Genomic DNA, 132050 nt, shown 5'->3' with positions numbered 1-132050 from the left:
GTGCCAAAGGTTGCCCAACCACGAGTCTGCTTAAAAGTATAGGTGGAATATAAGACCAGGTTATTGGCATCCCCTAGTACTTTATTATTGATGGGGCGCACAAAGATTTAGTCTAACTAAATGTGCGGAGGAGTGCTACTTGGTGAGTATAATCATTCCCTTCAGGCTTTATGTAGTAAACACTCTTCTCAGAGAAAAGAGTGTTTACATTACAGCCTAGTGATAACTTCACTGGCCACTCCTCATATGGCTACTAGAGGTTCTTCCTGGGGCAGTGCTGCACAGCGTAACTGACATTCAGTGCCTCCTCCCTCTACATGGATACACTGAACTTTACTCATATAGGTGCATTGATTTTATCATTTCGATTGGCTGAATTCAACACTTCTGATGTCAGCCAAGCAGGCAGAGCAGTGGCAGAGCCAGCACCAGCAGACTGGAATAAAAGTAAGATTTTACTATTTTTAAGGGGGCTAGATGGTGGTTTAACACTATAGGGTCAGGAATGCATGTTTGTATAGAGTTCCTTTAAGTAATACTTTTTCCATCTCAATGAATAAAGGGAGTCTGGTCAGCATCCGGTTTGCTGAAAAGTTTATCCTCGTTATAATATGGTTGGTGATGGACCCTCATATCCTCTATAGTTTGTGTGGTTGCACCGAACCTTTTCCCACTGATGGGCTGCTGTTGGAACAATAACTTTGGCGGCATATCTCCTGTGTGGATCAGTAAACTATATAAGAATCACAATCTAGTATGGAATGTCCCGCTAACTGCAAATTTTATAACTTGACAGGAAGCTTCATATTTGCTTAAGTCTCTCTTTACTAGAACTCCACAGTAGCACATTAATACAGAAAAAATTCAACCAATCAGAAAAGTTAGATACAATAAGCTCCCACTCCCACACATAACTCCCTCTTTCTTTGCTGCTCCACATCAGTACTGGTTTGAGTACCACTGCCTCCTACTCTTAGTGGGAGGCTGTGAGATTTTATATAACTGATTTCTTGAAACTTTATTGATTAGTACTTATTGGTATAGTTTGCCCATAATTCTTGAGCACTTTCTGGTCATGTGTAGGATCTTACTTTTCCCCCAACCCGACCTGCTCTAAGGTACCCTGGTTAGCTGCAGAAGGTCGGGCAATGGGAGTCCCTCACTATTGTCTGTGGATGGGGCGCAAATGGCCGCCACGTCCTTGGGGCGTTCAAAGTATGGCTTCAACATGTTCACATGAAAGGCCCGTCAGATCCTTTCATCTGAACATTTGGCTACAATATAGGTGGTGTCGCTAATCTGCTCCACCACCTTAAAAAGCCCTTGCCAAGCCGTCTGTAGCTTGTCCTTCTTGGAGGGTCTGAGGACCAATACCTTTTTGCCCTACCTCCAGGACCCTATCTCATGCCCCCCTGTCGTACAACCGTTTCTGTCGTTTCTGAGCCGCTTGCAGGTTCTCCCAGACTGAGTCGGTCAGAGCCTGCAATCGGTCTCGGAACTCTAGTACGTATGGTACAACAGGGATCCCTTCCTCTCCTGTGTTGTGCTCCTGGATGAGGTCCAGGGGTCCCCGGACTTTTCTCCCGTATAGGAGTTTGAAGGGGGAGAACCCGGTGGACGCCTGGGGCACTTCCCAGTAAGCAAACAGGAGGTGGGGCAGGAATTTCTCCCAGTGACCGTAGGATTCTGTGAACGCCGTGAGCATTTGCTTAAAGGGAAACTCCAGTGCCAGAAAAACGATCCGTTTTTCTGGCACTGGAGGGTCCCTCTCCCTCCCACCCACCAATCCCCGGTTACTGAAGGGGTGAAAACCCCTTCAGTCACTTACCTGGGACAGCGGCGATGTCCCTCGCCGCTGCCTCCGCGACGCTCCTCCTAGTGATTACATCGGCCGGTGGGCGAGACTAATCGCGCTCACCGGCCGAGGAGACCTAATGCGCATGCGCGGAAATGCAGCGCATGCGCATTACGTCTCCCCATAGGAAAGCATTGAAAAATCATTTCAATGCTTTCCTATGGGGTTTTGAGCGACGCTGGAGGTCCTCACACAGCGTGAGGACGTCCAGCGACGCTCTAGCACAGGAAACCTGTGCTAGAACCCAGGAAGTGACCTCTAGTGGCTGTCTAATAGACAGCCACTAGAGGTGGAGTTAACCCTGCAATGTAATTATTGCAGTTTATGAAAAACTGCAATAATTACACTTGCAGGGTTAAGGGTAGTGGGAGTTGGCACCCAGACCACTCCAATGAGCAGAAGTGGTCTGGGTGCCTGGAGTGTCCCTTTAAATGTGCCGTTGAATTGTTCACAGAGGCCGTTGGTTTGGGGGTGGTAAGGGGAGCTAAACAAAGGTTTTACCCCGCAGCTCTTCCACAACTGTTGGGTCACAGTTGCGGTGAACTGCGTTCCCTGATGTCAGGGTACCTGTGGTCTCTACCTCCGAAAGAGGTAGAGACTTAGCTGTTCCTTCATCCAGACAGCCTGATGGCTCTCTTCCCCACGGTCTATCCGGTCATGCAAGGCCGGCCGCGAGGGAGTGACTGCCTTTTACAGCATCTAGGCAGGAAGTTGTCATCAGGACACTCCTCCGGAACGACCTGTCACTCAATTGCTGCAGGACCAATCAGGACGCCTCGGAGGCGTGGTTACTGCTCTGAACAGGGTATTTAACAGAGCTTCTTTCATTAGCTCATTGCCCTGTCGTGGTTCTAGCTTGTTCTAGTCACTCAGTGCTTGTGTATTCTATTATCCCCTTTTGGTTTTGACCCGGCTTGTTTACCTTACTCTGCTTATCTCTGTTACCCTTGATTCGGCTTGTCTCTCGCTTACCTGTCTTCTGTTACCCTCGACCTCGGCTTGTCTTTGACCATTCTATACTGTACTACTTACGTTATTCCGGCCAATCTAAGGTCCGGTATACGTATCTGGCTACTGTTTGTACTCTGCGTGTTGGATCCCTGTCCCGATCCTGACACCTGATCGGACTGGATTTCCCTGGGGAACCCCACCCTGGAAAAGATCTTGACTAAGGCCTCCGCTACCGTTTCTGCCTCAATATTGGAGAGCGCTACAGCCTCAGGGTATCTGGTGGCGTAGTCCACCACAGTGAGGATGTAGCGTTTTCCTGAGGAGCTGGGTTTGCTGAGGGGCCCTATTAGATCCACTGCCACTCTGTAGAAGGGCTCTTCTAACTTGGCCTTGGGATGGTCCCCCCTCTTCCCTATCCATTGACATGTATCACATGTCCGGCAGTAAGTCTGCAAATCTTTGGATATATCGGGCCAAAAGAACGTCTGGGTGAGACGGTCCTTAATCTTCTTCTTACCCAGATGTCCTGCTAGCAGGATGTCATGGCTGAGCTTTAGGAGCTTTGCCCTGTACTTGCGGGGTACCACTAGCTGTCTCTTTACAATTTGGGCCTCCCCACTCCCCCGTGATCCGGTATAAGAGTCCTTTTAACCAGCGAAAGCGCTTCTGTGCGTTTCCCTCTTTAGGAGTCTCTACTGCCTTTCTGTAACCGGCTAACGTGGGGTCTGTCTGCCTGGCTTGCCCAACATTTTTTGGGGGTACCCCAGAAAGGAATAGGGTCAGGGGACACTACAGGGTTTTTGGTTCCTACCTGTGGTTCCTCGGAGTGTGCTGGTCCATCTCGACGGGCTTGCACCCTGGTAGTCACGGGGCAGGTCCTGGCTGGATCGGGGTTGGTCAGCTGAGAAGTTAGGCACCCCAAGTCGTTCCCCAACAACACTTCCGCTGGTAGGCCGGACATAATGCCTACTTCCATTTGCTTGGCCCCTGTGTCCCAGTTCAAGTGTACCCGAGCTGTGGGTAGCTTGTGTATGGCGCCTGCTGCTACTCGTACTGCAACAGTCCGGTTGGTACGGGCCCTTGTGGACAGGGTGTGAGGTTGCACCAGGATGAGAGTGGCCCCTTCTGCTTGGGCCGGGTTTACCTCGTGGAGTACTGCCCATTGCTCTGGATCGGTATTGTGTATTGCTAAAAAAAAATTAATCCTTCTTCACCCATAGAGGGCACGGCGCAGTTTGAGCTCCGCAGGCTTATAAAGCCTTGCCCCGCACTGCAATTAGGCTAAGAACACTGATTGGTTGGTTTAAGCCAATCAGAGTGCTCTTTGTCATTTTACACAGTGTGGGGAAATTCTTTGGAACTTTCCCACACTGTGTAAAATGACAGAGCACTCTGATTGGATGGCTTGAAATCTAACCAATCAGAGTGCTGTGTCATTTTACCCAGCGGGGTAAAGTTCTTTGGAATTTTCAATGCTGTGTAAAATTACACAGAGCACTCTGGATGGATTTCAAGCCATCCAATCAGTGTTCTGTGTAATTTTACACAGCGTGGGAACGTACTTTGGAATTTTCCCACGCTGTGTAAAATGACACAGAGCACTCTGATTGACTTAACCCCTTAAGGACACATGACATGTCATGATTCCCTTTTATTCCAGAAGTTTGGTCCTTAAGGGGTTAAACCAACCAATCAGAGTGTTCTTAGCCTAATTGCAGGGTGGGGCAAAGCTTTATACGCCTTCCCCCGCCCTGCAGAACTCAGTCTGCGCCGTGCCCTCCATGGGTGAAGATGGATTCTTTTATTTTTTTTTTAGCGTCAGGTTTTCTTTTTCATCAGGTTTTTTTTTGCACTCAGATTTTTTATTTTAAGTTCGACGGGTATGATGGTTTTTTATTTGTATTTTGGGGGGGCTGAAAAATAAAGATTTTAGAAGAAAGAAGACATCGAATGGTACGTTTTTTTTCTTTTCAGGTTCGTTATTTTATTCCCCCCTCACTATTTACAGGGTGAGGGGATAGGTAGGGGATACCTTTTTATTTGGGTGGGAGGGGGGGAGTGACTAGGGGCTTGGGGACCCCTAGTCACCTTGATTGGGAGAGGGGGGAATTTTCATTTAGGGCCCCCACCAGCCGCTCATGGGTGGGGGACAGGGGGAGGACAATAGGCCCCCCCCCTTCCCATTATACTTTAGGGCCCCCACCCGCTGCTCAGGGGGGGCTCTAGGTCCCCCCTTCAGTTTACTGTGTTTTTTTTTTTTTTTTTAACAGTGAGCAGCCACTGGCTGTTCACTGTTTAGTAGACATGCCCCTACTCGCAATCTAGCGAGTAAGGGCAGAAGTTACTAATACGAAGTAATTTTTACTTGGTATTAGTAAATGTGGCTGAAAGACCAATTTAGGTCTTTCAGCCTTTTGGTAGATAGCTCCCTAATAATGTGGGAATTAGGGAGTTATCTACTAAGCGGCTGCAAGATGCAGCCACAGCACGGATCAGAGTTTCATTCATTCAAATGAAATTCCGATACGAACAAAGTCCCGAATTGCGTCCCAACACAAATTTAGAAACTGTTCTCATTCTGTTAGGACGCAATTCGGCAGTTTTGCCGGCGTTCTGTCTAAGTGACAGGACGTTCGGCAATACTGACAGGAAGCATCGTGGGAACAGGGAGGAAAGCTAAGGATTGTGGGAAAATTGCTCTGACCACGGGAAACGAAGGACACTTTGCTCCTCCACTGGTCATAGCTGGTCATGGCGTAGGACACCTCCAGAGAAATAGTCCCTACTTTGTCTTATGTTTTAAAGGGAAACTCCAAAGGAACAATCCGTTTTCCTGGCACTGCAGGTCCTCTCTCCCTCCCATCCCAGGTAGCTGAAGGGGTGAAAACCCTTTCAGTCACTTACCTGAGACCCTGCCGATGTCCCTCGGTGGTGGTTTTGGGTCGGCGTTGCTCCTCCCAGTAATCGCGTCAGCCGGTGGGCGAGACAGATCCCGCCCGCCGGCTGAGGAAACCTAATGCGCATTCGCGGCAATGCCGCGCACGCGCATTAGGTCTCCCCATAGGAAAGCATTGAAAAAGATTTTCAATGCTTTCCTATGGGGAATTGAGTGACGCTGGAGGTCCTCACATAGCGTGAGGACGTCCAACGACGCTCTAGCAAAGAATATCTTTGCTATCAACGCGGAAGTGCCCTCTAATGGCTGTCTATTAGACAGCCACAAGAGGTGGAGTTAACCCTGCAATGTAATTATTGCAGTTTATAAAAAAAACTGCAATAATTCCACTTGCAGGGTTAATGGTAGTGGGAGATGGCACCCAGACCACTCCAATGGGCAGAAGTGGTCTGGGTGCCTGGAGTGTCCCTTTAAAGAAAACTGGAGCAGACAGGAAGAAATGAAGAACAGATCCTGAGAGAGGGAGAGAAGAGGAATCAATAGGTCTTGATCGCATAAACTAAAGTTTTAAAAATTGTGTATTATAGATTTCTCAAAAACAAAGAAGGCAACACCTCATACTTAACTCATTGGAGACAATACAATGAGAAGATACTGCTTTCTCTCTTGCTTTCCACTATTTCTATTTATTTTAGCCCAATTTTCTTTATTTCTTTTTCCCAAGATCTTTAAAATAGAGAGAATAGATAAAGTTCCACAATTATCAATCCAGAAATAAGCAAAGATCCCACCAGCACTTTCAATAAAAGTGACAGAAAAAAACAAACAAAACACAACAAATGTCTCTTGTTGGTTCCCTCGTGTTATTTTCTGTCGTATCTGGTGGAGTTGTACAAAAATTCAAAAACTATGGAAAATTGTAAATAGGCATTTAAATAACCAACTATACGCATACTTCACCACCTTTCTGTCCTGAGTCCTATCTGCTAAACATTAGTTGGCCACAAATGCTAATAGAAGATAAAACTAGCGATAAACATATCAGTGTCATCCAAGTTAGTGATTGCTCAATTCTGGGGGGGGGGGAACACATCCTTAGAATGGAGTGAAATGGAAGCCCAATATAAGTATCACTGTATGATGGATTTTAACATAAGTATTAACAGTACTTTCATGTAATCAAAATACAATCTAAAGTTAAAGAAAAGATGGAGAATATAGATATATAATAGATTGCAAAGACACACTATGGTAGAGTAATTTATCCTGTATTTCTACACTATTTAATATATTTTTTGTGTAAATTTTCTGCCTCCCAAGGGAAGGAAGGTATCATGCCTCTGCTCTCGTGTTTAAACATCTACGTATGTAATGTTTAAGATGTACGATGGTCTCCAAAGAAAATAATAATAATATTCATATTGAGACTTTCATGTTAGATATTATTAGGGCAAATTTGTCCAACTGTGTTGTTTGTCTTTTGTATTGTAAAGAAAGAATATTCATAAATAAAGAATATACTTAAAAATAAATTCTCTTGTTGGTTAGTTCTTTAAATTTAAATGTTTTATGAGATACGAGGGGACCCTTGAGGACCCGGCTCTAAACGCCGGTGGGCAGCATAGCACGTCCACGCGTTTTATGTACTTACCTGCTCGCTGGCGATCCCCCGTCGGCGAGCGTGATTGGGGGGGATCCTGATGTCCCAGACGTGGACTGAAACTTCAGTCCTTTTTAACATGTATCTACATTAAAGCCTATAACTTTTTAACTACTAGAAAACCGTGAGTACTGGTTATCTCTCCATTTTGTATGTATATAAATATATATATATAGTTATGTAATATTTTTAACATAGGTCATTTTATTAATTACAATTTGCAGGACCTGCCTGATAATCCAGGCATAAAATCCAGATAATTTAATTTTATAAATCGCTGGTAAGACCACACCTTGAATATGCTGTGCAATTTTGGGCACCTGTTCTAAAGACAAATATCATAGCACAAGGAAAAGTGCAGAGACGAGCTACAACATTGATAAAAGGAATGGAGAATTTTAGTTTCGAAGAAAGATTAAAACATTTAAATCTCTTTAGTTTGGAAAAATGGCGCCTCCGAGGGGATATGATAACATTATAAAAATATATTCGGGACCAGTACAAACCATTATCTGGAAATCTATTCATAAACAGGGCTATTCATAGGACACAAGGTCACTCATTTAGGCTGGAAGAAAAGAGATTTCCTCTAACGCAAAGAAAAGTTTTTTTTACAGTAAGAGCAATAAGGATATGGAATTCTTTTCCTGAAGAGGTGGTTTTGTCAGAGTCTATACAGATGTTTAAACAGCAATTGGATAAATACTTGCAAAAACATAACATACAGGGATATCATTTCTTATAAGTGGGGAAATAGCTGCTTGATGCAAGGAGACATCCGACTGCAATTTTGGGGTCACGAAGGAATTTTTTCCTAGTTTGTTGCAAAATTGGCTAGTAGGTTTTTTGCCTTTTTTTGGATCAACAGCAAAAATGTATGTGAGGAAGGCTGAACTTGATGGACGCAAGTCTCTTTTCAGCTATGTAATTTGATAGCACTATATTTAACCCTATAACTTTCCAAGACACCATAAAACCTGTACATAGGGGGTACTGTTTTACTCGGGAGACAGTAACATTTTTATAACAATATCATCAGTAAAATGCAAGTTTTTGCATTTTTCACACTCAAACAGCACTTTCACTGACGATTTAATAATGTTTTACTGTTTTGAAACACTAATATTTGTGTTCAGCGAAGTTTCCCGAGTATAATAGTACCCCCCATGTACAGGTTTTATGGTTAGAATGTCATACAGAACAAAAAAAAAAGTCTTAATTTTTTCACATATTTTTATATTTTATTCATATTAAATTATGTTTCATAGCTAAATAGTTTATGCTAAATGAAAGCCCTGTTTCTCCTGAATACAATTATATATAATAAGTGTGGGTGCGCATAATATGAATTACGCCTGAACAGACATATAGTCAAATTCCAAGTTTTGTATACGTTTTATCAAAACGTGTACATTTGGCTCAGTCCTTAAGGGGTTAAACAGCAAGTTTACCAAAAAATAAATACAGTCAACAGATATTTTTTAGTGTCAAAGACAATAGAGGGCAGTTCACAGACCAGAAAAGGGTCTTTAAAGTGTAAATTGGAGCTGTGACGAGAGCAATGTGGATATGTATTTTTATGTGAATGTGATGTATGGTTTTAGAGTTATGAAAGTTGGGTAGAAAGTATGTTTAACTATATGTGTAATTGAGTTTCCTCTCAGGATAAGGGGAGGGAATCTGTGGGATGTAACTGTGATGTGATTGGTTGTTTTATCCCTCCCTGTGGGCGGTCCTGTATTTGCAACAACTGTAATAAAAATCAGGCTGGGTGTGCCAGCACCTCAGACCACTGCTTGACCCTCAACACGGAGCCTTGTCTCGTTCTTGGGGGGATTCACTGTATGCTGTTGGAGACTGATTGCCAGGAGTGTAAGCTGATGTCTGCTTTTCCTGTTCGTCTGCTAGCAGCTATTCGTGAGGTTCCAGTTTGGAGTGCTATTTTGTATCCAGTTCGGGACATTTGGTGTTCTGCAGTAGCTGTGCCTGTCTCTCAGAAAGGGGCATATCGCCTAAACGGATTTTAACCCCTTGTCTGCAGAAACGGTCCGTTACAGGAGCATTTTAAAATTGTGTAGTATAGATTTCTCAAAGACAAATAAAATCACACCTTGTTCTTAACTCCTTAGAGTGGATAGAATGAGAACATACTGCTTTCTCTCTTCCCATGGTTTAATCTAATTTTAGTTTTATTTAATTTTCTTTGTTTCTTTTTCCCAATAGAGAGAACAGACAAACGTCCACAGACATTAATCCAGAGATATACAAAGATCACACCAGTACTTAACCTTCCAGGAAAAGTGACAAAAAATGACTTACCAGCTTTTCTTTATTTCTCGTCTACTCCCCTCCACAAGCCCTGAGTCGTGTATCTGGAGGGACTCGATTATTGAGAGCAAATTTTAGAGCTGATCTTGGGCTCTATAGATAGTAAGTACTAGCTCTACAATCAGTTATAGGAAAGCTGTGATTTATTTTTTTTTGCAAAACCTTCTTTTCCTCTTTGATGATTCTCAGAGACTGATATCCCATTTGTTATTACACTGCTCAAAAAAATAAAGGGAACACAAAAATAACACATCCTAGATCTGAATGAGTTAAATATTCTTCTGAAATACTTCTTTACATAGTTGAATGTGCTGACAACAAAATCACACAAATAAAAAAATGGAAATCAAATTTTTCAACCCATGGAGGTCTGGATTTGGAGTCACACTCAAAAATTAAAGTGGAAAAACACACTACAGGCTGATCTAACTTTGATGTAATGTCCTTAAAACAAGTCAAAATGAGGCTCAGTAATGTGTGTGGCCTCCACGTGCCTGTATGACCTCCCTACAATGCCTGTGCATGCTCCTGATGAGGTGGCGGATGGTCTCCTGAGGGATCTCCTCCCAGACCTGGACTAAAGCATCTGACAACTCCTGGACAGTCTGTGGTGCAACGTGATGTTGGTGGATGGAGCGAGACATGATGTCCCAGATGTGCTCAATTGGATTTAGGTCTGAGGAACGGGCGGGCCAGTCCATAGCATCAATGCCTTTGTCTTGCAGGAACTGCTGAAAAACTCCAGCCACATGAGGTCTAGCATTGTCTTGCATTAGGAGGAACGCAGGGCCAACCGCACCAGCATATGGTCTCACAAAGGGGTCTGAGGATCTGTTCTCAGTACCTAATGGCAGTCGGGCTACCTCTGGCGAGCACATGGAGGGCTGTGCGGCCCCCTAAAGAAATGCCACCCCACACCATTACTGACCCACAAACCGGTCATGCTGGAGTATGTTGCAGGCAGCAGAACGTTCTCCACAGCGTCTCCAGACTCTGTCACGTCTCACACATGTGCTCAGTGTTAACCTTCTTTCATCTGTGAAGAGCACAGAGCGCCAGTGGCAAATTTGCCAATCTTGGTGTTCTCTGGCAAATGCCAAACGTCCTGCACGTTGTTGGGCTGCAAGCACAACCCCCACCTGTGGACGTCGGGCCCTCATACCACCCTCATGGAGTCTGTTTCTAACCGTTTGAGCAGACACATGCACAATTGTGGCCTGCTGAAGGTCATTTTGCAGGGCTCTGGCTGTGCTCCTCCTTGCACAAAGGCGAGGTAGCGGTCCTGCTGCTGGGTTGTTGCCCTCCTACGGCCTCTTCCATGTCTCCTGATGTACTGCTCTGTCTCCTTGTAGCGCTCTGGACACTACGCTGACAGACACAGCAAACCTTCTTGCCACAGCTCGAAATTGGTGTGCCATCCTGGATGAGCTGCACTACCTGAGCCACTTGTGTAGGTTGTAGACTCTGTCTCATGCTACCACTAGAGTGCAGCACCGCCAGCATTCAAAAGTGACCAAAACATCAGCCAGGAAGCATAGGAACTGAGAAGTGGTCTGTGGTCACCACCTGCAGAACCTCTCCTTTATTGGGGGTGTCTTGCTAATTGCCTATAATTTCCACCTGTTGTCCATCCCATTTGCACAACAGCATGTGAAATTGATTGTCACTCAGTGTTGCTTCCTAAGTGGACAGTTTGACTTCACAGAAGTGTGATTGACTTGGAGTTACATTGTGTTGTTTAAGTGTTCCCGTTATTTTTTTGAGCAGTGTATGTCATATAATTATTATATTAACCTGCACTATTATTGCTATTTCTTTTTTTTTTTTTCATGCACTAACACAAACACGGATATCAACTGATTGGTACGTTTTTTTGAGCGCACCTCAATTTTTAGTATCACGTTGTGTTCAGTTTCCCGATTGGAGGGGGAGGAATCAGTCACAGACGTATTTACGTTATTTGAGTGCCTTTTATATCAATAGTATTTTCAATTATTTAGTTTGACAAGTATTTCAGAGTTGTTTTTTTTCTGTGGTCCTACCGTCTTAAAAGGTGGCATTCTCATGGATATACTGAATGATGGGAGTTAAAGTCTCTTCAGCCCCTGAAATCCGGCAAGTGGTTCAAAGCTTTCAAGTCGGTGATCTTGAAGAGGGCGTTGAAAGTGTTTGCAGATGACACAAAACTAGATAAGCTAATACAGTCCAAACATGATGTAATTTCTCTGCAGAGGGATATGGATACATTGTGAAACTGGGCAGGCAGGCGGCAGATGAGATTCAATAAAAATGATAAAATAAAAGTTAGGCTTTAAATAGGAGATACCATATTGCTCACAATATGTATTAAAAATCAATCCTATAAACCAGGGGTTCTCAAGTACCCCCTACTAGGGCCGGACTGGCCCACTGGGATACCAGGAGATTCCCTGGTGGGCCATGGCACTTGGGGCCACACAGTGCAGCAGCCCTTCCTCTCCCCACCCAGTACACGCACTCTCATATTGGGGTCTTGGGGAGCAAAGGTCACCTCTTACCTCTAGAAGACACTTTCCTTTATCCACTCGCGAGCAGCAGGTGCTGGAAATTGAACTTTCAATGCTGCTCGCGAGTGAGACAATGAGAAGACAGCCGGCAGGAGCCTGGAGTAAGTGCAGGTAGGGTGGCAGTCTCTGTCCGTGCCTGACAGCCTTTACACATAGGAAGCACGTGACCTGGTTATCAGACAGAGCAGGGCAGCCCACGCGGGTCTTCTGAAGTCTTGCCTCCTGTGTGTAAAATGCTGTTTGGCAGGGAGGCCGCTCAGAGAGCTGGAGGCAGGCTGCTGGGAAGGAGCTGAATCCAGATCATTTCAAGGAGCAAGGTGGGCTCAGTGAGCAGAGGCACCTAGGCATTTCATGTTAATTTTACTGATTCTTAGAGTGTGTGTATATTTGAGGGTGTATTTGTGTGTGTTTGGTGTGTATTTTTGAAGTGTATGTGTCAGTATGGATCAATGTGTGTGTGTGTGTGTGTGTGTGTGTGTCAGTGTGTGTGTGTGTGTCAGTATGGATTATTGTGTGTGCGTGTCAGTATGGATTACTGTGTGTGTCAGTATGGATTATTGTGTGTGTGTGTGTGTGTGTCAGTATGGATCAATGTGTGTGTCAGTATGGATTACTGTGTGTGTCAGTATGGATTATTGTGTGTGTGTGTGTGTGTGTCAGTATGGATCAGTGTGTGTGTCAGTATGGACCAATGTGTATGTCTGTGTGTCAGTATGGATCAGTGTGTGTGTGTGTGTGTGTCAGTATGGATCAGTGTGTGTGTGTGTCAGTATGGATTATTGTGTGTGTGTGTCAGTATGGATTACTGTGTGTGTCAGTATGGATTACTGTGTGTGTGTGTGTCAGTATGGATCAGTGTGTGTGTGTCAGTATGGATCAGTCTGTGTGTGTCAGTATGGATCAGTGGGATCAATGTGTGTGTCAGTATGGATCAGTATGGATCAGTGTGCGTGTGTGTGTGTGTGTCAGTATGGATCAGTGTGTGTCAGTATGGATCTGTGTGTGTGTGTCAGTATGGATTACTGTGTGTGTGTGTCAGTATGGATTACTGTGTGTGTGTGTGTGTGTGTGTGTGTGTGTTAGTATGGATTACTGTGTGTGTGTGTGTGTCAGTATGGATTATTGTGTGTGTCAGTATGGATTATTGTGTGTCAGTATGGATCAATGTGTGTTAGTATGGATTACTGTGTGTTAGTATGGATTACTGTGTGTGTGTGTGTGTGTGGCAGTATGGATCAATGTGTGTTAGTATGGATTACTGTGTGTGTGTGTGTGTGTGGCAGTATGGATCAATGTGTGTTAGTATGGATTACTGTGTGTGTGTGTGTGTGTGTGGCAGTATGGATTATTGTGTGTGTCAGTATGGATCAATGTGTGTGTTAGTATGGATTACTGTGTGTGTGTGTGTGTGTGTGTGTGTGGCAGTATGGATTATTGTGTGTGGCAGTATGGATTATTGTGTATGTTAGTATGGATCAATGTGTGTGTGTTAGTATGGATTACTGTGTGTGTGTGTGTGTGTGTGTGGCAGTATGGATTGTTGTGTATGTCAGTATGGATTATTGTGTGTGTTAGTATGGATTACTGTGTGTGTGTGTGGCAGTATGGATTACTGTGTGTGTCAGTATGGATTATTGTGTGTGTCAGTATGGATCAATGTGTGTGGCAGTATGGATTACTGTGTGTCATTATGGATTGTTGTGTGTGTTAGTATGGATTACTGTGTGTGTCAGTATGGATTATTGTGTGTGTTAGTATGGATTACTGTGTGTGTGTGTGTGTGTGTGTGTGTCAGTATGGATTATTGTGTGTGTTAGTATGGATCAATGTGTGTGTCAGTATGGATTACTGTGTGTGTGTGTGTGTGTGTGTGTGTGTGTGTCAGTATGGATTACTGTGTGTGGCAGTATGGATTATTGTGTGTGGCAGTATGGATTATTGTGTGTTTTAGTATGGATCAATGTGTGTGTCAGTATGGATTACTGTGTGTGTCAGTATGGATTACTGTGTGTGTGTGTGTGTGTGTGGCAGTATGGATTACTGTGTGTGTCAGTATGGATCAATGTGTGTTAGTATGGATTACTGTGTGTGTGTGGCAGTATGGATTACTGTGTGTGTCAGTATGGATTATTGTGTGTGTCAGTATGGATCAATGTGTGTGTTAGTATGGATTACTGTGTGTGTGTGTGTGGCAGTATGGATTATTGTGTGTGTCAGTATGGATTATTGTGTGTTAGTATGGATCAATGTGTGTGTCAGTATGGATTACTGTGTGTGTGTGTGTGTGTGTGTGTGTGTGTGGCAGTATGGATTACTGTGTGTGTCAGTATGGATCAATGTGTGTTAGTATGGATTACTGTGTATGTGTGGCAGTATGGATTATTGTGTTATTCTGGATCAATGTGTGTGTCAGTATGGATTACTGTGTGTGTGTGTGTGTCAGTATGGATTATTGTGTGTGTCAGTATGGATTATTGCGTGTGTTAGTATGGATCAATGTGTGTGTCAGTATGGATTACTGTGTGTGTGTGTGTCAGTATGGATTACTGTGTGTGGCAGTATGGATTATTGTGTGTGTCAGTATGGATTATTGTGTGTTTTAGTATGGATCAATGTGTGTGTCAGTATGGATTACTGTGTGTGTGTGTGTGTGTGTGTGTGTGTGTGTGGCAGTATGGATTACTGTGTGTCAGTATGGATCAATGTGTGTTAGTATGGATTACTGTGTGTGTGTGGCAGTATGGATTACTGTGTGTGTCAGTATGGATTATTGTGTGTGTCAGTATGGATCAATGTGTGTGTTAGTATGGATTACTGTGTGTGTGTGTGTGTGTGTCAGTATGGATTATTGTGTGTGTCAGTATGGATTATTGTGTGTGTTAGTATGGATCAATGTGTGTGTCAGTATGGATTACTGTGTGTGTGTGTGTGTGTGTGTGTGTGTGGCAGTATGGATTACTGTGTGTGTCAGTATGGATCAATGTGTGTTAGTATGGATTACTGTGTATGTGTGGCAGTATGGATTATTGTGTGTTATTCTGGATCAATGTGTGTGTCAGTATGGATTACTGTGTGTGTGTGTGTCAGTATGGATTATTGTGTGTCAGTATGGTTTATTGTGTGTGTTAGTATGGATCAATGTGTGTGTCAATATGGATTACTGTGTGTGTGGCAGTATGGATTACTGTGTGTGTCAGTATGGATTATTGTGTGTGTCAGTATGGATCAATGTGTGTGTCAGTATGGATTACTGTGTGTGTGTGTGTGTGTGTATGTGTGTGTGTGGCAGTATGGATTACTGTGTGTGTCAGTATGGATTATTGTGTGTGTTAGTATGGATTACTGTGTGTGTGTGTGTGGCAGTATGGATTACTGTGTGTGTGTGTGTGTGTCAGTATGGATCAATGTGTGTGTATGTCAGAGAGTGTGTATGCATTAGTGATTGTGTGCCAGTGTTTGAATGGGATGCAGCATTAGTTTATGTGCCAGTGTCTGTTGATGAGTATATGTCAGTATGTGTGGGCATCAGTGACTACACACCAGTGAGTGTGCCAGTGAGTATCCATTAATTCAAAATCCATGTGTCTGTCTATATGTTTTTTTAAAATAACAAATTGAATTTAAAAAATGATAGATATAGTTTTGCTTTATCTATGTGATTTGGTGATTTGTGGGAGTATTTGCACAAATGTATACTAATATATGTGTATTACATCAAAATATATATGTTCAGCCCCCACGGTGATCGGCTGCCTGAGAGTAGAGGCAGGCAGTCGGATCACTGAGAACGGAGGCAGACTGGAGGCTGAGGTAGGGAGAGGGGTGGCTGGCCCATGGAGAGCTGTGGGTAGAAAGGGTGGGCAGCTGACGGAGGGGAGCGGCCGGGTAATGGGGGTAATGGAGAGCAGAGGGAGGCGGGCGGCTGATTTAGTGCCACGGCGACGGAGCTGTGATCTCCGTGCTCTGCTCCCTCACACGGCTTTCAGTGATGCCCGGAGCTGGGTTATGATGTCACTCTGGCCCCCGGCTCATTAACAGTGCGTGAGAGGGAGCTGAGTAAGGAGAAGACAGCAGTCCTACTGGATCCCAGGGAAAGCATATCCACTCCAGCTCTCTAAAGGTGGAGAGGCTGGGTGGATTTAAATAAAAAAAGTAATTACTTGTGTGTGTCTGTCTGAGTGTGTGTATCTCTGTTAGAGTGTGTGAGTATGTCTGTGAGTGTGTGTCTGTCGGAGTGTCGATCTGAGTGTCTCTCTCTGTGTCTGTCTGTGAGTGAGTGTGATTGCATGTCTGTGTCGGTCAGTGAGTGTGTGTGTTCCCTCCAATCACATGCGAAAGGGTTTTTTTACTCACTTTTTTCCCATGATGTGGCTGGCCCCACCTCCCTGGATGAAATCCTCAATCTTGAAGATCTCAGCCAAACCAATCCTCCCTTATAGCAAAGCATTGGGAGACTATTGCGCATGCACGGCAAAATGCCACTGCGCCAATTTAACTTCTCATAGAGATGCATTGAATCAATGCATCCGTATAGGGAACATTAACGTAGGTGCTGCACAGTGTGAAGCACTGACCCAGGAAGCACCTCTACAGGCCATCTGAGTGACTGTCGCTAGAGGTGTCACCAGGCAGCAATGTAAACACTGCCTTTTGTCTGAAAAGTCAGTGTTTACATTTAACTTTTCTAGCTGGCTGCGAGATTCCAAGTAAATTTGTCCAACCATCTGTGTGTGTGTATATACATATATATCAAGGAAAAAACAAAAAATAAAAGCTGCGCCAAAATAGACCAATAAATCATTTATATTAAAATAAGAGAGTAGTCCAAATACAAAAGTCTTAGCTGAATAGATCTTCCTTAGATCAAATAGTCTGTAAAGTGCTTTATCAGGAACAATGTCCTCGCTGTCCTTCCCCAGGGGGATCCAATAATATGAAAAGATAAAACAAATAGAAAACCATATAGTAGTGTAATATGTTCACTAGGGTACAATAGATGATAAAAGAAGATAGTAAGGCACTCACATTTATTGGAGCTATAGCTAGCTCTAGTATGGAAAGCGTACAGAGGTATGATCCCCGCTTATGGCATATAATGCAGCCTTCTTTCGTCAAAGATATGTTGACCACTCAAAGAGAATAAAAGAGACAACCAATAGTGCTCTCTGAATAAAACGGTATAAAAATAAAATATATATGAAATGGTACTCAAAAGGATGGAGCAGACAAACTGCTCCTTGATGATAACGTAGGTGGAATGATCTCCACCGAGGATTACTTGGAGTCCAGGTTAATAAAAATGCCAGGTAAGAAGCAAAGTATAAAGTGTATTTAAAGATGATTGGCACAATAAAAAGTGACCAAAAAAATCTTTAATGAGTAAAATACACAGTAAAAATATCCATAAACGCGTTTCGCCTTAAAGGCTTTATCAATATGGAATAAAATTCCCATGCAAGGGGTACGCCCACATGGACCTTGTTGGGGACAGGGACACAAACATACAAACCAATAATAACACATTTACAATATAAGGGACTCCCACACATGACACACAATCCCTCCCCTCTGCTTGGGAGATAATTGGATCAGTAACTGTGAGTGCTGGGGGATACCAAGGAATGAATTTGAGGAAGCGTAGAGCAAGAACATCATTAGACGCATTCACGCCAATCTCAATGCCAGGCTGACCTTTCAAGTCTACAGGCAGACCTGCAGCCAGGGACGTATTAGCCGCGAGGCAATAGGGCAGCACAAAACCAGGATACACCACTGCCTGCAGCCTTCTCCAGATGGGTTCACCTCTTTTGACGGTGCCAGTGATATAATTTGCGTCACTGGCCCACCTCCTTTACCCCGCTCATCAATGTCCTGTTTCAAAGGATGCTGATGTTTGGGGTACGGATTTAGTTGGGAGATGAAAGCGAAAAATTAGCATAGGGTTTGTGTATCCTTATAAATACATCTATAATTAGGCCCATCATAATTGTCAGCCCCAAGCCCAATAGGCTCGTAATCGGGCTCTGTGCACAAATATGCTGAAATGTAAATATCTTACAACAAATGAGTTTGAATACCAATTTCCTTTTTCTAATCTACAACAGTGACTCACAGTGGTAAATTCTACATCAATGCTTTGTTTTTTTAAGAAGCCCACTCACACCTCCTGCTAAATATAGTCTCTAGTTTAGGCTCAGCAATACAAACTCATGAGAAAATCAGTTTATTAGTCGTAACAAACAAAATCATTACTGGAGTATATTTCCAAATACATTCAACACAGTCCAATTATTGTTTGGAGTGGGGGGAGCTAATTGGCATAAAATTATAAAATAGTTCTGAATTTTTAAGTATTCAAAGGCAAGAAATTCCTTATTGAAGCCACAATGAAGTCAGAGACTTGTGTTTTTGATCTCCGGCCCAGACACATTGCAGGGAGAGCACTCTCTAGTTGCAAAGTAATGAAATCCTCAATGAAAGGTTTACTCTAGTTATACAGCTGACAGTGTTTCTATAGATAACAGCAACTTTTAAACTAAATGGGGGTTTGCTCTACATTTCACATGAAAAAAATTAAAATAAAAAAACACACTATCTGGCAGTGTAAGAAAATGAATATTCAGCTGGCCACAGATTGTCCCCTAGGTATTAACAAGCTCAGTTGAATAGGTGCCAGGGTTGTACAATTGTTACAGGTCAGTAAGTATGTGATGAACATGAATGGATCCTGGATAATTCTGTATTTTAATTTATAATATTCTTAAATAATAGTTAAGAACAAATATGCTCTGCATTTCTGAACTATATTAAAAATGCATTTAAGAAATGTTATCGGTGTGATGTATATAATATCCACTAGGTGGCACTGTGATTTTTTTTTTTAAAGTACTTCATATATTTTGCTCAGTAGTAAAAAAAGGTGGTGTTCATATTCAAAAGCGCTTGTTTGTTGTACACTGTCAGATTCTTTAAGGCATGTTGACGAAGATATTACATATCTGGTCCATACATGAGATGTAGAATTTAAGATATACTACATTCTTTTGCCAAGGGCAGATCACCATAATCACTGTTTTGTTTGTCCTTGATTCCGTGTCTGTCTTCTGCTCTTTGGGTTTGTAGAAGATTTGAAGAAGAAGAATGTTTGAATATACAGCCACCCCCATACTCCAAACAGCACCACTGAGTTCAATTCTTGTTCTGATGTTGAAAGCAGTAGTACCACGGAGTTGAGTTCCTACTTGTGCAGATAGGCATCTAACCACAGGTCCCCAGACTCTTTGAGGGAACTAAAAAAAAAGGCAAACTATTAGAGACAGCAGCGGTGGGGATTTATTTTATGAATAATCTGTCATGAAATTATTGAATTCATACTTTTTAAATAGGGGCCATTGCATACAAGGAATTGTATATTTATTTCACACAAATATGTGTTTGATTTGTGAAGTCTGAAAAATAAAATGTGGAAATAGTCCAACACATTTCATTGGCTTTCTTGAAATCTTTGTTATAAGCTCTAAACCTTTCTGCCACTTAGAAAAAACCCTGACACAGCCCCTGTAAATCGGCACAGAGAGAGCATGAACAGAGGAGGAGATACAGAAACCGCTCCACAAATACATGGAGTATTCATGGCCAGTACATTGCTCTACTATATAGATTACATGCCTTTAAAAACTGTCGTACAATCAGTTAATTTACTGTGAGGCAACGACTGCTAAGAAAGTTTATACTAAAAAAAAGAACAGACACGTACCTTACAAAATAATGACTTTTTCCTAGAGTTGCCCTTTTTGATGTATACATTTCTCTAATATAAAATAAAAAAGCTAATATACTTTTTTTGCGGACTATAGCTAAGCTTGAGTTCAAAGATGTCAGTTACATGTAGCAAAACCTTCTCATCTTAGTTGGGCAAATATTTCAAGTAGAATTGCTATCGTCATCTTTAATAAAATAACAAAATAGTAATAATAATGTTTTTGAAGCACAAGGAGATCAATCATAATGTCCTAAGGAACCCTAGGCTGGACTCAGCTCTTATTAGACAAGCACTTCCATGTGTCTGTCCAGCCAATGTCCCATGAGGGATGCGGTTAGTAATCATTATATTGGACATGAGCAAAAAAATGCAGAATGGAAGAGCTAAGCCTGCATCCATGGGTGCAATGATCAAAAACCGTGTCAGAGAAAAAAAGTGAGTTGTTAATTAAGTCACTAAGCTAGGAAGGTTACTCACTGCACAATATCAGCAAACGCCGTGAATAGTGGTTTGGACTGATACTCAACGCCATATTTGCTGCAAAGTGACTTGACAAGAGGAGCCACCTTCTCGTAATTGTGCCGTGGCATGGTGGGAAATAAACTGGAGAAAGGACACAAAGAGTTAGAAAGGGACAGGAGGACTAGTACCATGCTTGTCTCTGTCACATGATTTACTTACTGATGTTCTATCTGAAAGTTGAGGTGTCCACTGAACCAGTCATTAAACAAAGATTGATCAACATTACAAGTGGCTTGAAGCTGGGAAAGATAATGAAAGAGAAGGCAGAAATGAAGTCTGTGTCTTGAACGTATGGTAATGAGATAGACTTAATGTAATGAAATATTACGATTAGAAGCAAGACTGGGCACCTGGGTTGAAAGCCATTCTTTGTTTTGATCGTAGTCAATGTTCATTGGAATATGGTTCATCTGAGTGACCCAAACAAACCAATTACTCTCCAGGAATCTGAAACAACAAGTAATTAGACTGTCAGCAGGAACGGCCTGATTCACATGGCACTTTAAGTACTGACTATTTTATGCTTTTTTATTTATTTACTTATGTTCAGCAATTTTGTTTTTGACATAATACTTCTGCAGCCTGTTTAATTGTAATATAATGTAAAGGGATTAAATATTGTGATGCCACACTGAAGACTATCAGATTTTCAAGTAGTAATTTGAGTTTAGTAAGAACAAAATAACAGCCCATTGGTATTGTTATTGTAAACTGATTTATGGAAAATAAATGTTAGTGACTGTGCCTTCTTCAAGGTCTTCTTACACCTTCACTTCTGGTCCTGTGGAGACCGTGTTACTCGGCGTCCCCATTCTTGTTCTTTATAGGGTCACAGAAGTAACATGGACCAATCAATTTGCACATAAGCATATTTAAAGGCACAATACACCTTTTTCATTGTCGTGTTCTGGTTTATGTTCTGGTAGCGTGTTCTTGATATTATTCTTAGCATTTCTGGTTTGACTTTGGCTTGTCTTTTAGATTCTAAATACTGCTGTGATCCTGAGGTGTAATACGTGTTTCCGATATTCTGTAACCCTGACCTGACTAGTAATACGTTTTTCTGATATTAAATAACCCTGACCTGACTAGTAATAAGTTTTTCTGATATTATATAACCCTGACCTGGCTAGTAATAAGTTTTTCTGATATTATATAACCCTGACCTGACTAGTAATAAGTTTTTCTGATATTATATAACCCTGACCTGACTAGTAATACGTTTTTCTGATATTATATAACCCTGACCTGACTAGTAATACGTTTTTCTGATATTAAATAACCCTGACCTGACTAGTAATAAGTTTTTCTGATATTATATAACCCTGACCTGACTAGTAATAAGTTTTTCTGATATTATATAACCCCGACCTGACTAGTAATAAGTTTATCTGATATTAAATAACCCTGACCTGACTAGTAATAAGTTTATCTGATATTATATAACCCTGACCTGACTAGTAATAAGTTTATCTGATATTATATAACCCTGACCTGACTAGTAATAAGTTTATCTGATATTAAATAACCCTGACCTGACTAGTAATAAGTTTTTCTGATATTATATAACCCTGACCTGACTAGTAATAAGTTTTTCTGATATTAAATAACCCTGACCTGACTAGTAATAAGTTTTTCTGATATTATATAACCCTGACCTGACTAGTAATACGTTTTTCTGATATTAAATAACCCTGACCTGACTAGTAATAAGTTTTTCTGATATTATATAACCCTGACCTGACTAGTAATAAGTTTTTCTGATATTATATAACCCTGACCTGACTAGTAATAAGTTTTTCTGATATTATATAACCCTGACCTGACTAGTAATAAGTTTTTCTGATATTATATAACCCTGACCTGACTAGTAATACGTTTTTCTGATATTAAATAACCCTGACCTGACTAGTAATACGTTTTTCTGATATTATATAACCCTGACCTGACTAGTAATAAGTTTTTCTGATATTAAATAACCCTGACCTGACTAGTAATACGTTTTTCTGATATTATATAACCCTGACCTGACTAGTAATAAGTTTTTCTGATATTAAATAACCCTGACCTGACTAGTAATACGTTTTTCTGATATTAAATAACCCTGACCTGACTAGTAATAAGTTTTTCTGATATTATATAACCCTGACCTGACTAGTAATAAGTTTTTCTGATATTATATAACCCTGACCTGACTAGTAATAAGTTTTTTCTGATATTAAATAACCCTGACCTGACTAGTAATACGTTTTTCTGATATTATATAACCCTGACCTGACTAGTAATAAGTTTTTTCTGATATTAAATAACCCTGACCTGACTAGTAATACGTTTTTCTGATATTATATAACCCTGACCTGACTAGAAATAAGTTTTTCTGATATTATATAACCCTGACCTGACTAGTAATAAGTTTTTCTGATATTATATAACCCTGACCTGGCTAGTAATAAGTTTTTCTGATATTAAATAACCCTGACCTGACTAGTAATACGTTTTTCTGATATTATATAATCCTGACCTGACTAGTAATAAGTTTTTCTGATATTAAATAACCCTGACCTGACTAGTAATAAGTTTTTCTGATATTATATAACCCTGACCTGACTAGTAATAAGTTTTTCTGATATTATATAACCCTGACCTGACTAGTAATACGTTTTTCTGATATTAAATAACCCTGACCTGACTAGTAATAAGTTTTTCTGATATTATATAACCCTGACCTGACTAGTAATACGTTTTTCTGATATTATATAACCCTGACCTGACTAGTAATACGTTTTTCTGATATTATATAACCCTGACCTGACTAGTAATACGTTTTTCTGATATTAAATAACCCTGACCTGACTAGTAATACGTTTTTCTGATATTATATAACCCTGACCTGGCTAGTAATACGTTTTTCTGATATTATATAACCCTGACCTGACTAGTAATACGTTTTTCTGATATTAAATAACCCTGACCTGACTAGTAATAAGTTTTTCTGATATTATATAACCCTGACCTGACTAGTAATAAGTTTTTCTGATATTATATAACCCTGAGCTGACTAGTAATAAGTTTTTCTGATATTTTATAACCCTGACCTGACTAGTAATAAGTTTTTCTGATATTATATAACCCTGAGCTGACTAGTAATAAGTTTTTCTGATATTAAATAACCCTGACCTGACTAGTAATACGTTTTTCTGATATTATATAACCCTGACCTGACTAGTAATAAGTTTTTCTGATATTAAATAACCCTGACCTGCCTAGTAATAAGTTTTTCTGATATTATATAACCCTGACCTGACTAGTAATACGTTTTTCTGATATTAAATAACCCTGACCTGACTAGTAATACGTTTTTCTGATATTATATAACCCTGACCTGACTAGTAATAAGTTTTTCTGATATATATATATATAACCCTGACCTGACTAGTAATACGTTTTTCTGATATTACTAGTCAGGTCAGGGTTATATAATATCAGAAAAACGTATTACTAGTCAGGTCAGGGTTATTTAATATCAGAAAAACTTATTACTAGTCAGGTCAGGGTTATATAATAAGTTTTTCTGATATTAAATAACCCTGACCTGACTAGTAATAAGTTTTTCTGATATTATATAACCCTGACCTGACTAGTAATAAGTTTTTCTGATATTAAATAACCCTGACCTGACTAGTAATAAGTTTTTCTGATATTATATAACCCTGACCTGACTAGTAATACGTTTTTCTGATATTAAATAACCCTGACCTGACTAGTAATAAGTTTTTCTGATATTATATAACCCTGACCTGACTAGTAATAAGTTTTTCTGATATTATATAACCCTGACCTGACTAGTAATAAGTTTTTCTGATATTAAATAACCCTGACCTGACTAGTAATAAGTTTTTCTGATATTATATAACCCTGACCTGACTAGTAATACGTTTTTCTGATATTAAATAACCCTGACCTGACTAGTAATAAGTTTTTCTGATATTATATAACCCTGACCTGACTAGTAATAAGTTTTTCTGATATTATATAACCCTGACCTGACTAGTAATAAGTTTTTCTGATATTATATAACCCTGACCTGACTAGTAATAAGTTTTTCTGATATTATATAACCCTGACCTGACTAGTAATACGTTTTTCTGATATTAAATAACCCTGACCTGACTAGTAATACGTTTTTCTGATATTATATAACCCTGACCTGACTAGTAATAAGTTTTTCTGATATTAAATAACCCTGACCTGACTAGTAATACGTTTTTCTGATATTATATAACCCTGACCTGACTAGTAATAAGTTTTTCTGATATTAAATAACCCTGACCTGACTAGTAATACGTTTTTCTGATATTAAATAACCCTGACCTGACTAGTAATAAGTTTTTCTGATATTATATAACCCTGACCTGACTAGTAATAAGTTTTTCTGATATTATATAACCCTGACCTGACTAGTAATAAGTTTTTTCTGATATTAAATAACCCTGACCTGACTAGTAATACGTTTTTCTGATATTATATAACCCTGACCTGACTAGTAATAAGTTTTTTCTGATATTAAATAACCCTGACCTGACTAGTAATACGTTTTTCTGATATTATATAACCCTGACCTGACTAGAAATAAGTTTTTCTGATATTATATAACCCTGACCTGACTAGTAATAAGTTTTTCTGATATTATATAACCCTGACCTGGCTAGTAATAAGTTTTTCTGATATTAAATAACCCTGACCTGACTAGTAATACGTTTTTCTGATATTATATAATCCTGACCTGACTAGTAATAAGTTTTTCTGATATTAAATAACCCTGACCTGACTAGTAATAAGTTTTTCTGATATTATATAACCCTGACCTGACTAGTAATAAGTTTTTCTGATATTATATAACCCTGACCTGACTAGTAATACGTTTTTCTGATATTAAATAACCCTGACCTGACTAGTAATAAGTTTTTCTGATATTATATAACCCTGACCTGACTAGTAATACGTTTTTCTGATATTATATAACCCTGACCTGACTAGTAATACGTTTTTCTGATATTATATAACCCTGACCTGACTAGTAATACGTTTTTCTGATATTAAATAACCCTGACCTGACTAGTAATACGTTTTTCTGATATTATATAACCCTGACCTGGCTAGTAATACGTTTTTCTGATATTATATAACCCTGACCTGACTAGTAATACGTTTTTCTGATATTAAATAACCCTGACCTGACTAGTAATAAGTTTTTCTGATATTATATAACCCTGACCTGACTAGTAATAAGTTTTTCTGATATTATATAACCCTGAGCTGACTAGTAATAAGTTTTTCTGATATTTTATAACCCTGACCTGACTAGTAATAAGTTTTTCTGATATTATATAACCCTGAGCTGACTAGTAATAAGTTTTTCTGATATTAAATAACCCTGACCTGACTAGTAATACGTTTTTCTGATATTATATAACCCTGACCTGACTAGTAATAAGTTTTTCTGATATTAAATAACCCTGACCTGCCTAGTAATAAGTTTTTCTGATATTATATAACCCTGACCTGACTAGTAATACGTTTTTCTGATATTAAATAACCCTGACCTGACTAGTAATACGTTTTTCTGATATTATATAACCCTGACCTGACTAGTAATAAGTTTTTCTGATATATATATATATAACCCTGACCTGACTAGTAATACGTTTTTCTGATATTACTAGTCAGGTCAGGGTTATATAATATCAGAAAAACGTATTACTAGTCAGGTCAGGGTTATTTAATATCAGAAAAACTTATTACTAGTCAGGTCAGGGTTATATAATAAGTTTTTCTGATATTAAATAACCCTGACCTGACTAGTAATAAGTTTTTCTGATATTATATAACCCTGACCTGACTAGTAATAAGTTTTTCTGATATTAAATAACCCTGACCTGACTAGTAATAAGTTTTTCTGATATTATATAACCCTGACCTGACTAGTAATACGTTTTTCTGATATTAAATAACCCTGACCTGACTAGTAATAAGTTTTTCTGATATTATATAACCCTGACCTGACTAGTAATAAGTTTTTCTGATATTATATAACCCTGACCTGACTAGTAATAAGTTTTTCTGATATTATATAACCCTGACCTGACTAGTAATAAGTTTTTCTGATATTATATAACCCTGACCTGACTAGTAATACGTTTTTCTGATATTAAATAACCCTGACCTGACTAGTAATACGTTTTTCTGATATTATATAACCCTGACCTGACTAGTAATAAGTTTTTCTGATATTAAATAACCCTGACCTGACTAGTAATAAGTTTTTCTGATATTATATAACCCTGACCTGACTAGTAATAAGTTTTTCTGATATTAAATAACCCTGACCTGACTAGTAATACGTTTTTCTGATATTAAATAACCCTGACCTGACTAGTAATAAGTTTTTCTGATATTATATAACCCTGACCTGACTAGTAATAAGTTTTTCTGATATTATATAACCCTGACCTGACTAGTAATAAGTTTTTTCTGATATTAAATAACCCTGACCTGACTAGTAATACGTTTTTCTGATATTATATAACCCTGACCTGACTAGAAATAAGTTTTTCTGATATTATATAACCCTGACCTGACTAGTAATAAGTTTTTCTGATATTATATAACCCTGACCTGGCTAGTAATAAGTTTTTCTGATATTAAATAACCCTGACCTGACTAGTAATACGTTTTTCTGATATTATATAATCCTGACCTGACTAGTAATAAGTTTTTCTGATATTAAATAACCCTGACCTGACTAGTAATAAGTTTTTCTGATATTATATAACCCTGACCTGACTAGTAATAAGTTTTTCTGATATTATATAACCCTGACCTGACTAGTAATACGTTTTTCTGATATTAAATAACCCTGACCTGACTAGTAATAAGTTTTTCTGATATTATATAACCCTGACCTGACTAGTAATACGTTTTTCTGATATTATATAACCCTGACCTGACTAGTAATACGTTTTTCTGATATTATATAACCCTGACCTGACTAGTAATACGTTTTTCTGATATTAAATAACCCTGACCTGACTAGTAATACGTTTTTCTGATATTATATAACCCTGACCTGGCTAGTAATACGTTTTTCTGATATTATATAACCCTGACCTGACTAGTAATACGTTTTTCTGATATTAAATAACCCTGACCTGACTAGTAATAAGTTTTTCTGATATTATATAACCCTGACCTGACTAGTAATAAGTTTTTCTGATATTATATAACCCTGAGCTGACTAGTAATAAGTTTTTCTGATATTTTATAACCCTGACCTGACTAGTAATAAGTTTTTCTGATATTATATAACCCTGAGCTGACTAGTAATAAGTTTTTCTGATATTAAATAACCCTGACCTGACTAGTAATACGTTTTTCTGATATTATATAACCCTGACCTGACTAGTAATAAGTTTTTCTGATATTAAATAACCCTGACCTGCCTAGTAATAAGTTTTTCTGATATTATATAACCCTGACCTGACTAGTAATACGTTTTTCTGATATTAAATAACCCTGACCTGACTAGTAATACGTTTTTCTGATATTATATAACCCTGACCTGACTAGTAATAAGTTTTTCTGATATATATATATATAACCCTGACCTGACTAGTAATACGTTTTTCTGATATTACTAGTCAGGTCAGGGTTATATAATATCAGAAAAACGTATTACTAGTCAGGTCAGGGTTATTTAATATCAGAAAAACTTATTACTAGTCAGGTCAGGGTTATATAATAAGTTTTTCTGATATTAAATAACCCTGACCTGACTAGTAATAAGTTTTTCTGATATTAAATAACCCTGACCTGACTAGTAATAAGTTTTTCTGATATTAAATAACCCTGACCTGACTAGTAATAAGTTTTTCTGATATTAAATAACCCTGACCTGACTAGTAATAAGTTTTTCTGATATTATATAACCCTGACCTGACTAGTAATACGTTTTTCTGATATTAAATAACCCTGACCTGACTAGAAATACGTTTTTCTGATATTAAATAACCCTGACCTGACTAGTAATACGTTTTTCTGATATTATATAACCCTGACCTGACTAGTAATAAGTTTTTCTGATATTATATAACCCTGACCTGACTAGTAATAAGTTTTTCTGATATTATATAACCCCGACCTGACTAGTAATAAGTTTTTCTGATATTAAATAACCCTGACCTGACTAGTAATAAGTTTTTCTGATATTAAATAACCCTGACCTGACTAGTAATAAGTTTTTCTGATATTATATAACCCTGACCTGACTAGTAATACGTTTTTCTGATATTAAATAACCCTGACCTGACTAGTAATAAGTTTTTCTGATATTATATAACCCTGACCTGACTAGTAATAAGTTTTTCTGATATTAAATAACCCTGACCTGACTAGTAATAAGTTTTTCTGATATTATATAACCCTGACCTGACTAGTAATAAGTTTTTCTGATATTATATAACCCTGACCTGACTAGTAATACGTTTTTCTGATATTAAATAACCCTGACCTGACTAGTAATACGTTTTTCTGATATTAAATAACCCTGACCTGACTAGTAATAAGTTTTTCTGATATTATATAACCCTGACCTGACTAGTAATAAGTTTATCTGATATTAAATAACCCTGACCTGACTAGTAATAAGTTTTTCTGATATTATATAACCCTGACCTGACTAGTAATAAGTTTTTCTGATATTAAATAACCCTGACCTGACTAGTAATAAGTTTTTCTGATATTATATAACCCCGACCTGACTAGTAATAAGTTTATCTGATATTAAATAACCCTGACCTGACTAGTAATAAGTTTATCTGATATTATATAACCCTGACCTGACTAGTAATAAGTTTATCTGATATTAAATAACCCTGACCTGACTAGTAATAAGTTTTTCTGATATTATATAACCCTGACCTGACTAGTAATAAGTTTTTCTGATATTATATAACCCTGACCTGACTAGTAATACGTTTTTCTGATATTAAATAACCCTGACCTGACTAGTAATAAGTTTTTCTGATATTATATAACCCTGACCTGACTAGTAATAAGTTTTTCTGATATTAAATAACCCTGACCTGACTAGTAATAAGTTTTTCTGATATTATATAACCCTGACCTGACTAGTAATAAGTTTTTCTGATATTATATAACCCTGACCTGACTAGTAATACGTTTTTCTGATATTAAATAACCCTGACCTGACTAGTAATACGTTTTTCTGATATTATATAACCCTGACCTGACTAGTAATAAGTTTTTCTGATATTAAATAACCCTGACCTGACTAGTAATACGTTTTTCTGATATTATATAACCCTGACCTGGCTAGTAATAAGTTTTTTCTGATATTAAATAACCCTGACCTGACTAGTAATACGTTTTTCTGATATTATATAACCCTGACCTGACTAGTAATAAGTTTTTCTGATATTAAATAACCCTGACCTGACTAGTAATACGTTTTTCTGATATTAAATAACCCTGACCTGACTAGTAATAAGTTTTTCTGATATTATATAACCCTGACCTGACTAGTAATAAGTTTTTTCTGATATTAAATAACCCTGACCTGACTAGTAATACGTTTTTCTGATATTATATAACCCTGACCTGACTAGTAATAAGTTTTTTCTGATATTAAATAACCCTGACCTGACTAGTAATAAGTTTTTCTGATATTATATAACCCTGACTTGACTAGTAATAAGTTTTTCTGATATTATATAACCCTGACCTGACTAGTAATAAGTTTTTCTGATATTATATAACCCTGACCTGGCTAGTAATAAGTTTTTCTGATATTAAATAACCCTGACCTGACTAGTAATACGTTTTTCTGATATTATATAATCCTGACCTGACTAGTAATAAGTTTTTCTGATATTAAATAACCCTGACCTGACTAGTAATAAGTTTTTCTGATATTAAATAACCCTGACCTGACTAGTAATAAGTTTTTCTGATATTATATAACCCTGACCTGACTAGTAATACGTTTTTCTGATATTAAATAACCCTGACCTGACTAGTAATACGTTTTTCTGATATTATATAACCCTGACCTGACTAGTAATACGTTTTTCTGATATTATATAACCCTGACCTGACTAGTAATACGTTTTTCTGATATTATATAACCCTGACCTGACTAGTAATACGTTTTTCTGATATTATATAACCCTGACCTGACTAGTAATACGTTTTTCTGATATTATATAACCCTGACCTGACTAGTAATAAGTTTTTCTGATATTAAATAACCCTGACCTGACTAGTAATAAGTTTTTCTGATATTAAATAACCCTGACCTGACTAGTAATAAGTTTTTCTGATATTAAATAACCCTGACCTGACTAGTAATAAGTTTTTCTGATATTTTATAACCCTGACCTGACTAGTAATAAGTTTTTCTGATATTATATAACCCTGAGCTGACTAGTAATAAGTTTTTCTGATATTAAATAACCCTGACCTGACTAGTAATACGTTTTTCTGATATTATATAACCCTGACCTGACTAGTAATAAGTTTTTCTGATATTAAATAACCCTGACCTGCCTAGTAATAAGTTTTTCTGATATTATATAACCCTGACCTGACTAGTAATACGTTTTTCTGATATTAAATAACCCTGACCTGACTAGTAATACGTTTTTCTGATATTATATAACCCTGACCTGACTAGTAATAAGTTTTTCTGATATATATATATATAACCCTGACCTGACTAGTAATAAGTTTTTCTGATATTACTAGTCAGGTCAGGGTTATATAATATCAGAAAAACGTATTACTAGTCAGGTCAGGGTTATTTAATATCAGAAAAACTTATTACTAGTCAGGTCAGGGTTATATAATAAGTTTTTCTGATATTAAATAACCCTGACCTGACTAGTAATAAGTTTTTCTGATATTAAATAACCCTGACCTGACTAGTAATAAGTTTTTCTGATATTAAATAACCCTGACCTGACTAGTAATAAGTTTTTCTGATATTAAATAACCCTGACCTGACTAGAAATACGTTTTTCTGATATTAAATAACCCTGACCTGACTAGTAATACGTTTTTCTGATATTATATAACCCTGACCTGACTAGTAATAAGTTTTTCTGATATTATATAACCCTGACCTGACTAGTAATAAGTTTTTCTGATATTATATAACCCCGACCTGACTAGTAATAAGTTTTTCTGATATTAAATAACCCTGACCTGACTAGTAATAAGTTTTTCTGATATTAAATAACCCTGACCTGACTAGTAATAAGTTTTTCTGATATTATATAACCCTGACCTGACTAGTAATACGTTTTTCTGATATTAAATAACCCTGACCTGACTAGTAATAAGTTTTTCTGATATTATATAACCCTGACCTGACTAGTAATAAGTTTTTCTGATATTATATAACCCTGACCTGACTAGTAATACGTTTTTCTGATATTAAATAACCCTGACCTGACTAGTAATACGTTTTTCTGATATTATATAACCCTGACCTGACTAGTAATAAGTTTTTCTGATATTAAATAACCCTGACCTGACTAGTAATACGTTTTTCTGATATTATATAACCCTGACCTGGCTAGTAATAAGTTTTTTCTGATATTAAATAACCCTGACCTGACTAGTAATACGTTTTTCTGATATTATATAACCCTGACCTGACTAGTAATAAGTTTTTCTGATATTAAATAACCCTGACCTGACTAGTAATACGTTTTTCTGATATTAAATAACCCTGACCTGACTAGTAATAAGTTTTTCTGATATTATATAACCCTGACCTGACTAGTAATAAGTTTTTCTGATATTATATAACCCTGACCTGACTAGTAATAAGTTTTTTCTGATATTAAATAACCCTGACCTGACTAGTAATACGTTTTTCTGATATTATATAACCCTGACCTGACTAGTAATAAGTTTTTCTGATATTAAATAACCCTGACCTGACTAGTAATAAGTTTTTCTGATATTATATAACCCTGACCTGACTAGTAATAAGTTTTTCTGATATTATATAACCCTGACCTGACTAGTAATACGTTTTTCTGATATTATATAACCCTGACCTGACTAGTAATACGTTTTTCTGATATTATATAACCCTGACCTGACTAGTAATAAGTTTTTCTGATATTATTTAACCCTGACCTGACTAGTAATACGTTTTTCTGATATTATATAACCCTGACCTGGCTAGTAATACGTTTTTCTGATATTATATAACCCTGACCTGGCTAGTAATAAGTTTATCTGATATTAAATAACCCTGACCTGACTAGTAATAAGTTTTTCTGATATTATATAACCCTGACCTGACTAGTAATACGTTTTTCTGATATGAAATAACCCTGACCTGACTAGTAATACGTTTTTCTGATATTATATAACCCTGACCTGACTAGTAATAAGTTTTTCTGATATTATATAACCCTGACCTGACTAGTAATACGTTTTTCTGATATTAAATAACCCTGACCTGACTAGTAATACGTTTTTCTGATATTATATAACCCTGACCTGACTAGTAATAAGTTTTTCTGATATTAAATAACCCTGACCTGACTAGTAATACGTTTTTCTGATATTAAATAACCCTGACCTGACTAGTAATAAGTTTTTCTGATATTATATAGCCCTGACCTGACTAGTAATATGGTAAGTTTTTCTGATATTATATAACCCTGACCTGACTAGTAATAAATTTTTCCGATATTCTGTAACCCTGACCTGGCTAGTAATATGTTTTTCCAATATTCTGTAACTTTGACCTGCGCTCACCAGGGAACGGTAATAAGAGTGAGGGGAGAATTTTTTTTTACAAATAATTACTAAATTACTGCCCTCTTCACAGCTACTAGATACACACTACACCACCTATAAACACACTCTGCAGACCCTACACACACACACTACAGATCCTAAATACACATTGCAGCTCCTATACAGACAAACTCTACGGTCCCTATACACATGCACACTATAGTCCCTACATACACACACACACTACAGATCGTAAATACACATTGCAGCTCCTATACAGACAAACTCTACGGTCCCTACACACACACACACCACACACACACACACTAGATCCTAAATACACATTGCAGCTCCTATACAGACAAACTCTACGGTCCCTATACACATGCACACTATAGTCCCTACACACACACACACTACAGATCCTAAATACACATTGCAGCTCCTATACAGACAAACTCTACGGTCCCTACACACACACACACACCACACACACACACTAGATCCTAAATACACATTGCAGCTCCTATACACACAAACTCTACACACTCTACAGTCCCTATGTATTCACACTATACTTCTTACACACACACACAAACACACACACACACTACACCCCTTAACACACACACTCTTCTGCAACAAGTCACAAGTAGTACAGCACAAAGAAACCCCTTTACACACACTACACCACAAAGAGTACCAATCCCATAAGCAGACACCAAACACAAAGGATCCTACAGGCAGCTTCTCCACACATGCATAACTCCCTTTACCAGCCCTGTCCCACTTGTGTCCTCTGGTACTCCACTTATGGGGAACCATAGAGACATCACCCACAAACACAGTGCTGCGCAGAACAAACATAGGGCATTTTCCCCATGTGAGAGCACTTTAGCAGGGTTCTGTGCATCGGCTGCCCTGGAGGGACATCAAACTAACATGTTCACTGCGGTATGCTTGTCGGTGGTAATGACATGATATGTCCCTCTCTGAACACACCCCTCCCTTTGGCTGCACCCCTCCCTTTGGCTGCACGGCTTCTAAATACCCAGGCCAAATCTTTGGCCCTGATTACAAACACATCACAGCAGATTTGTAGACACCCTAATTCTTATAGTGCCCTATGCATTCTGGCTACACAGAAAGTGACTAATTGCATATTTCAAATTTCATTTTCTGAAAGGCTCCTTTCAGCTGCAGGAGAAATTGATGATTTTACCATAGCAATCAAAACATAATTGTGTAATGTGCTATGAATGTTACTGCTGAATCTGCCACTCCTTTGCTAATATCTATAGCGCTGTAGGCAAAACCTTACATACAACAGGTCTTATGACATTTTCACCATTTCTGAGCGGTGGATTTTCTTTCACTGTACGTCTAAGGTGCATAAATGAGTATTTGAATTACTATTCTACTTTTCATATCCCCTCAAAGAGTCCTCTTTTTCTAAAACAAACAGTCATCCTTCTTCCCTTACATCCCTCCTCTGGGGAGTGACATCAGTGGTGGAGGAATAAGACTGAGGGCATAACTTGGCTCTGCGTTGGAATAGAGGTAAATTTAAGTTAAGTTAATCTAACCAAAATCAATGTTTTCTTTAAACAGTTTTTTTTGTTGGACTAACCCTCTAATAATACCACTCACACTTTTTGTTTTTGGTGGGGTTTATTAGCTTTCTGATATTAAATAACCCTGACCTGACTAGTAATAAGTTTTTCTGATATTATATAACCCTGACCTGACTAGTAATAAGTTTTTCTGATATTATATAACCCTGACCTGACTAGTAATAAGTTTTTCTGATATTATATAACCCTGACCTGGCTAGTAATAAGTTTTTCTGATATTAAATAACCCTGACCTGACTAGTAATACGTTTTTCTGATATTATATAACCCTGACCTGACTAGTAATAAGTTTTTCTGATATTAAATAACCCTGACCTGACTAGTAATACGTTTTTCTGATATTATATAATCCTGACCTGACTAGTAATAAGTTTTTCTGATATTAAATAACCCTGACCTGACTAGTAATACGTTTTTCTGATATTATATAACCCTGACCTGACTAGTAATACGTTTTTCTGATATTAAATAACCCTGACCTGACTAGTAATAAGTTTTTCTGATATTATATAACCCTGACCTGACTAGTAATACGTTTTTCTGATATTATATAACCCTGACCTGACTAGTAATACGTTTTTCTGATATTATATAACCCTGACCTGACTAGTAATACGTTTTTCTGATATTAAATAACCCTGACCTGACTAGTAATACGTTTTTCTGATATTATATAACCCTGACCTGGCTAGTAATACGTTTTTCTGATATTATATAACCCTGACCTGACTAGTAATAAGTTTTTCTGATATTAAATAACCCTGACCTGACTAGTAATAAGTTTTTCTGATATTATATAACCCTGACCTGACTAGTAATACGTTTTTCTGATATTATATAACCCTGAGCTGACTAGTAATACGTTTTTCTGATATTTTATAACCCTGACCTGACTAGTAATAAGTTTTTCTGATATTATATAACCCTGAGCTGACTAGTAATAAGTTTTTCTGATATTAAATAACCCTGACCTGACTAGTAATACGTTTTTCTGATATTATATAACCCTGACCTGACTAGTAATAAGTTTTTCTGATATATATATATATAACCCTGACCTGACTAGTAATAGAAACATAGAAACATAGAAACATAGAATGTGACGGCAGATAAGAACCATTCGGCCCATCTAGTCTGCCCAGTTTTCTAAATACTTTCATTAGTCCCTGGCCTTATCTTATAGTTAGGATAGCCTTATGCCTATCCCACGCATGCTTAAACTCCTTTACTGTGTTAACCTCTACCACTTCAGCTGGAAGGCTATTCCATGCATCCACTACCCTCTCAGTAAAGTAATACTTCCTGATATTATTTTTAAACCTTTGTCCCTCTAATTTAAGACTATGCCCTCTTGTTGTGGTAGTTTTTCTTCTTTTAAATATAGTCTCCTCCTTTACTGTGTTGATTCCCTTTATGTATTTGAATGTTTCTATCATATCCCCCCTGTCTCGTCTTTCCTCCATGCTATACATGTTAAGATCCTTTAACCTTTCCTGGTAAGTTTTATCCTGCAATCCATGAACCAGTTTAGTAGCCCTTCTTTGAACTCTCTCTAAGGTATCAATATCCTTCTGAAGATAGGGTCTCCAGTACTGTGTACAGTACTCCAAGTGAGGTCTCACCAGTGTTCTGTACAATGGCATGAGCACTTCCCTCTTTCTACTGCTAATACCTCTCCCTATACAACCAAGCATTCTGCTAGCATTTCCTGCTGCTCTATTACATTGTCTGCCTACCTTTAAGTCATCAGAAATAATCAACCCTAAATCCCTTTCCTCAGATGTTGAGGTTAGGACTCTATCAAATATTCTGTACTCTGCCCTTGGGTTTTTACGTCCAAGATGCATTATCTTGCACTTATCCACATTAAATGTCAGTTGCCACAACTCTGACCATTTTTCTAGTCTACCTAAATCATTTTCCATTTGGCTTATCCCTCCTGGAACATCAACCCTGTTACATATCTTAGTATCATCCGCAAAAAGACACACCTTACCATCAAGACCTTCTGCAATATCACTAATAAAAATATTAAAGAGAATGGGTCCAAGTACAGATCCCTGAGGTACCCCACTGGTGACAAGCCCAAGCTTCGAATATACTCCATTGACTACAACCCTCTGTTGCCTGTCACTCAGCCACTGCCTTACCCATTCAACAATATTGGAATCCAAACTCAAAGATTGTAGTTTGTTGATAAGCCTTCTATGTGCAACAGTGTCAAAAGCCTTACTGAAATCGAGGTAAGCAATGTCTACTGCACCACCCTGATCTATAATTTTAGTTACCCAATCAAAAAAATCAATAAGATTAGTTTGGCATGATCTCCCTGAAGTAAACCCATGTTGTCTCTGATCTTGAAATCCATGTGTTTTTAGATGTTCAACAATCCTATCCTTTAACATGGTTTCCATCACTTTCCCCACTACTGAAGTTAGGCTTACTGGCCTATAGTTGCCCGACTCCTCCCTATTACCTTTCTTGTGAATGGGCACAACATTCGCTAACTTCCAATCTTCTGGGACTACTCCTGTTATCAATGATTGGTTAAATAAATCTGTTAATGGTTTTGCTAGTACACCACTAAGCTCTTTTAATAGCTTTGGGTGTATTCCATCAGGTCCCATTGACTTATTTGTCTTTACTTTTGACAGTTGAAATAGAACCTCTTCCTCTGTAAACTCACGTGTAATAAATGACTCATTTATCCTTTTTCTTAACTGAGGTCCCTTTCCTTCATTTTCATCTGTAAATACCGAACAAAAATATTCATTGAGGCAGTCAGCTAGACCTTTATCCTCATCTACATACCTTCCTTCTTTTGTTTTTAATCTAACTAATCCTTGTTTTACTTTTCTTTTCTCATTTATGTATCTAAAAAAGGTTTTGTCCCCCTTTTTTACTGACTGTGCTATTTTCTCTTCTGTGTGTGATTTGGAAGCTCTTATAACTTGCTTAGCCTCTTTCTGCCTAATCTTATAGGTCATTCTGTCTTCCTCACTCTGGGTTTTTTTATAATTACTAAATGCTAACTTTTTGTTTTTTACTATTTTGGCTACCTGATATTACTAGTCAGGTCAGGGTTATATAATATCAGAAAAACGTATTACTAGTCAGGTCAGGGTTATTTAATATCAGAAAAACTTATTACTAGTCAGGTCAGGGTTATATAATAAGTTTTTCTGATATTATATAACCCTGACCTGACTAGTAATACGTTTTTCTGATATTAAATAACCCTGACCTGACTAGAAATACGTTTTTCTGATATTAAATAACCCTGACCTGACTAGTAATACGTTTTTCTGATATTATATAACCCTGACCTGACTAGTAATACGTTTTTCTGATATTATATAACCCTGACCTGACTAGTAATACGTTTTTCTGATATTATATAACCCCGACCTGACTAGTAATACGTTTTTCTGATATTAAATAACCCTGACCTGACTAGTAATAAGTTTTTCTGATATTAAATAACCCTGACCTGACTAGTAATAAGTTTTTCTGATATTATATAACCCTGACCTGACTAGTAATACGTTTTTCTGATATTAAATAACCCTGACCTGACTAGTAATAAGTTTATCTGATATTAAATAACCCTGACCTGACTAGTAATAAGTTTTTCTGATATTATATAACCCTGACCTGACTAGTAATAAGTTTTTCTGATATTAAATAACCCTGACCTGACTAGTAATAAGTTTATCTGATATTATATAACCCTGACCTGACTAGTAATAAGTTTATCTGATATTAAATAACCCTGACCTGACTAGTAATAAGTTTATCTGATATTATATAACCCTGACCTGACTAGTAATAAGTTTATCTGATATTAAATAACCCTGACCTGACTAGTAATAAGTTTTTCTGATATTATATAACCCTGACCTGACTAGTAATAAGTTTTTCTGATATTATATAACCCTGACCTGACTAGTAATACGTTTTTCTGATATTAAATAACCCTGACCTGACTAGTAATAAGTTTTTCTGATATTATATAACCCTGACCTGACTAGTAATAAGTTTTTCTGATATTAAATAACCCTGACCTGACTAGTAATAAGTTTTTCTGATATTATATAACCCTGACCTGACTAGTAATAAGTTTTTCTGATATTATATAACCCTGACCTGACTAGTAATACGTTTTTCTGATATTAAATAACCCTGACCTGACTAGTAATACGTTTTTCTGATATTATATAACCCTGACCTGACTAGTAATACGTTTTTCTGATATTAAATAACCCTGACCTGACTAGTAATACGTTTTTCTGATATTATATAACCCTGACCTGGCTAGTAATAAGTTTTTTCTGATATTAAATAACCCTGACCTGACTAGTAATACGTTTTTCTGATATTATATAACCCTGACCTGACTAGTAATACGTTTTTCTGATATTAAATAACCCTGACCTGACTAGTAATACGTTTTTCTGATATTAAATAACCCTGACCTGACTAGTAATAAGTTTTTCTGATATTATATAACCCTGACCTGACTAGTAATAAGTTTTTCTGATATTATATAACCCTGACCTGACTAGTAATAAGTTTTTTCTGATATTAAATAACCCTGACCTGACTAGTAATACGTTTTTCTGATATTATATAACCCTGACCTGACTAGTAATAAGTTTTTTCTGATATTAAATAACCCTGACCTGACTAGTAATAAGTTTTTCTGATATTATATAACCCTGACCTGACTAGTAATAAGTTTTTCTGATATTATATAACCCTGACCTGACTAGTAATAAGTTTTTCTGATATTATATAACCCTGACCTGGCTAGTAATAAGTTTTTCTGATATTAAATAACCCTGACCTGACTAGTAATACGTTTTTCTGATATTATATAATCCTGACCTGACTAGTAATAAGTTTTTCTGATATTAAATAACCCTGACCTGACTAGTAATACGTTTTTCTGATATTATATAACCCTGACCTGACTAGTAATAAGTTTTTCTGATATTATATAACCCTGACCTGACTAGTAATACGTTTTTCTGATATTAAATAACCCTGACCTGACTAGTAATAAGTTTTTCTGATATTATATAACCCTGACCTGACTAGTAATACGTTTTTCTGATATTATATAACCCTGACCTGACTAGTAATACGTTTTTCTGATATTATATAACCCTGACCTGACTAGTAATACGTTTTTCTGATATTAAATAACCCTGACCTGACTAGTAATACGTTTTTCTGATATTATATAACCCTGACCTGGCTAGTAATACGTTTTTCTGATATTATATAACCCTGACCTGACTAGTAATAAGTTTTTCTGATATTAAATAACCCTGACCTGACTAGTAATAAGTTTTTCTGATATTATATAACCCTGACCTGACTAGTAATAAGTTTTTCTGATATTATATAACCCTGAGCTGACTAGTAATAAGTTTTTCTGATATTTTATAACCCTGACCTGACTAGTAATAAGTTTTTCTGATATTATATAACCCTGAGCTGACTAGTAATAAGTTTTTCTGATATTAAATAACCCTGACCTGACTAGTAATACGTTTTTCTGATATTATATAACCCTGACCTGACTAGTAATAAGTTTTTCTGATATTAAATAACCCTGACCTGCCTAGTAATAAGTTTTTCTGATATTATATAACCCTGACCTGACTAGTAATACGTTTTTCTGATATTAAATAACCCTGACCTGACTAGTAATACGTTTTACTGATATTATATAACCCTGACCTGACTAGTAATAAGTTTTTCTGATATATATATATATAACCCTGACCTGACTAGTAAAACGTTTTTCTGATATTACTAGTCAGGTCAGGGTTATATAATATCAGAAAAACGTATTACTAGTCAGGTCAGGGTTATTTAATATCAGAAAAACTTATTACTAGTCAGGTCAGGGTTATATAATAAGTTTTTCTGATATTAAATAACCCTGACCTGACTAGTAATACGTTTTTCTGATATTAAATAACCCTGACCTGACTAGTAATAAGTTTTTCTGATATTAAATAACCCTGACCTGACTAGTAATAAGTTTTTCTGATATTAAATAACCCTGACCTGACTAGTAATAAGTTTTTCTGATATTAAATAACCCTGACCTGACTAGTAATAAGTTTTTCTGATATTAAATAACCCTGACCTGACTAGTAATAAGTTTTTCTGATATTATATAACCCTGACCTGACTAGTAATACGTTTTTCTGATATTAAATAACCCTGACCTGACTAGAAATACGTTTTTCTGATATTATATAACCCTGACCTGACTAGTAATAAGTTTTTCTGATATTATATAACCCTGACCTGACTAGTAATAAGTTTTTCTGATATTATATAACCCCGACCTGACTAGTAATAAGTTTTTCTGATATTAAATAACCCTGACCTGACTAGTAATAAGTTTTTCTGATATTAAATAACCCTGACCTGACTAGTAATAAGTTTTTCTGATATTATATAACCCTGACCTGACTAGTAATACGTTTTTCTGATATTAAATAACCCTGACCTGACTAGTAATACGTTTTTCTAATATTAAATAACCCTGACCTGACTAGTAATAAGTTTTTCTGATATTATATAACCCTGACCTGACTAGTAATACGTTTTTCTGATATTAAATAACCCTGACCTGACTAGTAATAAGTTTTTCTGATATTATATAACCCTGACCTGACTAGTAATACGTTTTTCTGATATTAAATAACCCTGACCTGGCTAGTAATAAGTTTTTCTGATATTATATAACCCTGACCTGACTAGTAATACGTTTTTCTGATATTATATAACCCTGACCTGACTAGTAATACGTTTTTCTGATATTATATAACCCTGACCTGACTAGTAATACGTTTTTCTGATATTATTTAACCCTGACCTGACTAGTAATACGTTTTTCTGATATTATATAACCCTGACCTGGCTAGTAATACGTTTTTCTGATATTATATAACCCTGACCTGGCTAGTAATAAGTTTATCTGATATTAAATAACCCTGACCTGACTAGTAATAAGTTTTTCTGATATTATATAACCCTGACCTGACTAGTAATACGTTTTTCTGATATGAAATAACCCTGACCTGACTAGTAATACGTTTTTCTGATATTATATAACCCTGACCTGACTAGTAATAAGTTTTTCTGATATTATATAACCCTGACCTGACTAGTAATACGTTTTTCTGATATTAAATAACCCTGACCTGACTAGTAATACGTTTTTCTGATATTATATAACCCTGACCTGACTAGTAATAAGTTTTTCTGATATTAAATAACCCTGACCTGACTAGTAATACGTTTTTCTGATATTAAATAACCCTGACCTGACTAGTAATAAGTTTTTCTGATATTATATAGCCCTGACCTGACTAGTAATATGGTAAGTTTTTCTGATATTATATAACCCTGACCTGACTAGTAATAAATTTTTCCGATATTCTGTAACCCTGACCTGGCTAGTAATATGTTTTTCCAATATTCTGTAACTTTGACCTGCGCTCACCAGGGAACGGTAATAAGAGTGAGGGGAGAATTTTTTTTTACAAATAATTACTGAATTACTGCCCTCTTCACAGCTACTAGATACACACTACACCACCTATAAACACACTCTGCAGACCCTACACACACACACTACAGATCCTAAATACACATTGCAGCTCCTATACAGACAAACTCTACGGTCCCTATACACATGCACACTATAGTCCCTACATACACACACACACTACAGATCGTAAATACACATTGCAGCTCCTATACAGACAAACTCTACGGTCCCTACACACACACACACCACACACACACACACTAGATCCTAAATACACATTGCAGCTCCTATACAGACAAACTCTACGGTCCCTATACACATGCACACTATAGTCCCTACACACACACACACTACAGATCCTAAATACACATTGCAGCTCCTATACAGACAAACTCTACGGTCCCTACACACACACACACACCACACACACACACTAGATCCTAAATACACATTGCAGCTCCTATACACACAAACTCTACACACTCTACAGTCCCTATGTATTCACACTATACTTCTTACACACACACACAAACACACACACACACTACACCCCTTAACACACACACTCTTCTGCAACAAGTCACAAGTAGTACAGCACAAAGAAACCCCTTTACACACACTACACCACAAAGAGTACCAATCCCATAAGCAGACACCAAACACAAAGGATCCTACAGGCAGCTTCTCCACACATGCATAACTCCCTTTACCAGCCCTGTCCCACTTGTGTCCTCTGGTACTCCACTTATGGGGAACCATAGAGACATCACCCACAAACACAGTGCTGCGCAGAACAAACATAGGGCATTTTCCCCATGTGAGAGCACTTTAGCAGGGTTCTGTGCATCGGCTGCCCTGGAGGGACATCAAACTAACATGTTCACTGCGGTATGCTTGTCGGTGGTAATGACATGATATGTCCCTCTCTGAACACACCCCTCCCTTTGGCTGCACCCCTCCCTTTGGCTGCACGGCTTCTAAATACCCAGGCCAAATCTTTGGCCCTGATTACAAACACATCACAGCAGATTTGTAGACACCCTAATTCTTATAGTGCCCTATGCATTCTGGCTACACAGAAAGTGACTAATTGCATATTTCAAATTTCATTTTCTGAAAGGCTCCTTTCAGCTGCAGGAGAAATTGATGATTTTACCATAGCAATCAAAACATAATTGTGTAATGTGCTATGAATGTTACTGCTGAATCTGCCACTCCTTTGCTAATATCTATAGCGCTGTAGGCAAAACCTTACATACAACAGGTCTTATGACATTTTCACCATTTCTGAGCGGTGGATTTTCTTTCACTGTACGTCTAAGGTGCATAAATGAGTATTTGAATTACTATTCTACTTTTCATATCCCCTCAAAGAGTCCTCTTTTTCTAAAACAAACAGTCATCCTCCCCTACATCCCTCCTCTGGGGAGTGACATCAGTGGTGGAGGAATAAGACTGAGGGCATAACTTGGCTCTGCGTTGGAATAGAGGTAAATTTAAGTTAAGTTAATCTAACCAAAATCAATGTTTTCTTTAAACAGTTTTTTTTGTTGGACTAACCCTCTAATAATACCACTCACACTTTTTGTTTTTGGTGGGGTTTATTAGCTAAACAATAAGACGTATATTTGGTACTTTAATAATATCTATTTTTGTACATGACAGTACCGTACAACGCACCGCAACATCTGACTGTCATAACAAACTGTTACCAAATCTAATCCTCGAATCTGTACATATGTATGCAGTGCTTACCTAACCAATATGAACATACTAATCGTTCCACCCACACCGAGTAGGGGAATGTAACACAGCCCAAATCTCACATAGAAAGAAATCATCCAGGCCAGGTCCTGTGGGAAAAAGAGCAGATTAATGAGTAATGCTGATGTTACCAATATAATAGCACTTCTCGTTTCCTATAATCATTAGTACTTACCAACCACTGCTTGCGCTGTACAGCAAAGTAGAAAACATACCATTGAAAATAAAGAGGAATCAGTGCAGGGGGACCAACTGCAGAAAGAAAGAGGGTACATTGGTTATATTTCATTACCTTTCACCGTGACAGACATTACTGCCACCTTCCAGGGCTTTATACTCACTCAGGAAGAAATACTTGTGCTGGTGGTTATATGGCATATACTTCTTCTTTTTAATTCCAAGCTGAAATGAAGGAGAGAGATATAGCTGTCACAAATTAGCAATGTATATGTATGTCACGGTGTGTTTGGTACATAACACATCACTGCAGACCCCCCAACAATCCCAGTTTTGGCGGGACAGTCCCAATTTCAGGGTCCTCCACCGCCAAAATAAAATAGAAAATAGTTCCCTGTCTCTATATCCACCACCATCCTGATTTAGCTCCCCAGTATCCCACATCAGGGAGCTGTCCTCGGTCTGCACAGTCCTAATATCTAATTAGACACGCTTGTGCTGTGAAGCAGGCACTAAATGTCAGACTAGAGATGTCGTTTTGTAATCTAAAAGATCTGAATCTTATGGCCCCATACATTATGGAGAGCAATGATAGGCTACATTATAGGCTACGAGTGATACAAATATGGAGAGCAATGATAGGCTACGAGTGATACAACTATGGAGAGCAATGATAGGCTACGAGTAATACAAATATGGAGAGCGATGATAGGCTACGAGTGATACAAATATGGAGAGCAATGATAGGCTACGAGTAATACAAATATGGAGAGCAATGATAGGCTACGAGTGATACAAATATGGAGAGCAATGATAGGATACGAGTGATACAAATATGGAGAGCAATGATAGGCTACGAGTAATACAAATATGGAGAGCAATGATAGGCTACGAGTGATACAAATATGGAGAGCAATGATAGGCTACGAGTAATACAAATATGGAGAGCAATGATAGGCTACGAGTGATACAAATATGGAGAGCAATGATAGGCTACGAGTGATACAAATATGGAGAGCAATGATAGGCTACGAGTAATACAAATATGGAGAGCAATGATAGGCTACGAGTGATACAAATATGGAGAGCAATGATAGGCTACGAGTGATACAAATATGGAGAGCAATGATAGGCTGTGAGTCCTACAAATATGGAGAGCAATGATAGGCTACGAGTAATACAACTATGGAGAGCAATGATAGGCTACGAGTAATACAAATATGGAGAGCAATGATAGGCTACGAGTGATACAACTATGGAGAGCAATGATAGGCTACGAGTGATACAAATATGGAGAGCAATGATAGGCTACGAGTGATACAACTATGGAGAGCAATGATAGGCTACGAGTAATACAAATATGGAGAGCGATGATAGGCTACGAGTGATACAAATATGGAGAGCAATGATAGGCTACGAGTAATACAAATATGGAGAGCAATGATAGGCTACGAGTGATACAAATATGGAGAGCAATGATAGGATACGAGTGATACAAATATGGAGAGCAATGATAGGCTACGAGTAATACAAATATGGAGAGCAATGATAGGCTACGAGTGATACAAATATGGAGAGCAATGATAGGCTACGAGTAATACAAATATGGAGAGCAATGATAGGCTACGAGTGATACAAATATGGAGAGCAATGATAGGCTACGAGTGATACAAATATGGAGAGCAATGATAGGCTACGAGTAATACAAATATGGAGAGCAATGATAGGCTACGAGTGATACAAATATGGAGAGCAATGATAGGCTACGAGTGATACAAATATGGAGAGCAATGATAGGCTGTGAGTCCTACAAATATGGAGAGCAATGATAGGCTACGAGTAATACAACTATGGAGAGCAATGATAGGCTACGAGTAATACAAATATGGAGAGCAATGATAGGCTACGAGTAATACAAATATGGAGAGCAATGATAGGCTACGAGTGATACAAATATGGAGAGCAATGATAAGCTACGAGTAATACAAATATGGAGAGCAATGATAGGCTACGAGTAATACAAATATGGAGAGCAATGATAGGCTGTGAGTCCTACAAATATGGAGAGCAATGATTGGCTGCGAGTAATACAAATATGGAGAGCAATGATAGGCTACGAGTGATACAAATATGGAGAGCAATGATAGGCTACGAGTGATACAACTATGGAGAGCAATGATAGGCTACGAGTGATACAAATATGGAGAGCAATGATAGGCTACGAGTAATACAAATATGGAGAGCAATGATAGGCTACGAGTGATACAAATATGGAGAGCAATGATAGGCTACGAGTGATACAACTATGGAGAGCAATGATAGGCTACGAGTGATACAACTATGGAGAGCAATGATAGGCTACGAGTAATACAAATATGGAGAGCAATGATAGGCTACGAGTGATACAAATATGGAGAGCAATGATAGGCTATGAGGGATACAAATATGGAGAGCAATGATAGGCTATGAGTCATACAAATATGGAGAGCAATGATGGGCTGCGAGTGATACAAATATGGAGAGCAATGATAGGCTACGAGTGATACAACTATGGAGAGCAATGATAGGCTACGAGTAATACAAATATGGAGAGCAATGATAGGCTACGAGTGATACAAATATGGAGAGCAATGATAGGCTATGAGTCATACAAATATGGAGAGCAATGATAGGCTACGAGTGATACAAATATGGAGAGCAATGATGGGCTACGAGTAATACAAATATGGAGAGCAATGATAGGCTACGAGTGATACAAATATGGAGAGCAATGATGGGCTACGAGTAATACAAATATGGAGAGCAATGATAGGCTGCGAGTAATACAAATATGGAGAACAATGATAGGCTGCGAGTGATACAAATATGGAGAGCAATGGCAGGCTATGAGGGATACAAATATGGAGAGCAATGATAGGCTACGAGTCCTGCAAATATGGAGAACAATGGTAGGCTGTGAGTCCTACAAATATGGAGAGCAATGATAGGCTACGAGTGATACAAATATGGAGAGCAATGATAGGCTATGAGGGATACAAATATGGAGAGCAATGATAGGCTACGAGTGATACAACTATGGAGAGCAATGATAGGCTACGAGTAATACAAATATGGAGAGCAATGATAGGCTACGAGTGATACAAATATGGAGAGCAATGATAGGCTATGAGTCATACAAATATGGAGAGCAATGATAGGCTACGAGTGATACAAATATGGAGAGCAATGATGGGCTACGAGTAATACAAATATGGAGAGCAATGATAGGCTACGAGTGATACAAATATGGAGAGCAATGATAGGCTGCGAGTAATACAAATATGGAGAACAATGATAGGCTGCGAGTGATACAAATATGGAGAGCAATGATAGGCTACGAGTAATACAAATATGGAGAGCAATGATAGGCTACGAGTAATACAAATATGGAGAGCAATGATAGGCTGCGAGTAATACAAATATGGAGAGCAATGATGGGCTACGAGTAATACAAATATGGAGAGCAATGATAGGCTACGAGTGATACAAATATGGAGAGCAATGATAGGCTGCGAGTAATACAAATATGGAGAACAATGATAGGCTGCGAGTGATACAAATATGGAGAGCAATGATAGGCTACGAGTAATACAAATATGGAGAGCAATGATAGGCTGCGAGTGATACAAATATGGAGAGCAATGATAGGCTCTCCAATGTCTCAGACATTGATCTGTGTTCCATGGAATCTCCTGGCATAAAAGGTACACGTTTTAGGCATAAATGGAACACGTTCATTATCTTGATGGCAGGAGGCAAAAGAAGGTTTGTGGGCCATGCTAGCCATAGTTCCATCAAACTACTCAAAAATAGTTTGGTACAAGGGGGCGGAGTCTGACTAGCGAGAGGAGCAGACGTGTGTGCCCTGGGCTCCTGCTATAAACGCACATAAAACGGGTTTTCTCCCAGAAAAAACGAAGATTAAACCCACTGACGGGCAATGCAGATCCCAGAGGGGACACAGCGATACACCCCAAGACCTTCCCAAACGGCCAAGTCACGGGAGACCGGAGGGGCACCGATGTAGCCTACAAAACCGGAGCTGGGGAGAGGCGGCCGATCTCCCTGCCTCCTGGTTACAAACGAGAACACACGATCTCCTACCCCCCCCCCCCCCCTGGACCGGCGGGGGTCATCCCGGTCCCCACTCAACTGCCTTACACACTCGACTCAATAAGCGAATCTTGCAAGGGGTCCAAGTACCTGAGGAGGCCCCACCTAAAATGGCGACTACCACATGGCCGGCAGAGACGGCATATGAACAACGCGAATTAGCCCTTCGCTCGGTGGACCGCATGTTACAGCGGCTGAGTGAGCATTTTCACGAGTTATGGATCAAATTGGAGACCCATATGATCTCTATACCGCTCCAGCCTCGAAATGACAGACAAGGCGGCAGGCGACGGAGGGAGTGGAGGACCTCCTCGGGCCCAACTTACCTTGACAAGTCTGCACCTCCTATTACTGGCCCACCAAGGGCAGGACCCGAAGGCATCACCCACATGGACGGAGAGATGGCCGCCACAGAAGGCAGCAGACCATCAGGTCCCCCCGCTATTCCCACCATGGGAAGGACCCGGCCCATGGAAGTGCCCGGGTCCGTGGTTCAAAGATGCCGGCCTTCATCCCGGCCCGGGGCTGGAGGGTGGATGTACCACGCCGCCGGCGACCAGCAGCCTTCGTAACCACCCCTACAACAAGAGCAGCAAACCGAGAACAGGACACAGAGCGAGAGGGCAGCCCACAAGAAGCCCGCTGCCGGATCACCTACAAGGCCCGAGCGGCCTACTCACAAGTCAAGCGCAGAGCTGGCGTCGGATGAACCCGGGCCACACAGTGGACTATAGCCACGATATTTCCCCATAGCACCGGAGGCCCCGGCAATACGTAATGAACATTCAGTCTGCCTTTTATTTTTCTATCACATGTAGACCGGTTGTCTTTTTATTTCCGTTTGTACCTTACTTCTCATTCTCCTAGTTTCAATACATGTACTAACATCCTGGTATCTAGCATTTAACGTAATTCCTAAACACAAACATGCTAGGGACTTCACCGCCAAGACAGGCTCCACAGCAGCCCCACGCGCAAATACTTGTACCCCTCTCCTTAGACCAAACCCTAACACCTGCACTGCTTAAATGAGTAAGCACTATACCTTACCTATGATAAGCCAGGTGGCTACAAGTTACAGCCTAATCTATATTTTTTCCTATAAAACTAGTGCAGTTCAGGTGGTAAATATCACCAAGTTAAACCAATCTACTAACATGTAACATGCAACAAGCCTGATGCATCTGAATGTACCTTTCTGACTTCCCAATCGAATGCTACAATCTGACGTTATCCTAAATTAATTTAAAATTGTGCAAGTAACCTCGAAAACCCCACTGTTTTATCTGCTGAAAATCAACGTGAGGAATGCCTTTGGGGTACCACACGTCTGTTGTAATCACTCTCTGCACTGCAAAAAAAAATTTTTTAAAAATTGTTTGGTACAAAAACCCTAAAACGTGTTCTTTATGCCAGCAGATTCCATGGAACACAGATCAATGTCTGAGACATGCTTTCTATTGTACTTACTTTACTACTTCCTAAAAGATAACTATCATTAAAGCTTTATTAGTATCTCAATGTAATCAATATGTAAGAAAATCCAATTTTTTTTATTTTCCTTTTAATTCACTGGTATTGAGATTATTGAATAAATGATCTGGCTATCTTTCCCACTCCCCCTGTCTGACAGCCATCTTTAGACACCTTGGCACAGACTGTCAGTTATCCAAGCCTATGCTTACTACTTTGTCAGTTCTATTTACTAACCTGAACCTCAATATGAACAAATGTCCATTTAGGTTTTTTTTCACATGTCACAGTGACAGTAGGGATACTTTTCCAACCCATCAGTATCAGTAACATTATACATATTGCCTTTCAATGTCTTTACCCCCTTTGAATTAGCCTTTTCCATCCACTCAATTTCCACTTGCCTGCCATCACTTTCTGGACTCACCTCCACAGACAACTTCTTGCCCAGTGCAAAGAACAGTGGGTGCATGTTAATATCGGGATCCATGCGAAAACAGTTGGGTTTGGCATGATGCTGGAAGTGCATGTGATTCCACCAGCTAGCAGGAGCACCCTGTGTGAGAATTTGGAAAAATGGAATGAAAACGTGCAATCCATAATACAGGGGCAGATCCTGAGGGGCTCTATAACATTTATTAATCAGAGTGAGGAAATGTAAAAGAAAATAAAAAAACATTGCACAGAACTGTATCTTAAAGTAGAACTAAATTCACTCACAATGAGATGACTTCATCTCAATAAAGTGTTCTGGGTGTCGTGGCACTTCAATTTTAACCCTGCAATGCAAAAGATTGCCGTTTTGTAAAAACAGCAATGTATACTTTAAAGGGCAAAGCACACTTCTTATGGCTGTCTTCCTGACGGCGACCGAGTTTGCTTCCTCTGCAACAACCAAGTGAAACTCTATCATATGACGTTCCATAGGAAGGTATAAAATGTAATGCTTTCCTATGAGACACATTATAGTGGATGCGCACGTAGCGCTTGCTACACATCACACCCCCGATGCACAAAGAGTGTTGGATTGCATAACTGCCAACAGAGCAACGATTTCAGGATGATGTGCTTTGAATGTATTAGAGGTGCTGTGTGTGGTGTCACTGTGTTTGAATTTAATGGTATAATTGTGTTGATTGTTACAATTAACTCCAAATTGTAATGAATTGAACTCTGAATGTCAAGATTAAAGATACAATAAAGAAGATTTGACAATAGCTCAGTTGGAGAATTTTTCCAAATGAGCTATTTCAGCTTTAATTTTGCCATTTGTTGTTTAATGAATGTCAGTGTGTGTCTGTGTATGTGAATGTCAGTGTATGTGAATATAGGTTCATGCATGGAGTGTTTCGTTACAGGTGAATTCAGTGGTGTTCTTGTATCGTGTCTATATGTATGTCAGTGTATGTGTGAAGAAAGAATTGTCTAATTTGTGTGTAGGATCCCTCTCAAAATAATACCTATATTTACATATGAATACATATATGCATGCCCATTCTTCCATAATCTGTCTCTACTAAATACAATTACCCTATTATTGTTTTTCATCCAATTCTGCTTCTTCCCTTTTATCACAATAATAATAGAAAATACAACGAATGGAAGGGTCCGTATGAAGCACAGGAGAGAATACAACGAATGGAAGGGTCCGTATGAGGCACAGGAGAGAATACAAAGAATGGAACAGTCCATTTGAGGCACAGGAGAGAATACAAAGAATGGAAGGGTCTGTATGAGGCACAGGAGAGAATACAAAGAATGGAACAGTCCATTTGAGGCACAGGAGAGAATACAAAGAATGGAAGGGTCTGTATGAGGCACAGGAGAGAATACAAAGAATGGAAGGGTCTGTATGAGGCACGGGAGAGAATACAAAGAATGGAAGGGTCCGTATGAAGCACAGGAGAGAATACAACGAATGGAAGGGTCCGTATGAGGCACAGGAGAGAATACAAAGAATGGAACAGTCCGTTTGAGGCACAGGAAAGAATACAAAGAATGGAAGGGTCTGTATGAGGCACAGGAGAGAATACAAAGAATGGAAGGGTCCGTATGAGGCACAGGAGAGAATACAAAGAATGGAAGGGTCCGTATGAAGCACAGGAGAGAATACAAAGAATGGAAGGGTCCGTATGAAGCACAGGAGAGAATACAAAGAATGGAAGGGTCCGTATGAGGCACAGGAGAGAATACAAAGAATGGAAGGGTCCGTATGAGGCACAGGAGAGAATACAAAGAATGGAAGGGTCTGTATGAAGCACAGGAGAGAATATTAGGAGCTGGAGTGCCAATTAGAAGAGAAAACAAATAGTGTGGTGGGTGTTCTTGTCTATATTTTAAAACAGGTAAAAATTGTACAAAGGGTAATTTCTTACCTTCAGGTGTCCAATCACAAATTTTTGTACCACGTGATTCCATTTAGATTGGCTGAAAACTGACAAATGCCCAAAATCATGTTGCAGCCAACCAGCTTGAGCCTGAAAAGGAGCAAGACAGACAAATTGTGAGAAAACAATGGGATACAGAAACATCCTGAAAAGGGATAAAGTCTAGTAAGGAAATAGCAAGGAAACAACCTAGAAAGAGAACAAAACATATGGCAGTAGGATTTCAGAAAGTTTGATTATAAGAGAAGAATTATAACAGGCAGAGGCAACCGAACCCTGAGCAAGAACCAGACCGTCTCTGATGCTAAGACAATAAGTGAGAATTTTGGTATAAGAAGCACACAGCCTGCTCAGAAAGATTTGAGAAGAAATATACGCAGTTAACTGTTAGTGACTAGATGTAAAGCCAGTAAATTACTGACATGCACAAAAAGGGAATTCATTTACATCATGTTGCCTCTTTATAAATCAATGGAAACACTCAACTATGAATATGTAGTGCAATTTTCGACACTCATTTAAAAGGAGGGCAATTATGGAATCTGTTCATTAATCTTGCAATGGGCACAAGTTTTATTTCTCAGCAATTGCAGACAACACACCGCTAGGAAAATTAATTTCAGACTCACCAGATTGTGACTTTTCTGAAGATGGATGTGGATAAATTAGGGGACTATGCAGGCAAGTGGCAGATGAAATTTGGGACACGCTAATCACCAAAAAAACTTTAATTTAATGAAGCAATTATAGTGTATTGATCATTTCTCCTGCAGTCTCACTGCTCAGTTATCTGTCGTCTGGCCACAGGTCAGTGAGGGACTTTATTTGTCTTATGGTAAAGCCTAGGGTTGTCATAAGTTCTGCCAATACCCCCTGCAATCAGTAGCATTGGCTGTGGAAATCTGGCTGAATCTCACCACTCGCAAACCTTGGTCTATGTAGAATCCTGCAGTCTTGCTGGATCCTCCATTGACATCAGTGTTGTACTCTTGCGCAAGCACAATAGCACAGCACTGATGCAACTCCTGGTGAATCATGCACCAGGAGCTGAAGAAAGAGAATGTCTGCACCCGCAGTGAACAGCTCCAGGTAACTACTGCTAACCCCAATGGGGGATGTTACCTTAAGTGACATAGCCGCTTCAAGGAAAACGTTTCAATACTGCGAAACATTGTGCAATCTCAGTCAGCAGAGTTTGGGTAGGTAAGGGATTCTAATAGATTGCTAAAAAATATATATTTGCTCTGTATAAATCAATGGCAAAATCCCCACTTTAATGTTGTACAATTTCAGGGGACTGATTTAAAGCGGCACTGTCATGCCGAATTCCGTTTTTTTTTTTAACCCCCCTCCCGCCTCAACTACATCCAATCGACCCCCTAGTCATCCCCAAATGCCCCTAAGCCCCCCAGATTACCTATTTTTTATTCTTTATTTTCTGCCCCGATCTATATTCAGGGCGCCGCCATCTTTGTGTGGGTAGGTGAAGTCCCTGTGGGACACGTCATCTGCCCACACTAGATAGCCTGTGAGATTCCCGCACATGCCCAGTGAAACACCTGGACATGCGAACGGGAATTTCACCTATTCATTCATTCATCAGACAGACGAATGAATGAATAGAAAAAATCAGACGAACAAACTAACACTGAGTATCACTGTGTATCAGTGTTCGTTTGTTCGTTCGGTTTATTACAAGGAGGGAGCTACCGGCGTGCAGCTCCCTCCTTGTAATATGTAAAGACAGAAGCGGTGGGGAGCTGTGCTCCCCACCACTTCATAAGCCCCCCAGGTCCCCTCCTCACTCTATGGGGGTCAATATGACCCCCATAATAGCACAAGGGAGATTAAAATCTCCCCAATGCCCCTACTCGCTATATCGCGAGTAGGGGCATGTCCACTAAACAGTGAGCAGCCTGTGGCTGCTCACTGTAAAAAAAAAAAGGGTAATAAGGGGGGGACGGGGGACCTACTGTCCTCCCCCGCCGGCCCCCACCCCTGGACGGCGGGTGGGGGCCATAATGGGAATGAGGGGGGACCTACTGTCCTCCCCTCAGGCCCCCACCCCTGGGCGGCGGGTGGGGGCCATAATAGTAATAAGGGGGGGGGGGATCTACTGTACTCCCCCCCCCCCCCGGCCCCCACCCCTGGGCGGCGGGTGGGGGCCATAACGATAATGGGGGGGACCTACTGTCCTCCCCCCGCCCCCACCCCTGGGCGGCGGGTGGGGGCACTAAGTAAATTCCCACCCCCCCCCCCCCATCAAGGTGACTAGGGGTGCCCAAGCCCCTAGTCACCCACCCCCCACCCAAATAAAAAATGCCCCTACCTACCCCCCTCACCCTAAAAAATAGTGAGGGGGGAATAAAATTGCTAACCTGTAAAGTAAAATTAAACTTACCATTTGACGTCTTCTTTTTTCTAAAATTTTCATTTTTCAGCCCCAAAAAAGGCCAAATAAAAAACCATCATAGCCGTCGAACTAAAAATAAAATAAAAAACCCGAGCGCAAAAAAAAAAAAAACCCGACGAAAATGAAAAAACCCGAGCGCACAAAAAAAAATCCATCTTCACCCATGGAGGGCTCCGCGCAGACTGAGCTCCGCAGGGCGGGGCAAGGCTTATAAAGCCTTGCCCCGCCCTGCAATTAGCCTAAGAACACTCTGATTGGTGGGTTTAAGCCAATCAGAGTGGAGTGCTCTTTGTCATTTTACAAGCGTGGGAAAGTTCTTTGGAATTTTCCCACGCTTGTAAAATGACACAGAGCACTGTGATTGGATGGCTTGAAATCCATCCAATCACAGTGCTCTGTGTCATTTTACAAGCGTGGGAAAATTCAAAAGAATTTCCCACGCTTGTAAAATGACACAGAGCACTGTGATTGGATGGATTTCAAGCCATCCAATCACAGTGCTCTGTGTCATTTTACAAGCGTGGGAAAATTCCAAAGAACTTTCCCACGCTTGTAAAATGACACAGAGCACTGTGATTGGATGGATTTCAAGCCATCCAATCACAGTGCTCTGTGTCATTTTACAAGCGTGGGAAAATTCCAAAGAACTTTCCCACGCTTGTAAAATGACAAAGAGCACTCTGATTGGCTTAAACCCACCAATCAGAGTGTTCTTAGGCTAATTGCAGGGCGGGGCAAGGCTTTATAAGCCTTGCCCCGCCCTGCGGAGCTCACTCTGCGCGGAGCCCTCCATGGGTGAAGATGGATTATTTTTTTGTGCGCTCGGGTTTTTTCTTTTTCGTCGGGTTTTTTTTTTTGCGCTCGGGTTTTTTATTTTATTTTTAGTTCGACGGCTATGATGGTTTTTTATTTGGCCTTTTTTGGGGCTGAAAAATGAAGATTTTAGAAAAAAGAAGACGTCGAATGGTAAGTTTAATTTTACTTTACAGGTTAGCAATTTTATTCCCCCCTCACTATTTTTTAGGGTGAGGGGGTAGGTAGGGGCATTTTTTATTTGGGTGGGGGGTGGGTGACTAGGGGCTTGGGCACCCCTAGTCACCTTGATGGGGGGGGGGAATTTACTTAGTGCCCCCACCCGCCGCCCAGGGGTGGGGGCCGGGGGGGGGGGGCAGTAGGTCTTCCCCCCCCCCTTATTACTATGATGGCCCCCACCCGCCGCCCAGGGGTGGGGGCCGGGGGGGGGAGGACAGTAGGTCCCCCCCTCTTATTACTATGATGGCCCCCACCCGCCGCCCAGGGGTGGGGGCCGGGGGGGAGGACAGTAGGTCCCCCCCCCTCTTATTACCATTATGGTCCCCACCCGCCGGCCAGGGGTGGGGGCCGGGGGGGGGGAGGACAGTAGGTCCCCCCCCCCTACTACTATTATGGCCCCCACCCGCCGCCCAGGGTGGGGGCCTGGGGGGGGAGGACAGTAGGTCCCCCCCCCCTATTACTATTATGGCCCCCACCCGCCGGCCAGGGGTGGGGGCCGGGGGGGAGGACAGTAGGTCCCCCCCCTACTACTATTATGGCCCCCACCTGCAGCCCAGGGGTGGGGGCCGGGGGGGAGGACAGTAGGTCCCCCCCCACTACCATTATGGCCCCCACCCGCCGCCCAGGGGTGGGGGCCGGGGGGGAGGACAGTAGGTCCCCCCCCCCTTTATTACCATTATGGCCCCCACCCGCCGCCCAGGGGTGGGGGCCGGGGGGGAGGACAGTAGGTCCCCCCCCTACTACCATTATGGCCCCCACCCGCCGCCCAGGGGTGGGGGCCGGGGGGGAGGACAGTAGGTCCCCCCCTTTATTACCATTATGGCCCCCACCCGCCGCCCAGGGGTGGGGGCCGGGGGGGAGGACAGTAGGTCCCCCCCCCCTCATTATCTTTATGGCCCCCACCCACCGCTCAGGGGTGGGGGCCGGGGGGGGGGACAATAGGTCTCCCTCCCTTATTTTACTTTACGGCCCCCACCCGTCATTTAGGGGTGGGGGGCAATATTTATTTTTTTTTCTACAGTGAGCAGCCACAGGCTGCTCACTGCTTACTAGACATGCCCCTACTCGCGGTATAGCGAGTAGGGGCATATTATTTACTAATACCAAGCCATTTTTACTTGGTGTTAGTAAATTTGGCTGAAAGACCAGTTTAGGTCTTTCAGCCTTTTAGTAGATAGCTCCCTGATACCGTGGGAATTAGGGAGTTATCTACTAAGCGGCTGTAAGATGCAGCCACAGCAATGAATAGGATCGGAGTTTCATTCATTTGAATGAAATTCCGATCCGAACAAAGTACCGAATTGCATCCTAACACCAATGGAGAAACAGTGCTCATTCTGTTAGGATGCAATTCGGCAGTTTTGCCGGCGTTCTGTCTAAGTGACAGGACGTTCGGCAATACTGACAAGAAGCATTGTGGGAACAGGGAGGAAAGCTAGGGATCATGGGAAAATTGCTCTGACCAGCGGAAATGAAGCACACTTTGCTCCTCCGCTGGTCAGAGCTGGTCAAGCGGAGGAATCCCATAAGACAGAGTCCCTACTTTGTCTTATGATTTTAAAGAAAACTAAAGAAGACAGGAAGAAAAGAATAACAGATCCCGAGAGAGGGGGAGGAGAGGAAGAGATTGAGGAAAGGTAAGTTCGGCATGACAGTGCCGCTTTAAGGAAACATATTATGGAACTAGTAAAAGTTTAGAGTTTGAGTGCAAAGTTAATGAAATGGATGGAAGATCTTAATAATGAAGGGACAGAAAGTTGAACTTCAAAAAATCATGTCATGTGTTATATGAAAACATTACACAAATATATGGATGGACCAAAAAAAACAGCTCTCTTCATCTGTTCATTGACATAACTATACATAAAACAAGAGATGAACAACTGACATTTGAAGAAAATAGAAGAAACTGGTTCTTCAGGGTAAAAACAAAATGAAATGGGCTTCTCTGCCTTACAGAAGCGATTTGATCAGGTTAGTAGATATTTGTAATGTGTGGATTTTTAAATATCTATTTTAGGATTTAATAGTTAATGTGCATTGTATTCTTACTGCACCTTGGAGTAAAGAAGGATATTTGGAAATGGCTTAAACTGGGTTTTTCGACTTATTTTGGTTTAACAGAAACATAAGTGTGGTAAAGGTTAAGTTGAGAGACTACTGTTATGTAATGATGTAATTTAAAGATACTTTGATGTAAAGATGGATTCCGTTTAATCATAAGAGAGAATGGTGACACACATGTCAGACAGCTGAGCAACACACTGAGACAGCTGGCAAAAAAATGAAATCAACTAAGATTCATATGACATATCACAATATGATTAATTAAAGATAAGGCTGGAGAATGGACCACCTGAACCAAAGAGACAGTCTACATTTTACAGAAAAAAGGGAAATGTGGTGGAAAGAGACAGCTCACAGATTCTGATGATATTTGATACAAGAGTCAGTTATAATCATGACCACCTGTACCTGCACTGTGCCCAGAATTAAACCACAAATCAGTATTGGGATGAGTGAGGTACCACCGTAGTAGAGTGTAGCCCAGGCCACTACATCAAGCAATATAATATGAATCAAGACGCCAAAGAAGAATAACTTATTGGGTTTCAAGAGACCCATCCGCTCCACTGTAGACCGCAGACTACGAAAATCCTCCACCATGGCAGCCTGTAAGAAAGACAGCAAGTAAACATGAGAACAAACAATCAAAAAGATTGGTATTGGAAGGCTGTCAGACTTGGGAAACAAAATAAATGGCCCTCAACCCAATGCTCACATTTTTGCTGGGTTCTATGCTTGGTTCCCCAGGAGAAAGTTCCCCAATCAGCAGACACTTTAAACGCTTGTGCACCAAGTCCTTGTCTATGTGGAAGGCAGTGAATGGATCCTGAAAACACACAGAAAAATATGCATGATGTAAACATTTAAATGTCACACACTGCTATGTATGGGACGTATATACAGCTCAACATTCTTTAAATTCCCCATTGAAGCAAACGGTTAATTCCCATATCGTTATAAGTGAGAGCAGAATGAACAATTTAGCTGAAACCCCTATGATATGTAATGGGCTATTACTTAAAAACAACTGCATGTGTTTTGCATTTTTCAAATCCCTATATATATATATATTCCGTTTAGGACTGTAGTCATGGTGACCCTAGGCAAATTGTCAGGCTGGAAAAAACGAATGAAACTCATACCTCCAGCACGGAAATGAAGCACAAATAATCATTTTCTATGTAAAAAGGTGTAAAGTTATTCTGTCACTGTGCGCACGCTGTATAAATGCGTAAATTGTGACACATTTCAACTAGGTGGATCATTGTTTCCTCTTTAACCCCTTAAGGACACATGACGTGTGACATGTCATGATTCCCTTTTATTCCAGAAGTTTGGTCCTTAAGGGGTTAAAAGCTGCCAAGTTGGAGCACTCACTCACTGGCCTTGCTGTAAATAGACCTGGGAGAATTCTATTGTGTCAGTGGTAGAGAACTATACTAAAAGTGCTGCTCTATTTCTTTCCTTTTTTGATGCTGTTTGTTCTTTTGCAGAATTTTCCATACAAGCACACACCCTTTCTTTTCCAAAACGTGTATCTCTTTTGGGCTCCACAGAGCAGAACATCAGAGGTTAATTTGTGAATGATGTCTGTAGTATGACATAAACCAGCCCAGCTACTCCCCCAGGACAGGGAGGGAGAGGATGGTGATGGGGGGAAGTGGGCTGAGCATATGGTCGTACCACAGGCCTGCACCAATCCTGTGAATGAGCAGAATGCAGGCAGTGCTACAAAGATCTAACACCTGACTCTGTGGACGACACATGTGTAATCTGTTAAACTGAGCATCCGCACATAAACAGAGCTAGAATATACACAAAGCGTGTAATGAGTTTTAAAGAAATACAGCCACATATTCATTAAGCATACATTTTGCTTGTTCACAGGAATAATTATTTAACAGATGTGCATAGCGCAATATATACACAGTCATGCAGATTGCACACATATTTGAAACAATAAAAAATATATCACTCCTGTATAGCAACCAAATACAATAGTTCACGCATATGTGTACTAGACTTTAAAAACAATTACGATCATATTTCATGGTTCACAGTTAAATATTGGTGAGTCTTATAGTATGTATAGTCGCTGTATGGGAGCGCTGCGGATAGCTTGGCGCTCTATGAATGCCAATAATAATAATAAATACTAATAAAGTAACCCTTCAGCATGTAAGGTATAGCTAACATTTTACTATAAATTAAGTGATCATTTTATGCTGGTAATGTGCTGCTTTATAAACCCTTAATGTTGTAATTGTGATCTATGGATATTTACTATCAGTGTTAGAAACAGAGATAGTTTGGGCAGATACGAAATAATCAGCTGAGTTAAGTCAGCCCGTTATCAATGTTACGTTCCTGTTTTTGTTAATGCAAAGTATATTTATAAATAACTAATACTTTACTCTCCGTGAATAAAACAGAGATACTACTAATTTAGCAACAATAACGGCAAGAAAAAAAGAGAAGAAAAACAAACTGCAAGCTCGGTAAGGCCTATAGCGAGATTTGAATTAGTCCTGTTTGTTAATATATAGTCACACATAGGTAAGAGATATATTTATATACCACTTCAACAAACAGGTATCCCTCCATGACATAATGTTATCAGTGGCGGTGACATGTGCTTTGCCTATATTTATCCATGTGGAATAATGCCCAGATAAACCACAAAGATGTGCATAGTACCTTGTAAGTTAGATTCTCTCTGCCCTTAATGTGCATGTTACAGGAATTTCAGGGCTGGAACCCAAAATTGTGAAATAAAAAAAATGAATGTGCTCTAGTGTCTCTAATGGTTATAGATTATCACTCACCATATTTAATACATTCTGTTAATACCCTGTGTATTGTCTGACTATCCTTAATCCATAAATGAATTGTTTAATCTCTGCACCCCACCATTTGAGATTTTGACAGAATACGTGACCCCCCTTTATTCCGATGGGTGTATGATGCCCACTCCCAGTGCTGATATTGTGATTTTTCTCACAGTGGCATCTTGTCCTGAATAGTGGCTTATGACCCGTGTCCCTCCTGGGTGTATCTTGCAGAACCTGGTGATATCGTACACCTTGCGATGAATGACCAGCCATCGCTCTTCGCGAGTGTTGTGTCGCTGTACTTCTTCCCAAGTGAAGAGAGCTGGCGCGCCTTCCGAGCCCATCACTGCACCTGTAAACCAGTTAATATTGGCAGCATATTTCAATTTAGTTTTAATCATAGTCTTCTGATGAAAAACCCATTTTAGTTTTAGTTGTATTTTAGTCTGCTGAATTGTTTTAGTTTTAGTCTAGCTTTAGTCAACTAAATCTCAAAAAATTTCGTTGACAACATGACAAATGTTGTAAACAAACCTGTACTACACACTGCTTGCACACCTGGACCATGCACACACAACCTGGGTGAGAAATGTTATTTTACCGCTAAACCTGGCTTCTACAAACAAAACACCCTCTTTCTATCTCACTCTAAAAAAGGGGGGTATGGAAACTGGTATACAAATTATGTATGTGCCTATATAAACACTATTAAAAAAACCTTTTTGTATGATCACCCCAAACCATTGCCTCACATAATAGGATTGTGCTATTACCCCAATACTCAGGGAATGTCCTATAATTAATAATAATAATAATAATAATAACTCCCTGTGCTATACAGACCCCCCCCCCAGCCCTCTCTCCCTATATTATTATATGTTATTATTATTATCTATATTATTATAATTATATTAGTATTGTTATATTATTATCTATATTATTATATATGTTGTTATTATTATATTATTATCTATATTATTATAATTATATTAGTATTGTTATATTATTGTCTATATTATTATTATAATATATGTTGTTATTATTATTATATATGTTGTTATTATTATTATATTATTATCTATGTTATTATTATCTATGTTATTATTATTATCTATATTATTATATTAGTATTGTTATATTATTGTCTATATTATTATTATAATATATGTTGTTATTATTATTATATTATTATCTATGTTATTATTATTAGATATGTTATTATTATTAGATATGTTATTATTATTAGATGTTATTATTATTTCTATTATTATTATCTATATTAATATTATACATGTTATTATTATTATCTATGTTATTATTATTAGATATGTTATTATTATTATTATCTATATTAATATTATACATGTTATTATTATTATCTATATTAATATTATACATGTTATTATTATTATTATCTATATTAATATTATACATGTTATTATTATTAGATATGTTATTATTATTAGATATGTTATTATTATTATACATGTTATTATTATTATTATTATTTCTATTATTATTATCTATATTAATATTATACATGTTATTATTATTAGATATGTTATTATTATTAGATATGTTATTATTATTATTATTTCTATTATTATTATCTATATTAATATTATACATGTTATTATTATTAGATATGTTATTATTATTAGATATGTTATTATTATTAGATATGTTATTATTATTATTATTTCTATTATTATTATCTATATTAATATTATACATGTTATTATTATTATCTATAGCTTACCCTGGGCCCAGCCTATAGCCGCCCTGTGTCCATGCAGCCCCTCTCTCCCTCCCTCCCGGACCGGCTGCTCTCCCTCCCGGACCGGACGTTGATGCAGACGATGTTCTCCCTCGCACCGGCTGCAGCGCTCTAAGCTTCAGCACCATCGGCTCTTGGACTGCGGATTATAACCCCGCCCCCAAGCCTTTCCCGCCTGCCGATTGGATGAGCGGCCAGTTAGTCAGGACCCCGCCTTTTCACCCGATTGGTCTCTGTGTAACGTGTGTTGAGTGACGGCAGCTGCCAATCGCCGGCTATGGAGAGGGGAGGGAGGGAAGGAAGGAGGGGGCGTGGCTGTGATGGCGGCTCGCGCTGAGTCCGTTACCTAGATATTTAAATAGAGCCCCGCCTCACTTCTCTAATCACAAATAAATATAATATTCAGGTTTATAGTGAATCCTGTCATAAACTCATTAATTTAATAAATAAATAAATATAATATTCAGGTTTATAGTGAGTCCTGTCATGAACTCATTAATTTAATAAATAAATAAATATAATATTCAGGTTTATAGTGAGTCCTGTCATAAACTCATTAATTTAATAAATAAATAAATATAATATTCAGGTTTATAGTGAGTCCTATCATAAACTCATTAATTTAATAAATAAATAAATATAATATTCAGGTTTATAGTGAGTCCTGTCATGAACTCATTAATTTAATAAATAAATATAATATTCAGGTTTATAGTGAGTCCTGTCATAAACTCATTAATTTAATAAATAAATATAATATTCAGGTTTATAGTGAGTCCTGTCATAAACTCATTAATTTAATAAATAAATATAATATTCAGGTTTATAGTGAGTCCTGTCATAAACTCATTAATTTAATAAATAAATATAATATTCAGGTTTATAGTGAGTCCTGTCATGAACTCATTAATTTAATAAATAAATATAATATTCAGGTTTATAGTGAGTCCTGTCATAAACTCATTAATTTAATAAATAAATATAATATTCAGGTTTATAGTGAGTCCTGTCATAAACTCATTAATTTAATAAATAAATATAATATTCAGGTTTATAGTGAGTCCTGTTATAAACTCATTAATTTATTAATTTAATAAATAAATATAATATTCAGGTTTATAGTGAGTCCTGTTATAAACTCATTAATTTAATAAATAAATAAATATAATATTCAGGTTTATAGTGAGTCCTGTCATAAACTCATTAATTTAATAAATAAATAAATATAATATTCAGGTTTATAGTGAGTCCTGTTATAAACTCATTAATTTAATAAATAAATATAATATTCAGGTTTATAGTGAGTCCTGTTATAAACTCATTAATTTAATAAATAAATATAATATTCAGGTTTATAGTGAGTCCTGTCATAAACTCATTAATTTAATAAATAAATAAATATAATATTCAGGTTTATAGTGAGTCCTGTTATAAACTCATTAATTTAATAAATAAATATAATATTCAGGTTTATAGTGAGTCCTGTTATAAACTCATTAATTTAATAAATAAATATAATATTCAGGTTTATAGTGAATCCTGTCATAAACTCATTAATTTAATAAATAAATATAATATTCAGGTTTATATTGAGTCCTATCATAAACTCATTAATTTAATAAATAAATATAATATTCAGGTTTATAGCGAGTCCTGTCATAAACTCATTAATTTAATAAATAAATATAATATTCAGGTTTATATTGAGTCCTATCATAAACTCATTAATTTAATAAATAAATATAATATTCAGGTTTATAGTGAGTCCTATCATAAACTCATTAATTTAATAAATAAATATAATATTCAGGTTTATAGTGAGTCCTATCATAAACTCATTAATTTAATAAATAAATATAATATTCAGGTTTATATTGAGTCCTATCATAAATTGCATTAATTTAATAAATAAATATAATATTCAGGTTTATATTGAGTCCTATCATAAACTCATTAATTTAATAAATAAATAAATATAATATTCAGGTTTATATTGAGTCCTATCATAAACTCATTAATTTAATAAATAAATATAATATTCAGGTTTATAGTGAGTCCTGTCATAAACTCATTAATTTAATAAATAAATATAATATTCAGGTTTATAGTGAATCCTGTCATAAACTCATTAATTTAATAAATAAATAAATATAATATTCAGGTTTATATTGAGTCCTGTCATAAACTCATTAATTTAATAAATAAATAAATATAATATTCAGGTTTATAGTGAGTCCTGTCATGAACTCATTAATTTAATAAATAAATATAATATTCAGGTTTATAGTGAGTCCTGTTATAAACTCATTAATTTAATAAATAAATATAATATTCAGGTTTATAGTGAGTCCTGTTATAAACTCATTAATTTAATAAATAAACATAATATTCAGGTTTATATTGAGTCCTGTCATAAACTCATTAATTTAATAAATAAATATAATATTCAGGTTTATAGTGACTCCTATTATAAACTCATTAATTTAATAAATAAATAAATATAATATTCAGGTTTATAGTGAATCCTATCATAAACTCATTAATTTAATAAATAAATAAATATAATATTCAGGTTTATATTGAGTCCTATCATAAACTCATTAATTTAATAAATAAACATAATATTCAGGTTTATATTGAGTCCTGTCATAAACTCATTAATTTAATAAATAAATATAATATTCAGGTTTATAGTGAATCCTATCATAAACTCATTAATTTAATAAATAAATAAATATAATATTCAGGTTTATATTGAGTCCTGTCATAAACTCATTAATTTAATAAATAAATATAATATTCAGGTTTATATTGAGTCCTATCATAAACTCATTAATTTAATAAATAAATATAATATTCAGGTTTATAGTGAGTCCTATCATAAACTCATTAATTTAATAAATAAATATAATATTCAGGTTTATATTGAGTCCTATCATAAATTGCATTAATTTAATAAATAAATATAATATTCAGGTTTATATTGAGTCCTATCATAAACTCATTAATTTAATAAATAAATAAATATAATATTCAGGTTTATATTGAGTCCTATCATAAACTCATTAATTTAATAAATAAATATAATATTCAGGTTTATAGTGAGTCCTGTCATAAACTCATTAATTTAATAAATAAATATAATATTCAGGTTTATAGTGAATCCTGTCATAAACTCATTAATTTAATAAATAAATAAATATAATATTCAGGTTTATAGTGAGTCCTGTCATAAACTCATTAATTTAATAAATAAATAAATATAATATTCAGGTTTATAGTGAGTCCTGTCATAAACTCATTAATTTAATAAATAAATATAATATTCAGGTTTATAGTGAGTCCTATAATAAACTCATTAATTTAATAATTAAACATAATATTCAGGTTTATATTGAGTCCTATCATAAACTCATTAATTTAATAAATAAATATAATATTCAGGTTTATATTGAGTCCTATCATAAATTGCATTAATTTAATAAATAAATATAATATTCAGGTTTATATTGAGTCCTATCATAAACTCATTAATTTAATAAATAAATATAATATTCAGGTTTATATTGAGTCCTATCATAAACTCATTAATTTAATAAATAAATAGAATATTCAGGTTTATATTGAGTCCTGTCATAAACTCATTAATTTAATAAATAAATAAATATAATATTCAGGTTTATATTGAGTCCTGTCATAAACTGCATTCATTTAATAAATAAATAAATATAATGTTCAGGTTTATATTGAGTCCTAGTATCAAAGGAAAAAAAGAGTAGAGATGGGTCAGCGCTCAAGGTATTGCTACTGATAAAACAATGGATAATGGGGCAGCATCCCAGGGTACTAAGGCTCCCTCAGAAGGCCTTACAGGTAGACAAAGCAATAGGGTAGAGGGTAGTAGATAGGCAGCGCCAGTAATAAAGAGCAAAGTAGATAATAATAATAATAGTAATAATAATATAGTCTAAGTGAATAAAAGTCCAGTAGTAGAGTTCAAGAATGTCTTTTGGTGGACGGTATGTAGAAGCCAACGAAAATTTAGAATATGGGATAACAGCTCCGTAAGTTGAAGATGTTCTTACTCTCCGTATGTGGAAATAAAAGAGACAACTAATGGTGCAGTATATTCAACAATCAGGTGTTATTCTGGTAAAAGTCTTATATGATCCTACTCACGTTTTATAGAGCTAATGGACTAGCTCTAGTATGAAGTGCGTACAGTGGTTTAATCCCCACTTATAGGATACGTGAGGTGATGTCTTGTCTGAGGGAAGGTCATATGAAATAAAAAAAAAAAAAGCAATAGTGTTCTCTATTTAACATCAGGAAAGCAGAAAATAAACTATAAAGTGGTTACTCACATTTACACGAGCAAGCTTGAGTGGTATCATCTTCATTGGAGTAATGTCTCACTGGAACAGGATAAAACTCAGAAGCCAGGTTTATAGTGAGCCCTGTGAAAAACTGCATAAATTTAATAAATAAATATAATGTTCAGGTTTATATTGAGTCCTGTCATAAGCTGCATTAATTTAATAAATAAATAAATATAATGTTCAGGTTTATATTGAGTCCTTTCATAAACTCATTAATTTAATAAATAAATATAATATTCAGGTTTATAGTGAGTCCTGTGAGCAACTGCATGAATTTAATTAATAAATATAATGTTCAGGTTTATAGTGAGTCCTGTCATAAACTCATTAATTTAATAAATAAATATAATATTCAGGTTTATAGTGAGTCCTGTGAGCAACTGCATGAATGTAATAAATAAATAAATATAATGTTCAGGTTTATAGTGAGTCCTGTGAGCAACTGCAAGAATTTAATAAATAAATAAATATAATGTTCAGGTTATGTCACGTCCTGCTCTGTTCTGTTCTGATAATCACAAAAGATTAGTGTTCAAACTCAAGGAAATCGGTCTCGATGAAAATGCTTGTTCTTGGGTAGAACATTGGCTTAAAAACAGAATACAAAGAGTTGTCGTTAATGGTAAATTTTCAAGCTGGACAGAGGTGGCAAGTGGTGTCCCTCAGTGATCTGTTCTGGGACCCCTTCTATTTAACATTTTTATAAATGATCTTGAAGACAGCATTGAAAGTCATGTTTCAGTGTTTGCAGATGACACAAAACTTTGTAAAATAATACAATGTGAGCAAGATATTACTTTGCTGCAGAAGGATTTAGATAGGCTGGAGGACTGGGCACTCAAATGGCAAATTAAATTTAATGTTGAAAAATGCAAAGTTATGCACTTCGGCGTAAAGAATACACAAGCAACGTATACCCTTAATGGAAGTGAATTAGGGATAACAACACACGAAAAGGACTTGGGAATTGTTATAAACAACAAACTATGCAACAATGTGCAATGTCAATCAGCAGTGGCCAAGGCCAGTAGGGTATTGTCATGCATGAAAAAGGGCATTCATTCTCGGGACGAGAATATCATTTTGTCTCTTTATAAATCACTGGTAAGACCACATATTGAATATGCTGTGCAATTTTGGGCACCTGTTCTAAAGAAGGATATCATGGCACTAGAAAAAGTGCAGAGGTGGGCTACAAAATTAATAAAAGGAATGGAGCATATCCAGGGCCGGTGCAAGGATTTTTGACGCCCTAGGCAAAAGTAAAGTTTGCCGCCCCCCCCCCCCCTCATATGACATCACAATGCCCCATGTTAACTGACGCAAGTGCTGCAGTGCCGCCGTGTTTACATTAAAAGGCCTGCAGGGACAGGCTATAGACATCAGAACCACTACATTAAGCTGCAGTGGTTCTGGGGACTAAAGTGTCCCTTTAATGTGAGGTAAATTAGAGATTAGTGCCACGAATAATATACTAGATTGCCTACTTACAATCAGATGAGGATGGTGATGGGCTCTAGCTGCAGTCTGGCTCCACTCGTCTGGTGTAGAACAGGCTCTCTGGAGGCTGTTTGTGTTCTGGGAGAACGGAAAGCAGCTCCATTTTTTTAAAGACCCTTTACACAGCTCATGGTCTGGGCCCCAGGGTCCACCTTCATGTTCCACCAAATAGTTTGTTCACAAGAGTAGGGGATGTCCTGATATGTGTGTAAGGAATGCATTGTGTGAATCTGTGTTTGTATGTGTAAGGGCTGCAATGTGTGTTTCTATGTATGTACGGGATGCAGTGTGTGCGTCTGTAAGGGGTGCATTGAGTGTATGTAAGGGGTGCATTGAGTGTGTGTAAGGAATGCATTGTGTGTTTCTGTGTGTGTAAGGGATGCATTGTATGTAAGGATTGAATTGCTTGTGTGTGTGTGTCTGTGTGTGTAATGCATTGTGTGTTTTTCTGTGTGCAAAGGGTGCATTGTGTGTGTGTGATGGATGTCAATCTCTCCCTCCTCCCTTGTCACTCTCTTCTCCCCCTCTCCCTCCCTCGTCACTCTCTTCTCTCCCCCCCTCGTCACTCTCTTCTCTCCCCCCCTCGTCACTCTCTTCTCTCCCCCCCTCGTCACTCTCTTCTCTCCCCCCTTGTCCCTCTCTTCTCCCCCCTTGTCCCTCTCTTCCCCCCCTTGTCCCTCTCTTCTCCCCCCTCTTGTCCCTCTCTTCTCCCCCTCCCTTGTCACTCTCTTCTCCCCTGCGTGTCCCTCTCTTCTCCCCCCTCCCTTGTCACTCTCTTCTCCCCTCCCCACTCTCATTCCCCCTCCTAACCCCGTCAATTCCACTCCCTGTCAATTACTTCCCCCCCACCTTGTCAATTTATTTCCCCCCCCTTTCAATTTATTCCCCCCACCCTGCCTGTCCATTTATTCCCCCACCCTCCCTGTCCATTTATCCCCCCCTCCCTGTCCACCTTTTCCCCCCCTCCCTGTCCATTTATTCCCCCCTGTCCATTTATTCCCCCCACCGTCCATTTATTCTCCCTGTCCATTTATTCCCCCCCTCCCTGTCCATTTATTTCTCCCCCCTCCCTGTCCATTTATTTCTCCCCCCCTCCCTTTCCATTTATTTATCCTCCCCCCTCTCTCTCCATTTATTTCTCCTCCCCCCTCTCTCTCCATTTATTTCCCCCTCCCTCCCTCTCCATTTATTTCTCCTGCCCCCCTCCCTCTCCATTTATTTCCCCCCCTCCATTTATTTCTCCCCCCTCCCTCCCTCTCCATTTATTTATCCCCCTCTCCCTCCCTCTCCATTTATTTCTCCCCCCCTCCCTCCCTCTCCATTTATTTCTCCCCCCCTCCCTCTCCATTTATTTCTCCCCCCCTCCCTCTCCATTTATTTCTCCCCCCCCCTCCCTCCCTCTCCATTTATTTCCCCCCCTCCCTCCCTCTCCATTTATCCCCCCCCCCTCCCTTTATTCCCCCCACCCTCCCCTACCTATGTTGTAGCGTGGCCGAGCTCTGTACTGTCCGTGGGTACAGGGAGCTTTTGTTTCCTGTACCCGGCCGGACTAAAAGGAAGTGAACACTCAGTGTTCACTTCCTGTTAGTCCGTCCGGGTACAGGAGACAAAAGCTCCCTGTACCGGCGGACAGTACAGAGCTCGGCCACGCTACAGTGAAGGAGTGACAGGAGGGAGCGCTGAGCGCTTCCCTCCTGTCTCCTCTCTTCATGCTGCGCCCGGGCGGTGCGCCCTCATGGACGCACCAGCTCGGGCGAAGCTGCAGCCGCCTGAGGCTCTCTACGGAGCGCTCGGGCGGCTGCAGCATTAGGGGGGCCGGCGCTCCTGGCGGCGCCCCTTCCCAAGGGGCGCCCTAGGCGGCTGCCTAGTCCGCCTTAATGGTAGCGCCGGCCCTGAACATATCAGCTATGAAGAAAGGTTAACAAATGTAAATCTATTTAGTTTAGAAAAACGTCGCCTGAGAGGGGATATGATAACATTATACAAATATATTCGAGACCAATACAAACCATTGTGTGGAAATCTATTCACAAACCGGACTTTACATAGGACACGAGGCCATGCGTTTAGACTGGAAGAAAGAAGATTTCGTCTAAGGCAAAGGAAAGGTTTTTTTACTGTAAGAACAATCAGGATGTGGAATTCTCTGCCTGAAGAAGTGGTTTTATCAGAGTCCATACAGATGTTCAAACAGCTACTAGATGCATACTTGCAAAGACGGAATATTCAAGGATATAATCTTTCAATGTAGGGTAATAACTGGTTGATCCAAGGATAAATCTGACTGCCATTTGGGGTCAAGAAGGAACTTTTTGTCCTAGCTTGTTGCAAAATTGTGCTTCAAACTGGGTTTTTTTTTTGCCTTCTTTTGGATCAACAGCAAAAAACAAATGAGAGGAAGGCTGAACTTGATGGACGCAAGTCTCTTTTCAGCTATCTAACTATGTAACTATGTAACTATGTAACTATGTAACTATGATATCTGGACTTGGCTTCTGGTATCCAGTACTCTTGTTACAATTCTTGTTTAGTTTTTCTTGGTTTTTTGGTTTTCTATTCTATGTCTGGTATTCTTTATGCTGGGATTTCTGGGTTTATTCCTATAGTTCGTCCCTGGATTTCCCATTCTCCAGGTTTCCTTTAAATGTTTGTTTTATGTTGCCACACCCGTTTATTTTCCATCATTCCTTTCTGTTTCAGTGTCCTGCAGGCAGCTCATCAAGGCTTCTGCCCTTTCTTGCAGGTAAGTGCTATATATAACTACTTAGGATGTTTTGTTTTTTTTCCATTGAGAATTTTTATTTCTCGAATCCTAGAATTCGAGTATTTAACTGATAAACAAAAAGGGAGGGGTAGAAGGGTACAGAATAAAGAAGGGGGTGGGGAAGCATACCTAGCATACATTAGGCAGTGTAGGACCTGCCAGATATGGGGTACATTGGCGTTGTTGGCAGGCTTATGCAATGTATGATCATATAGTGTGACTAAATCCCCATGATTTCCATATGTAGTACTTAGTTATTTCTCCTCTTGTTTTGCCTGTTATCTTGTCTTGTTTTAGTTTGTATACCCAGTCCATGTCAGTCCTGTCCAGTCTTGCCCATGTTATGTTCATGTTTTCCTCATGTCTTGTGTATATGTTCTGGGTTTAGCTTTCTATCTTTCTCTGGTTCTGGGTTCTATTAGTTCTGTCTTTTTTCATGTTTGGTGCCTATCTCTAGTCTTGCCTTGTTTCTAGTACTGGATACAATCTTGCTGCAGAGCCTCCCTATTCAGCTCCTGGGAGGTCTGCTTAATTTCCAAGCTCCTAGTTCCTGGTATCCGCTGAAGCTGATTCAGGGTCTTGGTATGTGGCTGCACAAACGCTGGTGCTCAACACCAGGGGGCGTACGGTTACCCTGCACCAGACCCTGCTAATCCACCTCCACACTGTGACTCCTACTCTGAACATCAGGCATACTGGGTCCCGGTCCTGCTCCGCCGCCTGGACACTGTGTCTGGGTTCCGGACACCGGACCGCCACCCTGACAGGTTTATAGTGAGTCCTGTGAGAAACTGCATGAATTTAATAAATAAATATAACATTCAGGTTTATAGTGAGTCCTGTCATAAACTGCATGAATTTAATAAATAAATATAACATTCAGGTTTATAGTGAGTCCTGTCATAAACTGCATGAATTTAATAAATAAATATAACATTCAGGTTTATAGTGAGTCCTGTCATAAACTGCATGAATTTAATAAATAAATATAATGTTCAGGTTTATATTGAGTCCTGTCATAAACTGCATTAATTTAATAAATGAATAAATATAATGTTCAGGTTTATATTGAGTCCTAGTATCAAAGGAAAAAAAGAGTAGAGATGGGTCAGCACTCAAGGTATTGGTACTGATAAAACAATGGATAATGGGGCAGCATCCCAGGGTACTAAGGCTCCCTCAGAAGGCCTTACAGTTAGACAAAGCAATAGGGTAGAGGGTAGTAGATAGGCAGCGCCAGTAATAAAGAGCAAAGTAGATAATAATAATAATAATAATATAGTCTAAGTGAATAGAAGTCCAGTAGTAGAGTTCAAGAATGTCTTTTGGGGGACGGTATGTAGAAGCCAACGAAAATGTAGAATATGGGATAACAGCTCCGTAAGTTGAAGATGTTCTTACACTCCGTATGTGGAAATAAAAGAGACAACGAATGTTGCAGTATATTCAACAATCAGGTGTTATTCTGGTATAAGTCTTATATGATCCTATTCACGTTTTATAGAGCTAATGGACTAGCTCTAGTATGAAGTCCGTACAGTGGTATATTTCCCACTTATAGGATACATGAGGTGATGTCTAGTCTGAGGGAAGGTCATAAGAAATAAAAAAGAACAGCAATAGTGCTCTCTATTTAACATCAGGAAAGCAGAAAATAAACTATAAAGTGGTTACTCACATGTACACGAGCAAGTGGACTGCTCAATGTATAGGGCTTGAGTGGTATAATCTCCATTGGAGTAATGTCTCACTGGAACAGGATAAAACTCAGAAGCCAGGTTTATAGTGAGTCCTGTGAGAAACTGCATGAATTTAATAAATAAATATAATGTTCAGGTTTCTAGTAAGTCCTGACATAAACTGCATGAATTTAATAAATAAATATAGTATTCAGTTTTATAGTGAGTCCTGTTATAAACTGCATGAATTTAATAAATAAATATAATGTTCAGTTTAATGGTGAGTCCTGTGAGAAACTACATGAATTTAAACTACATTTTAATTAATAAATAAATAAATATAATGTGCAGGTTTATAGTGAGTCCTGTGAGAAACTGACATGAATTTAAACTACATTTTAATTAAGTAATACGTACAAATATTCTTCAATGGGCACAAAATGTCTTCTTTAAAAGCAATATGGCGGAAGCAGAAATCGTGTCAGGTGGCAGCCTGTTACTGACGACTACAGGACACATAGCACTATAATCACTGCAGCGTGCTCCAGTAGTTATGGTGCTTGCATGTTCCTTTACGAGCCTGTTTCCAACCTTGTTAAATAGCAGCTCTAATCTATCTTTCTCTATTAATAACAGAGAGCTAGAAACGCCTAATTACAGACATGTTTCCAAGCGTGTCACATTTTATCAGCTGGACACAAATAACAGGTCAGAAAAGATTCTGACCAATCGCAGATATAAAAACAAAAAAATAAATACACTCGCACCATATAAATAATCCTCTCATACACTTTGACACACTCCTCAATCACACACACGCTGAGACAAATTTCTCATACACTCATTCACATACACATGCTGACACAAATTTCTCATCCACTCCTTATTCCCATTCTCTGAGACAAATTTCAAATACGCTCGTCTTTCACACGTTTAAACTCTACACACATACAACCCTATTTCACACTTCTCACAATAGTCACACACACTATTCAGATGTACTGTTGTGTTCACTCACAGACATTCCATATAACTCTATCCCCGGAATTCACACTAGAGATTTCCCGAACAGTTCGCTGGTGAATAGTTCCCGGCGAACATCGCTTGTTCACGTTCGCCACGGCGGGCGAACATATGCGATGTTCGGTCCGCCCCCTATTCCATATCATTGAGTAATCTTTGACAACCCCCCCACCCGCCGCTCGGGGGCGGGGTGGGGGTTTGTCAAAGTTTACTCAATGATATGGGGGGGACCTACTGTCATATTTCATAGGCCTCAAATCCTCACAGTCCCACCAGATGTGAGAGAATGAGCCCAGCTCCCTACCGCATCTCCAACAATCTGGTAGGAGTGATGTGGGATTATTAAAAATCTTTATTGTACTTGTATTGAATTATTGTACTAACTCCATTTTAACCTTATATTGTGACAATCCTCCATTTTGTCCTCCTAACCTGACTTCTTCAATCCTCCATTTTGTCCTCATGACTTAACTTGTTCATTTTAAAACTACCTTACGTGACTGAATTTCCCAACCCAATTAGTATAGTAGACAAAGACTGTATTTCCTGCAAAGACACAGGAGTTGCTGACTACTCCCTAAACTTGTAAGATAGTATAGTTTGAAGGCCACGAGAACACAGTAGTAATGAAATGTTCTATTCATAAGAGACCTTGCACCTGGACATGAGGCCTGATATCACTGACCGTGTAAAATGATGCTCAAGACCCCCTTATCCCCACCCGTGTCCAGAACAATCCCACCTCTGGTGGGTGGGCACGGGACTAACCTCTTAATTTTTTGAACCAATAAGTAAGACACTAACCCCGACACTTAACAATTAATCCAATTGATGATGTTTATTTGCTGATATTCTAATAATCAATGATGACGCAAAATGCCTCTTAAAAGGGCCTGCGCGCCCGCTTTTACTGCACTTGCCAATAAACTTTCTCAAAGTTATTTTAACCTGAACCTTGTGTGTCAGACTTAATTACTTCAGCGTATATACGCAATTCAATTTTATTAATTTGGACAGGAACAGATAGACATTTAAACATTTTGGTTTACTTTTAAAAAAAGTACCATAACAACTTGGCGCCCAACGTGGGGCATCGGGCTATGTCCGGCCGGTGAGCCGTCCTAAGGAAGACAAGGGTGGACGGAGGAATCCAGGGGGAAGGAAAGGAGATTGATCACCTCCAGGTACACGGTAGAGACTTCTGCAGAGCCACCGGTATGTTCCGGCCCCTTTGATTGACCCGTCCACGTGTCTGTGACTGCTTCCCGGGAGGACATCAAAGACAGGTAATATCTTGCCCGGTGTCTCGTTACTCACTTGTTTACCTGCATTTTAGTCTATCTGTTGCCTGGGTGTGTTTGAATTGTTTGCCTGTTTCCCCATTTTGAGATAAAGGGGGGTGGACCTGCAGGGGATTTGCCTGGGGTTCTCTGTTTTGCTTGTTTTCCCCTTTTTGGGATAAAGGGGGGTGGACCTGAGGGGACTTGCCTGGGTCTTCAGTTTGTCTGTCTATCTGTTTGTATTTTACCCCTTTTGGGATAAAGGGGGGTGGACCTGTGGATGCGTTCCTGGGGGTCTTCTGTTGCCTGTTTTACTCCTTTTAGGAACCACGGTGCTGTGGTTGTAGGGAAAAAGGGGGGTTGACCTGTGGATGTGTTCCTGGGGGTCTTCTTTGCCTGTTTACCTCTTTTAGGAGCCTCGTGGCTGTGGCTGTAAGGAAAAAGGGGATTGTTGGAACTGTGGATTTTGTGTAGACTCATAATTTCCTGTGATCCTTCTTGTGTCACTTTGAGAGCCTAGCTAGCTTCTTTGTGCACGTGGTAACCCGCAGCTTCAAGTGTGAAGGCTGAGGGAATTCCAGTTTTCTTTTGGTAACCACAACCCCGAGCGCTGGGGCTGGTGGAATTCCAGTTTTCTGTTTATTTGTGGTAGGGGACTTAGTCTTGTGGCAGGGGACTCTGTTTCCTGGGGGGATTCAAGTAGGCATTGCTTGTTTTCCGCATCACGTGGTAGTGAGACTTATAAAGTGGGTTTTATAGGAGCACTACGGGAGTGAGGATAGAGGTGGCCACATTCTTGTGGGCTACTGTGCAGAGGGAGGCTGACGGAACTCGGACCGGTGTCAGTTGTTTTCCGTGGCCGCTGGTAGTGAGACTTACGAAAGTCGTTCTCCGAGCGGAGACACTACGGGGTTGAGGGAGGTGACTTTGGAGTAAGCACGCGAGTAAAGGAAAGGGATTATTGTCGATTTCATTTGAACTGTGATGCATGCACTGTATTTCAATTGTATTGTTGTCTTGTTTGTCTAATTAGGAGTCTCATGCACTCCTGTGTCTGTCTCTAAGGATTTTCCTTGCCTTTCATCTTTTCTACACTTCCTATATTATTATACTATCCACTCCTGTTTCTCTTAAAAGAGAAGTGATTGGTCACACACTTCTCACCTCGCTCCAATCCGTGTCTACCACCCCGGGTAGGCGGATTCAGTGACTAGTCTACGTTTTGGGAAGACGCACCAGAGAAAGTCCTACGGTTCTCAGGTGGCAGTCGAGCATTGTAGACGTTCTTGTTCAGTTTTCCTTCTCTCTCCCTATATCTAGGACGCTGGTATAGGGGGAAAGGGATTATGGGGCAGGATTTAAGCAAGCCCAGTAAGGGCTGGTTAGCATGTGATTTAGTTGAGGACAGAGAGGGCGAGGAGATGGTTAAAGGTGTTGAAAAGATTGCAAAAGTATGTAAAATTGCTGTACCAACAGGTGGAAGATTGCAACCAGAAAGTTGGCGTAGGTTACTGACAGAAAAGAAAGGCAAGCTTACAGATAATGGTTTATTAAAGACTGCTGAAGCATGGTACAGAGTAGCGAAGGCTATTCAGCTAGAAGGTTGGGTTGAGGAAGAAATAAATCACAAATTGTTTGTGTATCATAATAATTGTGTTACTGGGGTTTACCCTCAGCCAGCGCCCAAAAATGGCGCCCAGGGAATGTCTATCCCCAAGGTTCAGTCAGCAATAGGTGATAGCCAGCTGACTATGTTCCCCACTCCCAATCCTCCTAACGCCCATCCCATCACCTCCCCTGTCTGCCCGGTCCTGAATTCTGATGGATCTTTCTTTTCCCCTTCCCCGTCTCTAACATTCCCATCATCCTCATCCATCCCTACGCTACCTGCTGTACCTCCTCCTAACATCTCATCTGCCATTCCTTCCCTACATTCTCTCTCCGTTAATGATCCCCTCCCCTCTTCATCCGCCCAGCTAACCACCTCCTCCACCCTTGCCCCGGCTCCTCCCTCTACACCCACCTCTACCAATCCCTCTCCGTCCCCTCCCATCTCCACCCCAGTCCAATACCCCACCTCCTTCCCCTCCCCAGCCTGGCCCTACCCCTTCCCATATCCCATGGCCCTGCCCTATCCCGGGTATCCACTACCCCTTCCCCAAGCCACTCCCCAGGTTCCGGTCATGCCCAGTCTGGCACAGGCTGCCCCGGATGTGCCCACATCCAACATGGCCGCCACTTCTTCCCTTAATCCTAATGCAGTACCTTTTCCGGCCACCAATATGGCGGCCCCCAGTACAGCTCTGATGCCGGTAATTCCCGGTGACTACCTATCCCCAGGTTATGACTCGCTAGCCACCCCTGCATCTGGGACCCCCGCTCATCCTCCGGTCCTGTCACCTCACCCGGGCCCTGCACGCAAGAGAGCCCAGATCATAGAATTAGATGAGGAAGAGGAGGATAGGCTATCCCAGGACTCATTGGAGGCTGCAGGAGCCGCTGCAGGAGCCTCAGCTCATCGTTCTATCGATGATCCCTTTGGACACAAGGGTCGGGGAGAACGGACCCCTCCTAAGTATGTTGCTTTTAACCCCACTCAAGCTAGTGCATTAATGAAATCGCTCCCTGACCCAGAAAAACAGCCTATGCCTTTTTACCGAGGGATAGTTCAAATTCAAAAGACTTATTCCGCCGCATGGCGTGATTTACTGAGCATTTGTGCTATTAAAGCAGGGGATGCATATTGGCCGAGCATGGCCCGTCACCTCAGTACAGATCTGCTTTCCAGTGATGTTGATTACCCCTCCGGGGTAACCTTTTGTACCCAATTAAGAGAATGGGCTAAGGACAAACTTGCAGATCAGGCTGCTGGCCTTACTGATGTTATTCAAGATAAAGGAGAATCAGTGGAAAGGTTTCATGCAAGACTGTATCAAATGTTTACAGATTTGGGATTTGATCTTACTGACAAAATTCATTCACAAATGCTGTCAGGGGCGTTTGTCCAAGGTGTTAAAGGCTCTATACGCAAGGGAATCATTGCTGCACGCCCTGAATATAAGGTTGTTCCCCTGGATAACCTGCTTTTAGTTGCTAGAGGTTTGGAATCTGTTCAGACCCCAAGAAGACCCACTTCAGCTCCTCTCATGGTATCCCGCTCCAATCCAGTCCCAAGAGGTACCAGACCGGAGGAGGGGGGACATTGCTTTAATTGTGGAGCAAAAGGGCACTTTAGAAGTGACTGTCCAGAACCAAAAAAGGAGCAAAGGGAACCCAGAAAGCCACCCAAGCCTGCCCCGGCTCCCAAAGCCACCAAACAGGTTCCAATAGTTGAGGAACCCGATGACTAGGAGATTGGCAGGCCTGTGTCCGTAACCCCTGTCATGGCAGTGTCTACAGGGGATAAGGGGGGGCCACTTGCCACAGTGACTTTACCCATTGAAGGCCACCCTACCACATTTCTAGTTGACACAGGTGCAGCCCGTAGTGTTCTGCGAGAACAAGACCTGCCAGACCCATCCTTCCTGTCCAATATTGATGTCTCTTGTGTTGGAGTGGATGGCCAGCCAAGACATAGCCCTTTAACAACTCCACTACGAGTTGGCTCTAACCTGCTTGCTCGCTTTGTGGTATCCTCCACATGCCCAATTAACCTGTTAGGTGCTGATGTACTCTCACGCCTGCAAGCATCCATCACCTTCACCCCAGACGGGCAGGTAGAAATGTTTACACCTCTATCTGTATCAGACACCTCAGCCCTGTGCTCCTTGCCTCTGATGCTGCATTTAGAAAAGCCCCGTGGGGAAACAGCAGAATTAAGGTCCAATTTCCCAGAGGAATTAAAAACACAGGTGCCCGCCAAGTTATGGTCCTCAGGCCCAGAGGACATAGGTCACCTAAATGTTCCCCCTGTGGTGGTAAAGCTTATTCCAGGAGCTAAGTTACCAAGAAAGCCACAATATCCATTAAAACCAGCACAGTCTGCTGCCATTTCTATCCACATCAAGGCACTCTTAGAGAAGGGTGCCCTGGTAAAATGTAAATCTGAATGCAACAACCCATTATTTCCTGTAAAAAAGAAAACTCCAAAAGGTGAGCCAGAGAAGTACAGGATGGTCCAGGATCTCCGTGCTGTTAATGAAGCTACCGTCCTGGACACCCCTCTTGTACCAAATCCTCATACTCTGCTCTCTGGGGTCCCACCATCTGCAAAATTTTTCACAGTCATTGACCTGGCCAATGCCTTTTTCAGTGTCCCACTGGACCCATCCTGTCAATACCTGTTTGCTTTCACTCATGAGATGCAACAGTATACCTGGACTGTCATGCCCCAAGGGGCACAAAATTCTCCAAGTCAATTTGCAAAGGCCATGAGTACCATCCTTGACCCATGGCAAGCTGAGCACCCAGAAGTTGTCTTGCTCCAGTATGTGGATGATCTACTGCTCTGTGGAGACGATATTCCCACTACTGAAAGGTGTTCAATTAGTCTTCTTTCCTATTTGGCAGAACAAGGATGCAAAGCTTCACTCATCAAGCTGCAATTCTGCCAATCTTCAGTGATTTTCCTTGGACATTGCCTATCCCAAGGCACCAGACACCTTACTCGGGACCGGGTAAGAGCTGTACTAGACATTCCACCTCCAAGGACTTCAAAGTCTCTCCATGCCTTCCTAGGCCTCATTTCCTACTGCAGAGCATGGATCCCAGAAGCCTCTCTGCTTATGCAACCTCTCTATGATGCACTTAAGTCTGACCTATTCTGTCTGACCAATGAAGCTCTGGACAATTTCAATGCTCTCAAACGTGCCATTGCTTCTGCTCCTGCCTTGGGCCTACCTGACTACACCAAACCTTTCAAATTATTTGTCTCTGAAAGACAAGGCCATGCAACAGGAGTTCTCACCCAAACTAATGACTTGAGAGGCCGCCAGAGGCCTATTGGATATTTCTCATGTCAACTGGACATTGTGGCCAGAGGGACCCCTTCCTGCCTCAGGGCCGTTTTTGCTGCAAGAGAGCTCATAGAAAGAACCTCAGACCTGGTCCTTGTCCACCCTCTGGTTGTTTTGGCCCCTCATGACATTTCTGCCATCATCAACCAAGTCCAGCTCAAGCACGTGTCTCCAGCCAGACACCTGCGCCTACAGTGTCATCTTCTTTTGCCTGACAACATTTCCATCCAGAGATGTCAAGTGCTTAATCCATCCACTCTTCTTCCACTCCCTGAGGGGGGTATCTACTATGGATTCATCACGGATGAGACCTACATTTACCTGCTCTGCGGGTGTATCAAGAAGATCATGCACCCACATTTGACATTTCAAGAAAATGGGAATCCTCTCTGTGAAGGCCCAGATTACGCCTTCTGTACCATGTGGTACAAACCAAACATTTCTCCCGAACCTTGCTATGAAGATGAGCTTTACCACTGGACTGATGTGAAGCTCACTGCTCAAGACTTCTATTGTGATTCTGAAGGCAATAGCATGGTCTTGATCCAGCTACCTCAACAACTTAACTACCTTTACCGCCATTGGGATACCGCTATCTCACATATTCCTGTTACCAAGTTGAAGACAAGGTCATGGAATGATCTTGGGCCCATGGCAAAACTATGGGCCACCATGAATGAAGAACAGCTACAGGAAAATGGTATTGCCAAATACCCAACAACTGACCTTCTAGAAGCATGGCCACGCCATTTCCTGGAAAAGGAATTTCAAGATCTGGTCATAAAGAATGATTATGACCCAGAAACACCTCATGACTGTTTCGAACAGATGAAAATGGAAACAGTGCACTTACCAACTGTGCATGAGAATCCATTACCAGATCCGGATTTTACCCTGTTTGTGGACGGTTCAAGATATGCTGATGAAGAAGGAAGATACCATACAGGATATGCCGTAACCACAACAGATGAAGTTATCAAATCATCATCTTTACCACCATCAATGTCTGCGCAAGAAGCTGAATTACAGGCTCTGACTTCAGCATGCAAAATTTCCGAAGGAAAACGTGCCAACATCTATACAGATTCAAGATATGCTCTGGGTGTGGCACATGACTTCGGCCTAATTTGGAAGACAAGAGGATTCCTTACCACCGCCGGTACACCAGTCAAACACAGCACTGCAATCAAGGAGCTAATGGATGCCCTTCTACTCCCCAAAGAAGTGGCCGTTTTGAAAGTCAAGGCCCATGGGAAATTGGATACAGATGAAGCAAAGGGCAACCACTTAGCTGATCAGGCTGCTAAGCTAGCGGCCAGGGATCTACAGGAAGTGGACAAAGAAGTGTCCGGACAAGAAGAAGAAGAAGTTCCTATTTTTGCTCTGCAAACTCTTCCTACTGATTTGCGAATTTTGCGAGAACAGCAAGCTGCAGTCACTCCTGAAGAAATCCAGAAATGGAAAAAGAAAGGAGCTGTCCATAAGGACGGAATATATTACAACAACTTCAAATTTTGTCTTCCCAGAAAATTATATCCAGCAGTTGTCCAATGGGCACATGGGCCTGCACACCTGTCGAAAGAATTGATGGCCGCCCTCATACAGAAGTATTATGAAGCACCTGGAATCACAACATTGATCAATAGCTTCTGCAAGGCCTGTGTCATTTGTGCAAAATGCAATCCAGGAAAACCAATCAAGGTGCCTGCAAAACACCTGGCGAAGCCCATGTACCCCTTTCAGAGAATTCAAATTGACCACATCCAAATGCCCAAGAGTGGGCCCCATGAATATGCACTAGTTATAGTGGACATGTTCTCAGGCTGGCCAGAAGCCTACCCAGTGGCCAATATCACTGCAAAAACAACCGCAAAGCGCCTACTTACAGATATTGTATGTAGATTCGGACTCCCAGAAGTCATTGAGAGTGATCAAGGCCCAGCCTTTACAGCAACAGTGACTAAAGAAATTTGGACTGCTCTAGGGGTGACTCTAGCCTTCCACACCCCTTACCACCCACAAAGTAGTGGTAAAGTGGAGCGCATGAATGGCACTTTAAAAACCAGAATGTTAAAAATGTCACAAGAAACAAAGATGCCCTGGCCAGAAAGCCTACCAATAGCTTTATTTAGTGTTAGGCATACACCTAGAGGGAAACATTCACTGTCCCCATATGAGGTTCTATTTGGGACAGCACCCAGACTAGGTTGTTATTATCCGCAGCAGTTGCAGCTCCAATCAGATGTTTTGGTAGACTATGTAACTGAACTTGCAAGTGTTTTAAACAAAATACATGCCCAAGTTTTCTCTTCAATTCCAGATCCCGAATTGGATACAGGTACCCATAACCTGCTCCCCGGAGATTGGGTTCTGGTCAAGAAGTTTGTGCGGAAAAGTACCCTGGAACCAAGATTTGACGGCCCATTCCAAGTTCTCCTGATTACCGCAACCTCCGTCAAACTGGCCGGTAGGCCAAATTGGATCCACGCTTCCCACTGCAAGAAATCTCCTGCCCCAGGGGAAGCGAATACCACACAAACATGTATCTCTGGTACACCTTCTCCCTAATTAGCCTTATAAAGGCCCAGCAAGTAGCCATTACCAAAGATATTAGTGGGTACACCTTCTGGTATAATTCATCGTGCACCCAGGTGGCTACTTATACCTTTGACTACTGTGATATTGTAGAATGCCCATTTCCCACACCACAAATCCAGAGCATCTATAGAGATATCCCTCATTCGAAAGACCCATATGTTTGTGTAGTTGACAAGCAATGGGGGTACAATTGTGACCACTGGGGGGCGGCGGGATGGAATGCCGGGCCTGCCTGGGGTTACAAACCAAAAAGTGCCGTATCTAAAGTAGATGATCATGGTAGATCCCTTCTCCAGAGAATGACTTTGAGAAAGCCTGGGGGGGGTACACCAATGAAATTAATCCTTAACATTGAGCATCCAAGCCCCACGGATGCAGACCAGTATGTGATGGGAATGTATTGGAAAAAGGGTTCCTACCGTAAATTAGGGCATTTCTACCTCAAAGATATGTGCAACTCATCTGAGTGGCAAGGTGCCACCCATATGGTCCCTAACCCATTAAAACCTCATATCCAGACCTTTCAAGACATGATGGCCATTGCTAACCCCACCTTTGAAGATACCATGGCCGCTGAAACAGGTTTTAATGATGTAAATCTATGGTTAGAATGGATGAAATATAATGCTAATAAGCATAATAAGACCGCATGCTATGTGTGTGGCGGTGCCCGGCCTCACCTGGGTACTGTGCCTTTAATCCTACCAGTAGATATAGAAGAATGTGTTTTAAGCCTTTTTGCCTATCACTATAATTTTAACAGGTCCATATGTATTGCATGGACAAAAGAGTATCCTCTCCTAACCCAGGATGTCAAACCCCCAGATGGTATTACCGTGTATAAAGGTAATTACACTTGTTATGCTAATTACGATGGAATGGGTAAATTCCTGGGTAACTTCTCTAAGGGGTATTGTGCTACCTACAGAAATGTCTCTATGGACTTGTTGCAGTTTCACACCAGGTCATTAGGGGATATTTAAACCAAAAAGTAGATAGTGAGACAAACTGGTTATCAATTGTAGATTATGCTAGCTTTAGTGTACCTATAATCTTAATTTTATTAATGACAGGAGGCGAGTATTTGCTTAAGTCTCTCTTTACTAGAACTCCACAGCAGCACAGAAAACAACCAATCAGAAAAAAGTTAGGTACTATAAAACTCCCCTCCCCATGCATCATTTCCTCTTTCAAGCTGCGACAAAACAGAATAAAAGGCAGAGAACATCATGGGGAAGAAACGAAGTCCTAGATACGATGAATATAACGATGTCCACCATCCAAGTGTAACCGTCAAACTAGATAGTGTAGATGGACTGTAAACTGAAACGAGAGAAAAACAGAATCGAACAGGTTGATTATCCAATGAAATGTACTCTGAATAAACATGTAGGTACCCAACGTAGCAACAAAATCAACCTAATATATAAATATCCCAACCCTACTTATGGAAAAAAAAAAAAAAAAAAAAACACAGACATAAGGAACAAGCGACAGGTAGCAGAGACAACAAACAGAGTTGCATACTTACCTGATAATCTAAACTATAACCTTAAACAAGGGAGGGACAAGAATGGGTGGGAAATACTCGCCTCCTGTCATTAATAAAATTAAGATTATAGGTACACTAAAGCTAGCATAATCTACAATTTTATAACATGACAGGAGGCTTCGTATTTGCTGTTTCAACGCTCAGTTCACCAATCCAACGCTGTTTGTGTCGCTGGTAATTATTCCAGGAAATATCAGAGTAATCCTAATTGGACCTTCCAAATACGATAGATGACAGCCGACGGGTCAAAGAGATGCCAACCGACGAATAATCTCAGATACGGAAAAAAAGCACCATCCGCCGGTAAATCCATTGTACGTGGTGTAGCAACCTGTTTCCTAGAAGTCGGTCCATGAGCTGGTAGGCTGACCTATTAGCCACATTCCTGTAGTTGTATAACTTCGAAATCCGATCTAGGACCTAGGGTCGCGAGGAGAAAACTGACACCAAGTCTCAACTCATGACCCGTAAGGCGGCTCCTCCGATCGTGCCAGGGCCATTCGGCGATGCGGCCTTGCAGGGAGATCTCCAATTCCAAGGAATGCACCGAAGACCACCACCAAAATCGCAAAAGTAATCGAGGAGGAACTTTCGTACCTTCCTGTTCCACCCGGTGGGGTGTCACATCCGAGTATAAATTCATAATGCAGGCAATAGTGTGGCCAAACCAGCCGCATACTAAGTGATTCCAATATTCCAAACGGACTGTGTAACTTCGGACGCCGTAGAGAAAAGGCTCCAAAGGACGTCCATTCAGGGTTCCGAACTGAACTTGGGTGGAGGAACGGTGGTCGACTCTTCTGGGAATAGGGAATACCAGAAATCTTCAAAGGAATGGAAAGTGAAAACAGGAACGCAGATTCCCATCCAGAAATGCCCCCGTCCAAGAGTGAAAGATGTTTGTGTAGGAGTCGTGGTAAACCAGGTACCACCATAAGGTCTCGTAGGTCTCCTCGACGATAGTTGAAGAGTAGGGTAGCGCGAATCCAACAAAAACGGCTCCCGTGAGGAATAACTAGAGTATAGACGGAGGGTCCTCCATCCCCGAACCCTGATCACCAGGTATGCGTTTCGAGGAGACGGGGCAGTCCTGCCATCTTATCCCAAGATCTGATGACCGGGGAGGTCAAGACAAACCGGGTTTCCCGGTCTTATCATGTGAACCATACGTACGGTTTGTACCTTCAGAGCGGGTAATAGGCCCTCCTTAATCCTGTTACCCGAGCAAGGCAGAGCCCGTTTGCTCCATGTAGGTCCCCGTATCTCCTGCCACCTAAATATGGGAGAAAAACTGTCTGAGCAGTTGTTACAATGGTCTGGATATCCAAAAACAGAAAGCAATCCTCTGCTTTCTATGGTGCCGAATATACCCAAACCTGCACTCACATAATACCTGAGTTCCATCCGATAGCCGAATCATCTCCAGGAATGTGTATAAATAAGCGGGAGTCACCCCTCGTTATACCTCTGTGAGAATATCCCTCCATTGCAGGAGATAGACTAGAGGAATCCAGTCTAAATATGGATATCTTGCATGAACCAGGCAGTCCTCTATATCGGAACCAGTAGCACGGACGTCAGGTCTACTTGAATGCAGGAGGGACGCCCCTCCATGTAGTCCTCGATGTCTTGCACAGGCACAAGCCTGTGTGATGAACAAACGGATGGCACCGTAGAGCGTCGAGTGTATGAGAGAGCCGCGCTCTCTACTAATGTGATCAAATAACGTGCTAACGTCCGGCTGATAGGCTGAGCGGGCCGTACCCGTAAATAACCAAACAGTAGAGTCTGCATCCGTGACCGTACCTCTCCATGAGCATGTTTCCTCCAAACATGACCCCTGTATCCAGCTCAGTCCCTGGCTGAGGGAGAGGGAGGGGTGCGCCCTCTAATAACAAATCAGTGTCCGGTTCCGTATCCGAGAGGGGTTCGCTCTCTGCTCCAGAAGATAAAATGTCCTCGGATCGAAGTGATGGAAGGCCGCACCCTCCTGTGATCCAAGCTAGAGTCCCTAGAGACTCAGGGTGACCAACTAAGGGTACACCAAATACGAGTATCAGCATAAGGCTGAGGGTAATCTACGGGAAAAACGATGGCAAAACTATCAACTGACCGTCCGGATCCCGTGCGCACGCGCGGGTTCCAGGCGGACCGTTGGTAGTCTGAGGAAAGCAGGAGACGTTCTCCGCAATCCACGAGCACCCGGGAGGTCGGAGGAGGTCAAGTAAGGCCTCTCGACGACCCAAGCAAAAGGAAAAGGAAGTCACGAAAAAACGAAAAAGGCAACAATAACGTAGGTATTGAGTAAAAACGCAAATTCTATCTCAGCTAGAAGGCAAATAGCAGGCCGGAAGGCAAGACAAGTAAGACCCACTGCACAGGGCCAGAAGCTAACCTTACGCAGGAATAACTACCGATAGCTATATGGATACCGGGAGGCAGATACGGAGTTAGTTGATAAAGACAAGGAAAACACCGCGTTCTCCTGTAGGTGACTGAGTACCGGTCCTTGCCAGTGCAAGGTTCTCCTTTGAGATGCGCCGTCGCCGGACTGGCGCAAACCGCGGACGTGTCCGAGTCTTCGTAAGAAAACTTGCCCTTCAGGTCTGAGGTTTAGGGCCTTCACCCTACCTACCATATCCAGATGGCCGTATAAGGTGTCCTCTTGGATAGTATGGCAATGGTGCTTGTCCGGACACCTGCCTATTTCCGTGTCACTGGTGGGCACTGGCTTCTCCTCAGTGATATTCCCCCAGGCCCGCGGCCAAAAGGGGGTTCGGCACCAATAGAGCAGGCCCAGCAGGCCAAACTAATGGACACAGGATAGTTGGCCAAGCAAATAGGCACCGACCTAGTAGGCCAGACAAATAGGCACCGACATAGGAGGCCAATAAATGGGGCACCGACCTAGCAGGCCGTTCTCATGGGCACAGACATAGCAGGCCGTTCTTATGGGCACAGACATAGCAGGCCAATCTTATGGGCACAGACACAGCAGGCCAATCTTATGGGCACAGACACAGCAGGCCAATCTTATGGGCACAGACACAGCAGGCCAATCTTATGGGCACAGACACAGCAGGCCAATCTTATGGGCACAGACACAGCAGGCCAATCTTATGGGCACAGACACAGCAGGCCAATCTTATGGGCACAGACATAGCAGGCCAATCTTATGGGCACAGACATAGCAGGCCAATCTTATGGGCACAGACATAGCAGGCCGTTCTTATGGACACAGACATAGCAGGCCGTTCTTATGGACACAGACATAGCAGGCCGTTCTTATGGGCACAGACATAGTAGGCCGTTCTTATGGGCACAGACATAGTAGGCCGTTCTTATGGGCACAGACATAGCAGGCCGTTCTTATGGGCACAGACATAGCAGGCCGTTCTTATGGGCACAGACATAGCAGGCCGTTCTTATGGGCACAGACATAGCAGGCCGTTCTTATGGGCACAGACATAGCAGGCCATTCTTATGGGCACAGACATAGCAGGCCGTTCTTATGGGCACCGACATAGCAGGCCGTTCTAATGGGCACAGTTATAGCAGGCCGCTTGAATGGGCACAGACGTAGCAGGCCAATCCTGGGTTGCGGATCATTATTATATTATCATAACATGGTATTTATATAGCGCCATTCTATTCCGCAGCGCTTTAGAAGGGTATCGCGGGTAGAGGTCCCTAGAAATCGTAGATCCTCAGGGCATCCTGTGACATAGGACCCCTACACACCAACCCTTTTAGACAGCGTAATGCCGTGTGAATAACCTGAACCAGGACCGGCAGTCCCTAAGTGCCCAGCAGGCAAAATAGTGGTATACCAGCCGTAGCACATACAGGCTGAACCTGGTCCAGTGATGATAGTGCTCATGAATCACGACATACAGCGTGATTAATTTAAAACTGAGAAGGCATGCACATGAAGCTGCAGACCTGTTTGAGAATTCGTCATCAGTATATGTCCCACCAGCATGCCATCTGAAAAGAAATAGAGTCAGCATAGACTGGTCTCTCATATCAATCTGAGCCAGAGATAGGTCTGCTTAGCTTTTTAACCCCTTAAGGACCAAACTTCTGGAATAAAAAGGAATCATGACATGTCACACACGTCATGTGTCCTTAAGGGGTTAAATGCGCCCAGGATAGTGAGTATCTTACTAGAGTAGTCTGGTCTCTGTCTCCATGGATGGACCATGTACATAAATACCGAAGCATAGGGACTGGTAGTTAACCATAATTTTGCAATATAAAAATGTCACGTGTCCTTGCATCATATAGATCCAACAAAAGATGATCCACGTGTTCCTTCAGCCAGCATGTAATTACACAACAGACTGACGTCTTGCTATACAGGGGATTTGAACTCATGGATGAAAATCCCCAGTGCAAGTCTGTAACCACTGAGCCACCATACATGTGCTTAGGCTATATCTAATAGGAGGTAGATAATGAGAGGAGAGTAGTGAAGAAAACAATGGACACATACCTTAGTGCAAAAAAGAAAGTCACATCAATGAAAGCATACAAATACCATGCAGAAAATATGCAAAGTGAGAATCCAAGAGAAAAGCCTGGAATAATCACTTACAAATATCAATGTGAACTAAAATATGAATGTAGTCCAGATACTCACAGAAATAGTGAGCTACCTGACTTCTGGCTCTGTATGTGCCCTGTTACAGAGCCAGACCCCAGTGGGGAAGAAAAACTCTGTGTCCGACCACCCTGGGAGGAAGAGGGGGCGCGTTTAGCAGGCGCACCCTCCTCTATCTGGTCGGATGCACGTGGATCCAGGGGGGAGCCGCATGGCGAGGTGGCCATGTGCGTGAGCGATCCGGGCCGCCGGGTACTCGCGCCTGACCGCGAGATACCCCGCGCGCCGGCAGACTCACCCTGGAGCACGGGGAATCAGAGGAGTTAGCCAAAAGCTAGTCTCCTGGAACCCCAAGCTAAGCGTCCATAGTCCGCGGTGAGGGTTAACCGCGGGGTGTTAGAGAGTGGGGTTGGGAGAAGAACGAAGGGGTTAACTGCCCGAATCCCTGGGAAACACCCCACAAAAAACACCACAATGAGAGGGGGCCACCCCAAGGAAACAGGGAAGCCCAGAGACAGTAACAAAGGGGGGGGTATTAACCCCAAAACCACACAATATGAAAAAATAACCAAACAAAAACATAAAATAAATAGCTAGATATAGGAAGAAAAGTACAAACAAATATAATATACAAGATGTATATATAAAAAATAAATAAATACATATATAAATATATAATATGAAAAATAAAATATAAAATATAAAATATATAAATCCATAAAAAAAAATATAATATGATCCCTAGAGTAATAAATATAAATAATAGATAAGTCAATCAAATCCCAGAGCCACCAACTAATAATAGCAGGAGGCAGAGGTACTCTGACCTGTACTGATGCGGAGCAGCAAAGAAAGAGGAAATGATGCATGGGGAGGGGAGTTTTATAGTACCTAACTTTTTTCTGATTGGTTGTTTTCTGTGCTGCTGTGGAGTTCTAGTAAAGAGAGACTTAAGCAAATACGAAGCCTCCTGTCATGTTATAAAATTTAGTGCAGGCCAGCCACTATATATAGGGAAGCACTCCCTGTGTCCCTTAACCAAAAGTGCAACAAAAAGCTGTATACAATACAGAAAATAGGGCGCCACTTATCACCATGTATGAAAAAACTGGATATAGTTACCCTCCAGCGAATGGGTAGGGAAATTCATGTGGAGAATGCTCATATGGAAAATACAAAGGAGAACATCATAGTGCAAAACTATTTAATATATAAGTATTTAAAAACACATAAATCAAAACACTCACAAACGGTGTGGCACAATTGAGACAATCAATATGTGCAAAGATGCTGTTGCCTTAAATAGGCTAAGAATCTCCGGTCTGGCAGTCTGTGGAGGTCCGTTCGAAATTCTACAGCCAATAATGGCTTAGTTGATTCACCATCCGCTGCTTCAGATATCCGGGTTGGTAGCTGCTCGACGCGTTTCGTCTCTTCTCGTTCAGACTTTCTCAAGAGCGTATCCATCTTCTTCCTGGTTCGGTGTTTAAATATGCCGGCCGGCGTCTTAATTGTGCAGTTGCGCATGCGCGACCGGGCGCCAGGTTGATGACATACCATCAGCTGACTTCCGTCGCGCATGTGCGTTCCACCTTGTGCTCCTTAGATACTGTCAAATTATGCCGTTTAAAATTATGCCATTATAAATTGTGCTCCTTAGATACTGTCACTTTAAAGTCTTATAAGCTAAAATACCATATCCTCTAAATTAATGTTCTCACAATTGATGATATACATCTTTTACTATTTTCTACTATTATTTTTTTTTATTTATTTTTTCTTATATGGTCTATTTGGGGTAATATGTTGGTTGTGCATATGATATTTACATGCACACAAACCTTTTTCCCTCTCTTCCCCTCTCTTCCCCCCTTTTTTCCATGTTCTGATCTATATATGCACAGCCGATATATTGTAGCACCGGGACACACTCCATCCTAATTTATTGGGTTCGAGTGTTGCCCCTGATGCTTAGAATAAGAAAGCTTCAGTTGTATGCGTTCCAAGGTGGAACGCACATGCGCGACGGAAGTCAGCTGATGGTATGTCATCAACCTGGCGCCCGGTCGCGCATGCGCAACTGCACAATTAAGACGCCGGCCGGCATATTTAAACACCGAACCAGGAAGAAGATGGATACGCTCTTGAGAAAGTCTGAACGAGAAGAGACGAAACGCGTCGAGCAGCTACCAACCCGGATATCTGAAGCAGCGGATGGTGAATCAACTAAGCCATTATTGGCTGTAGAATTTCGAACGGACCTCCACAGACTGCCAGACCGGAGATTCTTAGCCTATTTAAGGCAACAGCATCTTTGCACATATTGATTGTCTCAATTGTGCCACACCGTTTGTGAGTGTTTTGATTTATGTGTTTTTAAATACTTATATATTAAATAGTTTTGCACTATGATGTTCTCCTTTGTATTTTCCATATGAGCATTCTCCACATGAATTTCCCTACCCATTCGCTGGAGGGTAACTATATCCAGTTTTTTCATACATGGTGATAAGTGGCGCCCTATTTTCTGTATTGTATACAGCTTTTTGTTGCACATTAGGGGATATTTACTGGTTGTGTGGGGATTTACAGCTAAGATCCAGAATGGACAAGCAGTGGTGGGGGGAGTGTACTCTGGCTAAAGCCATTATGCCTATACATATCATCTCTGACACACACCTCGTCACCCATGGGTCCAAGCACACTAAGGTTAAGCGTGACGCCCCAGTGAAAGGAAGTTTCGATCCTCATGTGTATATTGATGCCATTGGAGTACCTAGGGGGGTGCCCAATGAGTTTAAAGCAAGGGATGAAGTTGCTGCAGGATTTGAATCAATTTTTACCATAGTTACCGCAAACAAGAATTTAAATTGGATAAATTACATTTATTATAATCAACAGCGTTTTGTTAATTATACCAGAGACGCCCTCCAGGGGTTGGCCGAACAGCTGCAGGCCACATCCCAAATGGCTTTCCAGAATAGAATGGCCCTAGATATGATCTTAGACGAAAAAGGAGGGGTTTGTAAAATTTTGCCCGACACCATGACATGTTGTACCTATATCCCAGAAAACACAGGCCCTAATGGTAAAGTTACATTAGCCATAGAGAAATTAAATGACCTGTCTGAAGAGTTAAAAAGGAATTCTGGGATAAAAGATCCTTGGGAAAGATGGTTTGGTTGGATGACAGGATGGCAAAAGGCTTTAATGCATATTGGTATGGCTATACTAATTTTCCTTTTTATCTTTGCTCTTCTCTTTTGTTGTATCCTCCCATGTCTGAGAAAATCCCTCATGAAGACTGTTGACCAAGCGGCACCCACTTTCACCCATCTCGAAGTTGATGACCAAGAATTCCAAGACATCAACTCACCCTGTCTGCCGCTGCAAACTATCCCTTTTGTTGATAAAGTGCAGGAATTCTAGGAAGGGACTAGCTTAGGGACAGCATCTGTCAGTGAATGGTAAAGGCCCCGTGTGGAGAAGTGGTGGGTTAGCTGCCATGGGACACCCATGGGTGTGAAGTGTTCGAGAGCCATACTGACGGATGAGTTAGCCTATTAGGGTTAGCTCTAGGGACAGACTTGCACTTTGCATTAACACCTAGCTAGCGGCCACGGGGTTTCTGTGCCTTTGGGTTAACACGTCTTCTGATACTAACAAATAAAGTTTTATCTCTTAGAATCTAACATTTCATAGGGGGGACTGATGTGGGATTATAAAAAATCTTTATTGTACTTGTATTGAATTATTGTACTAACTCCATTTTAACCTTATATTGTGACAATCCTCCATTTTGTCCTCCTAACCTGACTTCTTCAATCCTCCATTTTGTCCTCATGACTTAACTTGTTCATTTTAAAACTACCTTACGTGACTGAATTTCCCAACCCAATTAGTATAGTAGACAAAGACTGTATTTCCTGCAAAGACACAGGAGTTGCTGACTACTCCCTAAACTTGTAAGATAGTATAGTTTGAAGGCCACGAGAACACAGTAGTAATGAAATGTTCTATTCATAAGAGACCTTGCACCTGGACATGAGGCCTGATATCACTGACCGTGTAAAATGACGCTCAAGACCCCCTTATCCCCACCCGTGTCCAGAACAATCCCACCTCTGGTGGGTGGGCACGGGACTAACCTCTTAATTTTTTGAACCAATAAGTAAGACACTAACCCCGACACTTAACAATTAATCCAATTGATGATGTTTATTTGCTGATATTCTAATAATCAATGATGACGCAAAATGCCTCTTAAAAGGGCCTGCGCGCCCGCTTTTACTGCACTTGCCAATAAACTTTCTCGAAGTTATTTTAACCTGAACCTTGTGTGTCAGACTTAATTACTTCAGCGTATATACGCAATTCAATTTTATTAATTTGGACAGGAACAGATAGACATTTAAACATTTTGGTTTACTTTTAAAAAAAGTACCATAACAGGAGTGTGGGTTGAAACCTATGTAAGCGAGTAGGAACCAAGTACCAACGGTATATGATTTTAAAGTATACTTCCTGTATATTCACACCATGTATATATCTTTTTACCGCTTGTAGGCTCGAGAACCAATCCTCAGCCAAAGATGAAAAATGGAGTTCTTGTTCCCATTTATTCATTGCAGGCGCTTTATCTATTTGCCTTTGACTTCTTATAAATTGATTAAATCTGGATGCAATTTTTTTTTTTTTTTTTTTATTGCGTCGGTTATTATGGGTTTTTATTTGGCCTTTTTTTGGGCAGAAAAAAGAAGATTTTAGAAGAAAGAAAACATCGAATGGTAATTTTTTTTTTTTTTTACAGGTACTTAGCTAAAGGTTCCCCCCTCATTATTTTTAGGGTGAGGGGGGTAGGTAGGGGGTTAATTTTTTTTGGGGGGGGGCGGGGAGGGGGTGACTAGGGGTTTGGGGACCCCTAGTCACCTGGGGGGGACATTTTTTTTAGGGCCCCCACCCGCCGCTCAGGGGTGGGGGCCAGGGGGGAGGACACTAGGTCCCCCCCCCCTTTTTTGTATTTTGGGCCCCCACCCGCCGCTCAGGGGTGGGGGCCAGGGGGAGGACCTTAGGTCCCCCCCCCTTTTAGTATTTAGGGCCCCCACCCGCCGCTCAGTGGTGGGGGCCAGGGGGGAGGACCTTAGGTCACCCCCTTTTTAGTATTTAGGGCCCCCACCCGCTGCTCAGGGGTGGGGGCCAGTGGGGAGGACCTTAGGCCCCCCCCTTTTTAGTATTTAGGGCCCCCACCCGCCGCTCAGGGGTGGGGGCCAGGGGGGAGGACATTAGGTCCCCCCATTGTGATTTATGGCCCCCACCCACCGCACAGGGGTGGAGGCCGGGGGGGAGGACAGTAGGTCCCCCCCCTCATTATTTTTATGGCCCCCACCCACTGCGCAGGGGTGGGGGCAGGGGGGGGAGGTCAGTAGGTCCCCCCCTCATTATTTTTATGGCCCCCACCCACCGTGCAGGGGTGGGGGCGGGGGGTTGAGGACAGTAGGTCCCCCCCCTCATTATCTTTATGGCTCCCACCCGCCGCCCAGGGGTGGGGGCCGGGGGGGGAGGACAGTAGGACCCCCCTCATTATCTTTATGACCCCCACCCACCGCTCAAGGGTGGGGGCCGGGGGGAGGGCAGTAGGTCCCCTCCCCCATTGTAATTTATGGCCCCCACCCGTCGCACAGGGGTGGGAGTCAATAGTTTTGTTTTTTTTGTGTTTTTTTTTTACAGTGAGCAGCCACTGGCTGCTCACTGCTTACTAGACATGCCCCTACTCGCGGTATAGCGAGTAGGGGCAGAATTTACTAATACTAAGTAATCTTTACTTAGTATTAGTAAATGTGTCTGAAAGACCAATTTAGGTCTTTCAGCCTTTTAGTAGATAACTCCCTAATACCGTGGAAATTAGGGAGTTATCTACTAAGCGGCTGCAAGATGCAGCCGCGGATCGGAGTTTGCATGCCACAGTCCAGGTGTTAGTCCCCTTGAAACAACTTGTGCCTATTGAAGTCTATGGCGGTTCGCCCGGTTCACGACATCACTAATTCACACACAGACACTCCATATAGCTCTATCGCTGAATTCATACACAGACACTCCATATAGCTCTATCGCTGAATTCACACACAGACACTCCATATAACTCTATCAATTAATTCATACACAGACACCCCATATAACTCTATCCCTGAATTCATACACAGACACTCCATATAACTCTATCAATTAATTCATACACAGACACCCCATATAACTCTATCCCTGAATTCATACACAGACACTCCATATAACTCTATCCCTGAATTCACTCACAGACACTTCATATAACTCTATCCCGGAATTCACTCACAGACACTTCATATAACTCTATCAATTAATTCATACACAGACACCCCATATAACTCTATCCCTGAATTCATACACAGACACTCCATATAACTCTATCAATTAATTCATACACAGACACCCCATATAACTCTATCCCTGAATTCATACACAGACACTCCATATAACTCTATCCCTGAATTCACTCACAGACACTCCATATAACTCTATCCCTGAATTCACTCACAGACACTTCATATAACTCTATCCCGGAATTCACTCACAGACACTTCATATAACTCTATCCTGGAATTCACTCACAGACACTCCATATAACTCTATCCCTGAATTCACTCACAGACACTTCATATAACTCTATCCCGGAATTCACTCACAGACACTTCATATAACTCTATCCTGGAATTCACTCACAGACACTCCATATAACTCTATCCCTGAATTCACTCACAGACACTTCATATAACTCTATCCCGGAATTCACTCACAGACACTCCATATAACTCTATCACTGAATTCATACATAGACACTCCATATAACTCTATCCCTGAATTCACTCACAGACACTTCATATAACTCTATCCCGGAATTCACTCACAGACACTCCATATAACTCTATCATTGAATTCATACATAGACACTCCATATAATTCTATCCCTGAATTCACACACAGACTCTCCATATAACTCTATCCCTGAATTCATACACAGACTCTCCATATAACACTATCCCTGAATTCACACACAGACTCTCCATATAACTCTATCCCTGAATTCACACACAGACACTCCATATAACTCTATCCCTGAATTCATACACAGACACTCCATATAACTCTATCCCTGAATTCACACACAGACACTCCATATAACTCTATCCCTGAATTCACACACAGACTCTCCATATAACTCTATCCCTGAATTCATACACAGACTCTCCATATAACACTATCCCTGAATTCACACACAGACTCTCCATATAACTCTATCCCTGAATTCACACACAGACACTCCATATAACTCTATACCAGATTTCATTCACAGACACTCCATATAACTCTATCCCTGAATTCATACACAGACTCTCCACACTAATGCACTTTGGCATTGATACACCAACACTTGCCTTTATTCACACATATAGGCCCTCAACAAAATTACACCCCAGCATTCACAGCTACTCGGCATAAACACACCCTTATATTCACCTGTCTACATTCCGTACAGCTACAATTTACACATAACTGTTATACTCACCGATAGAACATTGTATTCACAATCTTACATTACACATAAATAAACCTCTGCCACATATTATACTATAAGATTGATGCACATCAACATCACACACACACTAATACCTGCTTTAAAACAAAGTATGATAATATTAAGTCGCGTACAAATACATCATTGCTTTTATATATTTTCAACAATCAAAAATCCATTCCTCCATGACATATATTGACTACACTCAAATACATACATGCAGTCACACACTTACATTCAACTACATACATGCAGTCATACACTAACGACCAATATATACATGCAATGACACACTAACACTCAATACATACATGCAGTCTCACACTAATGATCAATACATACATGCAATGGCACACTAACACTCAATACATACATGCAGTCTCACACTAATGATCAATACATACATGCAATGGCACACTAACACTCAATACATACATGCAGCCACACACTAACACGCAATACATACATGCAGTCACACACTAACGAGCAATGCATACATGCAGTCACACACTTACACTAAATACATACATGCAGTCACACACTAACGACCAATACATACATGCAATGACACACTAACACTCAATACATACATGCAGTCTCACACTAATGATCAATACATACATGCAATGGCACACTAACACTCAATACATACATGCAGCCACACACTAACACGCAATACATACATGCAGTCACACACTAACGAGCAATGCATACATGCAGTCACATACTTACACTTAATACATGCAGTCACACACTAACACTGAATACATATATGCAGTCACACACTAGCACTCAAATACATACATGCAGTCACACACTAACGATCAATACATATATGCAATAACACACTAACACTCAATACATACATGCAGTCAAACACTAACGATCAATACATATATGCAATGACACACTAACACTCAATATATACATGCAGTCACACACTAACACTCAATACATACATACAGTCACACACTAACACTCAATACATACATGCAGTCACACACTAACACTCAATACCTACATGCAGTCACACACTAACACTCAATTAATACATGCAGTCACACACTAACACTCAATGAAAACATACAGTCACACACTAACACTCAATACATACATGCAGTCACACACTAACACTCAATTAATACATGCAGTCACACACTAACACTCAATGAAAACATACAGTCACACACTAACACTCAATACATATATGCAGTCACACACTAACACTCAATACATACATGCAGTCACACACTAACACTCAATGAATACATGCTTTCATACTGACACAATATACAAAACACACATGTATCCATCCAGATAATACACCAGTGCATTTACATAGGGTTTACACACTCAATTACAAACATGCATTTATACTCAGGTCTTCACACTGTGCACATCCAAAGGAATACAGTATTACATGAGAGTTATAATTACATTTAAAGGGAATCTCCAGTGCCAGGAAAACAATCCGTTTTCCTGGCACTGCAGGATTCTTCTCCCTCCCACCCCCAATCCCCAGTTGCTGAAGGGGTGAAAACCCCTTCAGTGACTTACCTGACGCAGCGGCGATGTCCCACGTCGCTGCCTGCTCCTCCCCCGCCGCTCCACCTTCTGCCTACGTCTGCCGGTGGGCGAGACTGATCCCGCCCACCGGCCGAGGAGACCTAATGCGCATGCGCAGCAATGCCGCGCATGCGCATTAGCGCTCCCCATAGGCAAGCATTGAAAACGATTTTCAATGCTTTCCTATGGGGAATTGAGCGACGCTGGAGGTCCTCACACAGCGTGAGGACGTCCAGCGATGCTCTAGCACACCTAGAAAACCTGTGCTAGGGACCAGGAAGTTCCCTCTAGTGGCTGTCTAATAGACAGCCACTAGGGGAGGACTTAACCCTGCAAGGTAATTATTGCAGTTTATAAAGAACTGCAATAATTGCACTTGCAGGGTTAAGGGTAGTGGGAGTTGGCACCCAGACCACTCCAATGGGCAGAAGTGGTCTGGGTGCCTACAGTGTCCCTTTAATGAATTCACATTTTATTTGGCCTTCTAAGAGATTGGGATCTAATTTTGCCTCTCAGTCCGTCCCTGGGTATTACAAAGCGAGAGAACATGGTAACCCACAATGGAAAAGTACTTTGCATGTTATGTGTTTGTATGTTTTATCATAGTTGGAAATAACCAAATTTTACTAAGGTCCCCAGGTGAAGTTAGTCTTTCCATACTTCTCCATTATTGATCAAAAGAATAAAAAACCCACAGATTACAAGGTGGATAAAAATATGAAACCTATACTTAAAGCAACACTATAGTCAGCAGAACAACTACATCTTGTGGCGATCTGCCAGAGTATATCCGCCACGGATGCCCTTTTCCCAATATGCAACATGGGTAAATCCAAAGGCACAAATATCACAGCTGTTCCATAATCCCCCATACATGAGCCAAGGCTTAATGCTGGGAGAAGACTGGTTTATTGGGAGCCACACATGGCTTTATGCATAAGCCCCAACACGGGGTTTCTCACATAGAAAATGCAAGGAAATCCCTCCCATGATCCTCTGTGCCTGAGAGATAATTATTGGAATACAGATTGCTGATTATCACTCAGGACAGAAAAATCTAACATTTATTAACCACCCCAAAAGTACCCCCAAAATACATGGAAAGTCACATCCCCGGATAGCCTGTATCTGGGCGAACAATATATCCAAATCACCCAGATCCGTTTGGTAGTTTTAGATCGCCATCGCGGGGACGTTCTGACCGGTCTGCCACGAGGTTGAAGCCCAAATAGTTCCAGGGAAATTGTGGCAAGAGTCGGTCTCCGTTCGTGAGGTTTTGTATGAAAACCACATAAGTTATAGGAAAGCTGGTTCATGTAGAATGCTCCCTGTGTTCAGTAGTCTGTAACTCCTGAATGCCGTTTGTCTAGGTGAACTGGAACGGATCGTAGGTCCATGGAGGCCAGTGTTCGTGGGAGTGCCTGGCCGAAATGAGTTCCAGGCACTCGACGACCACGCCCCACTGCCAGCGTTTGGGAGACAAGATGGCCGCCTTCCATTGTCCCAGCCATTCTATTGATAATTTCCTTTGCGGCTTTCGTACAAGATACATAATGTTCCACGTTCTAATGGGTCTCTGGGGTGGTCTAGGTTTGGAACCCGAACAAATTAGACGAAATAAACAAAAGCAAGAATCCAAACAGCCGAAAGGAGCTAAAGTGTTGGGGTATTCCTTCACACAGCTTATTGTATAGTATATAGCTTACTGTACTTGTTCCTGTGGGAAAGCATTGGATTGCCTAAGGTCATGAAAGATGATGATCTCACCTATGAGTAAGTCAACTTTTTAACAGGTGGGGCTGTTTTAAACGTATAGTGTCAGGAATACACATTCGTATTCCGGACACTATAGGGTTCCTTTAATGATCATTGTATCTGCTGGTTATTTGCTAAGCTAGGAACTGTTAAACTTGACAGGGTAGTTATGCCCTAAATGTTGCATTATTACAAGATTCCCCCCACCCCCAGTTATAACTTTTGTTGTATTAAAGGCACACTGTAACCATATCATCTCATTGAAGTGGTTATAATGTTAAACTATTTTCTAGCCGTTTAATACAAAAAAAGGGGCCCAGGCCCCCGACACCCTAGACCCCACTGGGAGTGTGGCGAAGACAGAGACTAAACACTTCCTTCTATCCATACCAATTCATACCAGCAATGGGCACTGTGATAGGCTGAAACTGGTCATCTGACACTCTCAGTCAATCATAGCTGTCCATTGCACAGATAGAATGGAGGGATGATGAATTTAGTTTAGCATTAAAACATTAAAAACACTGAATGGAAGCGTCGGGGGTCTCCAGACACTGTAATAATTTCAACGAGATTAAGTAATTACAGTGTCCCTCTAACAACCCTAATTAAGTTCACTAGCTGCTGTGCATGCTTTCTTGCACTCATTTTATGAAATATGCTGCTAAATATGTTTTGGAATTGTTCCTTAATGCCAGGAGCTGAAGGGAGAAGGAGGGAGAATTTTAGGCGTGACCATGAAGGCAGGTATCTGTGGTGGGGACGGTCTTTGCCAAAAAGTGACCGTAAAGCTTTGGAGAGATCCTTTCACCTTTGACACGTTTTCAGTTTTATAAATGCTACGAGATGTGAGATGTGCAGCATTACGTATAAAACACACTGCGCCATTTCAGGGAGAAGCGACCACCGTGTTCGTGATGTGATCTGTTTGCGCATGCACAGCTGACATTTTACCACAATTCCAGATGAATGCAGTGACCAGTAGAGCATCTAGAATATGCATGATATGCCTTCAAAACCTTGCATTCAATGCAAATCCAAATGAAATAAAGCCCAAGGTTTTTAGAGAAATGCGTATAAACACAACTTATTTATAACTTTTATGTATTTATTGAACATGATATTTCCTTAGAAGCGACAGTTCCTCTTTAATGAGTTTTCAAACTGAGGTTTCTAACAAAAAGTGTACGTTTCGTTCATGAGTCATAAATATCGTTTTTGAATATATTTGTATTTTGATAGATGAGTGACTAGTGAATACATAGTAGTGGTGTTTCCAGGGATCATTCCAACCACTGTTCATTCACTCCTTGATTGTTCCTCCGACTCATTGCGAGGGTCATCGCGTTCTGTAAATGGAACCCAGCTGTCTCACTTCCTGGGTGAGTATTCCAATAACATCTCTTGCCATCTTATATAGGTATACATGACTCGGTCCTTTAGCTTGCTGAAGGACATTATAACAGGGTTCTCTCTGATGTTACCGATAATATATCTGATGAGTTGGATACGCAGCTTTTCCAAATGACTCCACTTGTTTAAAAGAACAATATAGACACCAAAAGAAATTTAGCTTAATGAAGCAGTTTTAGTGTATAGATCATGTATAGAACTTGACCAAAACTAAAATTCTGGTCGTTCCTCCCTCAAGTGTTGCTACTCCTGTGTCTGTCTCCCTCCAAGTCCGCGGTGCTACCATCAGCTCCACCATACAGGCTCGCTGCCTAGGTATTCTCTTTGACTCTGACCTCTCCTTCACGCCTCATGTTCAGTCTATCGCCAAATCCTGTCGCTTCCATTTCAAAAACGCGCATCTGACCCTACTTAAAGCCAGATGCGACTGTCCTTTCTCGCCTTGACTACTGTAATCCGCTTCTCAGTGGTCTTAAGTGCTCCCAACTTGCGCCGTTACAGTCCATAATAAATGTGGCGGCGAGGCTCATCTTCCTGTCCGCCCGCACCTCCCACGCCTCACCCTTCTGTCAGTCCCTACATTGGCTTCCTATAAAATATAGAGCTCAATTTAAAATTCTGGTTCTTGCTTTCAAATGTCTACATAATGCTGCTCCCACCTATCTATCCTCCCTTATAAACAAGTATGTCCCGCCTAGGCCCTTACGATCTGCTGAAGACTTACGTCTATCTTCTGTCCGTATTCCCACCTCTGATGCTCGCCTTCAAGATTTCTCGAGGGCTGCACTGTTCCTGTGGAACTCGCTTCCCTCCTCCGTTAGATGCTCACCCAGTCTCCACTCCTTCAAAAAATAATTAGATTAAAAACCCACTTCTTCATAAAAGCGTATCTATTAAACTGTTAATAGCTCCCGACTAATTCCTCTCTTGCAAGTGTCATTAGTCTAATATTATCCTTACATTTTGTGTCACTTTACCCCACTCCCTCTAACATGTAAGCTCATTCAGCAGGGGCCACAACCCCTCTGTTCCTGTGTGTCCAACTTGTCTGGTTACAACTAAGTTTGTTCGTCCACCCATTGTAAAGTGCTGCGGAATTTGTTGGCGCTATATAAATATCATAATAATAATAATAATAATAATAATAATAATGGCATTGCAGTCCGGATGTTTTATATTCTGACAGTTAGGAGTTATTTAATTTTTGTTTCTCTTTATGCAGCCCTAGCCACACTTATGTGCCTGTGATTCACACAGACTCCATGAAAATATGATAATCAGATGTGACCGCACAGTGTGTTTACCTTAGACCTTTTTATCCCCTGCTCTGTTAATTGAACATTAATCACATACTGGAGGCTCCAGCAGGCTCTAGCTCCCTATGAAGAGAATAGGAGATAAGAAATTCTAAATTAAACATAACTTACAATAAAGGAAGTGTAAACATTAGATGACTCTGTACAGGAAGTGTTTAGGCAGGCTGTGTAAGTTAGATGCAGGGAGGTGTGACAAAGGCTGCACAAACAAAGTGATTTAACTCCTAAGTGGCAGATAATTGAGCAGTGAGGCTGCAGGGGCACAATCTATATACCAACACTGCTTCATTAAGCTAAAGTTGTTTTGGTGACAATCCCTTTAAAGACAGTCTTTCTGCTACCGCTACAATACTGGCCAGCGTAAGGAGAGTGTGGCATAGATAGCACGTCTCAGTACAATTCTCTTTACCTGATTTCAAGCTTCCAGCTTCTGTTCTACATACAGTTCTGGGAAGAGGTTTCATATTTGATGTTTAAGAAAGTTAAAGGAACTTGACTGCTGACCCTCTCCCTTTTTATCTTCCGTTACCCTTCCCCCCAATAAAACACAGACAACCAAATTGTGGGTAAGGGCAACGGCCACAGCTTTTATTATTAAGCCAGCATAATTTAAACCAACTGTCAGCTGCTGGGTTTTCCCAGCAGACAGCTAACACAACAAATCTTCCAGAGCCTCTTCAGCCTGAAGTCCGTCCTCAACCAGACCAGGCTGCGACTCCCCAAGCCCGTCCGGGCACTGCTCTCAGTTCCACTTGCTGGCGAAGGACAAACCGCAGCTGTGACAAAAGAAACAGAAAAGAAAACACACCAAACACAACACATATAACCATAACATATCCCGTGTTCACACCAACCCAGGGAGGGTGGGCGGGAAACAGCACTGCTAGGTTCCCTCAGCGTGCTCTCCAGTGGTCTGGTAAGTATTTCCCAGTGACCCCGGTCCAAGTTCATCCCAAACATTGTATCAATTTTTGTCACCATGGCAACCTCTCCGGGCAGCAGTCATGCTCCCCCTCCTTATCCACTCCGGGGGTTGGCCTTGACTGCTGACCCTCTCCCTTTTTATCTTCCGTTACCCTTCCCCCCAATAAAACACAGACAACCAAATTGTGGGTAAGGGCAACGGCCACAGCTTTTATTATTAAGCCAGCATAATTTAAACCAACTGTCAGCTGCTGGGTTTTCCCAGCAGACAGCTAACACAACAAATCTTCCAGAGCCTCTTCAGCCTGAAGTCCGTCCTCAACCAGACCAGGCTGCGACTCCCCAAGCCCGTCCAGGCACTGCTCTCAGTTCCACTTGCTGGCGAAGGACAAACCGCCACCGCAGCCTCTCCCCTATCCCTGGAGAGGACTGCGTCCCCCCGAAGCCAGCGCCTGTTCAATGGCTGACTGTAATCCCAAATTAAATATATCCAGCCCAATTTCGTTTAGGTGGACCCCATCAGCCCTCATTATGTTTGCGTTGTTCCCTTCCAGCTCCACATGACGTGCCACAAAGCCACCCAGCCTACGCACAAAACGTGAAATCGTCATGTTGAAACGACGCCTGCCGCGCTCCACCGTCCTGGCGTGTGGCAGCGCCTCCCAAGCCGGTCGAGGAATAACTTCGGACCACACCAGTGTGACCTCGCTGAAAAGCGCCATACAGCGGGCCAAGTCGTGCTTGCACGCGTACATTAAATCCACAGCTCGGCACCGTCCCAAGTCATTCCCCCCGGCATGAAGTACCAGAACCACTGACCCGGTCACGAAGCGCCGGAGCGCGACGCACTCCGGATACACTTGGTGCCACTCCAAACCCCGTATCCCCCGCCATCGAACCCTAACCTGCTCATGCGGGAGCCCTAGATTCCGGCCGTATGGTCTGTGCTCAGCGCGCCTAGCCGCCCAATAAATAAAGGAGTGACCGATGATCCAAACATACCGGGGGGAACCTGTGAAGAAAACAACACATCATAACTACCAACAGACTATAACAGATGAGGACGTATATACAGTTGAAACCTGCGAGAATCCCATCGACCCATGCGCTGAATTGCAGCATCGGACAACCCTACCTGTCGCGCCTGAGTTGCTGCACCAATCCGGAAGGAGTGGGGAGAATATCCCTTATCCTCTATGCCCAAAGCCCGCAAACTAGTCTTAAAAACACTGGAGAACTGAGACCGGGTTAAGACTGACCCATCTGCGTGAAGCAAAAAGGACTCTGCAGCCTCCGGCCGTAAGCGCGCGTATTGACCTACCAGCGCCACAGGACACCACCTACCCCCAGTAGCACCAATGCTAACCGACCTCCCCCGACCTAACTGATCTGTTTTGGACTTCCGAATGAAAACCTCCACTCCACTCTGCCCTATGCGAACGTCCCCCCTTTGAAGAGATGCCAGAGCCCTAGCCGACGCGGCCACCAACTCACCTATCCGCAGCGCAGCGTAAAAACACAGAGAAAAGGCCACCCTGAAAAGCAGCGCCTCGAAGGGGGAGAAGCACACCGCAGAGAGAACCCCACAGAGATCATCCAATAAGTGGACGGACACCGGCCGTCTACAATCAGGAACCCTTTCTTTCCTCCATCCCCGAAGAACCCTCTGGACCACGAACTCTTTTGAAAGGTCCTCCCACCCCATACAACGCATCAGGAAAGAAAGAGCCCCTAAACTGCGTTCCACCGATGACACCGAAGCTGCGCGCTCCCGTAAGGAGGACATGAAAGCCAAAGTAGACAGCAACCTACCCTCAGAGGAGTACAAACCGAACTCTCTCGCAAAGACCAGCCACCGATCCCACACTGCCCGATAGGCAGACCACGAAGCGGGAGCCAGCGATCTCCTGAACAGGTCTGCTAGGTTCCGAAATCGAGGGTCCATAAGCACGTGGGACATACCAGACCGGCTTCCTCGGCTCCTGGAGCGACCTCCCGAAAACGATCCCACTGAAAGCGAGAAAGAGAGTCGGCAATGACATTAGACACTCCGGGAACATGGATTGCTCGGAACCAAATGTTAAATTCCAAACAACGCAGAACCAACCGGCGTAACAAAGCCAATACTGGAACCGAGCCAGATGATAAACGATTCACCACATGGACCACGCTCATGTTGTCCGTGCGGAAAACCACCTGCCTGTTCGCAAGCTCCTCCCCCCACAATTCCACTGCTACCACAATAGGGAAAAGCTCGAGAAAAGTCAAGTTACGTATCAGGTCCGCCTCGCGCCATGCAGCAGGCCAAGGCTCCGCACACCAACGTCCCCGAAAAAATGCCCCGAAGCCCAGGGAGCCGGAGGCATCCGTAAACAACTCCAGGGCCACGTTAGATATCGCTTCTCGACGCCAAATTGTCCGACCATTGTACCCTGCGAGGAACTCACTCCAGACATTCAAATCGTCCTTGAGCCGCTTGGTGACCCTAATAAAATGATGGGGAAGGCTAATGCCGACAGTAGCCAGAGACAGCCGTCTACAAAACACCCGACCCATAGGCATGATCCGACATGCAAAGTTCAAGTGGCCCAACAGGGATTGCATCTGACGAAGCTGCACCTTCCGCGCACCCTTCACCCGATCAACCATGGTCGTAAGGGTCCCCAATTTATCACTGGGCAAACGAAAGACCAAACCGATGGAGTCAATCTCTATACCCAGGAAGGAAATAACCGCCTTCGGGCCCTCTGTCTTGTCCTCTGCCACTGGAACCCCTAAATCTCGCATAACTGCCTTAAACTGTCCCAACAAGTATTCACATTGCGAAGAGTGAACCGGACCGACGAACAGAAAATCGTCAAGATAATGCAAGAGGGAAGAAAAACCTGACACCTCCGATACGATCCATTCCAGCAATGAGCTAAAAACTTCAAAATAATAACAAGAAATCGAGCAACCCATGGGGAGGCACATATCGTAGAAAAATTCCCCCTGAAACTGACATCCCAACAAATGAAAACAGGAAGGGTGAACTGGGAGCAACCGAAAGGCCGATTGAATATCAGACTTAGCCATCAGGGCCCTAGGCCCTGCTTCCCGAACGAGATCCAGAGCCCGATCAAAAGAAGCGTATCGGACCCGACTATCCTCCTTCGCAATCCCATCATTAACCGAAGCCCCCGCTGGAAAAGACAGGTGATGAATCAGCCGAAACACCCCCGGTTCCTTCTTAGGAACGAGGCCCAATGGGGACACCCGCAAATTATCAAACGGAGGAAAGGAAAACGGACCCGCCATCCATCCCAAGTCCACTTCTTTTTGCAGCTTAGCCGCCAGAATCCCTTCCCTACCCCGAATCGATGACAAATTGTGCGCAAACGACGCCTCCCCAGACGGAGTAAATGGGATCCTAAAACCGTCGGTGAAACCTTCCCAAAGCACCCGCGCATCCCTATGCCTGGGGTACCGTGCGAGCCACGGAAGCAGTTTTTCCGCCCGTACCGGGGTCCTCCCCCCGAGGAGCGTCATCCTTAGATGCCGTCCTGGGGAGGGGTTTTCCTCTTCTAAAACACCGAACCGCCGGGTGAGCCCCACCACAGTGGGAACACTCATGTTTAAATCGACAACTGTTGTACCACCTGCACTGACTCTCATTGAAGAGCCAGCAGATGCCCTTCTTGATCCCGGCCGACGCTCCACCAGGAGCGCCGGCGGCCGAAGGAAATGACGATGAGGCTGGACGGCACGGGGTCATGAGAAGTAACCAAAGGTTACCATCTTGCATTCCAAAATGCATGTGCGGTCGAACCGCCATTTTTTGTCTAAATTGCTGGTCGTATTTAAACCAGCATTGACCCCCATAAACTTTAGAAGCCCCCCAAATTAAATCCAAATAAGAAAACAAAGACGGGGCCCGCTCTGGAAACCTCGTCGACAAAATACTAGCGTAAGTTGCAAATCCTTGCAACCAATTACCGAAGGTACGGGGGAGCTCCTTACCTTTTCCAATCTCCGTCGCCTCACCACGTCGCGGTCTATCAGCAGATTCCCTATCAAAAGGGACTAACGATATGAGGTCCACATACTCACCCTTCAATATTTTCTCCTTCACCTCCAGCGACACATGCATCCCCAGGGGGGCTATGTCACACACCGGCCCCCCTGCAGTACCCTCCATAGAACCCAACGGAGGGGGCCCCGTGGGAAGAGAAGCGTCCTGCGCAGTTAAGCCAACCTGCCCTAAGCGATCTAATACTAAGCGCAGCAATTTTATGACTTCCCCAGTATTCCCTTGTTCCAGCCCAGAGACCCCCTCTGCCCCTAACCAAGCGCGTGCGCACTCCAACTCACGGTTCTGGAGCAGGGGTCTCTCCATCAGCTCCACATCCGATCCATCCGTCAATATAGGTCCTGTGGCCAGCCTGCCAGCCTGCCCTCCAGGGGGCTGGCGGCTCACCCCCATGGTAGCTCCAGATCTTCTGGGGTGGGTGTGTGGAGGGGAATCCTGCGTCCCTCCCTCCTCTGTGGCTGCAGAAGCACGTTCAGGTCTCCTGGGGTGATGAAGAAGAGGGGAATCCTGCGTCCCTCTCCTCTCCCTGGTGGTCCCAAGATGCCCTGGCGAGTTCCTCCGCCGGCCTGCCTGCACCCGCTGGCCATCTCCACTTTCGGGGGGCCAGCGGTGCTCCGTTCCGGAATCCCCGGATCCATCTTCACCCGGACTTCCGGGTTCGGCAGTGGCCTGTGACGTCTGCGCTCCTTGACCCGCAGACGTCACGTACGCGCCACCAGCGTTCCGGCGTGCGGCGCCCCGCCTCTTCCGGCGTGCAGCCGCACGCCCTGACGTCACATCCGCTGCAGCCGGAAGAGAAGGGTGAGGACTGCGCGACCTCACCTCTCCCACAGCGCCATCTTGGGATCCGCCATCTTGATGGCCAGGCCCCGACCGGGCCATCCGACGCGTGGAACACCTCTCCCCGCTCCTTCTTCTTCCGGAAACCGGATTCCTCCGCAGGGGGCCAGCCTCACTCGGCCCTGGACTGGTAGTAGTTGGTGGCACAGCCCTGGCTCTCCTCACCGGACTGGGAGACAATCTGGATGGCGGCCTGGAACGGCGGGTACGACGTCCTCTGGTGGGCCCCGACCCCTCTTGAGACTCCTGGGTGTTTTGGACGCTGTGAAGCAGTGCAGCATAGGACTCTGCGCCGTGTGTCCTCTGAAAGGCCTGCAAAATCGTGAGTAGAGCCTCTCTGGGCATGTCAGGGACATGAGCCATGATGTTAGGTTATTAACTGCAGTGGCAAAATTCTGGAACAGCAGTTTTAAAACACTAACAGCAGTTTTTCTTTTTTAAGGTGACCAGAAACAGCACTGCTAGGTTCCCTCAGCGTGCTCTCCAGTGGTCTGGTAAGTATTTCCCAGTGACCCCGGTCCAAGTTCATCCCAAACATTGTATCAATTTTTGTCACCATGGCAACCTCTCCGGGCAGCAGTCATGCTCCCCCTCCTTATCCACTCCGGGGGTTGGCCTGTAATGGATTTTAATAAAGACAGTAGGTAGATATTTTTCCTTGACTCTGTTATTTTTTGCCAGGTATTTTTGCTCTTTGTTATTTTTTGGGTAGTCATTGTTTTTATTTATTTACACCTCTTGTGGTTTCTTACCTTTATTGCACACCGGATACTTCTAGTGGCCTTTCACTTGCTCTTCTCCTTTCTTCTTGAGGTAAAGCGGACATGTTGTTTACGATCTGCATCTGATGTTCAGATATGCCGTTTCAGTTCTGTTAGTTTAGTTCCTGTTTCATGGATGTTAGTTCTGCCTCTTCGTGTCCACCAGTAAAGGAAGTACAGAAAGCCTCCTGTCTTTACTAGAACAATCTACAATTATCAGTTAATTTATTTGGTTTTGTGAGTTTTAATCCGTTACCAGCCTACAATCAGGTACAGATGCTTTAGACTTCTCTAAAATACTCATTTGAAGTAATTAATTTTCAGTCCTGCAGCGGGCAAACACAGTTGCTTGAAACGGTTTTCCTAGAAAAATCAAACTCCATAGATAATTTTCTTATCTTGCATACTCTCTTCTTCCAGTCCTTATCTCTACACGTAATTGAAATGTTCCAGTTTAAATACATAGGATGAAGGTCAGACAAATTGCTGACTCAACCAAATGCTTAGAAAGAGGAAGAATGCATTATTGTAATTACATTGAAAAAAACGGGAACTCACACTGAAAATGTATCACACCTTTGTCTTTGGTCAAATATCCAATGGTTTGAGATAGTATCCTGTCATTTCTAGAGGATTTTATACCTCACACCTATCTTCAGATGGGCAAGCTTAATGTCCTCTCTGGATGTGTGTCTTTATGTATATAGTAACGAATTACAATAGTGCATCCAAGTGCACTGACCACTTACTGTTAACTTCACAGAGCACAAACCATGTAAAGTTTGTTTGCTGTGTAGACCACATTGTTGTCACTGCTCATTGCCCCCACCAGTTTATTATTCCATAAAACCTTGATTGGAGTTGTATTATCTGAGTTACACCAGCATGGTGGTGTGAGGAACTGACTCTGCTGGGTTTCGAACCCTGGTTTACATGCAGCTAAACCTCTTCCTTACCACTACACCAGCCTGCCTTTTGCAAATGTACCTGAGATCTGGTAACCTTGACTCTATAAGCATTGGTATCAGTGACAAGTCTCTTCAGCTGTGTCTGGTCATGTGTCTGGTTCTTGGCCTATAAAAGCCACTTCCTGTCTCTGTACCTTTGCCAGATTATTGTGGTTCCTGTACTCTCTAATCAAGCTTGTTCCTGTTTCTCCTACCTGTTGCTGAATTTGGACCGTTTTGACTTTGCTGCTTCTCCTTCCCACTGACCTCGGCTTGCCTCACTACGATTATCATCTCTCTGTTCCAGTCTCCCATCTCTGCTTAAAACCAGAAGGCCACTCAAGGCTCAGGGGCTCAACCACCTGGGTAACGAGTGGCTACCTCTGGCAGAAAACATTGCTGATCTGGCTACTGGACTCCAAAACTTTGTAACATCAATATCATTACAGGTGGGGTCAATGTGAATTGAAGTCTTGCGAGGTGACTTTCAATTCAGCCTTAAAGGACCATTGCCCATGTATTTGTCTTTTGTATAATTTGCTTGAGGGATCCTGTTCTTTTTGGAGGGTGTAATATCACAGATGCGAGGGGTATGGTTAATATTATTAATACAGTATGTGTGCCTATTTTTATATAGTAATAAGTTTCTATCTCTTACAAAAACAGTGCTATTCAAGGACTTTCAATTTCATGAAATAAATTCTCTCCTTTAAACTTAGCTGGGTAATCCCTAAATTATGAAGCGTGCCTATGGATTATGGATCTTGACTACTGGTTTGTAAAGCAGTTATTATAGATACACTGTACCACCATAACATCACCAAACACAGGAAGTTCCTGTAACGGAACCGCTGGCACCCGACCGGGTACCCTCCGCTGACGGATGCTCCTAGTGCTTTCCGAGGACTCCAAGCACTCCGCCTGACACCATAACCCCTGCAAGACTCCCACGAACCGCTGCAGCTTGGTTGGGGTCCTGCCACGCTACCCACTCTGGACCCAAGACCAGGGTCTAGCTTCCAGTAGATGGACCTCTCCGAATTCCAGAGAGCAGGCACAGGAACAGCTCTTAGCAGAGCTCAGCGATAATACCCTGGGGAGTATAGTGATTATAGCAATCCCCAGAGTGTAGTTCTCCAATCCCCCAAACATGAGCCGAAACTTCATGAAGGTACAAGATGATCTGAGGTGCTAGCACACCCAGTCTGCTTTTATTTCCATCTTACACATATAAGACCGCCCACAGGGGCGGGGTAAAACAGCCAATAGCATAACGGTTACAACCCACAAGTTCCCTCCCCTCAGATAACCAGTTAACATAATTATACAGCCAGGAAAACTACAGTTTTTATACATGTGCTATAACTTTAAATCCATACATCCAATATTGCATCCATACATTAAATACTGCATATTTAGAATCAGCACACTTTAAACATAAACCCTTCCAAAATTCAGCCAAATCCCTCCAGTGAATCAAGTTAGCTGGAAGTCCTTTATGACCGACCGCAAGCACAATTTCCTGCCCAAAACAGTTCCATAGATTTGGGCTGTGCGGTCGGTCAATTCCATGCAGAAAAACGGCTAAGTCCCATTTCGAACGGGACTTAGTCTCTGGAGCTGCAAGTTCAGTATGGGAGAAGGTAAGGGTCAGCGGTGTTCGGCAAAATGTGTAGCCGATTTCAGTTCCACAGAATCTTTAGCATACACCGCTGACCGCATCTGAATGAACAAAGATGGCCGCCGCCACGTGTTCGGCTGCCGAATGGCGGCCACCCAGCGCTCGGCAATTAACCTGCAGTAACCTCACAGCCTGGGAGGTAAATTGCCTGCACACTTTAACTTCTGGGTGGTCCGCCTGTGTGGTACTTGGTTCAGTAAGCCCTATTTACTGAACCAAGTGGGAGAGAGCCAGGAACAAGTTATTTTAAAGGGCCATACACACACAATAAAAGTTCATACTTTTCAGGGGCCATAGTCTTAAAGGGTATTGTTACCCAAAGTTTAATATGTCCCCAGACAGTTCTTAAAGGGCCAGCAGCAGTACAATAAAATACCATTCACTGTGCTTAAAGGGCCAGCAGTCGCACAATAAAATACAATATGCCCAAATATAGTTCTCTAAACGTACCAATTTTCAAGGGGCCATAGTCAGCAGGTAGGAGGCGGGCAAACAGGCTTCTCCAATGCCCAGTGGCGAGGTTGGTTTCGTCACATTTCTCCCCTTTTCCAAACAGACTAACAGGGTACCTGACCTCTTGCCGGTCAGTGCCCTTGTTAGTCCAGCAGCCCACCCACAAAACAGGAACAGCAGTACAGCCCACCCACAATAAATGGTGATTACACCTGAGTAAGGAAAAGACTTGTCCAGGTCCAGATGCCTCACCACTGCTGTGTGGGGGACTGGTAGGCTGTTTTGGTGGGTTGCTGAGTGGGCAGAGGCCAGCGGTACTCTGCCCTGGTGCCAGCACTACCACGGGAGTAGTCTGGTTGGAGCCTGGTTGCTGGAGACCGACTGTCTCCCCTTTAGCTGCGCAGCTCTGCTGTTGGAGACCGATTGTCTCCCCTTTGGATACATAGTTCCGCTGTTGGAGGGGGAGACCGAGTGTCTCCCCTTTGGCTAAGCAGCCTTGTTGCTGGAGGACAGGACTGACTGTCCTTACACCCTGTGCTGTAGGTGCAGAGACCGTAGTCCCATCTGCACAGTTGTGGGGCTTACAGTCTCCCCCTGGTACATTAAGCTGCCGCTGGGGAGAGGTGGTAACCAGCTCCTCTCCCATTAGAACACCCTGTGCTGTAGGTGCAGAGACCAGGGTCCCATCTGCACAGTTGTGGGGCTTACAGTCTCCCCCTGGTACACTAAGCTGTCGCTGGGGAGAGGGGGTAACAGGCTCCTCTCCCGATAGAACACTCTGCCGCTGGGGAATGGAGACTGGGCTCCCAATTCCCTGCACATTAATGATCTGCCGCTGGGGAGGAAGGACGGCACCTTCTGCTCCCTGGGGTACACACTGCTGCTGTGGAGGAAGGACGGCACCTTCTGCTCCCTGGGTTAAACACTGCCGCTGGGGAGGAAGGACGACCCCTTCATCTCCCTGGGGTACACACTGCCGCTGGGAAGGAAGGACGACACCACCTGCTCCCTGGGATACACACTGTCGCTGGGGAGGAAGGACGGCACCTTCTGCTCCCTGGGGTACACACTGCCGCTGGGGAGGAAGGAGGGCACCTTCAGCTCCCTGGGACACACACTGCCGCTGGGGAGGAAGGACGGCACCTTCTGCTCCCTGGGTTACACACTGCCGCTGGGGAGGAAGGACGGCACCTTCTGCTCCCTGGGACTCACACTGCCGCTGTGGCTTGGGTGTCCCCCACCCCGCTCGTTCTGCCTGGTATTGCAGATCCTCGGCCACGTGAGCCTCAAGTATCCGGACAACGCTGTCCGGGACATCCTTGCTAAAATATGCCAGTCTCCATCGCATTTCCCGAAGGAACGCCTGCTCGTAGGTGAGCGCTGCCCAGGTGCTAACTCTCTCCATTCTGTTGTGAACAGGGCCGCTGTACAAATACGAACGTTGCCCTCAATTGTAACTCCAAACGAACTGTGTCTCTGAGCTGCTTTACCTCGCACTAGGACGCCATCCCACCGCTGCCACCACTGTAACGGAACCGCTGGCACCCCGACCGGGTACCCTCCGCTGACGGATGCTCCTAGTGCTTTCCGAGGACTCCAAGCACTCCACCTGACACCATAACCACTGCAAGACTCCCACGAACCGCCGCAGCTTGGTTGGGGTCCTGCCACGCTACCCACTCTGGACCCAAGACCAGGGTCTAGCTTCCAGTAGATGGACCTCTCCGAATTCCAGAGAGCAGGCACAGGAACAGCTCTTAGCAGAGCTCAGCGATAATACCCTGGGGAGTATAGTGATTATAGCAATCCCCAGAGTGTAGTTCTCCAATCCCCCAAACATGAGCCGAAACTTCATGAAGGTACAAGATGATCTGAGGTGCTAGCACACCCAGTCTGCTTTTATTTCCATCTTACACATATAAGACCGCCCACAGGGGCGGGGTAAAACAGCCAATAGCATAACGGTTACAACCCACAAGTTCCCTCCCCTCAGATAACCAGTTAACATAATTATACAGCCAGGAAAACTACAGTTTTTATACATGTGCTATAACTTTAAATCCATACATCCATACACCCTTCCAAAATTCAGCCAAATCCCTCCAGTGAATCAAGTTAGCTGGAAGTCCTTTATGACCGACCGCAAGCACAATTTCCTGCCCAAAACAGTTCCATAGATTTGGGCTGTGCGGTCGGTCAATTCCATGCAGAAAAACGGCTAAGTCCCATTTCGAACGGGACTTAGTCTCTGGAGCTGCAAGTTCAGTATGGAGAAGGTAAGGGTCAGCGGTGTTCGGCAAAATGTGTAGCCGATTTCAGTTCCACAGAATCTTTAGCATACACCGCTGACCGCATCTGAATGAACAAAGATGGCCGCCGCCACGTGTTCGGCTGCCGAATGGCGGCCACCCAGCGCTCAGCAATTAACCTGCAGTAACCTCACAGCCTGGGAGGTAAATTGCCTGCACACTTTAACTTCTGGGTGGTCTGCCTGTGTGGTACTTGGTTCAGTAAGCCCTATTTACTGAACCAAGTGGGAGAGAGCCAGGAACAAGTTATTTTACAGGTCTGGGGACATAGTCTTAAAGGGGCATTGTTCAGCAAAGTCACAATATGTCCCCAGACGGTTCTTAAAGGGCCATACACACACAATAAAAGTTCATACTTTTCAGGGGCCATAGTCTTAAAGGGTATTGTTACCCAAAGTTTAATATGTCCCCAGACAGTTCTTAAAGGGCCAGCAGCAGTACAATAAAATACCATTCACTGTGCTTAAAGGGCCAGCAGTCGCACAATAAAATACAATATGCCCAAATATAGTTCTCTAAACGTACCAATTTTCAAGGGGCCATAGTCAGCAGGTAGGAGGCGGGCAAACAGGCTTCTCCAATGCCCAGTGGCGAGGTTGGTTTCGTCACAGTTCCTGAGGTCAAATCCTGAGTAGAAATTCCCATAATGAATGTGTTATCACTATTTGATAGTGACTTAAAAAGTCACACATTTTCAATCATTTTTACCTTTTGTTTCATTATTTGTATATTTTATTGTTTAACGATCAAATACAGAAATACGGGCTGTAATGTTATAGACATCATAGAATGTTAAAGGAACATTGGAGCAATTGGGATTTGTGTTCCTCTAACCGTAATAATTAAACATCTTACATTATAAATCTTGGATTACCAGTTTTGATGTATTTGTCCCACTGTGACTTGACAATTATTCAAGTTGTTACCAATGAAAAATATATGTGACAAAGCTATCCTATTGACATTCCTCACACGTCACACAAAGGGTCCTAACATTCCCGAGAAGCACAACTGGTTGCTTTGCAATATACAGTCCGGTCGGATTTCAATCACTTTTCCACAACAGAAGGATCCTCCTGAAAAATGGCAGGAACCCCACTGGTATTTTGTGCTCCCCTGCAGCAACCCTCCACCCTGATACCAGTAAAGGTAGGCGTAGCAATATTGATAGCGAGAGATACCCTTTGTAATTGCTTTCAGAGCCAGGGAAGTTTTTATTTGTGAAGGGCTGAGGTGCAGGTATGACCGATCCTGACCAATGTAAATGCCCCTAACTCGGACAAATATGCTTTCCTCACACAGACTATGTCCATGACCTTGTCTCTTTTATAACCTATAGAGATGATTTAGCATCAGCATGCAGTGCTCAAATGTTTTTTATCCTCAACCAACAGAATATTTTTTTGCAATAAAATGCAAGAGTCCAGATTTTAATAGTTGGTAAGGTCTTAGAATATCCAAATCTCACACCGCTGTTGAGGATACAGTGCTGCTTCAAATTTGGTGGTTGTGTATATGACGGATGCCTGTGCCTCTACACAACATAAGTTATAATTACATAGCTATATGGACCCCATGGTTCAAAATGTATTTCCTGTACAGACTCCTACAGCCCCTGGTTCTGGGAGACAGTTGGACAGAATTTAATATCTTTCACTCTACCACCCACCCACCACCTTTTTTCTTCTAATTTTACCCATATTTCTCTTTTTCTCTCTGTTTATTCTAACATTTTCCGTGATCTCTTCTTTTAGGGTAGTTGTAAATATCGGGCTTTATACTGAAGTACTGTGAATGGCAAGCTGTTCGTGACTTACCAGTGTGCACAAAGGGTTTGATCTGACACAGATTAAACAGAAATCTCTCTTCGTGTTTTGGCTCTGTCTCATAATAACCCATCAGATTGTCAGTCCTCTGCTAATCTGATTTTTAATTCTACATTTCCTTCTACAGATTTCTTCCTCATTGATGTTAGAGTGCATGAATTTTTGTAGTTATGCGCAATGATTATTGTATTGTGATTACAATGCTTTGATATCCTGACACTGTCTCCAGATTTCTTGTTCTGTTCTTATTTCCAGTTTTTAAGTCTTTTTGAAATAATGGTAAAAATATAAACGTGAAGAAAGTACTAAATTTGGCGTGATCATTTTCTCTTCAACCACAAAAAAAAGTGTAAGCTCCTTTGATGTCTACCAGATCCAGCAACGTTTTATCCATTTTGCAAGGAGGGGCATTTCTATGTTGGATAAAATGTTTATTATAGTGGCCAAAAAAACCACAGCAGGAACAACCAGAAAATAAGAGAGAGGGCTGGATAAATTACTGGTTGTGCTTATCCCGAGGGTCAGCAGGAACAGAGGGAGACCAGGACTGGGTCCAAGGAATTTCTGATCTCTGGTTTGCTTGAATAGCTCGTGCTCAGCCAGTACATAAATTCGATCTTAACCCCTTCATTACAGATAAGTTGCAGTTCTGTCAGGATTTTGAGGGATTTCCTAGCACCATGTCATGAATTGGTTCAGTATCTCATGGGTCCGTACCATATTTTAGAAGATAGGCTTGAAGGCACATCTCTTATCTCGCCATGGCATTTTCAGAATTTTTGCAGAAGGTTTAGTTTATAACTATAAAAGGGATCTAATTATTTTTGTTTTACTTATTTTTTCTATTTGAGGTACAATAAATTAGATCACACGATATTGCTTTATTTCCAGGGTTGGAACATTTCCACAGAGGCCATGACCACCACAGCAAGCTAAATCAACGGCTTGGCCTACACCACCTCCACCTGCCAGCACCATTTCTACAATGTCCTGCAAAATCTGAATTTTCAAACGCTTCCCTGATAGTCAAAATAATGATAGTGAACAAATTAGAGCAAATGGGCTGCATGCAAACATCTGGCCCGACATTGTTTTACGCCTGTTTACCACAAAATTACAAAAAATAAACAAAAGCTAATTTTCAATTTATTTAAACATATTTAAAATACAGGTGACGGAACACATTGTTTTATGCCTTATATTTCTAATATGTCATAGTTAGAAACTAAAAACTGCCCCATTCCCATTTTTGAGGATTTGAAGAGTATTCATCCTGTTCAACAGCCTATATATCGTTTTCTTCAAATAACTAGTCAAATTGTATCCAAAATATGCTAAAATCATTCACTTAAACTCAGTAATGTGAGCTGCCATTTTGATTCCATAACTGTATCCCAATTAAATCACACCTGTCTTTTTCCTTGTTATAGACAGGTCCAACGCTGACCTCTAACTCTCCTTAACAACATTTTGAAAGCTATAGAACACGTCCATTCTAAATCAAAAACCACCCATTCGAAAAAAACGGTCTTAATTTAGATCCGAACATTCTTTCAAACACCCCCCAACCTAACAGTGACCACCATTCTAATCATGGTACAAACAAACTAAAGTTGTGTCTTTCAAGGGGTTGAGAGAGCTAACAAGAGTTCTTTAAAACATTAAACAGAAAACAGAAGATATGATTAAATAATAAAAAATAAACTTGATTGAAATGGAAGGCATGGCTGTCAATTTCTCGTCTCTTGATCCCCACACCAGAAAATGTTGGGAGAATTGGAAATATTAAAAAGAAACATTTGTACCAGCATATGGTCAATAAAAGACATATTCAGCAAGCTCAAAACATTTCTAGAACTGAGACAACTACAAATCACACAAACTATCTCATTCAGTCAGTTGGCTATTTATTCCCAAATCATCAGCCCAACACAATTACAATTTCTTCTTGTTGTCAGTAAGGTCACTATTTTTTTTTATGGGCCTCATTTTCAGTGATTAGTCTTCATGGACTTGATTATACTCGACCATAAAACAATATTATCTGCGGCATAAAAGGTAAACTAATTGCTTATCTTGTATTCTCCGTGACTGAAAGCTTTAAACTCATTTAATAAAAATATACAGGGGGAAATGTACACCACAGTATTTATCCCCAACTTCCCTGGTACTCCATCTAGTCACTATTGACATCATAGCCATGTATATGGGTACAAATAGGTTGTTTAAAAGTAACAAATGAATGGAAAGTGTTTAAACAAAAATATCCTAGTTTGTGGCTGTGACTTCTCTTCCAGTTTTCTATAAAAAGATCTGAGATAATGTTTATGGTGTGCTCGATCCAACAAGTGTGAATCCCTGAAATTTGCAAGGGTACCCTACTTTGGGTTGCAACCCAGGATTTTAGAAGCACTTTGAAAACAAAAACAAGTTGCAGGAGGATTACTGTCCTCTTACCCTTTAGAAAGGACTGTGGAAGCTAGCATGAAACTGTCTTCTGAATATAGGGATGTTTCATTACCTTAGACTAAATTAAACAGATAAGAAAAATTCTAATTGGAAAAATTGTGGAATTCTGCAGAAGAACTGATTTGTAAAATGTGGGTGAGGAAAGTCAGAGATCAGAGAGTTGGACCTCTCAATAGCCCAGTATCATGGTAAAAGAATAACAGAGATATCATACAGTTATAGAATCACAATGGCAGCTCACATTACTGAGTTCACGTGAATGATTTTATATATACATGTTGACTAGTTATTTGAGAAAACCATGTATATATTTCCTGTTGAATGGGATGAATATGCTTCACAGCATCAAAAATGGGAATGGGGCAGGTTTTTTTTTTAGCCATGTCTAACTATAATATATTGGAAATGTATGTCAATATAACAATGTGTTCCATCACTTGCACTTTAAATATGTTTAGATAAAATGACATTTACTGCTGCTAAAAGAGACAAAAAACTGGTTCTTTACTGCTGTGTAAACTGACCTGACATAAAGGTCCGTTATCAGCTCTCAGTAAGTATATAGTGATACTATTGATAATAGTCTATATCTAATCTCAATGGTTGTTTGTTGCTCACACATCAGTCTGCTTGTATGATGAACTTCGGAAACCTGTGTGATAAGCACGGGGCGGGATAACAAGTACATAAGGAGAGGATCAGGTGAGGGGCGCCCTTTCAATCTTGTCAGGTGAACCTGTAGGTAACATTCGGACATTTGAACCTACACGGAATACAAACAGCTCAGTAGCATGTGTATATATACATTATCAGGAGATTTGCGTTTTACCCTACTGTACACTAACCTTCATCATACAGGACAAAAACAAATCTGTTAGTGATAGTGTTCATTAGAAACCAGCATGACGTGGGTAAAGAATAATCCAAAAATACACACGTTCCTCACCTGAGTGGATTGTAGCATAAAACAACAAGTATATAAAAATAGCTGATGTGGACGTAGAATTAATTATTAGTGATGGTTGGTCTTACTACTGGGTTTGAAGTATATGGCCATTACATATCACTATGGGGTACCTGACTTTTTTTTTTCACTATTTTCAGAATAATATACGTCTCTGTGAAGTTACCTGCCATGGCTGTTGATTGTGTGACCCTTAATGGTTGAAGGCCCCAGTTATATGGCACAGCTTAAGGCCACTACGGATATTCACATTCCCTCCAGGGAACAGATAGACTTAAACAGAGTATTCAATAGAAAAATATTCAATGGTTGGAATTGAAGGAGGACATTCTTGTTGAAGTAACGTCATGATATTGACATTGGCTTTTTTACTCAGTGTGACAGCCACCCTGGTTTTTGATTTTGTAATTATTGTTTAACTATTACAATAAGTGAATGATATGGATTGCCGGATAAACCCTCCTATATACTAGTTTGTTTAGGAATCTGCAATGTCTCTGTAACACTGTCGTTCAACTCAACCAAAAGGAAAGGTAAGTATGATAAAGGGGAAGTTAGGGGATGAAATATGGTGACCAGGTGGAAGGGCCAGGTGTGGATGAAATCTGGAATATGTGATTGAAGTTTGAATTATGGAATGGCACAGGGAACATATCTGAGACATTGTAAGAGCTCTTCGATCACTGGGAGATTAATGGCTACAAACTGTGGTAGTTATGTTTATGGGTGAGTTTGAAGTAAATAAAATATTTTGAAGTTAACTTTTATTGGCCTCGATTTCATTCTAATGACAGAAAACCGTCAATAAATATCGACTTTTTTCAGACAATATTTATTATCAAATCCCTTCTTGATTTATTGCCAGACAAAATTCTATCAGTCAAACCCAATAATCAGGTTGGCTGCTAAACGATGTCCCTCCTCTTATTTTAATGTAATATCCCCCACCTGTGTTCCGCGATGCTGAGCCATATCTTCCCTGTATGTTAATAGTGTTCGTGCACCAATATCTGCCCATTCACTAGTGTTTTATTACAATGAACAGCCACTGGCTGCTGGCTGTTTAACAGACATGCCCACACTCACCATGCCACATATACAACCTCTCTTATACTAATATGAGGGTCATATTGACCTGCGTAGGATTTATTTTTAGCTATATGCATTTCTTAGCATTTATCAACAGCTTTTAGCTGTCAAATTCGATAAGCCCATTTAACAGGTGTAAAATGTAATTGAATTGTTCCAGCATTTATTTATTTTTTTCAAATAATTTATTTTTTACTAATTATATATATATAACAGAAAAGAAAACAACAATAACAAAAAATGGGGGAATACAATAAATAAACATCATCCAATGCCAAATTGTAAATGTACGTTGAGTCGTTATTGTACTCTGTAACTATATCATTAGTAAGGTAATAATGCCAAAAATGACAAAATTAACCAATATAACCAAAAGCAATATGGAAGATACAGTTAAACATCTACAAAAAAATAAAACATACAATAGTGTAATAGAGTAAGTGCAACTCTGCTAGCGCACAAATTACTTTTGGACTGTATTACACTATTGTATGTTTTATTTTTTGTAGATCTTCAGCTGTATCCTCCATATTGCTTATGGTTAGACTTGTTGTAAGAAGGATATATTCTTGGATATTCTTGGAGGAAGCTATACATAACAAGATAAGTTATCTTTGAATTGTTCTCCCCACTTGTTACTTGAACAGTGAGGGTGTGGAGTATGTTTATAATATGACAAAAAATTAACTAGTGCTCACATGAATGAGTAATTAAAGCCAGAAATTTGCTGTCCAGTCTGGAGTAGGTTCAACAAACGTTTGAAGGCCATAATGGCCCCTGACGTCGTCCCCCAGAGTGACCACTTATGTCTCAGCAAATTAACAGCATCAGAAGGTGTTCGAAACGTCAACTCACATCTTTTTGTCTCAAATACATTCCTCAAAACTTTCATCACAGATGTAATAGTATCAGATTTCCAGTAACAAGGAATAACCAAAGTCACTGAGATCAATACGGGGACCAAAATGATCTCCCTAAATCTGGGCAAATATTCTAGGAGTTTCTTTAGGAGACATAACTCTGTTGTGTTAGTGGGAACCTGATCTGTGATGGTTTGTATAAAGGTATGTATGTTTCTTCAGTAAGTGTGCAGTTTAGGGCATGACCTACCTGACCCCACCTGCTCCAACATTAGTTCCAGATAAATGTAGTTTTAAAAGCTAGGAGGGAGTTAAGTACCACCTATAGAGATGTTTATAATGGGATTCCAAGTTGACAGGTGTCAGAGTGACGGAGGGAGGGGGTGACACAGTGAGGGGGTGGATGACAGGTGGCAGAGTGACTGAGGGAGGGAAGGGGGTGGCAGAGTGAGGGAGGGGGTGGCAGAGTGATGGAGGGAGGGGTGGCATATTGTTGAAGGGGTGACAGGTGGTAGAGTGATGGAGGGAGGGGGTGACACAGTAAGGGAGGAGGTGGCAGAGTGAGGGAGGAGGTGAGGGGGTGACACAGTGGGGTGGGGGTGACACAGTGGGGTGGGGGTGACACAGTGAGGGAGGGGATTGTAATTTTAAAAATACCTTAATTTTGCTTCCCTGGTGGTCCAGTGTCTTTGATACCTGGTGGTCCAGTGTTTTTGATCCCTAGTGGTCCGCTGGGCTGTCTCTCCAGTTTCCTGAGAGGCAGAGAGCCAGAAGGACACTGAAACAAAAAGGAATGATGGAAAACAAACGGGTGGGGCAACATAAAACAAACATTTAAAGGAAACCTGGACACTGGGAATTCCAGGGACGGAATAATGGAATGAACCCAGAACACCCAGCATAAAGAAAACCAGACATAGAATAGAAAACCAGAAAAACCAAGAAAAACTAAACAAGAATTGTAAAAAGAGTACTGGATACCAGAAGCCAAGGCCAGAATGATCCACAGCTAGGAACAGGATGTGACACTTAGCTAAAATCTGGCCCGCTCTTAGAGAAGATATTGAAAGGTGGTGTAGTTTTGAAATGTCTTGACTTGGTAGGATTTATCAGATTAAAATTACTCTACTTCCTAAAATTTAATATTTTTTAAGAGTGATTACCTTAACCATTCCTTCTTCTTTTTTTTTTGAACATTAATTCTACCCTTTTGACATTCGTGTGGAATAAGAAACCAAGTAGGATTAAATTGGCTTTTTTACAAAAGCTCAGAACTAGTGTGGGTAAGTTTGGGGGCCAAACTTTAGCCATTATTATTCTGCGACTAATGCACTATGGCCCTTAAATTTAACTTGGAGCATGGTCATCCCCTGTGGCTCGAGGAGTGGCATGAGCTTCTACTGGCACTATAGCGAGCAGGGCCAGCCCGTTCATAGCCTGCAGTGGAGCCACAGCTCCAGGTCGCACTCTGAATTTTGCCGCCCCTGTCAGTGGCGGCTCTCTAATTAGGCGAGTTAAGTGGCTGCCTAACTCGCTATAGGGCAGACTGTGTCAGGTCCACGATCCCTCACCAGGAGGGGGCCCTACAGCTACAGTCTATGTCTGGTTTTCTTTATGCTGGGTTTCTGGGTTCATTCCATTATTCCGTCCCTGGAATTCCCAGTGTCCAGGTTTCCTTTAAATGTTTTTTTATGTTGCCACACCCGTTTGTTTTCCATCATTCCTTTTTGTCTCAGTGTCCTGCAGGCAGCTCCTCAAGGCTTCTGCCCTTTCTTGCAGGTAAGTGCTATATATGTTTTGATAAGAGATAAATATTTCCCTGGATTCTATGCCCAACCATCAAAGGAGGTCTAGAGTCAGGGGAAAAGGTCAGGGTGGTGGTACCAGTTCCACCTAATATGGGCTTGAACCCGGAAAATGTGAGTACAGAAAAAACACTGAAATCGGGTAGTACCCCTTTAAGGAGTGCTCCCAATTAACTGGTATAGATGTTAGTGGACATGCCTAAAACAGACAGGAAAAGGTAATAAAAAGATATACCAATAAGCTTAATATGAGAGAATTAGGAAATAGATGAAGGGGTTGTAGCAACTATCAAAAATAAGGTACACTGAGTGTATGGTAAGCTCCCAAGTATCATGGCTAAACAAATGTTACAATTAAACTTTATTAGCTGTTGCCCAAATGATACAGTTGCCTCAGTGTACTTTTGCAGATATTGCTGCTAATCCCTATAACGTTACTGGGGGACTGCTTCAAGGGCTATAAAACGGTAAAATTAATTGTCCTTGGTATTGGAGCGATTTAACAGCCGAAATGAATATTATGACCCTATTGAAGCAGACATGCCAGTAATGCAGGTGTAGTAAAGTGGGGAGAGAATAAGGTAATGTTTTCTCCCCTGCAGACACCTATAATGAATATACAGGTAGATAAAGGGAGATAGGGGGGAGAACCTGTGTGAGATTGTCCCCTAATCGATGAGGGCAGCTAAAGGTGCTAACTCAAAAGCCGAGGAATATCTATCTGAGTCCTATAAAGGCTGAAAGCACTACTATGCTAGTTCCCTGCAAACTCCTTGTAACACCTTCGTGGGTGTTCTATGCTAACACTCGCGCTAGGAGTAAAGTCCCTATAAAGATGAACTACCTGTTGAAATTCCTATTCTCAGTAAAGCATAATGTGATCGGCTTACAAAATAATACAAAACATAAGTGCGATAACGGATTCCCTTAAGTGCATAGTGAGTGCACGGTGAGTGCTCTAGTGAGGTGTAGGGATATCCTAAGGCAAAGACCCGACGCGCGTTTCGGAGTTGAAAACTCCTTCGTCAGGGGCTGAAATTTGCCGCCCAGACCCCCCCCCCCGGTTTTAAATGTGGTTCGACCAATCAGGTAGCGAGACCCAGATCGGTCATCAGTGACGTATCGGTTGTGTACCACGTGAGAATGCCGTGGGTGAAATACATACGTCACAAGATTGGCAGCTTCACTGCCCTCCCCCTTATGCTCTTACGACATGATGTGGACATAGATCCTGCCCATGATTGTAACGAAATATTTAGGTTGGATACTTACAGTATGGATTCGGTTTTTGAGTGTCTTAAAGGTACATAGTTACTGTATCAATATGTGTTCCTTTATAGCCAAACTACTGAGACCGGGAAAACTGTAAATTGCCCAGGTCATATGAGTTATGAAGGTTACAGTGATTTTATATATCATTTCTTGAAGTAATGGAGTCACTGTAAATTCATATTTATCATTAGTATCTCTAATTTCAGATCGATAAATGGTAAGTTAAATGGGTAGATATTTATTGAAAAATGAAAGTAGTAAAAAGGAGAGGGGGGGGGGGAAGAGGGGAGGGGGGATGGGAAAAAATAAAAAATTGTTTTGGAACACCAGAGGGCTAGATAATGTCCTCGGGTGGTGAGTGATCAACATAAACGTGAAAATGTGAAATACACATAAATAATTAAATCAGCTAAGGTATTCGTTATTATAAAGTTATGAGATTATGAATGTCCATGAAATATATTGGAGACTTTTAGATAAATGGGGTATAAGAGAATCCCTCGTTAAGACCCCTGGGGGACAGCGTTTGTAGGCGATAAATCCAATAGCACTCACGTCTTCTCAGACGTTGATCCCAGTTACCTTTTCTTTGGTCTGGTTTGATTAACTCGATACCCAAAAAGTTAAGGACAGTGGGATCTCCTTTATGAGCTGTCTTGACGTGTCTTGAAACTGGAGTGTCAATATTCCTTGTTGATTTGACTGAGTTTATATGTTCGAGTATTCGTCTTTTGAAGGGTCTGAATGTTTTTCCAACATACTTGAGGTGACACTGACAATTAATCAGATATACTACCCCTTTCGAGTTGCAGTTAAAAAATGACAGGGGTTTGAAGTTCTCGGTTTTAGTGCTATTGCTAAAGTCTTTTGAATTCGGGCTTATATATCTACACGCTTTGCACCTCCCACATCTGTAGGTGCCTTTGATTTTTTCCGACAACCAGTGTGTCGGAGGTTGGATAGGTTGAAAATGGCTGTGTACCAACATGTCCCTTAGGTTTTGGCCCCTTCTTGCTGTTAGGGATGCGTATGATGGGAGTACATCCCTTAATTGTGCATCTTGTTTTAGGAGGGGCCAGAACCGGTTCATGATTGTTTTGACCTGGTCCCAGCCTGAATCAAAAGTTGCAATGCATCTAATTTGTGTCTGTGCTGCTTCCTTAGAAGTTGATGGTGGGATCGTATGTTCCCTCAAAAGGCTTTCTTGTTTGGTTAAGAGGGCTCTGTGATATGCCCTCTTAAGGCACTTATTGGGGTACCCCTTGTGCCTAAACATTGAGCGTAGTTCTTTAGCTTGTATTTTAAAATCTTCCAAATCCGAGCAGTTTCGTCTCAGATGTAAATATTGACCTATGGGGATTCCCTTCTTCTGCTGTGTTGGGTGATGGCTTTTCCAATTCAGCAGGCTGTTTGTGGCTGTGCTCTTCCGAAATAGATTTGTTTTTATAGTGCCTCCTGGTTCTGGAGATATAGTGAGATCAAGGAAGCTTAATGAGGGGGTTCCAATTTCTGCCGTGAATTTGAGGTTAAGGTCATTCACGTTTAGGATTTGTATAAATTGGAGGAATTGTTCCCCTGACCCAGTCCAGATGATTATAATGTCATCTATGTATCTTTTCCAGAGATGGATGTACTGGATCAGGGGATTTATTGGAGGGGACATGAACACCACTTGTTCCTCCCACCAACCCAGGTGCAGGTTAGCATATGAGGGCGCACAAGACGTCCCCATAGCAGTTCCCTGCACCTGGTGGTAGTACGCTCCATCGAATAAAAAGAAGTTGTGGGTGAGTACAAATCTTAGTAAGTCCAAAACTAAGTCAGTGTGCTTGTCAGAGTGTGTCCCTCTCTTCCGTAGGAAGTGCTCAGTATGTTTGATTCCCAAATGGTGTGGGATAGAGCTGTACAGGGACTCAACGTCCAAGCTACAAATTATGGAGTTATCTGGTAAATTAGTTTGTGTTAGGACAGCTAGGGTTTGCTTAGTGTCCCTCAGGTAAGACGGAAGCTGGATTACCAAGGGTTTCAAAATGTGGTCTAAGTAGATACTGACATTCTGGGTTATATTGTCATTACCTGAGACTAAGTCTCCCTGTGAGAACACTGTATTGTTTATGGATTTTTGGTAGGCTGTAGAAGGTGGAGATACGTGGGCTCCCTATGACCATATAGTTATATTCGTCTTTTGAGATTATTTTATTGTCAAAACCTTGCTGTAAGATGCTTCTCAATTTTTCAGCAAACGTTTTTGTCGGGTCTTGTTTTAAAGTTTTATAAGTAGTCTGGTCATTGAGGATTCTCTTGTTCATCTCTACATATTTTGTGGTATCTAAAATAACAATATTTCCGCCTTTGTCGGAGGGCTTTATTGTTATTGATTTTTTATCTTTTAAATCCTTCAGAGCCTTATATTCCATGTTTGTTAAGTTTGAATGGGGTCTATAGTTGGTTTCACTTGGTGAGATTTTCTCAATCTCCTCACACACCAGTTCTACAAAGGTTTCTACGTACTTAGAGTCTCCTAATTTCGGACAGTAGTGACTCTTGTTCTTAAGATTGGTTAGGGGGTAGTGTACTCCTTCAGTCCTATCACTCTCTTCTAGCAGCTCAGCTAGGATCATGGTCATACGGTAGTCTTTAAGTTCTAAGCCCAGGTTCTTGGCCTTTTTCTCCTCATTTAGGAGAAAATGTTTATGCAAAATTAGTTTTCTGGCGAATAAGTGGATGTCTTTTACCCAAGTGAATTTGTCCAGTCTGGGTACGGGGATATAGGACAGGCCCTTTGCCAATAAATCCAGTTCAGGTTGTGTTGGTGTATAACTAGATAAATTGACAATCTGTCTGTCCATTAGAAGCGACCTCTTCTGTTGTATTGTCTCTTGGGTCTCGGTCTCAAGAAGGGGCGGTTTTCCCCCTGTGTGTGATCTAAAAAAGTGACGCCTCTCTTAAGGATCCCTCTATTGTGATCACCGGAGGTAGAGGGGGTTGCTTGTGTGTCAATATCTGATTCACTTGACTCGTATTCTGAGGTTGAGGCTTGGTCGCTATCTACCCTCCTTTTTCTATTGAACTTTTTATAGATGTTACCAGTTTTAAAGTCCTTGTGGTCCCTTAAATACTTTTGATGTTTCCTCTGTTTTATTATAGTTTGATACTTTTCTAAATTAGCTTGAAGTTTATTTTCATTAGGGCCAAAAGCTGGGTCTGTTTTGTGTTGTTGTATTTTCTCCACTTCGCTATCGATCTTTTTCTCTATTTCTACTAATTTTTTATTTTCAAATTTACATATGATCTGCATGAAGCGTGCTGAACATTGTCCTGCCGCTTCCTCCCACTCCTTGATGAAGTCTTCTTCGTCTATATGTGAGCTGGGAGTTGTCGGTATTCTTAGCCCTCTGGGTATTAGACTTTTTTTTAAATAATTCTCCAGAGAGGCTATTTCCCAGCTTGTCCTTATTTGCTGTCTGTATAATTGTGTAAGGGAATTGAAACCCGATGTTAGTGAGTAATTTGCATCATCTGGTTGGAAGTTAGATTCAGAAAAAATCAAATCTGCGTCTTGACACCATTTAGTGGCATTGGGTTTATTCGCTAAGAAGCCCGCCATTAATCAGTGTGTTGAGTAAAGTCTAGCATAGTAGTGCTTTCCGCCTTTATAGGACTCAGATAGATATTCCTCGGCTTTTGAGTTAGCACCTTTAGCTGCCCTCATCGATTAGGGGACAATCTCACACAGGTTCTCCCCCCTATCTCCCTTTATCTACCTGTATATTCATTATAGGTGTCTGCAGGGGAGAAAACATTACCTTATTCTCTCCCCACTTTACTACACCTGCATTACTGGCATGTCTGCTTCAATAGGGTCATAATATTCATTTCGGCTGTTAAATCGCTCCAATACCAAGGACAATTAATTTTACCGTTTTATAGCCCTTGAAGCAGTCCCCCAGTAACGTTATAGGGATTAGCAGCAATATCTGCAAAAGTACACTGAGGCAACTGTATCATTTGGGCAACAGCTAATAAAGTTTAATTGTAACATTTGTTTAGCCATGATACTTGGGAGCTTACCATACACTCAGTGTACCTTATTTTTGATAGTTGCTACAACCCCTTCATCTATTTCCTAATTCTCTCATATTAAGCTTATTGGTATATCTTTTTATTACCTTTTCCTGTCTGTTTTAGGCATGTCCACTAACATCTATACCAGTTAATTGGGAGCACTCCTTAAAGGGGTACTACCCGATTTCAGTGTTTTTTCTGTAAGTGCTATATATGTCTTCTTTGGTTGTTTTAGCATACATTAGGCAGTGTAGGACCTGCCAGATATGGGGTACATTGGCGTTGTTGGCAGGCTTATGCAATGTATGATCATATAATGTGACTAGATCCCCATGATTTTCATATATAGTAGTTATTTCTCCTCTTGTTTTGCCGATCTTATCTTGTCTTGTTTTAGTTTGTATTCCTAGTCCATGTACAGTCCATTCCTGTCCTGTCCATGTTATGTCTGTATCCCTAATGTATTGTGTACATCTTCTGGGTTTAGCTTGCTATCCTTCTCTGGTTCTGGGTTCAATTAGTTCTGTCTTGTTTTCATGTTTGGTGTCTATCTCTAGTCTTGCCTTGTTTCTAGTACTGGATACATTCTTGCTGCAGTACCTCCCTATTCAGCTCTGGGAGGTCTGCTTAATTCCTGCTCCTAGTTCCTGGGATCCGCTGTAGCTGCATCAGGGTTTTGGTATGTGGCTGAACAAACGCTGGTGCTCAACACCAGGGGGCGTGCGGTTACCCTGCACCAGAACCTGACCTATCCACTCTCATGCTGAAGACTCCCACTTATCATCAGGCATACTGGGTTCCAGTCCTCGCACCGCCGCCCGGACAGTGTCTCGGTCCCGGGCACCAGACCGCAACCCTGACACTAAGTTATAAGTATGAATCTTTGACAGGTTCTTGCACAGATTTATGCCCAAATGAGAAATATAGGAATCCCTCCAGTCAAAGTCAAAACTAGCTTTTAGAGTATCCAATTCATACCATGGGAAAAATATGAGAGTGCTTGGGTTTTATTAGTGTTCAACTTACAGTATGAAATTTTGCCAAATACTTGCAGTATTGAGAATAACGATGTAATCGAGGTTGAAGGATTCTGAAGAGATTTTTTGTTCTCTATCTCCTACCGCAATGACCTCTGTATCCGCACACTGGTGCCTTATTGCTATAGCCAATGGTTCCATAGCCAACACAAAAAGAAGTGGTAACAATGGACACCCCTGTCTGGTCCTATTAGATAGGGTTAAGCTATCAGAAACAAAGCCAGTTGCAGATATGTGAACCGTTGGGTCACAATATAAAGCAAATACAGCCTTGATGAAAGGATCTGGAATGTTAAACTGCGACATAACCTTTCTTAAGAAACCCCAATTAATTCTACCGAACACTTTCTCCACATCTAAAAATAAGAGCAGAGACGGTGTGCGATTCAATTTAATTTGGTGAATACAATTTATGAAACGTCTTGTATTATTCGAGGCCTGACAATTTAAAACCTTGTCATAGTTAATTAAGAACAGGAAAATTTGAGCAAGACGATTAGCCAAAATTCTAGGAATATATTTTAGTTTCATTGTTTATTTAGCAAATTGGGCAAAGATTTGTACTCCAGCATTTTTCAATGTAAAATATAGTCTTCAGATTCGATATCAACTATGTTCAAGACTGTGTTTTATACTGTGCTCTAACTAGGTGGTCATTAGCGCAGGTTTTGTTGACCTGGCCCTTAAATAAACATTTTATACATCTATCTTTGAATGCTGCCAGCATAGACATGTGCCATTATTTCGGGCGGACATCGCACAGGAAGGATATTATAATTTACTGGTTTATTACCATGGACCGCATAATGCAGTCACTCACCATGACAATGTATGATGAAGGCAAAATACTTTGTGCTTGACATTTGTTAAAACCAAAACAACTCTCTGCAAACGTTGCAACCAGATACTGCAAAATGCCCTCTCATACACGGATTGACATGTCTACCTATACATGCCAATATTTTAAAATATCATGGATGTATAGGTACATAGATTGGAATGTGGCATTAGCAAGCATTTTTATTTAAATTCATAGACTAAATATAATTATTAAAGTAGTGGGGCAGGTTATGCAGTTATTTTATTCGTAAAAATGTTGTTATATTCACATTTAATGCATTATGAACACACATTACTGAGTTATATTTGGGGGGAGGCTTTTGCCAGGAAGGGTTCATAAAACACATACATTTGTACAATTCCTGAGAACAAGCATGATTATGAAAAATTAAGAATCTGTTCAACCCTTGGGTCGCAGGTTTAAATCCCGGCAGGGTTGACTCAGCCCTTCATCATTCCGAGGTAGATAAAATGAGTACCATTAAATTGGGTAATAGGAACAACCCCTGGATGTTGGGCTAAGGTAACATCCCCAGGACGTACCTTCATCCTTCCGAGGTAGATAAAATGAGTACCATTAAATTGGGTGATAGTAACAACCCCTGGATGTTGGGCTAAGGTAACATCCCCAAGACGTACTTGGAAACCAGAGTAATCTGAATGTACCTTTCCTGGTTAAATACTTTGTTATTACAAATTACAATATTTTAATTATTAGCTAATTAAATATAAAACTGTACAGAGTGTTTTTACTGACTGAGACAATCAATAAGTCAATTTGAAAGAAAATGTGTAGTAAAGTACTTAACTCACACTAAATATTTGTACACGTTTGTTTTTATGTTAAGTTGAAAGAAAGGCCTAGGAATTCCACTAATAACTGTTCATTCCAGGTAAAACCATAAGCACTGTGTGTCTATTCTTTGTCGCAGAAAACAGACACATATTTTTTTATCAGGAATTAACTTTATATGTTTGGAATCTATATAATAAACAGATCATGCATTTTGGTGTCTCCTTTTTTTGTCCATCATTTTCCTCTGCGTTTGTAGCGGGACTCAAACTCATACTCACTGCAGTGCTGGTGTTATTCGTTCAATGTAATAGATATACTGAGATGTATTTGCCGTTATTAATATGAGAGTGGAGACTGCACTCCCATAGTGAATGGACATATATTGAGTCTAAAACAATGTCCTCTCTCTCG

At 41.2% G+C, this 132050-nt stretch overlaps 1 protein-coding gene across 4 annotated transcripts; it reads right to left on the bottom strand.

The window, feature by feature from the left end:
• Positions 1-18448: 18448 nt before the first annotated feature.
• On the bottom strand, positions 18449-62786 carry FADS1 (fatty acid desaturase 1). Of its 4 annotated transcripts, XM_063437758.1 has the most exons (13): positions 62687-62786; positions 61037-61218; positions 58751-58861; positions 58444-58641; positions 52512-52613; positions 50564-50692; positions 44676-44736; positions 44510-44586; positions 44326-44423; positions 20871-20967; positions 20680-20759; positions 20476-20601; positions 19411-19525 (listed from the first exon to the last, which is right to left on the bottom strand). In XM_063437758.1, exons 1-13 carry the CDS (start codon positions 62769-62771, stop codon positions 19474-19476), a joined length of 1398 nt encoding a protein of 465 aa, XP_063293828.1. In that variant the 5' UTR covers positions 62772-62786; the 3' UTR covers positions 19411-19473. The 4 variants fall into 4 exon arrangements, with proteins under 4 accessions (XP_063293826.1, XP_063293827.1, XP_063293829.1 ...); XM_063437756.1 differs by lacking the exons at positions 20476-20601; positions 20680-20759 and having other exon boundaries at positions 18449-19525; XM_063437757.1 differs by lacking the exons at positions 20476-20601; positions 20680-20759 and having other exon boundaries at positions 18449-19525; positions 62708-62786.
• Between the last annotated feature and the right edge of the window lie 69264 nt (positions 62787-132050).

Source organism: Pelobates fuscus, chromosome 12 (genome assembly GCF_036172605.1).
Source record: "Pelobates fuscus isolate aPelFus1 chromosome 12, aPelFus1.pri, whole genome shotgun sequence".
NCBI lineage: Eukaryota > Metazoa > Chordata > Amphibia > Anura > Pelobatidae > Pelobates > Pelobates fuscus.
The sequence above is the reverse complement of the archived record's forward strand: the minus strand, read 5'-3'. Positions and strand labels throughout refer to the sequence as shown.

Bases quoted from the DNA above. Each gene is read 5' to 3' on its own strand.
- FADS1 (XM_063437756.1), bottom strand. From the start codon at position 62,771: ATGGTGCTGAAGCTTAGAGCGCTGCAGCCGGTGCGAGGGAGAACATCG. The intron at 44,737-50,563 runs GTGAGTCCAGAA...CCTTCATTTCAG, and splicing joins GCAAGAAGTTGTCTGTGGAG to CTTGGAATTAAAAAGAAGAA. The intron at 19,526-20,870 runs GTGCCCAGTCTT...CTTTTTTTTTAG, and splicing joins AAGAATGGCTTTCAACCCAG to TTCCCTCAAAGAGTCTGGGG.